Source organism: Chironomus tepperi, unplaced genomic scaffold (assembly GCF_022539635.2).
Source record: "Chironomus tepperi strain 1889 unplaced genomic scaffold, CSIRO-AGI_Ctep_v1 contig_309, whole genome shotgun sequence".
Classification (NCBI taxonomy): Eukaryota; Metazoa; Arthropoda; class Insecta; order Diptera; family Chironomidae; genus Chironomus; species Chironomus tepperi.
The window spans coordinates 2,594,439-2,698,442 of record NW_027226431.1 but is presented as its reverse complement, the minus strand read 5'-3'; the positions used below and the strand labels follow the sequence as shown (position 1 = coordinate 2,698,442).

The 104,004-nt window shown below is 31.3% G+C and overlaps 9 protein-coding genes and 1 long non-coding RNA gene across 15 annotated transcripts; 5 read left to right on the top strand and 5 right to left on the bottom strand.

Annotated features, from left to right (window-relative positions):
- Positions 1-480: 480 nt before the first annotated feature.
- Positions 481-18,081, top strand: LOC139092869 (band 3 anion transport protein-like). 2 transcript variants are annotated; one of them, XM_070643422.1, is made up of 17 exons: positions 481-838; positions 6,788-6,959; positions 7,022-7,293; positions 7,363-7,451; positions 7,753-8,168; positions 8,228-8,358; positions 8,557-8,703; positions 8,934-8,996; positions 11,763-11,975; positions 12,032-12,366; positions 12,428-12,576; positions 13,745-13,876; positions 13,943-14,748; positions 14,804-15,120; positions 15,183-15,377; positions 15,438-15,666; positions 16,351-18,081. In XM_070643422.1, exons 1-17 carry the CDS (start codon positions 776-778, stop codon positions 16,423-16,425), a joined length of 3,804 nt encoding a protein of 1,267 aa, XP_070499523.1. In that variant the 5' UTR covers positions 481-775; the 3' UTR covers positions 16,426-18,081. The 2 variants fall into 2 exon arrangements, with proteins under 2 accessions (XP_070499523.1, XP_070499524.1); XM_070643423.1 differs by lacking the exon at positions 8,934-8,996 and having other exon boundaries at positions 486-838.
- A 262-nt stretch (positions 18,082-18,343) lies between these two features.
- hlk (hulk) lies at positions 18,344-46,396 on the top strand. 5 transcript variants are annotated; one of them, XM_070643121.1, is made up of 27 exons: positions 18,344-18,473; positions 18,787-18,996; positions 27,247-27,403; positions 28,422-28,588; positions 30,130-30,165; positions 31,751-31,933; positions 32,020-32,163; positions 32,235-32,368; positions 32,529-32,709; positions 33,059-33,373; positions 33,576-34,541; positions 34,613-34,933; positions 35,125-35,307; positions 35,958-36,008; positions 36,776-37,252; positions 40,591-40,722; positions 40,786-40,950; positions 41,016-41,057; positions 41,118-41,237; positions 41,643-41,761; positions 41,823-42,030; positions 42,619-42,939; positions 44,048-44,371; positions 44,428-44,584; positions 44,822-44,988; positions 45,080-45,262; positions 45,591-46,396. In XM_070643121.1, the coding sequence occupies exons 2-27, from the start codon at positions 18,792-18,794 to the stop codon at positions 45,779-45,781; spliced, it is 5,649 nt and encodes a 1,882-aa protein (XP_070499222.1). In that variant the 5' UTR covers positions 18,344-18,473; positions 18,787-18,791; the 3' UTR covers positions 45,782-46,396. The 5 variants fall into 5 exon arrangements, with proteins under 5 accessions (XP_070499222.1, XP_070499224.1, XP_070499226.1 ...); XM_070643123.1 differs by lacking the exon at positions 30,130-30,165; XM_070643122.1 differs by lacking the exon at positions 18,344-18,473 and having other exon boundaries at positions 18,769-18,996.
- Positions 19,133-19,639, bottom strand: LOC139092640 (uncharacterized). The gene is made up of 3 exons (XR_011544609.1): positions 19,609-19,639; positions 19,456-19,531; positions 19,133-19,202 (listed from the first exon to the last, which is right to left on the bottom strand). It is a non-coding gene; the product is annotated as an uncharacterized lncRNA (long non-coding RNA).
- On the bottom strand, positions 22,708-23,748 carry LOC139092753 (actin-binding protein IPP-like). Its single transcript, XM_070643287.1, has one exon. The coding sequence runs from the start codon at positions 23,746-23,748 to the stop codon at positions 22,708-22,710; it is 1,041 nt and encodes a 346-aa protein (XP_070499388.1).
- Positions 46,358-51,326, bottom strand: Cdk4 (Cyclin-dependent kinase 4). The gene is made up of 9 exons (XM_070643127.1): positions 51,183-51,326; positions 50,727-50,892; positions 50,518-50,659; positions 50,309-50,419; positions 50,235-50,241; positions 50,026-50,151; positions 49,879-49,963; positions 47,089-47,221; positions 46,358-47,023 (listed from the first exon to the last, which is right to left on the bottom strand). Exons 1-9 carry the CDS (start codon positions 51,226-51,228, stop codon positions 46,940-46,942), a joined length of 900 nt encoding a protein of 299 aa, XP_070499228.1. The 5' UTR covers positions 51,229-51,326; the 3' UTR covers positions 46,358-46,939.
- A 5,251-nt stretch (positions 51,327-56,577) lies between these two features.
- On the top strand, positions 56,578-70,509 carry qsm (Zona pelucida superfamily protein qsm). The gene is made up of 5 exons (XM_070643062.1): positions 56,578-57,088; positions 68,513-68,721; positions 68,845-69,008; positions 69,274-69,504; positions 69,565-70,509. Exons 1-5 carry the CDS (start codon positions 57,016-57,018, stop codon positions 70,109-70,111), a joined length of 1,224 nt encoding a protein of 407 aa, XP_070499163.1. The 5' UTR covers positions 56,578-57,015; the 3' UTR covers positions 70,112-70,509.
- A 502-nt stretch (positions 70,510-71,011) lies between these two features.
- Mgat1 (alpha-1,3-mannosyl-glycoprotein 2-beta-N-acetylglucosaminyltransferase) lies at positions 71,012-74,734 on the top strand. Its single transcript, XM_070643061.1, has 6 exons — positions 71,012-71,565; positions 71,715-71,916; positions 71,999-72,208; positions 72,305-72,428; positions 72,489-72,750; positions 72,810-74,734. The coding sequence occupies exons 1-6, from the start codon at positions 71,110-71,112 to the stop codon at positions 72,921-72,923; spliced, it is 1,368 nt and encodes a 455-aa protein (XP_070499162.1). The 5' UTR covers positions 71,012-71,109; the 3' UTR covers positions 72,924-74,734.
- Positions 73,647-77,517, bottom strand: lms (lateral muscles scarcer). Its single transcript, XM_070643063.1, has 3 exons — positions 77,122-77,517; positions 75,440-75,582; positions 73,647-75,369 (listed from the first exon to the last, which is right to left on the bottom strand). Exons 1-3 carry the CDS (start codon positions 77,456-77,458, stop codon positions 74,749-74,751), a joined length of 1,101 nt encoding a protein of 366 aa, XP_070499164.1. The 5' UTR covers positions 77,459-77,517; the 3' UTR covers positions 73,647-74,748.
- Positions 77,518-84,456: 6,939 nt separating this feature from the next.
- On the top strand, positions 84,457-86,716 carry LOC139092828 (major facilitator superfamily domain-containing protein 12-like). Its single transcript, XM_070643362.1, has 4 exons — positions 84,457-85,120; positions 85,618-86,007; positions 86,092-86,348; positions 86,422-86,716. Exons 1-4 carry the CDS (start codon positions 84,515-84,517, stop codon positions 86,513-86,515), a joined length of 1,347 nt encoding a protein of 448 aa, XP_070499463.1. The 5' UTR covers positions 84,457-84,514; the 3' UTR covers positions 86,516-86,716.
- A 2,853-nt stretch (positions 86,717-89,569) lies between these two features.
- Positions 89,570-98,529, bottom strand: Achl (La ribonucleoprotein translational regulator Achilles). The gene is made up of 2 exons (XM_070643428.1): positions 98,451-98,529; positions 89,570-95,260 (listed from the first exon to the last, which is right to left on the bottom strand). The coding sequence occupies exon 2, from the start codon at positions 94,526-94,528 to the stop codon at positions 92,057-92,059; it is 2,472 nt and encodes an 823-aa protein (XP_070499529.1). The 5' UTR covers positions 94,529-95,260; positions 98,451-98,529; the 3' UTR covers positions 89,570-92,056.
- Between the last annotated feature and the right edge of the window lie 5,475 nt (positions 98,530-104,004).

Sequence of the window (104,004 nt, the reverse complement as noted above, 5' to 3'; positions counted from 1 at the left end):
ATAAACCCCTATAATTCAATGGTAAGATCATGTGACCAGAAATTGTTGAACCACAGAATTATGATACGGACCAGAATTATGATTTTTCTGTTGGATCAACAGGAGATGTGCCACGCCTAATTAAAGGTTGTTCACCACTGAGTCTAAAAGATTACTCCGGTCCGTATATATATGTATTAAATTTTATCATCATCGGTGTTTCTTTTTTTTTGTACATATACTATGCGTACTTGTTAGAGCTGATAAAAATATTAAAAACTAATTTGATATCAAAGAAGGCACAGCAGTAAATGAAAATTTTGCTTTTGTAATTAATAGCACATATTTTTTTGCACGACACACATACAAAGTGCTGTCCGATACAGCACTAATAATTTATCAGTTAACTTGTATTTCTTTTCAATTTTTTTTTTATCAATATTTGAACTTAATTTTTTACTGACTTCTGTATTTGCAGCACCTGAAATTCTTCTTTGATTTTAATTTCGATAAACAATTGCTCGTGGACTTATTAAATAACATGAGTTAATTAATTTTTGACTTCATTTCGCTTCTAACTGTGCATCAGTTCGGATGGTTGTCTTGTGAATAACAAGAAAGGAAGGAAGATTAAGTAATCAATTTGTTGTGAATGTGACTAAAGAATTTTTTAAGTGAAAAAAATGCTTTTTGTGAAATAAAAAAAGCTGAAAAATTTGGAAAATTGAAAATAAAGGAAATTGAAGAAAAATAAGAAAAAAATTCAAGAAAGTGAAAAAAAATTAATTAGTGCACAATGAGCCAGCCACCAAGGAAGGACTCTCAAGTCCGAAAATTGTCGTTCTTAGGATTTACACGGGTAAGTTGAATTAATAATTTAGTTTGGGAAATTATTGAATTTTTTGTTATCGAATGCCGAAGTGGACACTCTAAAAATATATTTTTCAATGAAAATTTTAAAAGTTGTTAATAAGCGATTTAAGAGAGGCACTTAAAAAAGTTATTTTGGAATTAATAATAGAGTTGATAATGAAAAAGTTTGTAGCTATAAATAAAACTGTTCTAGAATTTTACAATAGTTTGACTTTAAATTGAGTTTTTCGAATTTAAAATTTGAACTTGATTCTTGTGAATTTAAATATGATAACTATTGTAGTTAATAATATTGAAATCAAAGACATGAATTTTAACTAAATATTTTCAAGTGATTTCGATATTGCGAGAGTTCGTTAACTTGTTAAAGAAATTTTAGTTTTTTGTGAAAATTTCTCATTTGTTTTGCACTTGAAAAATTCTTTCATTTAATAATTTTGCCAAGATTTTCTGATTTTTTGTTAAAAAAATTTAACTTTTTTAAATACCTAAAGTTTAAGTTTAAATTTTAATTTTTAGTTTTTTTAAATTTTTTTTAATTTTTTTAAAAACTTTTAAAAATTCTTTTTATTTAAAATTTTTTAAAAAACTTTTTTGAATTTTTTAAGAAACACCAAATTTTTTAAGTTTTTAAAAAAACAATTTTTGATTTTATTTTGAAATTCCACTTTAACTTTTTTCTGATTCTTGAAAGTTTTTTAAAAATTTAATTGCTCTTAAAAACATTTTGCTTTTAAATTTGCCAATTTTAAACTTTAATTCGAATTTTTATTTTGACCAAAAGTAAGAAAACTGAGTGCTTGGTTTAACTTAAAATAATTTGATGAAATTGTGTTCAATTTGAATTTTCAATTTTGTTCGATTTTTTTAAAAGTATGTTCAATTAAATAATTTAGTATAGCGAGGAAAATTTTAATTAAAAGTGTAGCACCAGATTTGTAGTTGGAAAAATTCAGAGAAATTTATAATTTTTAATTTAAATTTTTTTACCCTTTAAAAATTTTTAAAATTTTACAAACCTAACTTGTTCAAACTTGTTTTAAACAATGACTCTGCAATTTATTTCTGGGTCATCAAAAGTTATTAATCCTTTATTTAAAAATTCCAGCTAAATTGTCAATAAAATTTTGAAACTTAATTTTCCCATCATTCGTTTTCAAAATTTTAATTAAAATTATTTCCAAAATAATCAAATTATCTTGATTGATTTAATTCCATTACAATTTAGTTCCTCAAGTCATGTCTCGACTTGTAAACTGTGAATGACTAATTAAAATTCGCAGATATACACACAAATTACGATCACGAACAAATTAAGTGAGTGAGAAAAATGCACAAGAATTTCCGTCATATGATTCTTTATCGCGTTATGAATTAACGTAATTTTTTTTTTGTGAAGGAATTATGTAGATAAAAATATAAATGAGACATCATCTTGATTTAAGATAGTACGATATTTTTAGTCGGGAATATTGTGATATTTATTATTATCTCACATTTATCTAGCATGGGTGCTGATGACCTAAATAGCACGCAGCGTTTAGATTTTCGATAACGAGGTCAAGACTTTCCGGTCATGACCTTGAGATTTGTAGGGAATAAAAATTCGGGAAATTCCTATTTAGTGTCGGTTCTGGTCGTGGTTTTGGTTCTGGTCTGGTCTTGGTTCTGGTATGGTCTTGGTTCTGGAATAGTCTTGATTCTCGTATTGTCTTAGTTCTGGTCCTGGTCTCGGTGTCCAATTGAAGTGTACAATAGTGGACAATAGAAGCAATTATCGATGCTTATTTAGACTCGTACAAGTCCTAGATCCAATTTAAATACCTGAACCACCTATATTTTTGATGAGAAAATTGGATGGGTTTTGAACCCCTTCCTTAGGCTTAATTCATCATCATTATTTCTCCCAAATATTTTTCTCAGTAAACATCTCAAAGCTCAATAATTTTGCACGGTATTTCCTATGACAGATAAACATATTTGCTTATAACACTAAACAACTACTTGAATGGTCAATTGAACTGTACTTTGAAATGCTTACAATAAATCAATCTTCTATCCATAGAGCGCCATAAAAAATCATTGCAAATTAATGATTGATTCAGCACTTGACGTACATTACTCGATAAAACAGTGTGTGCTAAAATGTGTGACGCGGTACCTTGAATGTTTTAATGTAGTTTGGTCAGTCTGAACCTTGACAACATTAAAGTCCCTAACCTCAAAAATGTCCCTATGTCCAAAAATGTTCGACAGTCACTGCGCTAAAAAGTTGCCATAAATCAAATTTATTTTTTCACATCCAACAAAATTTTTCACTATCACTCAGTACGAGTAATCTGGATAAGCTCAATCAGATAAGAAGGAATTGAAAAGCCATTATGAAAATATCTGATTTCACTTTTAGGAAAGTGCAGTTGAGTGGTTTTATTTTTAGCAACTTGTTAATCGGGAGGAACTGAATTTATTTTCAGAGTACTCAATTGACAATGATTGATTGGTTTTTTGGGCGACAGTGGCTATAAATAGAACCTGTGTAAAAAAATCATAAATTGATTTAAGATCACTGACCTTAGATAAAGCAACACGAATGGATTATGTTGCGAAGGTCAGGTACACAAAACAATTTATTGCTTTCATACGAGATTATGCAGGCACGACATAAAATGTTTCATTAGAAAAAGTCTCCTGTTGTCAACGAAATCGATATTCATTCAACAGCATGTGCATTAATATATTCCCTTGGAAATATGATAAGGAATCATCCGTAAAGGACCTTGAAATGAAAATTTCTGTAGTTATTTACGATAAAATATTAATTATTTTTACATGCACGGGGCTTTATGGACTTGAATTTCCAATTTGGGTATAAGTTCCAATATTCATTTATTTATGCATTATTTTCATGCGAAAAAGCTCAAAATCTGCAATAAAACATTGAATTTTTCTATAATCCATGCAACTCAATGTTTTAATGCGAACAAAACATTAAAACATTCGGAAAAATCATACATAACATTGTGTTAAAGAAATCAGAAGTGAATTTGTTGTCGGTTGATGTGAAAGTATTTTATTGTAGCTATTTTAATATTTTAGTTCTGTTATCAAAAGGAAAGTTCTTTTCTATGAAAAGTGCCAGGATAGTCAGAGGATTAATTGTTGTACATAAATTGAAGTCAAATTAAAAATTTTTTTGATTTTCCGAACGTGTTCCTTAAAATTAGTAAAAATAGGTAAATTAATGACTTTTGTGTTCCTTAAAAAATGTCAATTTTTCGGTGATGAACTTAGTAAGCATCAAGCAAGCACAGAAACTAAAATCAAAGATGACATTGAAAAATTCAAGTGCATTTTCACTGGCACAGAAAGAGAGGGAAGTGTACCTTTAAAATAAATGGGTTTTTGCATTTTCATGCAGTGCGAGAGTAGGATAGAGAAGATAGGAAAGAGAAACATGTGATGTCAAGGACGATTTGAAATAGTGAATTGTCTGGGTGCCAAAAATATTCAGCAAAAATAATTATTGTGTGCATGCTGCCTGCCTTAAAAATCGATTTCCTTTTTTTGAATATTTTATGCTTACGGGAAGTACTTTAATTTGAATTTTAAGTTTGATTATTGAGTATGTCAACAGCTAAATTGAAAAATTCGAGGAATCGATGAACATGACGCGATGGGAATGAAAATATAAGTTTTGGAACTCGCATGTTACATAAATTAAATATTGAATTTGTAAAAAGCATTTTAATCCTCGTGTACTGTTTTCAATTTCAAGTTCTATTAAATTGACTCGAGGCACATAAAGCACCAAAAAGGAAATTGATTGATCAGTATTGAAACAAATATGAAGAATGATTTAGAAATAATTTATTAAGTATACATTAAAGAGACTGATGAGCATTGGAAAATAGTAATGTGATAGTTTTTCGTTAATGAAATTAGTTCTAGGGATAGAAAATGTGGTGTAATCATCTGGAAAAGTGGAATTGAGTTAATGCTTGAAGCTTTTAATTTAACAGTGGAAGTTTTGGGTAAAAATTGAGAATTTAAAGCTCAGTAAGATTCGATTCCAAAAGCATCTGTTGTATCTGAGAAGAATGGAAACTAAGAATTGAGCCATAAACAGGAAATTTTACCATTGCAAGAATAAGGCCTCTGTGGCCGAAAGTTTATCCATCAGACTGGATATCTGTTTTATACTTTGGGAATTTGTGAGTTCGATTCCCACCAGACATCGATCATTTTATAGAGTATAGTTAATATTGGTCTGAAACAATGCTCATTCTGCTCTGGCTACACTAAATTCTGATAGAATTACCGCCAGTAATCCTTAAAAATGGTGGATTACTACAAAATATTATTCCAGTTAAAAGGATCATTAAAAAGCTAGTCATAAATTATCCCGAACAGTACAAGTCGGTCAGTCGATCCAAAATCCGACCGTCAGCCCAACGTGACTCTTACTTTGTCAATTTTAGATCTATTAATTCTCGTGTGCTGGTCGGGTTTATTATAGAAATGGTGAGATATTAAAGATATCTACGAGCCATCTTTAAAACTCACTTATTAACAGTTTACCTAATGGTCTGGTTGCTTGTGTGTAATACATACGTCACTTATCACAATCATTTAATGTCTACCAAAACAATAACCCCAACTCTGCCACAAAATAATAAAAATTCTCATGTACATATTTATAGGCGTAATTTTTTTTGGATATCGAGTTAATAATGTTTCATAATAAAGCTAACAAAGTTATCAGTTTGATAAATGAATTATAAATATTCTATCTAATTTGCTATACAAATCCATAAATGTGATTGATATCTCGCCACTCGATTTGTGATGATGTACTCTTTTTTTTTGGGAAGGGGGAATGTAAATAAATAAAAAGTAGTAATTCGCAAGGTTGAAGAATTTCGTGAGTTTTATTTAGAATATGGTATTGAGTGGAATTAAGACATTTCTTGTGAAGATTTTGAGTAGAGTAAGAATGATTCAAAACAAGCTAAAGCCAGAAGAATTGATTGGCTATTCCTGGTTTCTGGTCAATTTTTGTCTATAGCAGTAATAGGCAACCTGTGTGCTGCGGCATTTTTGTTTGGCGCCAGTAATTTTCGGAAATGCCATGAACCAAATGATTTGTGTGGTTTCAGTCGTGGTTTACTATCAAAGTGTGCCGCGAAAAATTAATGGTACCCCAAAACTGGTCTATAGTATCACAAGTTTATTCTAACAAAACAGACCCTGTGTATTTAAGTATATCCTGGCTTGGTCAAACACTTAAGGTTGAACCAGAATCTGAAAATGTACTTCCCTTAACAACTGAGCAGAAATTTAAATTTTAATTACATAACTATGGACTATAACTTCTGATATTTCCAACACGCCAACATTGGCACGTACATTTATGTCCCATGACTATATGCTATAAATTCTAAAATGCTTGATTAAAATCTTTAAAAAAATCAGAAAAAAACTCTGTTGAAATTGACATAACAATTATGCAGTTATTGCGTACCAATTGTCAAAATATCAATCATTCACCAATCATAACAAACAGGCTTTCAGTTATGGGTCAAAATTGACATTCCTCAATATTATTGTTAAGATAACTGCCATTGTTTTTATTGAAAAAAGCAAAAGTCACCCCAGACGTACATAGACATTGACGTTATCATGATTTTATACAATACTTATTACTTAATTTTCCACGCGCAACATTAAGTCTCAATTCCTTTAGTTTTAAAAGCGAAAAACCGAAAAAATTGCACAGATAAGGTTTGGCGTACATGCTTAAGGTTGTAAATCATACCAACTGATAAGATTTTCCATCCTGAAGTATATTTTTTGAGTTGATTTTCTTCGGCATTCTTAATTATATTTTAATGCTGTACATTGAATGAGATAACATTCTTTGATGTCATTTTTACAGGGCGAAAATGCAGACGAAAATGAAGCACAACTCGATGAAGAGATGGAAAAAGTCTTCTCCGAACCTGGTTTATCAAAATTTGATGTCCGTAAATTATCAGATATAAATAAGCCAGCAAGTAGCACAAAACTCGATGAAGCTACACCGCCTGCAAATGTAAAAGATTACGATAGTAAGTATAGCTGTACAAATTGTGTATCTTCAAAGGATTCTTATAAATTTACTTCATTGCAGCACATCGAAAATATCCACCACCATATCCAAAAAATCCAAAAAGTATGAGTAAACCAAGCTCAAAAGAATTGCCGAAAAAGGTATCAACTGATCCCACCAGCAGTCCAATATCCGATTCCGATGGCGGTGGCTATGGAAATGATACTTTATCGCGTCAATCAAACTTTTCATCTTATGCTGACTACACATCCCGTGATGTAAGTGAAGACATTGATGATGACGAGCCACCATTATCTGAACGTGTTACTACTTATCGTGGTGGTGATGATGATGTAAGATGAGTTATAAGGATTAAATTACTTGACTGTAATTAAGGAAAAATATCTTTTAATTTAATGTAGGAAAATGCGAAGAAAGTGCAATTTAACAAGGGCGGAAGGAAGCCAGAAGCTCAAGAAGAAACTGAGGAGGATAGACAACGAAGGAGAGAGTAGGATTGATTATTTATAGATATTTGTAGCTTTATAGGATGTGCCAATTAGGGATCAGTACTCGAGTAGACATTTTTGGAACTTGCCTTGATATGTCTAGTTGATGACTAGACATACGGTTGACTATTAGCAGCATTTTCCACTCTGGACTGTGCCTGGTTTTTCTAACATACCTAAAGTCCTCCTATTCTGTAGTTTTTACAGATTAGTTACACATGCTTTACTTATTGGCACATGCATAAACAACCCAAGCTTCCTATGACATAAATCAATTAAAATTTAATTCCTTTTACCCAACAGACGTCAGTATCACTACAAAAGTCGAAAGTATTCCCTTCAAGAATATAATCCAGATAATCGTGGCAAGCAAGCAGGCTCCGAAAGTGGACAAAGTGGTGGACGACGAGTTTCAGTGCAGCCAGAAGATGCATCCTTACAAGAAGCTGATTTGGATACATTAACATCACATCGTTCGGAAGATCCACGCGGTATGCGTCGCTTTAAGGTCCAACAGTCAACAGTTCCAAAAAGAGAAGGAGATCAATACATACAGAACATAATTGGTGCTAATAAAAAATCAAACATTGATCGTAGTCCACATGAAGTATTCGTACAGCTCGATGAGTTGTCTGGTTTGGGTGAGGATCGTGAATGGAAGGAAACAGCACGTTGGATTAAGTATGAGGAGGATGTGATGGAAGGCTCGGATAGATGGGGTAATTGATGAATTAGGAATGAGAAGCTGGATTATTTCATTTATTAATTTTTAATGCAGGCAAACCACACGTTGCATCACTTTCCTTCCACTCGCTGTTAAATTTAAGAAGATGTCTCGAGACTGGTGTCGTTTTGATGGATTTAGAGGAGAAGGATTTGCCAGGTGTTGCTTATCGTGTTGTTGAACAGGTATGGACACTTACTCGGTCGGGACAAAATGTTCATGGTACCTAAGTAGCTGCCGTATGGCGTCCAAGTGATAAATTTCATGTTGTCTGCTATAAAAATGCAACTTTGATGCTACGTGACTTGCCATGGACATTTTGTGCTGATCGGGAAATTACAATTACTGGAATTGATCATTAACACTTTGCTATTTATAATCAGATGGTTATTGAGGACTTAATTCATCCTGATGATAAAGCGTCAATCATGCGAGCACTTTTACTCCGTCATAGACATGTGAATGACCACACACATGGTAGCTTCCATTTTGGTCCGAAACGAAAATACAGTAGCTATAGTAGTCTACAGGTGAGTCTAATTTTATCTGATTTATAAATTATTTAATAGGATCGATATCGATTTCCAATAATTTTTCTACTATTCCATAATAATGATGGAATTGTCAATACGACTTGCTGACTAAGATGGTATATGAACTGCATTTAATGACAATATATATATAATCTAATAACCTCGCAGAAAAATCAATTAAAATGGCAATGTTAATGAACACTAATCAATTAATTAATCAATTTTAGAATTTACATTTTCGACTTCGTAATGAAGACGAGGAACATTTTATTTTTATTGATGAAGCAACGGTAAAAGACTTTTTAAAAAAATTTCTGTTTAATAGTAGATTAAAGTATATCCTTGCATAAAAAATTGTTTAAAAGAACAATTGCTTTGCCTTATAGAGCTTAAACATGCATCACATGATGTATTCGTATGCTTAATGCAGTGGTGGGTAATTTTTGTGCCGTGGCACACTAGTGGTCGACAACATGTGTGTTGCGGCATACTAGTGGTAAACAACTTGTGTGTCACTGCACACTAGTTGTTGACAACATGTGTGTTGCGGCACACTAGTGGTTGACAACATGTGTGTTGCGACACAATAGCAATCGACATCATGTGTGTTGCGACACACTAGTGATCGACATCATGTGTGTTGCGACACATTAGTGATCGACATCATGTGTGTTGCGACACACTAGTGGTCGACAACCTATGTACTGTGATACATTATTGGTCAACAACATGTGTGTTGTCTGTGTGTTGCCTGTCAACAACATTTCGGCAGCTTGTGTGCACAACAGTGTGCCCCAAATTCAAATGTTCACCACCACTGTCTCAACGCTTCTTCAGAGACTGCAATAAATCATGACGTTGAAGTAATTTCAGATGGAAATTGCATTTTATAAGCAACATGGTGTATAATGCCATGAGATTATATGAAATTATAAATTGTGACCGTGAATATAGAAGTATATGGCATTGCATCACAGAGTCATTTATCGATTTTTTGGACTTTTAATTCTAAGTTCATGTTTACTTTTACTTCCGTAAATTGTAAACAAAAAATCAATAGTAAAGAACATGAACATGAATAATTAGTTTCTTTTATCATACAATATTTCATGATTTATATTCATTATCATGTGCATACATATAGCCATGACATTAGTAACAATGGTAAAAAATTTGTTTATCTTTATTGTGCTTACAACATAAAATTGGATATAAATTAAGTCATATTTTGGTGACGATTCGGAATGTAAAAATGCACATCATCAGCATCATGGACCATCCAAACGAGCAAGCTTTACAATATCAAATATAATGAGTAATCCACGTAGTTTAAATGCAAGTCGTAATAATTCATTCTGTACACGTAGTACAATTAATCATGGTGCTCACGCGAGAAAAATTGCTCAAATTCTATTGAGTCCAACTGGAAGTTCGTATCCAACAAATGAGTGCTCTACATATATGCATGATGCATCTTATGACATGGTTTGTGTTGTGTAATACACTCGATTCTTATCAAATTTTTGCTATGTCATCAGCTAAAGTTCTGTTCCTTTATCTTTTTGGATTATTTTTATATAATTTCTATTTTTGGTCGTGATTTCTGTTCGTAGCTAGTCAAAAATATTTTCATTCCTTTTTTAAAGAAATCACAATCTCTTGAAGATGTTGCAATGGTTAAATTTCAACAAGTTAGTCGAGTACAACGTTATTCCATTTCGACTTTACATATATTAAAAGTGAATAAGTATAAAATTCATGGGTTGTGTTATATTGGTGACTAACTATCCGAATTTCATATCCATATTTGATTTTTTGTACGAATTTTGACCATTTCCTTGATTCCCTTTTATCCCTAGTTCAATATGTTATTTACATATCTCAACAGACAAGGAGCATGCTTACAAAATTGAGGATGCTCAATTAAATTGACTGATCTAACTCATGAGTATGCTCATTGTCTGTTAGGGATGTTGGCCTAAATGTAGAATCGGGATACTATTGCATATTGAGTATCCCATCTATCCTTGATTTTAGATATCATATTTAAGCTTTATCACCCTATCAAAAATGAAGATTCTTCAATAATCCCGTGCGGCATGATGATTCAATTTTCATTTGTCGCAGTATGGTTCCGCCAAATTTCCTTCATGTCTTGCCGTTAATGTAGTGATGAAGCGGTGGCCTTACGACTATGTTTTACTATTCAGGGATCATTGTAGTCAATACGAAAATCCGTTTAATCCCTCCTTTAAGTCTAAGTAACAATAAGATCCTGACGATGCACGATGAACTCATCAGGGCTGACCGGATGGCAATGCGGTTCCGATCGACGATAAAATCGATTATGCCAATAGATTTTGAAGTTTAACTTTCCGTCTGGGCAATCACACGTGCTTATGACATTAGCTCATCAACATTCGAATATAATGTCAACGTTTTGTCGCTCGGGTGTGTTTTTCATGCAACAAATTCAATCAATTAATAATCTTAGAATTGCTTTCAAAAATCTCATACTTATCTAATCAAATCACAAATTCGTTTATGACGCTGATAGAAGCTTTTGACCGTCGCTAGACATTTTTGTAGTTTTTAAATAAATAATCGATGTGTACCTTTTATACCTGTATAATCCAAATTGGGGTGAAGTCAGAGGGTAATTTTTCTGGTACAGACTGATGTGGTACAGTTGGGCATACAGGTCTAGATAACCATTGGGTGATGTGACTATACCGTAATGTACCTTATCAGCAGCAAAGAAATAAGCTCCAGATATTTTCGATAATTCTGTCCAAATTCTTCTTTTCTTCAAAAATTTCAATGTGTACCACATCTGACTCCTCCTTGACTTCACCCCTTGCTCGTAGATATATCGACATCATCGATATTTTTTAAGCTTTTTATTTGAATCTTTGTTGTTTTTTGTTATCGACTAATGCTGATTTTATGAGCTTTTTTTTAATCTACATGTGTTGATTTTATCAATTAGTAATCAGCTTATAAACATTAAGAACTGTCAATAGTCATAAATTAATATTAATTTCATGTCTACACAGAATGTCAGCGAAGAGCGCAAGAGAAGTTTCTTTGGTGCAAGTGAGGCAACAAACAACGGATCTCATCTCTTCCGTAATGGTAGCACTGCTGACACAAAAATTGATATGAGTCAAGAAACTACTTATACAGCATCACAAGAGGATTTAAAGAAGCTTGCTAAGGAAACAATTTTAAAGAGAATTCCAGATAATGCAGAAGCAACGACTGTTTTGGTATGTAAAGCTCATCCTTAACATTGAAAGGATTTACATCATTGTCTCTTAAACAGGTTGGCTCCGTAGAGTTCTTGGAACAGCCCACAATAGCCTTTGTTCGTCTTTCTGAAGGAATCATGATGCCATCCATCACAGAAGTTCCAATTCCAGTGCGTTTCTTATTCATCCTTTTAGGACCAAAGACAGCCGACTTAGATTATCATGAAGTTGGTCGTTCCATTGCTACATTAATGTCAAATCGTCACTTCCATAACATTGCATATAAAGCTGATGACAGACGAGAACTTTTATCAGCTATTAATGAGTTCCTTGATGACTCAATCGTTTTACCTCCAGGAAAATGGGACAAGGAACATTTATTGCCATTCGAAGAGCTCAAGGCTAAAAAGTAAGTGATTTCAATTTGCAATTGACATTCATTTTATTGATCTTTATAAATAAATTTACAGCGAAATGATTCGTACGAGAAAGAAGAAAGCAATTGAAGAGAAATTAAAGACGAAACCGCTTACAAGTGAGGAGGAGAAGAAATTATTGGCAGCAGCTGATGAAGATGACAAGGATAAGAAGCAGCCGGATGATCCATTACGAAAGACAGGTAAATATTTAATTAAAATCTAATCATTTTTACATTTTTATCAGCATTAAGGATGTTTGAGGTAGAATGTTCCTTAATTTATGCAAAATGACTAAAGTTTGGTCTGCTAATGAACATCCTAGCTCAATTAGTGGAAGTAGACAAATGTATTCATTCATGTTTCTAGCAAAATCACTCAACCATAATGCGCTTTATGCATTTTTGACTGGCTGGGTAGCTGGTTTGTTTGGAGAATCTCAAAAACCTTAGAAATGATGTGCTTTTGTTTGATGTTTATTCAATTTATGTTCAATTAGTTGAGTTAAGAGCTTGAAGTCAAATCGGATTGTGTATTGATTGTGGTCCAGGAGACTCTTCCTTACTGAACCGACTTTGAGCTTTGACTTATTTTATTAGTTTAGATTCATATTAGCTTATGCATATTCAGATCTTGTTACATTTCCGAGTGACATAAACGAGGAGGCCAACACAGAGCTTTTAGAGCTTCAAATGGCATCCACATGGAGGAGGCTTCGATTTGGTGTTGATAACCCTAACAGGCAAAGAACTGCTTTTAAGTATCTTAGTGGTTTTTCTGAACTCTCTTTGCCTGTTAGGATAAAATGGACTTAGCTGAGCCTTAAAAGCTCCGTGGTTAAGCCTTCCTAATTTGTGTCGCTCGTGATATTCATATTCAATCATAATTAGCTAGTAAGGACAGTATATTCTTGAATACACAATAAATATTCCATTTTACTAAATAAAATTGGAATTTTATATTATTTGCTCCTCATTTCTTCCATGAATATTTCTTCCGTGGCTAGTCAGTTCATTATCCATACTAGTCGAAGGTCTTGTTTCGCCGGTTGTTGTATCATCCCCCTAACATACAAGCATAAGCTCAGTGAGCATCATTCTGTACTAGTGATCATATTCGTTGGTACCTAATGAGTATGCTTCTTGGTTCCGTAAGATGCTTATTGAGCATTTGCTTGTATGTTTGGATCTGCTGCAGATGAGTTGACGATTTCAGTATCAAAATGTACATCTGCAGTATATTTGTACTTTTCCTATTGCATCTGCCTATTATTAGACTCATTTCTGATCTTTCCTTTTGCCTCAATATCATCGAATCATTCCATGTCCATTTCACATATCTTACCAATTTTATATTTTCATCCCACAAAAGGTAGACTATTTGGCGGTATGATAAACGACATCAAGCGTCGCATGCCAATGTACAAAAGTGACATTAAGGATGGTTTAAATAGTGAAACACTTGCTGCAACGTTATTCTTATACTTTGCTGGTTTAGCTACAGGTAAGACTACTTACATGATAATCTTACATCAATCCTTACTAATCTCTAATTTCCTTCCATAAACAGCCATCACATTTGGTGCTTTAGTTGGAAGTAAGACAAATAATCTTGTGGGTATTTCTGAGACGCTGATATCAGCATGCTTCGTCGGAATGATATTCCATGCGTTCTCATCGCAGCCTTTAGTATTCGTTGGTACAACTGGTCCCTTAATTTTATTCGATGACGCTTTGATGCAGTTCTGTACCCAAATGGGTTATAACTTCTTAATGATTCGTGTATATATTGGATTTTGGCTATCAGTGATTGCGCTGACAATGGCGGCCTTTGAGGGTAGTGCCTACGTACGTCTCTTTACACGATTTACACAAGAAATCTTCTCGGCACTTATTACGTTAATTTATCTCGTTGAAACTGCACTTAAGTTAGTTAGCACATACAAGCGTCATCCATTATTTGCTGAATATGTTTACGAGAATATAACCAGAGTTGTGTCTACAACTCAAATGATACCATTGCTCAATGATGCATTGAATGAGATTGATGCAAATGCTACGGAAGCACCATCAACACTTGGACAGACAATGTCATTAGTGGCATCAAATGAAACTGAATTGGCATCATCTGGTCCAAATCTTTTGCTTCCATGGGATGATGCAGGACCTTTAAATCAACCAAATACAGCACTTTTCTGTACATTATTAACATTAGGAACATTCACACTTGCTTATAGTTTAAAAATATTCCGTAATTCTAAATTTTTGGGACGTAATGCAAGACGTGCTTTGGGTGACTTTGGTGTACCAATATCAATTGCTATTTTCTTGGCTATTGACTTGACTGTTCCACAAGTTTTTACGGATAAATTGGCTGTAAGTACAATAAGTCATCTAATTGACCATAAATTCATGAGCTATTTCCATTTAGGTACCTGATGGAATATCTCCAAGTGAACCTGAACAAAGAGGCTGGTTGATTCCGTTCGGACCAGTTGAACCATGGCTTCCATTTGTATGCTTAGTTCCAGCATTGCTAGTCTACATTTTGATATTTATGGAAACTCAAATTTCCGAGTTGATTGTTGGAAAACCTGAACGAGGCTTAAAGAAGGGCAACGGATTACATTGGGATATTGTTCTTTTATGCTTCTGTAATTCAGTCTGTGGTATGTTTGGATTACCATGGCATTGTGCAGCTACTGTACGATCAGTTACTCATGTATCTGCTGTAACAATTATGTCAACGTAAGTTTAAGTTGTTGGAACTTCCTGAGCATATTTAATGACATTCTTGATTTTTTTCATAGGAACCACGCACCTGGTGACTCACCGAAAATAGCTGATATTAAGGAACAAAGACTTTCAGGCTTTTTCGTGTCTTTATTGATTGGATTGTCACTTTTTGCATCACCATTACTTAAGCAGATTCCAATGGCTGTGTTATTCGGTGTTTTCTTGTATATGGGTATCTGCTCAATGATTGGCGTCCAATTCTTTGAAAGGTATGGTTTAATGAGTTGCTATTGATGTCACTTTACTGAAAAACTATTCATTTCATTTAGATTGCGACTAATCTTCATGCCTGTGAAACATCATCCACAAGTTCCTTATGTTCGTCGACTTCCAACATGGAAAATGCATGTTTTCACCATTGTTCAAGTTTTAGCTTTGGCATTGCTGTGGGGCGTTAAATCATCCAAATTTTCACTCGCTTTTCCATTCATCTTGATGATGATGGTTCCAATTAGACAGCAGCTTGAGAGAATTTTCACTCCATTGGAATTGAGAGCTGTAAGTATTGAATTAGATAGTTCCTAAAAAGCAGAGTGTGCTCTGAAGTACAGAGTAACTAGAGAGCAACGCTCATGAACGTGCTCATCTTGTATATGTTAGATGAGCAAGCTCTCGAATGCATGGTTTGTGTCTTTTGGGTTCATTCAATTATTGATGGTATTTAAGGTGAATGTTAAGGTCTTTTACATGCTAATTAAGTGAGTACTGCCAGAGTACCTAGATACCCTAACAGACAATTTGAATATTGACTAAGATGAGCGTGTTCATGAGTATAATTACTTACTTCCCTGGCTGGACAGATCAAGTTTAATGCAATGCTGATTCCATCGCTGGCTACCGCTTCATGAGTATACTCATTCCGTACAATTGAACATATCCAATTTTGTGGATATACTCATGAGCATGCTCCTTGTCTGTTCGGGATTACTTCACCTTACACTTTACCTTCCTTACTTGCTGTAACTATCCAAAACAGACAAAGAAACCGCTTTAAGGTACCGAAGTAGTAGTCCTTCTGTACCATGAAACCGTGTTCATTGTCTGTTGGGATATGTTCCTATGTGGAGCTTAGGTTATAACAAAATGCGTTCCATCTGACACTGTTGCTGGATCTATAGCCTTATATTATATACAATTTACAATATTATAACTCTAAATTTCTTTAATTTTCTTTTAATTTAGGTTGACGGAAATCAACCAAACGATGGTGCTGAAGATGAACCGGATTTCTATGAGCAAGCGCCACTTGCGGCCTAAAAAGAATCAAATTTCATCTCGAAAAATAATCCAAGTATTAAGATACTTATTGTAAATGAAGAAAAAGATATACTAGATTTTTGAGACTTAAAGTTCTTTTGGACATTTGTGTCTTTCAAATATCCTTAAAGTTAATACATACTCTGTAAATAAGAGTTTAAAAAGAATTTTGAATATCCAAGCCTAGATAACTATTAATAATAATAATAATTTAGTAAATGAAATTCCTTAAAATTACATAAATTTAAAGTTTAACTATGTAAGTTCAAATTGATCAAAAAAAGAAAGCAATTTAGTAATGGAAGTAAATACTAGAACAATTCATGCCTAAAAATCAAATTCATTCAATTAATAGTAACAATAATAACTCAAGTGACATGTAGGTACACATTGAAGATTATTAAACATTAAAAGTTATAATTGACAATCTTTGTAGGAAAAATTTTCGAAGATTTTAGGTAAATTTTAGGTAAACTAGGAACAAAATTAATAAAAATGAGCAAATACTTAGTAAAGAAGTCAATGAAAATAAAAAATGAAACCTTTTCCTCGGCATTAAACTTAACATAAATTTTAACGAATGAAAATGAAAACAGAATTTTTAGATATTCAAGATGTAGATGAGATGCATATCTAAAATTTTAAAATTTAAGAACTTCATCAAATTCCTGATTAGGGGCTGGTTACAAATGAAGATTATCGATTATCGAAATTTTGAGGTTATGGACATTCTTTCTTCATTTTTGCATGCTGGATGTTGAATAAAGAGATTTATTTAGAGACAGGAGTTGGATATCCACTATGGTTTGACACTTGTCAGACTTTAATCCTTCCGAGCAGTACAATGTTGTCGATAATACACAGCTACGTCACCGTGCTGATGAGAATACGTTAAGTTGTCTTGACGGTTGCGTGATGATTGCTTTTGTGCCAATTTTTTGACACGAACATTAAATATGACGCATCGTGCTGTTCGGATTTATTATTGTCAATCTCAGTTCTCTCCGAAAAGCACATGACTAGGGATTGGGACAAAATTGACTCCGGCTTATGGTCAGATATCATCGAATCTGGCCTGAACTCAGAGTCACGATCCCGAGTGGACGTTATAACTAGCCATCACCTGGCTAGTTAATGTTCAGTTGTTCTAAAGTATTTTTGTCCACTCGAGGATGGCTTGGTACCAGATTTTTTTGGCTATTTATATGGCATATGCATTTCGGATTGAGTTTTATTCCCGAGCAGCACAATGTGGCGAACTGTTTTTTTCATGGTAAATATTGGTCGAAAACAGCCGACGGGCAACTTCACATCTTCTCTTTAATATGGCAACGTATTGGTTCATACATATTGTGCTGTTCGGGGCAGCGCTCTAAGCCAACTCGGATTCTGTTTTGAAAAGTCAACATGAGTCGCTTTAGATCTCTGGTTCAGGATTGATATGGAAAATTATGACAAGAAATAGAATTCAAATTTCCCTACAACCATCATTTGTGACCAGTCCCTAAAATTACTTTTAAAGTTGCTGCTTTTTAACACAAATCAGTGAAAAAGAAATTGCAAAAAAAGAAGATATTTTTCGAACAAAAAAATTGTTTTTATTGTTATTAATTTTCAAACTGTTTTATGAATAAAAGATTATTTACATTAAAACGAGTGATGTCTTCCTCTCACTTTCGACATAAATGATGATGATTCATTACAGATTTGTGGTTGTTTTAAAAAAAAGCAAAAAGCATGTGGAAAATGTGCTCAACAAAAAAGTTGTTCTCTTCGGTGATCCTCTCGACATACGTCAGCGTCTACACATCCAAATGCGATCATTTCGGGTCCAGAATTATTCAAATGTGTGCGGATATAATTGAGAGATTCTCACCAAAATTCTCTCATCGTACGCGATCATGCTGTGATAATGAAACCCGGCATTGTGATAAAAGACATTCGTGCATCGGATCGATAAAATTCGTGAAAATTCAGTTCGTTTGTCGTGAAAAATTTTTCGAGTAAAAATTTTCACTCGGATGTAGTTTTGAGCGGACCTTTGAGAAGTGCGAAACTAAAAGAAAAGAATTATATTTTTTTTTTATAAATTTTTAAGTTCGATTGAGAAGAAGAAAAATTTTTTTTTCTATTTTTATCTTTTTTTCCCCATTGAAAAATCCTTTTCGGGCTGCCTTCATACAAAAAAATTTCTTTTTTCATATCTTAAAATTTTTTTAAAAATTTATTAATGCTGTCCATAATTTCATTAGTTTAATTTCCTTTAAATCAATTCTTCTCAATTGAAAAGTGAAAAAAAAAGTTGAAAAAAATTTCAAAAAAAAGTTGAAATTAAATTTAAAAAAATTTCTATAATTAAAGATACGATGATAAGCTCGCGCTTAAAATATATAACGACACCCATTTTCATCTTATTGATATTTCTCGCGATTCCAACATGGGTGGAATGTGGTAGTAATAAAAAAAGTTCACCAGCACCACCAGCTGAACCAGAACCAACGATCGAAGAAGTTTCGGCCAAACAGTTAGAAAAGATTCTAGCTGACAAGGATTATGTTGCTGTTTATTGGTGTAAGTTGTTCGTCTACACCTTCCATCATCAAGTGACATGTGGGAACATTAAAGTGAATTTTTTTTTTTTTGAAAATTTTAAATTAAAGGAAAATGAAAAAAATTTTTACTTACGTAATGAAAAGAAAAAACCTCAAAAAGTGTGATTCTGTGTGTATATGTGATGAAAAATGAGAAAATAAAATTACAAAAAAGAAATTCGAAAGCTGAAAAAAAAAGATGAGAAAAATGTGAAAAAATAAAAAAAAAATTTGTGCCTAGTTACACTCAATATGATCAATATGATTATGAAAAAAATAATAAGGATAAAGTGGATATAAAGAGAACATCAAGTGACATTGAAGCTTGCTTTCTGTGAATGTATATGCACAGCAATAACCACAGACAATAAATTCGATCAAAAGAAGTCAATTCCCATTATTTCATCTTTTGTTATTTTCAATCTACTCTCCGACTCACTTCCTTGCATCTTAATATAGCTCAGCTAATTCTCTTGTATTTATTTACTGAAAATTTTTCACATTTCTGCTTTATTCTGTGAAATAAAATAAAAAAAAAAAAACAAGATAAAAATTTCTCTACCTTTATACAATTTTTTTTTGTGCTGCTTACTGCTGTTTGTGTCTAGAGACTTCTTTCTTCATCATCATCACTCGATAGAAGAAATTTCATGTGTGAAACAATTTGTTATATTCGTTTTCATAAAAAAAAGTGTGCGTATATATATGTTTGTTTTAAACAGAGTTCAAGTCCGTTGATGATTATTTTTAGAAATTCTGTGAAATTGTCTCTTGCAATTGTAGACCTCGTATACGACGCTTGTGACTTCTTTTTAAAAGATAATTAGAATGAAAATAAATTATCTTTTGAGTATCATGGTTTTAAATTGATTTTTAAGTGGATTTCTCTAAATTAGAGTGTCTTTCTTGAGATTTGGCTGGAAATTGTTGAAATTTTAAAAATAACGGTTGAAAATTATTCAAAAAATATTCAAAAATTCAAAAAATATTCAAAACTTTCACTGAACGTACTCAGAATTTGTTGGAAATTTAAAAATAATGGCTGAAAATTTTTTCAAAAAATATTCAAAATTATTCAAAAAATCTTCAAAAAATTTTCACTGAACGCACTCAGAAGCTTCGTTGAACTCTTGAAAAATCTTATAACTTGAATCTTAAAAATTCTTCTTATTTTAGTAATTAAAGACAATTTTGTTACTTTCTTCGCATAGATGATGAGATCTCCTGCACGTATTTCAACTTCTATCACTAATCTCAGAAGAAAATGTGATGATTTTATGCAAAATTTGAATTTATTTACAAATTTAATTTCAAAAATTTGTTTGAAAATTCAATTTAAAGTAAAAAAACAAATGTTTTCCAAAATTCCTTACTTTTTCGCTGGTGCCTCATGTCCTGGACACTAATCTAAAGAGAAAATACGATGATTTTATGCAAAATTTCAATTTGTTTATCAATTTAATTTTATAAATTTTTCTAATTCAAAAATCAAATTTTCATTGGAAATCCAAATTTTCTTTGCAAGTGCCTCATGACTTGTCACTAATCTCATGAGAAAAATATGATGATTTTATCCAATACTTCAAATTGTTTACAAAAAATTTCAAAAATTGTTGATAATTTCAATTCAAATTTGAAATTTCCGTTAAAAAACATATTTATAAAATTCCTAACTTACTGCGGTAAAACATCATTTCATCCAGATCTCTTTACACTTCTCCAAATTCTTCTTTATAATTAGAAAGAACTGACTTGATGTCAGTTGACTAGTTGATGATGATTAATTTATGAAGCACTTGTAGTATGTTATTTGATGAAAAAAACCTGATTCATACATTATATTTCAGTCCTAAACTCATCAGCACATCTTTCTCATCATCATCTCAGATATTAAGAGAGAGAGATTCTTCTTTTCTTATTTCATAATGAAACTCATGAAGCGTTGATTATACTTTAAAATTACTTTACAAAGAGGATTCTTATTAATTAAGAAATAATGCAATTTCATTGCCAAAAAGCTACTTCAAGTGTGAATTTAAGTGAAACCAACAAACTAAGAAAGTATGAAACAGGTTGCTTTTTGCCGCCATTCACAATAATTTTTTTGTTTTTTTATTCATTTTTTTAATCTTCTTGAAATTTGAATGGCGAGGGTGTTCAGGGATTTAGGAACAATTTTTATTTCAAGCAATTTTAAATTTTTCTCAAATTTCTATTTTTTGATCACTAAAAGATGTCGAGATGTGTGTAGAAACATTCGCCATGATGAGATACTGCCGGAAATACCTTGTATCCTGGGCATAATTCTACTTTCATTGATTTTGATTTAGAAAATTTAAATTGCTGTAAATTTAAAGGTTAATGACATGACAGTATGTTGGTCTTCTTCTTGATCAGATTCGTATCCGGAATATTAACTTCCTATGCTTATTTGCCTCTCGACCAAATTAGTTACGAATTGTAGTTTTCTCTGAGAGTTTGATCACTGGCCGTATGATTTTATTACTTTTGGCTCTGTACTTTCCTCTTATAACTTATGGATGATCTTCAGAGATCCTCTACATTCTATAACCAAGAGAACAACATGGCATAATGCCTAGTATAATAAAATGCCATAATAACTAGACCTACGATCGATTAATTACATGTTTTATGGTACATTTCATTATTCGACCTTAGGTGTAGTTACTAACTAGATATTGTGTCAAGATGTCCACTCGAGATATGTTAGAAGTTCATTTTCCAAAAGTCCACAAAAAAAGTCCCCTTAGTGAACAAACTTGAAAATCACAAATCAGTTAATCAATCACAAACTTAACCGATCTAAAACGAATCAGTCCGAAAGTCAGCGTCATGTTGGCTTAAGATCAAATTTGGATCAAATACCCGATTTCTGCTATTCATGAAATAAACGTTATAGCTAGTTAATGACATGTCAGTACCGATGTCGATGGCTTGACTTCATTTGTCCTTATGATAATATCTCCAGTGGCACAATGCGGTGAACTGTATTTTTCGCCTTTAAAACTGGTCGAAATCAGCCGTCAAGGCGTCGATATAACAACTTTACACCTTACCGTTAATACGATGTCTTAGCGGCACTCTAGCTAACACGTTGTCCGGAATAAGTTTGTGCAGCCTGAGTGAACGACCCATTTGTAATCCATATGGAAGCCACATTGAGCTCAGTGTCTATATGCTCCTTGTGGATTCCATTTGCCTTCTTTTGCCTACCTCACTCGGGAAAGATTCCAAAAAATCCACAAAATTTCTAAAATAGCAGTAAATTGAGGTTTATGGATGTTATTTATGGATGTAAATTGAGGTTTATAGTTTATAGACGCAAATTGTCAAAAAATTATTATCACACCCAATAAATCCTTCACAAAAAATACATTTTTTCTTAAATATCCAACACCTGCCAAAAAGGTATTACAATCTTAAACATAACAAAGAAGCAATAAACAATTGCAGACCTTGAGCAAGCAAATATTGTAGTGAATTCATGGCTTAAAAATATCAAGAGCAGTCAAACTCATGAATTAGAAACGAAAAAATTGTGAAAAAAAGAGAAAATTTTGCTGCAACTTTTTAAGTGCTGAAAAATGATTAAAATGTCATTCCCGAGGATATACAGTGCCTACATACAAATGACTTTCAACGGTCTTAATTAAGTTATTTTGGCTAATGACTAAGAATTCAAAATTTTATTATTGTCTCTACATTCGATTCGAGTCCAGTGAAAAGCATTGAGTTTCTTCAGGTACTGTCTAAAATTGTTATATCCAATATGTACATTTGAATTCCTATCAAAATCAAATTCCTTCCAAATTGGATCGTCGATAATTTTACGTGACACAATCAGTCGTTCACTCGTATGCTCCTCAAATGTCTGAATATGTCGCGTTGATTGATACGATAAAGCTTCATCTATTGCAGTCTGTATCTCAATTGGATGAAAAATATGTCCCAGTTGTTGTGGATATTTCTTAAATTCAATCAGCTGCCACGGAACAATCAACTCAAATTTTATTTGCTTAAGTATCTGCTTAATATTATTTTTACGTCTCGGCCATTTATAAAGTAGCCATCGTATTGCTGTGAATATCATGTCAACTTCTGAATTTATAGCTATACGATTTGATTTGAAAAATTCTAATGCCTCGTCCAGTGTACATTCGAGAAATTCCTTTGATGCTACAAATGTCAAAAAGATTTTTGAGACTTTACCGATCATGAATGATTGAAGGCATTTTGCATTGACTTGCTTAGCTTCTAGAAATATGGAAATAGCTTCACGTTCGCTTATGATGTGCTGATCGTCGACAATCATCATTAAATGCTGTAATAATTTATCAATTTGTAGAAATCTGACTGCTTTGAAGACTTCCGCAAAACTTTCCCTTTTTATGTGATTTTCAGTCGCTAACATCCACTCGTAAATCTCGCAAAATGCCTTTGGTGTAACTTGATCTGTTGGAAGTTCTATTAAGGTCGTGTTCTTTCCGAACTTTTCAAAATATTTTGAATAACATTTGATGACTATAAAATGGCAATTAAATCTCTCCTTCCCGATGGCAATGACTGTATCACAAAATTTAAATTTCTGTATGAATTTCTCGATGCAAAGTATAAATGTTGGATAATTAACGCATGCAAAATTCTTTGGATAGCTTTTCACTTCAAATCCCAATGACTCAAAGGACCTCTCCTTGGCAAACTCATCTTCCATTTCCGACTCATCGCAGTAATTTTCACGAAAATTTTTATTTTTTGCAAGCATTTGAAAAAAAAAATCTATTTTTTAGTAAAAATAATAATTAAAATTTTATGGTTGCTGTGATTACTTATTGTAAATAAATATGGTGTGAAAAATGTACAGATTTAGTGTCTAAACATGACGTTTTGGGTTTAGTACAGTTGTGGGCAACCTGTGTGCTGTCGAAATATTTGGAAAAATTATGAACCGTATGCCGTGTGCGGTTTCAATTCGAGGCTAACCCGACAACACAAATGATTCTTTTTTGCTGTCTTTTTTGGCAGCCATGGACTTCAAACTGACTTCATTTTCGTGGCTCGGGTAGCCATCAAGGTGTGCCTCGAAAATCAAAAGGTTGCCCACCACTGCCATAATATTTAAGTATAATTAAGATTGAGGATAAAGTTATAAACAGAAGTGAAATTACTTATTGTAAGGAAAATCTGGATGAAATATTGGACTTGATTTAAATATATTTTCATGTGCTCAAAATAATAAACTAAGATAATGATTAAACCTCGTGTATATTATAATATCTTGTGAATATTAAGTTAAATGTGTTTAAAATATTCTTTTGGATATTTTGGCACCTAATTTGCAATATTCCATATTTCTTGAAGACTTTAAATAGCATTGCATCTTATTTTTTAATGCATTCGTCTTGTTTCTTTAACAAGTTGTTTGGTTTTAAAATATTGAAAATTTTGCAGATCATCCCAATGAGTGATTATGGAAAGATTTAATGTCTGTGAAAATTTATGAAGGAATTCTTTAAAAATCAGTTTAAAACTTGAGCATTTTGTATTGGGTGAATTTTCTTGAAGTTGACTTAGTTGAACTTGAAGTTTACTCAGATTTCATATTAAAATTCGATCCAAGTCGACTCGAATTCATACAAAATTTGAGTCGATTTTAAGCTTTCTTTTTAATTCTCAAATTTTCAGTTAAGATATAAATCTCAATAGAAGTCCAAATCTCAATAGAACCTTTAAATTCATATTTTCTCACAATGCATACTTGGATTTCATACCAGTTAAATTAATTATCCATTTATTTTGGTCAAATTTGATGCAACTAAACTAAAATTCAAAACCAATTTTAATGCACTTTTAATGATCTATTTGCTTCCTATTTATGCAAATTGGCCGAGCGGAAAAACATAGTCGTTTCTAAACATCCGGTCTTTAAGCGTTATGAACGACTTTTCGGATCAATTTTCCAATTTGTGAGTCATTCTTAGATCAATAAATTGACAATATTACATTTACAACTTCAAAATTGCTGACATTTTAAAAGCAAACAATTAGATTTACTGTAGCGTGCTGCACAGGAATTTTTTCTGTTTTGCTGACTGTTCGTATTAAGTTTTACGATCCTTAATTGTCGCCGTTAGCAGGTCTTCTTGTTTTCTTTTCTTACTGATTGAGCTTCTGTATTGAATGAAATTTTGATATTATCAGATGTCAAAAGTGTATAATTAATTATTCCTATATTGTCTTCATAGCCATTTCATGCTATAGAGCTTAAACGTTCCGCTTAACCTCACAAACGTCAATTTCCCCAAAAAATATGTATGCTCATTAAATTTTCAAATAAATATATTTTTTATATTTTAAAACAAAGTAGGCGATTTTTTTTGTTGTTTTGACTAATTTTCTCGGTACTCGGAATTAAATTTTTCCTTCGCCAATCTTTTGTGAGTTATCGGCAGTTTAGTGTATGTAAAATTCACATAACGAAATACTTTCGCCCTATTGCCTGTGGTGGAAAGTGGCGCTTGCAAGAGTTTGTTTATTCCTCTAATTAAATATTTAGACAGTGGAAAATCAAGTCTAAGGCGTCAATTAGAAGGTCGGAAGAATTCTTTGATTAGTGTTTACTGTTTGAGATTGTAAAGGAATTGATCAGAATTTTGAATTTGATGAGATTTTGAATATAAAAGCAGAAAAATTGATAATTTTGTGAAATTTTCATAGTTTTTGAGGTTATGACATTAATTTTTAACATTTTGTAATAGAGAAAGAGAATTCCTTCATCGCAGAAAGCACATGGCGTGGAAAATGTCGAAAATCCGGCCAGTAGGTGATGAAACTCTGGCTTGAGGCCAGAATTGATCAAATCTAGTTTCGTATCAGAATCACGCTGGTCAAAAATCGGATTTTCATCATTTTATACGCTGTTGGTTTCCCTGGCATGTTACTATGATGGCATTGAGGAACCAAGAACAGAGCAATGTCGACTTGGACTTTGTAAAGAAAAGTCGATTAAAATTCATACAAAATTCGACTCAACTTCTCCTTCTGATCACAAAAGCATACCTCATTGTCTGTTAGGATCATCGACCAGTAAGTATAACGCAATGAGCTAGTCCATCGACCTTCACTCCTGGATATCGATTTTGAATGATTTAAAATGAAATCTTTTAAAGAATTTCCTACTGATTTACTGTTTGAATGCATCTTATTGCCTCATTACTTGCGCCTACATAGTTTAAATTTTTTCCTCGAGAGATGAGAATGATGAGTTTCAAGGTTGACGTAAGAAGAGGGAGGCTATTTTCAGGCGTGAAATGTTTATGTTGATTTGGGTGGAAGCAAACTGCAATTAAGAAGATGATTTTAAGTCAAGTCATTTGAATTCCATTGATATTATTACCGACAATGAGGATATCCAGCTAAATGAGCGTATTCATGAGTATACTCAATTAAGTATACTTAATTTCGTAAGCATATTCATTGTCTGTTTGGGGCAATTGATTTCTGCGACTCAAAATTCACATCCGCTTCCATAAACTTCCCATGGGAATCAACTCATTCATAAAAAATTGTTCACTGTCTCTGTATTTTATTGCTTAATAGGATAATCTAAAATAAGACCAGAAAAATATCAAGAATAAGAAAACTCACAACGACAACGTCGTGCATGTGTTCTCAAATACACCTGTTGCCTTACACTTGATTTAATTCTCAGACATAAGCCGAGAGAAACAACAACAACAACACAAAATATTCAACCTGAAATCGCAATTCGAGGCAATCGAGCTCGGAAATTTTTTTTTTGAGAAAAGAAAATTCATTGTATTCGTGTGACTTAAGACTGTGTGTAAGGCTGTCTATTTTTAAACGAAGCCATGTGAAAGAATGAAGATGTCTGTATGTGCATTGCGTTACATTCACAAAAGCAAAGCTGAAAAAAGTTTTTTTTTTTCATTCAAATTTTTCTACAAAAGAAAATGATGAAAAATTTTGTACATGAATAATTAAGAGAATAAGAAGATCTAAAATTATCTGAGTGATTTATTGAGGAAAATGTGAAAAAATTGTCTATTCCTCAAAGGCCCTTTCTGTTCACACATTGAAATGACTTTCAATTTACAAACATGTCATTGAGTAATCAATTGCAAATAGCTGAAAACTTGAGATTTATGCAATATTATGACACATGTATTTCATATCCATTTTCTTATTTTAGATGCTAGAAGTTGCGTGACATGTGATACAGTTTTAGCTGAACTCGAAAAAATAGATGACGATACTGACTCATTCGGTGTAGATTTTGTTAAAATTAATGATAAACGATTAGCTAAGCAATATGGAATCAAAAATTTTCCAGCACTTACGTACTTTAGGTATGATTACTTGATGATTTTTACAACTTGATGACCCGAACAACAAGAGAGTGAATGTTGAGGATCATGTGACATGTTTGACAAAAATTAATGTTTGTCATGATCTTGACTTTTGCTGTCATAATAAGTTGTTCGGGTGTTTTATTACTTTTGAGTAGATAGAAAGGTGTGGTTTGGGGTTCAAATGATTAGTTTTAATGGTTAATTCCTGGAATATTTGTATTTTATTGGTTGATAAAACATGACAAGCAATTAGTTCCTGCAGAGTTCGATGATCAGTCAACATCGTTTGGCATGGAAAAGTCGATTAAACTCGATAAAACTTCATGTGAAATTCGAGCATTGATAAGTAGTGTATTTGAATCAAGAGTATCTAGCTATATGTAGGAGAATCTGCTAATGAGACAAATAAGCCTCGTAGATTAAATTAACAAATACTGAGACTATTAATTATCTCTACGATTAAGTCAAAGGTTTGATTCCCATTAGAGATCGAGTTACAAATACAGTTGAACTTAATAAGATTCACTCGCATAGTACCTGGAAGACACATGATGGATTTAGAACACACTCTTACTAGCCTTTTCTTCATCATGTGCCTTCTGGTAAATTAGTAGCAAGACTAAATCGTTCCAAAAATTCTAGAATCCTTGACATTTTAAAGAAAATCTCATTCAATTTCTCTTCAAGAATTTCTATGGTTTTTTGAAAATTTGTGGAACCTTGATCATTCCACATGGACATAAATACGTTATAACTAGTTAAATGCAAGTCAATATCTAGCTGATGACTTGTTCTAAAGGTTTTTTGTCCACTCAGACATGATATGAACCACGATATATCAAGTATAACTAGACATTTGGGCAACTAATCCACAGTCTATTCTACATTGATTTCCCGCATCTATACCACTTGAACTAATCATTTAAACCTCAACATCTACTTTTCTATCTGCTACAATTCTACACAAAATATCTCACAATATCACTCTTAATAAAATAAATCAACAAAAAAATAGAGAAAAAGAACCAATCATATATGATGGAGATCTCATGGATGAAGAAGGTGTTTTGGATTTCTTAACATCACTTGAAGCTATGGATTTACCTGACAGAATTGAAGAAGTTAACTCAAAAATCTTATCAAAAATTATCGAGGAGACGCCATACGTAGCCGTTCTGTTTTGTAAGTATACTTTTAATTATTTTGAATAATATGATACCAAGTGGATAGAACGTTATAACTAGGTAATGGCAAGTCAATGTCTAGTAAATAACCAGTTCTAACAGTTTTTGTTCACTCGGGTATGCAAGTAATGAGAGAAAGTTACAGCTGTTTAGCAGAAATTTAAGGATTTTAAAATATTGTTGAAGTTTTTGTTAGATTCGAACTTAGTTGTAGTTTTCTTAGATTTACTTGGCTTCTAAAGATTGTCAGTAGATAAAATGTAGAATAAATTGATTTAAGAACATCAAGTTTATGTATAATTAGAATAGATGATTGGAGTTGTTCAAGAATAAAACGCGTGTACTGAGGGAATCTACGGCTATTTTTTGATAAACATGAAAGTCGCCCATATAATCGAATGGTTCCCAGGAAGACATGTGGCGTTAAAATGGTCGAAAATCTGGCTCCTGGCCAGAGTCTGGATATTGTTGACTGTGGACTAGAGCCAATATCATGCTGACGGATTTTCGGTCATTTTTACACCATATGGTTTTAGGGTTTCTTATGTATTAAATTAGCGTTTCTAAGGAATATCAATTCAATACACATGGAACATTTTGGTTATTTGGGTGACTTCTAAATAATTTCATCATGTAGGACTCGACTCCTCATACACTGCGAGTCGACTTCGAGTTTTTCCTAAGAGTTCTCGATACCGATTTCAAGATTTCCCGATGTTGGTCTCGAGATTTCGAAGAAATCCTTTGTAGGCTCGATTTCTACCAAGTCTCTGCCCAGTTTTGACTAAATCAAAGCCAGCGGTGCATTTTGTAGTAACTGAGGATACTAAGAGAATTTGAGCATTTGACATTTGGTCAGCTTCAAAGTCAGACTGGACATTATTTTTGAACAATCCTTTACAAAAAACAATCTTAAATCAGAATATTTTGCACTTTATGCTACTGAACGATGAAGATCATTTAATGGTATCAGATAATACACCATTTGTGTGATTTGGGTTATATCACGGATATTTTAAAATCATTTGAATTCGATACAAATATGAACTAAGTATTCTGAATTCGAAATTAACATCAGATTTAACAAAATATGACCCAACTGACACTCTTGGTTCCATGACTATAGTTGCTGATATTTTAAGCCAGTGATGGTCAACGTTTTGTGTTTTGCGATGCATCTTGATACTAAGCTTTGACCGAACCCACATATGGCATACGGTTCATGGCGATATAGCACAGCGTCACAGAATACAGGATGTCCACCACTGTTCCATCCCTAACAAGCCAAGAGCATGGTTTCATTGTACAGAAATATCATTGCGGTACCTAAAAGTGATCACTTTGCCTGTTAGGGTATATACAGTTAATGAACAATACTACAGCTTAAAACACCAGTCATGTATCAAGTTACCATTGAAAAGCTCTTTGAACAATTTAAAACAAATTTAAAACTTATATACAAAATATATTAAAATATTCATGAGGAATGTTAAGAGTAGAAAATTAAAATTCAGACGTATAATTTACCAAAACTATTAGGTCCAGATCATAGTAATTGCGACCATGGATCAATGAGTAAGTTTTGATTCTCGTTATTCTCTTTATTGATGTGGATCAAATTAAACCAAGTGTCTTGAAACAAACTGAATGCCTTATCAAATTAAGGAATGTAATGTGCTAATTTCAATTAATTACAATAATTACTTTTTGGTTGATTTCCTAAAACAAATTTATAACAATTGAGGATGAATATTATAAAAAAAAACTGTCAAATTTGTCTGGATGAATCTAAACGGCAAGCTTTTTTCCCAAATTCTTCCTATCTATTTCTAACTGCTACAGTTTTATTACAAAAATGATATGAAAATGTGAAGACATTGAATTGAGGGATTGTGTATACTTACAGCAAGGAAATTGGAGATTATTATTAAATTGACTGTTCCAGCTCGATATTTTTGTGATAATTTGAATGTATCAGAATTATTGTGTACTATTCTGATGTCCTTGAAAATATTTGCCAAATTTTTATGATTCATCTACAAGTTGAGTGACGAATTACAAAGTAAGTTACTATAGACGGCGATAGACTTTTTAAAATTAAGCATGAGGTAAAGGTTCCAGCCAAAGAAGCTAAGCACACTCTTCTCGAGTGCTTCGTGTGATGACACTCCAAATTTACAAAAAATATTGTGTAAGTTTACTGTCCGGAGTGGATAAAAGTACGTTATATCAAGTTGAAGTCAGGTTAACGTCCAATTAATGAACAGTTCAAAAGAATTTTTGTATTCATGTGTGACAGGCACTACCACAATAAATTTGATTGAGATTCTATTTCAATTTTGATCAGGATCAGAATACCTCTAGACAGGGTCGTTATCGGAAGCAAACCACCAGTAGTAAAGTAAATTACTCAAAAAGTGTCCAGCGTGGAGATGGTGAAAGAGGTGGATTAGTAGAACCAATATTCAGATGAGCCTTACACAAAATTAGTGTGGAGACCGGAATTTGCCGTTATGGTTCAGATTTCAATTCTAGTCCATCTTTCAGACTTGGTTCTGCGGTCTAATACTAGCCTGGAACTGATATTTTGTGCTTTTCTGGAAGATCAGCTCGCGGTAATTAATATCGAATTAAGTCACTTAATTATTTATAACTAATGGGTACACAAATGTCACTCAACTGTATAAGTCAACCATAAAAATCTGGCAGATTATTTTTCGCAATGAAAATAAATAAAAAATGTGAATAAATTTTTGTTATATCCAGTGATGCTCATTTTCCATTTTTTTCTAAATCCTTTTCAAAATCTATTAAACATGAATGTTATGCCCTTAAAAACTTCCTTCCTATCGTACTAAAAAACTGAAATAATGTTTATTCCTATTCTAAGCTCGCTTCAAGGAACGCAATAAGCATGAATATTTTGTTAATTCTAAATGTCGCTCTTTATTTTATTCCTGACAGCATAAGGATATGTGTAGGAAGTAGCAGTCACAGATATGCTTAGAACTATGGCACGGCATTCATGTGACTGCTATCAAGTTCTTATGCTGATCAGAAACTAAAATTTATCCTATCTGTGAATTATCAAATGTGCTGCAAAGTCTCAAATTCCATCAAAATTTTAATGCCTTTTCTTGATCCCCTTCCAATATTTTAGACAAGCCCGAATGTCGCAAATGCGCAAAGGCTCTCCAAGAACTTGAAAACATTGATGATGAGGCTGATCAACTTGGAATTGGATTTGTCAAAATTCATGACGAAACCTTGGCCGATGAATATAATTTGGGAGATTTACCAAGATTGGTTTATTATCGCCACAAGACACCAATTATTTATGAAAGTAAGTTCCCGTGCCAAAAAATCACAAACTGCATCTCGTTAAAATGTAAATTCTTAATTCATTTTAATTGTTTGTCTCCTTCACAGATGAGTTGTCACGAGAAGAAGATGTCCTTGAGTGGCTCATTGAAAACAAATCTACTGGCGATGATGAAGATGTAATCGAGGAAGTGACTGCAAAGACTTTGGGTACACTCATTCAAAATATCGACAATTTAGTTGTTGTGTTCTGTAAGATTTCATTTTTAATTGGCTATGATTAATCGATGCTTATTAATTATTATGGTATAACATTGATCTAGATGACAAGGATGATGAGGATTCATTGCAAGTTATTGAAGAATTGGAGAAGATTGATGATGATTGTGATAAACATGGAATTCAATTTGTTAAGATTGATGACTCAGGAGCTGCTAAAGAACATGGAGTTAAGGATGTAAGTGGATACTTCTTTGAAAACTCTTCAGCAGAGCTCGAAGTCGACTTGAATATTACATGGAGTCAATTGTACTTTTCCATCCAAAGTCTGAGTCTACTTCCAGCTCTTCTCTACAGTAGCCCTTAATTTTGATCAATTTCTATTCATTCCCTATTAGTTCCCAACAATCATCTACTTCGAAAAGAAGGAACCAAACAAATACTCAGGAGATTTAATGGACGAAGATGAGATCTTACACTGGTTGTTGAGTCACTTGGAAAATGATGAAATTGAAGATGTTGATGAAGAAACACTCGAGAGAATGGTTAAGGAAGGACGTACAATGGCTGTTTTGTTCTGTAAGTTTGAATTTACAATTTCTATTGAATTGGACTCTTGTGGACAACTTGGCATCTAGACATAATGTCTAGTTGATAACTAGATCTACATATGATAGATTTATGCCATATTTTATGGAACCTGCCAGAGAAAATGTCATTTGTTGCCTGTAGGTCTAGTTATTAACTGGAAATTATGTCAAGTAGTCATTATGTTAAGTATTCTCGTGATTTTTGGTTTCAAATCCAATTCCCAAGATTCTAGACCAAGTTGTGACAATTGTTGCCATAATCCCTAAATGTTCAGATCTATCGCCAATGGATAATAGTGCAATTTCTCATAAACTCCTCTCATTATTTCTCCCCACAGACGACAACAACGACAAGAAGTCAGCAAAAGCCTTAGCCGAATTAGAAAACATTGATGATGAGTGCGATCAATTGGGAATTGCTTTCGTTAAGATTGACAATGCCGATGAGGCAAAGGAATACGGTATCGATAAATTGCCAAAACTTTTATACTTCGAGAAGGGAATTCCAACAGTCTACGAAGGAAACTTAGAGAAGGAAGAAGAAGTCTTAAGATGGATGGAATTGCAAACAAGTTCAGATGAAATTGAAGATGTTACAGATGAAATGTTGGACTTGATCATTTCAAAAATGCATCATGTTGCTGTGTTGTTCTGTAAGTTATTTTATTTGCTTGTTGTTTAGAGTTAGTTCTGGTTAGAAGTTGAATAAGCTTCACTACTTTGAGTTCTGATTCCAGCTAGTATTAGTAGACTTCCAGATTCTTAGTAAGGTTTATATCCCGCGAATATCTAAGTCCAAACCATGTTTTTATAATAATTGCATTCAATTCTTTCCATTAATTCCTCCCTAAACAGATGACAAAGAATCGAAAAAATCACAAAAGGTTCTCGCCGAACTCGAAAATATTGACGATGAATGCGACCAAAACGATATTGCTTTTGTAAAAATTGATGATGATAATGAGGCACGCGAATGGGGTATTGAAGAATTACCAACAATGGTCTTATTTGAACGCGGTATTCCACACATTTATGAAGGTGATTTAATGCAAGAAGAGGAATTACTCGGATGGTTAATACATCAAAAGAAACATACAGAAATACCCGAAGTGACAGATGAGATGAAAGATAAGCTTATTGAGACTTTCCCACATGTTGCTGTTATTTTCTACGACAAGGATGATAAACAAGATATTCGTGTATTGAACGAAATGGAAAATATTGATGATGACTTAGAACGTGAAGGAATCATTATTGTACGTTTGGATAATTCTGATGAAGCTAAGGAATATGGATTGGATCACTTGCCAGCTATGGTTTACTTTGAAAACAAGATTCCAGCAATTTATGAAGGAGATTTAATGAATGAAGATGAAGTTTTGGAATGGTTGGTCTTACAAAAGAATTCAGCAACAATCGAAGAAGTTACAGACGAAATTTTAAGCGAATTGATTGAAACACATGAATACGTTGTTGTATACTTTACTGGTGACTGCGAGGAAGGAGATAAATGCGATAGAATTTTAGAAGATTTGGAGAACATTGATGATGAGCTTGATGAAGCTGGTATCATCTTTGTTACAACAGAAGAATTTGATATTGCTAAGAAATACGGATTGTCACCAAAGGCACTTCCAAAACTTGTATTCTTCAGAAATAAAGATCCATTGATTTATGAAGGTGACTTGGATGATGAGGATGAGGTTCTTGCATGGTTGACTGATGAAAATACTTTGGAAATTCCCGGAAAGATTGAGGAAGTCAACATGAAGATGTTGGAGAAGATTTTGTCTGAAAATGATCATATCGTTGTCTTTTTCTGTAAGTATTAAGCTATTGCTATGAAGTTTGTCCTTTTTCTAACCTTAAATTCCTTTTGACCATCAATTTAGACCCAGAAGGAGACAAGAAGTCACACAAGATTCTCAATGAATTAGAAAACATTGATGATGAATGCGAAGAAAAGGACATTGACTTTGTTAAGACAAGTGATGAAGGCATCGAAAAGGAATATGACTTACCAACACTGCCAGCTCTAGCTTTCTACCGCCACAAATTCCGTACTATTTACACTGGAGATTTGATGAATGAAGATCAAATCTTGAAGTGGGTCTTGGATCTCATTGAAGCCACACCTGATGTTATTGAATTAGTTGATCGTCGTACATTGCAAGTTTTGATTAATGACATTGATCATTTGGCTGTTTTGTTCTGTAAGTTGGAATTTTTTAATAATTTGGCTAGTAATGTAGATGCCTCAATAATTTTTGACATACCAACCCTCATCCTAGTGACAGTTTCTCGGAGTAAGGCTAGGGTTAATCTTACGGATTATCCGAGAAACTGATCATTCCAAATGAACTTTATTTTAATATTTTTTTTTACAAAATTTCCAACAATTTAGATAGCGAAAGATGCGAGACATGTCCAGCAGTTTTGGAGAGATTAGAAACCATCGATGATGATACTGACAAGCAAAATATTCAATTTGTTAAGACAAATGATATTAAGCTTGCTCATGAAATTGGAGTCTTCTCGTTCCCAGCTTTAATCTACTACGAAACTGGTGTACCAATTATGTTTGACGGTAAGAAATAATTGAATTTTTATTTTTGATAAGCTGAAGTCGATTAAAAATTTGTATGGAAAAGTTGACTGAAGTTGATTTGACTTTAAAATTTGAATCGACTTCTAGCATCTATTTGGATTTAGGGTTATTGTCAAAGTATTGGTTAAAGAAGTTGGTTATCCCTAGAACTTTTGATTTGAATATGTTTGATTAGTTTTAAATGCTCGGTAAATGCTATCCGATTGGAATATGTAATTTAAACGAAGCGTCTACCAAATGTGACAGGGTAGCTTAAAAAGTAGTTACAAACGGGGAGTTTCCTACAAGTGGGCTAGTCGTGATAGTTGCTGTGTACTCGCGACCAAGCGAATGTTAATTAATTCTAAATGCTTCTTATTATATTATTTTCTTGATCTAGTTATGGAAGCCACTTTAAAATCCCGATCACTTACTATTTCGAGAATAAAAAGTGGTATTATTCCTTAAAAGCGTGACTGTGAGGGTATGGTTTGATGGGTCTCAATTTTCACAGATTCTAGCTTGTAAACGAACTCCCGTTCAATTAATATTCAAGACCTGACAATTTTCAGTTTGCAAACGAACTAAAATAATTTAAATTCTATTTAAATATTCATGTCTCATAAAACTTTTTTTCTTTCCATTTCCAGGTAATTTGAAAAATGAGAAAAAAGTCCTTCAGTGGCTTGTTGATCAAAAGAGTAAGTATTGATGCGAACAAAAAACTCCATTACGAAATTCTTTCGCCTATCTCGATTCCATTTAACCTCTCATACTCCTAATAGTAATAACTTATAGTCACACAAAACATGGCCTTTAACCAGACACATCATAGCTTTTTTACTTTTTTATGTAATAAAATATTTACGAAAAAGCTTTCTGATGGAGCTTTTGAGTATATACCAAAAAAGAATACAAAAGGGATCACAAAGTATTGTTGTTGTTGTTATTTGACTGTGTCGATTTCTTTAGAAAAAAAATGAAATAATTTTGTATATTCGAGAATCATAGCTGACACAATGTTTTTAAAAAAAAAATTATGAAAAAAGTCGCCAAAAACCATCAGAAAATTTTGCATTATTTTTTCCTTGTTTCGATGCATTTCTATCTAAAAAAAAAAAAACAAAAAAAAATTTATGTTATACAGCTAAATTAAAACAATTTAAAAAACATTTTGTCAGTTAATTAAAAATTATTAATTAGCTGTTCTTCTCTAATGCATATCACAAAAAAAAAAGATCTAGATTTGTTTACTCTTCATGTCTATTGAGGATATATAATCTTTTTTTAAAAAATTTGGATATGTTTTTTTTTGACAAGAAAAATTTTTACTAACCAAAAATGATGAAAATTGAAATTTTTTTTTTTTTGAAAATTAATTTAAAAAAAAAAGTCGGTTGAAAAAATTTTATTTTAAAAAAGTTTTTCATATCAAAAATAACTGACAAAATGTTTTTTATATAAACAGATGATGAATGTCTCTACTTTGGAATCGAAAAGGGAAATAGTAATGCAAAGAAATCTCAGAAGTCTTATGTTGAACCATATCGCTGTTGTCCAACAAAATCTGATAAGTCATCGAGCAAACTTGCTGTATTAACCGAAACAGATCTTGGTTATTCAAAAGCAGTTCAAAATGAAATAACATTTGTATTTAAAAATGATGATGATGATGATAAGGCAGTAGCAAAGCCAAAAAAGGATAAGAAAGGTGGTGCCACAAAGAAAGCTCCATCAAGTCCACAAAAGTCATCACAAGAGTCACAAGGAAAGTCATCAAAAAAGGCTGATAAGGATGTAGATAACAAGAAGGATAAGGATGACATAAAGGAGAAGGAGAAGGAACGACGAAAGAAGGAACGTGAACCAAGAGAAAAAGATTCAAAAGACATGAAAGAGAAAGATGATAAGAAAGAAAAGAAGGCAAAGGATAAGAAGGATAAAGGTAAAAATGCACAAGATGGTGATGATGGCTTCTTTCAATTAGGCAATTGGTGGTAAATTTTTAAATCAGTTCTTTTTTTATTATTTTGCAAACTTTTTTGCTGAAAACTTTTTTTTGATTTTTTTTTTCAACTTTCGGAATTTTTTTATTTCGAAAGTCCAAAATTCTAAATTCCATCCAAAAAATTCAATTTTTCTCATCTCTCTGGAATGACAATCTCTCATCTATAATTCTTATTTTTTTTTATTACCTTTTTTTTAATGTCCATAAATCAAACATTCAATAGAGACAAAAGGTGTTGCGAAAAATGCTTTGAGTTTATTGAATAAACCCCCCGGCGCGATAATGAGTAAAAAGCAAAAGAAAGCACTGATGCGAATGCAACTTTATTCGCATTAATACACACATATATAAACTATTTTTATGTCTGTCAAATTCTGATGTTTAAAAAGACCAAAATAATTAAAAAAAATTGTCATAAAAATCTTTTCGATTCGTTCAACGTGTTTTTCTCGTATTTTATGTGTTCCTTAGTTATCAAATTTTGGTTTTTTCTTTCTTTTGATTTTACATTTTTCTATAATAAGCTCACACCGTAGATAAAACAATTTTTCATATATTTTTAACCTCACTTTTTTATTTATTTGTCTCATACGAAGTAGACTAAAAAAAATTGTTAATTTTCGCCACATCAACCTTTCAAAACTTGTGTGTTTTGCAATTATTACAAAATATCCTTCTTTATCATCATCGTCATTAACCTTTAATTTTTAATTAATATCTTTTCTTTCTCACTTTGTAGTTAGTTTTTTTATATGAAACAAAAAAAAATTTAATTAAATTGATGCTGTGCAATTTAATTGGTCCAATCGATTGGTCAATATACATAAAAATTCAAAAAAAAAAACATATAAATATCGTTTAAATGATTGTAGAAGTCGTTGTCACGAAGTTAATGTGTAGTAGAAATTTAATTTGGGAATATGTAAAAGTAAAGCTTTAAAAATAAATTGGTGAACTGAAATAATTTCGATCATTGGGTGTGGTAACATATCTTATTGCTGATCTTTGATCTATTTTCCTGCCTTATCCCTAAACAATCAAAGAGCTAGATCCAAAGGTTGAAGTCAATTCTGATTTTGGATTGAAATTTTGATTTCAAACTAAATTCAACCAAATTTTGAGCCATGACTTGATCGGTACTTGATCTTTGAACTATTTTTATTCTGAAATCTAAATCTTAATGATTTACTTAAGAATTAGAATGCGGAACTGATAATTCATGTTTGAATCAATTCTAATAATTTTGATCAGTTAATTTGATCTTGATTAAGATTGAATTCTAATGACTAATTTCATGATTTTTCGAAGATACAGTAAGGTTCAAAGATGTAGTAATTAGAGTAATTTAGAATAGCAAGACTCTAATGATTTAAAAATGCGATCGCTTTGATCAGCGATAAAGTATCCGTGCGGTAATATATTTATCCGTAGTTAACTACTCATTACTATATAACTTCTCAAAAAAACAGAACTAGAAATCGATTCGGGTTTTGTATGAAAAAGTCACAAGTTGACTTCATATGAAATTCGAGTAGACCTCGTGCTCTGCTATAAAAGTCAAAGATTACCTAGTTTTTGATCTATTTTTTTGGTTTTTTAGTTTATTCTTTTTTCAAAAGTTTTTGGCGAATAAGAAAATTTGCTTCTTATTTTTTCTTAAAAATTTACTGCCATATTTAAGCTCTTTTTCTGTAATTTTCAATGACTTTGATTCATTAATTTAGCCGAGTTTTTCGGAGTAGACTCTAAGTTATAATCCTGTTTTTATGAGCTTACTCCAAGAAACTCACCCTTATTGTGCTTACAAGTTTTATTCTAATTTTCGCAATAAATTTTCTAGCTAACTTCATCACAATCTCATGTAAAATCAATCTCAATGATATACAAGACATAATCAGTTGCCACACTTCGATCGAATAATTTTATTATTTGTTGTTGAGCTTTCGCTATGAAGCCTCTAAAATCAGAGCTTGAAGTTGAGTTTCTGAGTGATAGAAATGAAGGAGTGTCTGTCAAGGAGCTTTTAAGGCTCTGCTTAATCTCTTTTATTAGCCGTCTATTTTTGGCAGCCATATGGATGCCAAATCTATTTTTGGCAACCATGAAGACGTCAAACCTAATTTTGATAGTCATATGGACGTCAAACTTAGTTTTGGCAGCCATTTGGACGTCAATCTTATTTTTAACAGCCACATGGACGCCAAACGGAGGCAATTTCCTTATGGTGTTAATAAATGAGGTTTAGCAGAGTCTTAAAATCTCCTTGACGGAGCCTTCTCCATTTTTGTTGTTCGGTACTCCATTTTTATATGAAGTCGAGTCGATTCGAATCAACTAGAGCTTGAGTCGACTCAATTCCATCCAAAATCCGATCCAACTCCTCGCTCTGACTCAAAATTTTTATATTTTTACATTTCCCAATAAAGTAGTTTATTTGTCTAACACACAAAAAATCCATTTTGTAAAAGAAACCACCAGAAAATTATTTTTTAAAAAAAATGAAAAAAATTATAGTGCACAATGTAATATTCTGTAGAGTTGTTTATACACACACATACACACATGCAAACACAGAGTCTGTTATGATTAATCAAAAAAATAAATTTTGAAAGTCTTTTAGTTTTTAAGCAGCTCAAAACAAAACTCGCACATGGTAAATTTTAAAATTCTGTGATGGTTTTTATTGAAAATAATTTGAGAGAATTTCTCGCACATAGAATCGTGCCTGCCAAGAAAAAAAATAAAGAAAAAAGAAACGTAATGAAATGTATACAACAATACACTTTATTTAAAATGTAGTAAATTGTTGAATTATTGCTATTTTTTTTTGTTATTAAGATATATTATTTATTTAATTGTTATTTAATTTTGAAGCCTCTAAGAAGTGTCTGAGATTTTTTTGCACTATTAATTTTATTACGTAAAAAATCACTTTGTTTCGTTGACTATTAGACTTTAACACAATAACCTTAAAAATTCAAGATGTGTAATTTCTTATGATTTACCTTAAAAAAATCTGTAATTTGACTTTGTTTCCTTATTTTAAATTAATTAATTTTCTTAAATTAAATTCAAAATTTTTTTCAATAAATTTTTAAAATCTTAAAAAAAAATTCATGAATTTTGTTCGCATCAAAAAAAAAAAACTTTATATCTCTTTCAACAAGCTTTCTGTAGGATGTAAGGTATGGATATAATATTCACACAAATTTTTTGTTTTTCATAACCTAACACAATAAACATAACCTAACTTTTGATTTAATTCTTTTATTTAGGTGATTTATCAAATGAGAAGGAAGTTCTCGATTGGATAATTTTACAGAAAAATGACGAAAGTATAGAGGATGTAGATCGTGAGACTTTCCTTGAATATATTGATGCGAAAGATTTTTTAGCTGTGATCTTTTGTGAGTAACATAAATTTCACGATTCACGGACATTACATGACATAAAGTATAAATATCTTACAGATGATGAAGAAGATGAGAAAACAACCACAAAAGTTTTAAGACACATTGAATTAATTGATGACGAGGCTGCTGAGTACGGAATTAAAATAGTAAAAGCAAACGACGACTTAATGGCTAAAAAATTCGGCTACAGAAACAGACCAGGTCTTACGTATTTCAGAAAAGGTAATAAAATAACAAGAGTTATGGCTGTTTTGCTTAATTACTATCATTTTAATGTCTATTTTTAGGAAAACCAATTAACTACGATGGCGATATCGATGATGAAGAAGGTAATGTGTATGTGCTCTTGCTGTTATAGCTAATAATTCTAAATATTTCTCAATTTACAGAAGTTTTAGATTGGCTCACGAATCCAGACAATATGGAAATGACAGACAGCATCGAGAGAGCGAACCGTAAAATGTTTGAGAAAATGAGAAAGGCATCCGACTATCTTGCTGTTTTCTTTTGTGAGTAAATTTATGATATAAACAATTTTTGAATTCATGATCAATATAAATTTCACATTAAACTTGTGTACATGATTCTCGATCGAAATCTACTAAAAAAGCTACAAAAAAATTTGATATTAAAATTGCCAAATTAAAGATTTTTATTGGAATCTGTAAAGTAATATGAACTCACGTGCCTATTTCCTTTGATTTTATTGATTTTCAATTCTATTGATGTCTTCCTTCGTTGTAAAAATATTAATTACACAATTTATGATTCTTTTGTTGTCTGATTTTATTGTTTTCTTGTAAAAATACACATTTCAACACCCTTTTGCTAAAATTATTCAAAATTTTTGTATCCGTTAAAAATTCAAATATTCAAAATCCGTTATAAACTCATCAAATTTTTCAATCCAACAGATAGCGATGATTGTAAGCAATGTCCAAGAGTATTGGCTGAAATAGAGCACATTGACGACGAAGCTGATGGTGCTGGCATAAATTTCGTTAAAATCGATGACAAGCAAATGGCAAAAGAGGTAAATCTAGCAGTAACACGTAATTAACTTCTTAATAATTCACTCAAATGCTTTTCAACAGGTCGGCGTATTCGCATTACCAGCTATTGTATTTTACAAACAACATTCAAAAGAGCCAGTAATCTATGCTGGTGATTTATATGATGAAGAAGCAATTCTCAATTGGTTGTTGACACAAAAGAATCCAGGTGGAGATATTATTGAAGATTTGGAAGGTGCGAAACTTAAGAAACTTATAGAGGAATCGCCATCCATTGCTGTATACTTTTGTAAGTATTTTGAAAAATATTTAACTGAAATTTATAGTAAAATAGTAGAAACAGATGAAAAAATTTTTAGTTAGACTGAATTTATATCACTTAAAGTATATATTATGTAGAAGTAACAATTAATTTAGTTAAATTTGTTAAATGCTTGATCGACACACTTTATATATAGGGAACAAGACACTTTGCGATTATTGTAATTCAAAATCAGTAAAAAAACGCCATAAAAAAGAACACGCAGCCGCTGCTACACCTACACCAATTGATCAAAATGCTCATGTTGAAAGTGGAAGTGGGAGTGGAGATAGTGTTCCTCATGTTGAGGAGCACATTGCTGTTGATTCACGCGAGGGTGATTTAAAAAGATTTAAAAACCTCCCCAGTTCTTCAATAACCTGAATGTTGACACTTCCACATTTTGTAGAATAGCATATGTTTTTGAATATTATTGATTCCTATTTTTTTTCTGTGAGACTGTAGACTAGATTCTTTTGTCACAAACACTGATCATACACTTTATTATGTCGCATGTTAGTTAAGATATCTCCTAGTTCCGATAATAATGCATTTTTAACTTCCAATAATATCTAGATAAGTCAAATGGAGATTGTGAACAGTGTGGAGGAATTCTGGATGAATTGGAGAATATTGACGATGATTGTGATCGACATGGCATCATATTTGTAAAAACTCAGGATTATACAATTGCTGAGATGTATGGAATAAGTGAATATCCAGTTCTTGTCTATTTTGAGGCAAATATTCCAAATGTCTATGAAGGATCATTGAAGGAAGAAGAGGAAGTATTGCAATGGTTGATTCAACAAAAAACTGAAGATAGAATCGAGTTGATTACTCGAGTGATGCTTGAGACTATGGTCGAAGAGACACAATATTTAGCTGTATACTTTTGTAAGTTCTTGATTTTTGTATTATTTATAGTTATATATTTTAGGTTAGTTTAGATAGTTCTGCTTTTACTAAAGTTTCAGGTGGGTTGATTAATGCTTTTATTATTTATCCTGTTACATCCTGTTTGAATCTTATCTATTCCAAGGTTAGGATTGATTCGAGGATAATTAATAAGGGCATTTAGTAACATAACCCTCAAATCATGCTTATATTGTACTAGGAATTGTGGGAAAGCTACAACTAGTATGAATTTAGTTAGAACTAGCTGATCCATTACTCTAATTAACCCAAATAGCGCAAATCGGTTAGTCAATCAGGAATCCGACTCCTGGCCAAGATTCGAATCCAGCATCATGCCAGAGCCACCCTGGCTTGATCTTGAAGTTTGCCTTCAGATCAATATGACGCTGATATGGCGTCGAATTCAGTTTGAATCTGATATCATGCCAGATTCACCCCAGCTTGGCATTTTGGCTTCAGGCAGGTGTGACTCTGACTTAATGTCAAACTTAGTTTGAATACGGCACCATGCCGGTGTTAACGTCGGTCTGATTATCTGGACTTTAGCTCCAGGTCAGTGTGACTTAGACTTAATGTCGAATTTGATTTAAATCCACCACCATGTCAGAGTCACACCGGTCTGATCCTGGATTCTGGATTAATTAACCGACTTGTACTGCTCGGCTAAGTACAGTTGGCTTTCCCCTAATTCCTGTGAACATAACTCAATGCTTACTATTTCTAAATCTTTAATTTAATATCTAATAAAATCTTTTATTTTTACCTATAATTTTCATAATCTTTTAAATTAACATCCATAATCGTCGTGTCCTGCTGTCACATGAATTTATGACAGCGACCTATTTTGCAATGTCTGATCTAACAATTTTCAGATGATAAATCTATTTAAAAATAGACTTAAATCTTTCTAAAATCTCTGCTTCTTTAATTTTTGTCAGCGGTTTAAGAGATGACACCGCAGGTATCATAAAATTGCTTTCATCCTCTGCTTTTCTTCCGCATTTATTTTTCTCCAAAAGATATATTATTATTTTTAATATTTATGTGCTGAAGGATTTACATTTACTTTTTAAAATATATCTTTTAGATAAAGTACATTGCAACATTTGCGATCAGATTTTAGAAGGCTTGGAGCAAGTTGATGATGAATGTGATGTGTTTGGTATTCACATGGTCAAAATTCAAGATCCACAGTTGGCAAAACGTTATTCAATCAAGACTTTCCCAGCATTAGTATACTTTAGAAATGGAAATCCATTGATTTTTGAAGGTGATCTTCAAAATGAGCAAAGTGTACTTGAATGGCTCATAGACGACGACAATCGTGAGCTGGCTGATGAGATTGAGGAAGTCAATGACAGAATGTTGGAAAGATTGATGGAGGAATCGCCACTTTTGTGTGTCTTCTTTTGTAAGATTTATTGGAATCGGAACTTGATGTTGTAATGTCTATATGATATATTTTAGATGATGAGGACTGTGCTGAATGCGAAGAAATTTTAGAAGAGCTTGAGAACATTGACGGTGAAGCTGACATGTTTGGAATTGATTTTGTCAAAATTGCAAGTCTTGAGGCAGCACACAAGTATGAAGTCACAAATATACCATCATTAGTTTACTTCCGGTGAGTAATGACTTAATGACATACCCGAGAGGCACAACATAGTAACAAGGACAAAACATGACCTTTACATACAAGCTTATGTTCATTGAGCATCTTACGGTACCGATGAGCATGCTCACTAGGTACCGTAAGGTCCTCATGGGGCTCGTATGTTCGGGTGACATTTGCCACAATTTTCCACTCGGATTTGTTCCATTTTCACACTAAATTAATCAAAAATGTTCAATTGTTTTACAGCAAACAAGTTCCAATGTTGTATGACGGCGATTTGCATCAATACGATAAAGTATTAGCTTGGTTAACATCCCAAGATGTTTTTGAGATTAAAAACGAAATCGAAGAAGTAAATCGTAAGATGCTTGATAAGCTCTTAGACGAGAATGAATTTTTAACAGTGTACTTCTGTAAGTCTAGCCAAGACACATCTCAACATTTATACACTAGCGACATCTAGCAGTGAAAATTTTCATTTTTTGTCTTCTTCTTCTTTTACAGTCGAACACGATCATGATGAGAGTGCAGCTGCTCTTGAAAAACTAGAAACTATAGATAGTGAAACTGATAATTTAGACATAACATTCGTAAAAATGGCAGATTCACGATATGCAAGAAAATGGGGTGTAACGAAACTGCCAGCATTGGTATACTTCCGTAAGAGATTCCCTTCAATTTATCGAGGTAAGGAACTTTTGGATTGTTATAATATTTAGGAATTTGTGAATAATCTTGAATGCCGTTAGGGTATACACTTGATTGTATTTTAGTTCATGAACTAGGCCAGTGGTGCTCAACCTTTTTTTGCGACACAACTTGGTTGTTGACCAAAATCACCCACGATATTCGGTTCATGGCATTAAAAAATTATTGGCGGTCCATAGTGTGCCGCGGCACATAGGTTGCCCACCACTGGCCTAGAATCTAGAGTAGAACATAACCATGGCTCACAGACTCTGATAATATCCTAACAAACCCAAAATTAAAATTCCATTCCTTTTTTCATCCACAGGTGACATAATGTCAGAAGACGAAGTCCTCGATTGGCTGAGAAAGAATCGATTCCGACAGCCCGAACTTAATTTGTTCATGTATGCATTAATAGCAATTGCAGTTGGTTTTGTATTATACACAGCCTTTCTCCTTCAATGCTTCAAGCCACCAGCGCCACCAAAAGTTCAGCCAGATAAAAAAGATAAATAATACATGTCACAATACTTAATTTTCTGTATTTTTTAAATTGCTTCCATGTGTTAGATAAATTATTAAGAGTTAATAACTGAAAATTCAAGCTAAAGAAAAAATTGTGCAATGAGAAATGTGAAGGATAAAGCTTCCAAAAGTTTAATTTTTCCTCTATACATTTAAGTGTGAATTTAAGTTTCTGCCTTTTTTTCTTGTCTAAGAATGCATTTTTTGGTTGAGCCTTGAGAACGAAGTAACTTATTTTATTTTTTTCGGAACTAAACTGCAGCTTTATATGTATAAAAAAGGTTTTTTTCATTATGGAAAATGATCTCGATAAATTAAACTATTGTATCGATGACAAACACAAATTTGTAAAGCCATAAAGCAATAACGAATAGAATTTATGTAGGAAAAGTCGAGGAACCTAAGTGAAATTTTCGATTTATTTCTATTGTCAAAAAAAATAATAATTTTTGTTGTTCATGTATAAAAAAAAGGAAGAATTTTTAGCTCTTTTTGAAATTTTAAGTGAGAAGCGCAACTGAAGACAAATATAATAATTTATAATTAAGGTATAACAATTGTATAATATTTAAAAAGGTAATAAAAACTGTTTTTATTAAAAATGAATCAATCATAAGTGATACAATAAAAATAGAATTTTTTCGAAGAACACTTAACAGGTAAAGATTTGTTGTATTTTGGGGACTGTTCACTTGTTACGTAACGTTAGGAGAAGAATCGACTTTTTCACCTAACCCTTCAACCCCCTTTTTCCGTAGCTCATCCCATTTAACTCCCCTCCCCTTCCGTTCTAAAACATAACGTGAGGAATCTCCTTTTGGACCTAACCCTCCCACCCCTTCACTTCAGTTATTGTCCCCATCTACCTTCCCTCTCCCTACGTTCTAGAACGCAACGAGAAAATCGATTTTTGACCTACCCGACCCAACCCCACTTCAGATAAAGATACCTCATTTAGGTTACTCTTTGCCTGTTACTGAGTAGTTCTCCCCATCTACCCCCTATCCCCTTCCATTCTAAACATTCCAAACGTCTTAAAATCTCAATATCCCCAACCCCCCTTTACCACGTCCCGTAATAAATGAACAAACCCCCTTTTGATTATTTACAGTTTTTTATCAGTCATCCTTGGTATACACATCACAGGTATCATAGTGGTTCTTGATGAAAATATGGATGCTGAAGGCACGTACTTGCTGATAAACGATTTTGAGGTAGAAGAGCTAACATTTTCTGTCATTCACAAAATTAGTTCCATTAATAAAATTTGAGAATTAAATAAATTGAGAAAATCTTACTTTCAACAGATCATTTGCGTAGTCATCCAGTCTTGGTATAAGTTGCCTTGGTTCACATGGTATGGTCATCAAAAATTGATCTAAATCCACTGAACAATTTGGCCAGTCCTCAATATTTGGTTTCCCAGTTAATCTGTTGGTTAAAATTGAATGTTATGACTATAGTTGTTCAAACCGTGTGTATCGGCACACGAATGTACTGCCGACATTGTAAGGAAATGGTATGAACTGCATGACGTATGTTTTTTTGGTTTGTGCTTGCCTTCAAGGTCTACCGTACCACAAAAAAGATTGAATAGCACTGATTCATATTAAAGTACTCCTATTTCATTACAGTTCTAGCTGAGTCAATCAAAATATTAATGCAATTATGAATTTCTCAGTAAAATTCAATATTTTGCTGTTCTAATCCAATTTCTCTAAATGATCTACTTGATATAGCTTTACCGAACAGCACATCGTTTTCGCTACGTAAACGGTAGGTCACCGTACTAACGGTAAAATGCCAAATTGACCTGGCAGGACTGAGACGGCTGATTTCGAAAAAATACGGTCTGTCGCATTGTGTTGCTCGGGCTTTGGAATCTTAATTCTTTTAAATATTACATTTCAATTAAAATTATCATCAAAAAGTAAATCATGTCAATTTCAATTATATTTGATGACATTAAAAAATGTAATCCTAAACTAGACCATCACAGACCTCAATATAAAAATCTTAACATGTTCCAAAAAATTCAAGAGGGCGTAATAATTTATTTAATTTAAATTGAGTTCTACAACATTGAAATGCTAGAGAAAAATAGCACAGAGCAACACAGAGCGTAGCGTGGTCGTAGATTCAAAAATTTCTAAAAGAACAAACGTTGATCATGCTTTCAAAAATCTTCGTTTCTGCTCAAAGAGTTTTTGAAATAAAAATATGTAAAAAAAAGTTTTTTAAAGATACGCTTTTATTTAAGTGCAATGAAAAGTAGAAAATAATATTTAGATTCCAGTCTCAAATTTAAAAGAGACAAATTTTTAAAATTCGACAAAGAAAATTATAATAAAAGCGTGGGCTTTGATAATGGCTTCTGTAGATTCGCCCACGCTTTTATTATAATTTTCTTTGTCGAATTTTAAAAATTTGTCTCTTTTAAATTTGAGACTGGAATCTAAATATTATTTTCTACTTTTCATTGCACTTAAATAAAAGCGTATCTTTAAAAAACTTTTTTTTACATATTTTTATTTTTTACTTTTTAGTTTTCTCAATCAAAAATTGTTAGTATCCAAATAATTAATACTGAAGACTAAAAATCGCTTTTAAATGTCAATTTAAATTTTAATTAAATTATAATTTAAAACAGACCAAAAACCAGGGTTTGTTATTATAAAATCGTCAACTTTCTTTTTTTTCCCAAATTTCTTTTTGATTTTTATAAAGAATGGTTAATGAAAGATTTAGTTGAAATTTCAGATCAATCGGATAATAAATGTGGTCAATATGTCGAAAATTCCTTTAATTTTGAGTAAAAAAACTAGTTTTTTGGCTCTAACTACTACGAAATTTTAAAATTTTGCAAAGTTCTTTTCACTATAATACAGAGTAATCTTAGATATACTTTCATGCCAAATTTCAGCTCTCCAGCTTCCATGAAAGTAGAAATATATCAAGAAATCGTAGATTTTGGCTTTAAAAAACTAGTTTTTTGGCCCTAACTTTAGCAAAATTTAATTTTTTTCAAAAATATTATTAATGTGTTCTATATTAGCCTATAATACACCACTATGCCAAATTTCAGCCTTTGAAGTTAAGTAGAAGTGGTCGAAGTAGGTACTTGAAAATTTGAAAGTCTTAAACAGAGCAACCTAAATAAAAGCGTATAAAAATTATAGCGAAAAACATTCAAAATTTTGAATGAATCCAGGCTGCTTCTTGATTTAAGAATGCACTAGAATATGAATTTTGGATAAAATGTTTACTGAAATGATTCTAGGACCAATTTCTCAGAATGTGGTACGATACGCTACAGTTCGGTCTAGACATACTATTGGTACGGTACAATGGTAAACCTGAGATGGCTATGTGGTACACCTGGTATGGAAATGTGGTACAGATGCACCTATCCCGTACTATTTTTCCTTTCCGTACTATTTCACCGGAGCAAATTTACCGAACCAGTGGTTCACTAATACAATACAATACCATTACTGTACTGTACCATCGGTGCAACATTGGTACACCACTTGCATGCCATTAGTATGGGACAGCTATACAACTTTCCCACACCTTGGTGATGGCGACACGTCCCCGACATGACATAAGGTTCATGGCATTTCTAAAAATTAAGGTGCCTCGTCACACAGGTTGCCCACAACTGCTCTGTAGCATTCAAACAATCTTGAAATTTCTAAGAAAATCGACCTACTGATCATGGAAGTGAATATTTTTGATTGTTGGAAAACATGCACGAAACATGAAAATTGTTGAAAAGAAAATTGAATTCCGCAAAATTTCCTATTTAATTTTCCTTCCAATAGTAAGCAGAGTAGCAAAATCTTATAATTTCCTTGTTGCTATGTTGAATAATTGAGCTGTTTTTATTGAAAACATTTGAAATTCCCTCAATCTACTTAGCAACCTCAAACAATGATCAAATGCCAAAAATCATAAAAATTCAATGCAGCATTTAATTACAGACATTGGATATTGTCTGTGCAAACAATATATACTTGATATTCTCATAGCAGCATATCCCATATATAGCAAAACATAAAAAAAGTAAACAAAAAAAAAATTCTTACTCGAATATTTTTCCCAATTGGTTTCCTTCACTGCTTCCTGGGAATAAAGCCCTTTTTGCGTACATTTCCGCTATGATGCAGCCCGCTGTGAATTTAACATTTTAATTAACAAATTCTAATTAGAATATAGACATGTAAACAACACACCTGACCATATATCTACACCACTATTATATGATTGACAGAGTAAAATTTCAGGACTTCTGTACCACAATGTTACAACAACAGATGTAAGTCTCATTTCAAAGTCATATGATTTTGCGAGTCCAAAGTCTAATTAATGTTAATTTATGGATTTAAAATTTAAATAATTTAATGCAATTGAATGTTTAAACCAACTTTAAAGTTTAATTTACCTGCAATCTGTAGGAATAAGAAGCAAAAAGTTAATTTTAGTAAGTAGACCCAAAGGAATTGCATATGAAATTACCTTAAGAGTTCCATCACTTGATATCAATAAATTTGATGGTTTCAGATCTCTATGAATAATACGATGTGAATGAAGGAAGTCAATTCCATTTAAAAGTTCTCTAGATAATCGCTACGTGGAAATAAAAAGAGACAAAAACATTACGAAACATCCAGAAAAAATTGAAAAAAATTTCAAATTTAGTGGATTTAAAGGATATGAGGACATACCTGAATTTGATGTGTTGGTATAATTGTTGAGGTTGGTAAATGAGATATGTAATCGGCTAAATCACGTTCTAAGTATTCAAATACAAGATATAATTCCAACATATTATCTCTTTCCGCTCTTCGATGAATTACGTCTAAAAGTCTTTAAAGGATTTTTATAAAATTGTATTGCAGGACATGACAAAAACATAATTGACCTTTCAACTTACTTGACAATATGTGGATGATTATAGGAATCGAGATTTTTTAATAATGAAATTTCTCTTAATGTTGTCATTGGAATTCCGTCCGATGTAATGGAAATTCTAATTTTTTTGAGTGCCACATAAGTTCCATTTGTCTGATCTCTTGCTCTATATACAATACCATATGCTCCTAAAGGACGAAGGATATAAAATTTAAATATTTTGCATAAAATGTCAACAAAGGATGATTATAAAAGGTCACGAGGTAATGTGCATGTCAATTGTTGCTTTATTATTTCCCATTACAGACATGATCACTAAATTTGATGACATTTGCATCGAAATTTTCATAAATATTTATGCTTGTTACATGAAGCATAGAAAACTTTTGTAAACACTGTATGTTTAATTTCATTTTTTTCTAAAACAACCTAACAAAACATTCATCAGAATATTTTTCTTATTTCACTGCCTACTCACCATTTCCAATGACATCTAAATCTCTAAAATCACCAAAATCTTCCATTTATCAATAGAAATTGAATATTATGATAATTTAATTGCGTAAATGCACTTAATAGCCGGAAAATAATATTTAATTTTTCTTAAACAAAGATCTTGAATAGCTCGCGGTGAGTAGAATATCAGGAGTTCTACACATTTCCACATGTGGAGCTTGTTGTGGACACGTTTGAATTTTATAACGGTTAAGCATGATCGGTGATTTTTGGAAATGTCAAAAATAACCTCAAAATTTGATGTAGGGTGGGTACTTGATAAGGTTCAATGAGGATCTACTTAAATTCATCATAAAAATCAATAAAAATGATGATTTTAAAGTTTCCAACATCAGCCATGCTGCTTTCACCGAAACATGCTGAATATGAAACATGAAACTGAAACACATTAGTAAATGACGTTCCTGACTAAGAATCATGAGAAAAATATAAAATTTCAGGCAATTACTAGTTCAGTGAGAGTTTAAGCCTATTTATGTGTCATTATATTCTCGTGTTCTTGCGGCACTCAACTTCTAATGATTGAAACAAAGAGATAAACAATTTTTGATGCCCAAAAGCTATTTTTGTGGATAGAAAATGAAACTCGCACGATCTTTACTTTAAATTGTGCCAAAAATAATTTGTATCATAATAAGACAATGAAAAACCATTAGACTGGTGGAAAAAGAAATTTTTTATGGATTTATTTTTAATGATTGTTCTTGAAAACAAGCAAGTATATACATAGTTTTATCATTATTTCCCCAAAAAATATAATAATTGTTTTACATATTTTTGAGAGAAAACGAAGAATTTCTATGCTGTACCTACTTTTTGAAGATGATTTTTATTGTTTTGGAATTGATTTTGGAGCATAATTGAATGTAATGGTAAACAATATTTGGATGGGGCACTAAGTAAGACTTCTCATTTCTGTAACGAGATTTGTCGGAACAGAGTCTTGCGAATTTTTTACAATAATTAGTGATAAGAAGGAAGTCCCTAAGACTCCTACATAGGAACTAGGAATTCGGAGCTCGAGTGTAACTCGAGATCGCCATCGATTGCCGATCCAGCAATAGATCTCTCTTAGGCACCGATATATTACCGTATTGATGATAAGATGAAAAGTTGCCATGATTCCTTCACCATATCGGCTGATTTCGACTCATTTTTACGACGAAAAGTGTGATTTGCATTGTGTCGCTCGAGATATCGACATGCATCACAATGTTGCATGAATGCGACTAGTGTTTTCACATCTGAAATCAAATTGAAACTTTGGATCTCATCAATCTCATGACATACTGATGATGAATTTTAAGTCACTAAAACAATGAAATTATCAAAGTAAGTTGCCATCAAGATGGTCCCTCATATGGTCAAAATGTTCCTTATAGTAATACATTACCGTTCTTAAGGAATATGAGTACTATTCATACGGAACATTTTGGGTGCATGTGATCAAACAACTGGAACTCTAAATGTCTCTTATCAATTTTGATATTTTGTTCTAACTTTGACTAATCTGAGCCAGACAAATAAAGTAATTAAGTAACAGCTATATAATCTTGCAGATGCAAAACAACAATAGATGTGACACTGAATTAACTTCTTTTTCTTGACAGAAAAGTCAAACGTTTCGCGACTTGCCTAAGATCAAACCAATATTGCATGACAGACTGCTTTATGGCCACAAAATAACTAAATCATGAACTTGGAATTGGGAAGCGATAGCCAGCTAAAGAGTTAATTTTATGCGAGGTCATAGATCACAATTGATCTGTACGACCAGCGATACAAGTAAATATTTTAGTAACTAAGCAGAAACGTGTCATCAGCTAATTTATATAGACACCAACATATAAAATATTTCTCGAGAATTTAGCACAGCTTTTTGTTATTTATTTGCACGTGTGCATGCCCATAGAAATGGAAATTCCCTTCTTAGCCTTTCGAATAAGCACTTTCAAGATGGATAATGAGATTGTAAGGTTTCATGCTATAAAAAAATTACCTCAATGTAGAAATATATTTTTTTATACTTTTCCTTTCTCAATCGATGCATTAGATCATCAACAATCAGGTTTTGAACAATAAACTATAAAAATATCTTTTATTTGATATTAAGCACTAAGAATTATTGAGTTTCTTACTTTAAGAGGATTGAGTACTTGAGTCTAAATAGCAAAGTGATGATGCAAAACAGCAACCTCATTCGAACTTATGGCCTACTAAGCTGCTTCTTGAAAATCATGTAGAGTATAAATCGGTTGTTCTTTCAAAAAAATGTCGATGCTGTGTGCATCATTATCAATGGGATTAAGATGGATAATTATAAATCATGTTTCCATGCGTGACATTTTTCTGTTTATCGATGTTTAACCTGTTTATGGCATGAAATATTTTTCAATATTATGGGTTTTCAGGGCTTTAGGCAGACGTATTACATTTTATGTTGGATATGATTCATTCAGCATCAATTTTAAATTGCTCAAATTATGTCTTTAATTAAACTTTAATGAGAGTTTTTATGCCGGTTGCGAAAAATAACAGGCAACTAATATTAAGAGTCTTTATGTCTAGTGGTACAATGATTGTCAGAAGCATGAAAATAGCCAAAGGCTGTCAATTATCAATTTTGATGTTGAATTGTGTCATTTTTATGGTTGGAATTAGAGATTGGCATTAGAGCGATGTGTTAGTCAGGTAAAGTCCCTAAACGAAAAAATGCGGTGAAATACGCTGTCATGGTGTCGTCAAGACAGTCATCACAGTGCAGTCAAGACAGTCATCACGGTGCAGTCAAGACAGTCATCATGGTGCAGTCAAGACAGTCATCACGGTGCAGTCCAGACAGTCATCACGGTGCGGTGAAATACGCTGTCATGGTGTCGTCAAGACAGTCATCACAGTGCAGTCAAGACAGTCATCACGGTGCAGTCAAGACAATTATCACGGTGCAGTCAAGACAGTCATCACAGTGCAGTCAAGACAGTCATCACGGTGCAGTCAAGACAGTCATCACGGTGCAGTCAAGACAATCATCACAGTGCAGTCAAGACAGTCTTCATGGTGTCTTCAAGACAGTCGTCAGGGCAACCGTCGTTTATACGACGATGCAACAATCCACTAGCGAACACAATGCCCTGTTCAAGCTCATGATCTCTTGCACTACAGATACATCCCAACTCTGACTGACATGATCTCATACCTCAAAAACCTACTAAACTCATGACTCTCAATTAGCAACAAAATGTGCTTCTATTTCCAAAATCAATAACTTTTATTGGCTCAATTCGATAGAAATTTAAACAGTTTAAAGTCAATTTTCGAAAATGACTCTCATCGAGCTACATATTTACCGTGTAATTTTGGTCAAGTTTTCTCCTCTCAATGTTATTAGACCTGAGGAAATAAGCATGACTTTTTTGTGGCATTTTCCATGCACGATTCTCCCATGTCTATTAAATATCTTCACACATTTAAAAACATTTTTGCAGTTAGGATAAGAGCCATGACGAATCATAAAATTCTGTGATATTTTTCCCAAACTAGAACTAAACGCAACAATGTATTGTCTTACTTACTGCTTCTAATTTTGTTCTTAAAAACAATTTAAAATGGTCTAAGACAAATGGGTTATTGTTCCAAATTTATTAGAGACTGCGTGGGTCACGATTTAATCAGAAAAAATGTAGAATGAAAGAATAGAAACAAGCAAAACCTATAAAAGGATTTCCATTGTAAATAAAAACAAGAATTATTTTATTTATGCCAAATCTCAAAGACAGTTAAAACTGATATTTTGCTGTATATTAGCTTCTTCAAAAAATAGTTTTTAATAAGCATGACTAGTCATTTGTGCTAAAAAGAGTACATTTTAGGTCAAATCTGCCATATTATTCTGTCTTTGCTTAAAAGTTTATCTACACATCATTAAATATAAATCATATGTGATATGTCATTTCTGCTAAATAAATAATAAGCAAAGAGAAAAGGTGAAAACGAAAATTTGTAAGTACTATACACAAAAGCTATTGAGGTTTCCTTCATACACAAGCATTGCAGTTTCCTTTACCATGACTTATTATTAGATCTCATTCATTTGATTATATTCATTTATTTGCTTTGATTTGCGATACAAAACAATATATAAAAGAAGCATTTTATAGAAATTTTTTTCATGAAGGAACACAAAATAAAATTTGCAATAAAGAAACAGACTGAAAGTACGAAAGTAGTTTGGCGGGTATTTGAATTTTTGGAGGTTCTTAATGCGCATTTTGTGTTGGAATTGACAAATTTTATTGATAATAAAATTTTTACAAGGATTTACGACTTTTTCTTTCTCTAGAATTCGCATGGTATTCAAGTGATTGCCACATGTTATCTAAGTGGCTATAACATGGCATCTGAGTCGCTATCGTGGCATCCAAGTGATTTTTACATGACTTCCAAGTACCGGTAAAAGGCATCCAAGTGACCGTCACATGGCATTTAAATTAATTTCACATGTCATCTAAGTCACTGTCACATGGCATCCTAATGACTGTTACATGGCATTCTAGTGACTGTTACATGACATACATGTTACTTTTACATGACATTCAAGTGACTAACACATATCATCCAAGTGGCTGTCACATGTCACTCTAGTCGATGTTACATGGTATTCAAGTTGCTGTGACATAGCATCCATAGGCTTTTACGTGGTTAGCAAGTGGTTTTACGTGGTTAGCAAGTGGTTTTACGTGACATTCAGAAGGCAGTAACATCCAAGTGGTTGTCACATGGCATCCAAGTGGCTGTTTCATGCTATTTATGTGATTGTTACATGCCATTCAAGTGGCTATCACATGTCATCGAAGTGACTGTTACATCGCATTCAAGTGGCTGTAACATCGTATCCAAATGGCTGTTACATCGTATCCAAATGAATGTTACATGCCATCATTTTTTGAAAAAGACCGTTATTGTGTTACGTAGTGTGTAAACGCCCCCATAGCTCTATAAAAGTCAATTAATCGAATAATCTACCGCATAAACCAATTAATCTATTGTAGCATAAAACAATCCGACCTTAAAAGTCACATTGCTCTTATTTTAAAAGTGCTAACAAGAAAAGAGGTAAATTGACGTTTCGAAAGTGCCCATAAAGAATAAAAAAAAAACTGCCGAAAAATTGCAGCAATTCACAGACACTCTCATGGTGGCTCGAATTAAACAACAAAAAAAAGAGAGAAAATCGACTGTAGTTGCTATTTTTTTCGTTTATTTCATACACACATGCTTATTTTAGCAACTTTTCGTTTCAACGTTTTTTTTTTCATGTCTTTCTTACCTTTACGCTCACGATCTCGCGCAACTTATTTTAGTTATTTTCGAGACGTTGTGTTAGCAAGACGTGCCTTACATCACATGCTAACAAATTTTTTTTTATATTTTTTCTTAAATATATTTATTTAGAAAGTTAATACCTCACAGTGTGCTCGCTATTAATCAAATGGTGTGTTTTAACATACAGGCATAAGTCGATCATGATTGCACAGTTCTAAGGCAATAAAGTTTAAAAAAGATAATAAAAAGAATATAAAAAAAAATAAGAAGAAATATAAATTGCTTTTAAAGGAAATAAATATTTAAAAAAGAAAAAAAAAAGAAGTAAATAAATCATGTGATTAGTGCTATAACAAATAAGCAAGAGAAATTACTTAATTTGAGAGAAAAAATAATCAATAAATTTAATCGCACATAAAAATTAAATTTAGTTAGATATTAAGTTCAGCAACTCTCCCTATACGCACACAATTATGTATAAAAAATTGAATTTGCTATCAATTCTACTTTGTGGATTCTTACTCATTGGATCCTGCCATGCAAAAGGTAAGCAGCTTTATAGCGATCATATAATTAAGTGTTTAATATTATTATGGACTGGAGTGAAGAACATGGTGTCGTTTCAAGGTGTGAAAACTTTAAATTCTTTGACAGTATGGTTAACCTTGATTGCTGTTAGAATTGGAAGCTTTCATATTATTGGAATTAGTTCTCTTATTATTGAGTTTGATTTTAAAATTGCAAAATTAATTAACACATCTAAAGAATATGATGCAATAATTGTTCAAGCTTGTTCTTGGGGGCGATATACAGATCAATTGTGATACATGGCTTACCTCAGATGCCATCTGAATTTTGTCCAATTTCTGGCTTCCGCTTGCTAATCGCCAATATTGTCTAATTTGCTAATATGCCAAATGCAATTCTGTCTCTGTTTTAACAGCTTCCTTCCATGAATTCTTAGGACGTCCTCATGCTAGGGGCACCATAACTCTTTAAAAGACACAACACTTTAAGTCAAGAAATATCCAAGCAGTAACTTCGTGATGCACAACTCAATCCTCCCACTTTTAAATTCAAATCTCAAGATTGCTCCATTAAAATCATCCATCAGACATTTTCAAGGTTGACATGCCTTGAGTTGATCGAAAAATTGAAGGAAAGAAAAAAAAAGTATCTTGTCTTCACCATCATAATGCTGTTGCATTTGCCATTTAAGGCTTCTTTGCAATGATTACAAAAAAAAATCTGCACAAAATAAACTGTGCAATAATACAAGTTGAGTTCTTTGGTATTCTTGTGCTTCACATGAAAAATTTTTGTTGATGCAAACACACATGCGAATCATATAAAGTATATATATATATATTTTTTACGGACATCGTCGTCGCCAATATTCTTCGTATATATTACGTACGTCTACTTATTAAGAATGCCTTGTGTAAAATACAGAAAAAAGAATGATACTTGAATGTTTGCACAAATTATTAGTTAAGTTGCTGTTAGTTTTAATGACCTTAAGTTTATTTTATATTCTTTCAATCTGTTCTGTGTCTCTGATATATTCTCTTTCTCCCTCTCTTTTGTGTCTATTATTAAATCACGAATGCGAATGACTTTGCTATAGGATTGCAAATGAAGTTTACACCTACACATATTCACACACCAGCGAGAGACTCAATGCCCAAAAAGAAACAAGATTTTTTTTTTTCGATATTTTAATATTCATTCGTTACTACAAATATGGCAAAAAGGTATATTCAAGTTATATTCATGAAGAATATTTTAAAAAGTTGAATGTTACTCAATGCGAGGCAAAACTTAACAATGTGTTGACGATGAAAGAGTCATGCAGAAAAATTAATAAATAAATAATAAGTATGACTAAGACACTTAACTTTCCGTTCCATCAATTCATTTGAAATCGAGATTCAAAAGAGAAATGGCAGAATTAATTTAAATAGTGCTTGTTCTCATTGCTACTAATGCGGCGCACAATTGTCTCATGACTTGTAATGTTTGGAAAACAATTGAGGGAAAATTCCCATGCAAGAAACAGAATAATGAAAATGAATCTTATAAGTTATGTAGTCAAGTACATAAATAAAATTTTCTATATCATCATTTCCTTTTACATCAATCTTCAACGTTTTCACAATCGTCTTCATTTTGCCACTATATATTTTTTGTCAAATCACTTTTCGGTTGTTTCAGTGTTGTTTTTAAGGCTTCATTTGTAGATTAATTACAGTATAATTATTTGCGTGCAAACATTTCAATTAAAAAACTCCTTTTTAATCTTAATTAGTTTTCTAAGCAAGTCAACAGCTAATTAGTTGTCAGGAATTTCCTTTAGTAGGCTTATTTCATAAGCTTAAGGAGAACAGTTACGATACTTTTTATGATAATTAAAATAATGTATATTTTATTGATGTTTACTGTTGGAATTTAGAATCGAGACTAAATTTTGCATCAAAACAAATAGGGGTTTGCAACTAAATGCAACTCTTGAAATTCAAAACTGAAATTGACAGTTAAAATTCAAAATTAAAATTTACGGTTAAAAGCAAGGCTCCCGCAGATTATAATCTTCAATAATCTTTCTATGAAGATTATAATCTTAAATAATCTTTGTATGAAGATTATTAAAGATTATAATCTTTGTATGGAAGATTATAATCTTTGAAAATTTTGTATGAAGATTATAATCTTTAATAATCTTTGTATGGAGATTATAATCTTTTCCATACAAATCCTTTTAAAGATTATAATCTTCAACTTTAATGTCATATTAAGTTTTTAACTATTACGAAAGTGTAATTTACATTAAACTATCGAAAAAAGCAGAATTTTGCCTTAGTATTCTTATCTAGGATGAAAACCTATTCGGAAAAGTCGAATTTTACTTCAGTATTCTTATTTGGGATGGAAAACCTTAGAAAAACCCATCAAAAATGCCAAACTTTGTCTTGATTTCCTTATTTAGGGTGAAAAACTCCTCAATAAAATTGAATTTGGCCTCAGTTTTCTAATTTAGAATGGAAAACTCCTCAGTAAAGCCGAATTAGGCCTCAGTTTTCTTATTTGAGCTTAAAAACTCATCAGTAGAGCCGAATTTGGCCTCTGTTTTCTCATTTAGGATGAAAAACTCCGAATTTAGCCTCGGTTTTCTAATTTGAGGTGAAAAACTCGACGAATTTTGGGTTGGTTTCCTTATTTAGAGTGGAAAACTCCTCAGTAAAGCCAAATTGGAGTGTAAAACCACACAGAAAAGCCAGATTTCTCTTAAGTTTGCTTAAACAAGGCAGAAAACCCCACGAAAATATCAATTTTGGCTTGAATTTTCTTTAACCTAGGGTGAAATATTCCTAAAAATAAAATTATTCACATCAATTTTCATTGCAATTGAGTGAAAACCTAGTTTGAAACTTGATGCACAGTGCACAGTTAACGAAAAGCGCAGAAAATAATTAATTTCTCATTAAATGTTAATTTTCCTTATAGTTACAACTAAATTCATTGTATTAGAAGATTATAATTTTCTATATGAAGATTATTTTCAAGATTATAATCTTTCTATGAAGATTATTTAAAGATTATAATCTTTGTATGAAGATTATTTGAGATTATAATATTTGTATGAAGATTATTTGGGATTATAATCTTTGTATGGAAGATTATAATCTTGAAAATCATTTTGTATGAAGATTATAATCTGCGGGAGCCTTGGTTAAAAGTTTTAAAACCCACAATTCTAAAAGAAATTCTAAAACAATACCGTGAGAAGTTTAGACAACAGTAACACCTGCTAGACAACTCTGGTCATTTTAAATTCATTTGATATTTTTTCGGTAGAATTTAATTAACTTAAGAATATGAATAAAAAATAAGAAAAATATTATCTAATTATACTTTTTATCTTAAAAAAATGACAATCATTACTTTAACTGAAGACATGCACGTTATAATGTTATTAATAGCAGATAGGTAGGTAGAAAAGAATTTCAAATAATAAAAACAGGCAGGCAATCAAGTTGGCAAGCAAGTTTCTAAATGTGCCGAAAGCGGTTCTTATAAATCTAAAGGTATAAATAGCAAAATTTTTTTTATAGCAATAAGAACTACGAATAACAATCTTTATAAGCGAATCTTTAAATTGGCTAGCGATATATCATAAATTATACAATATTTTTGTATACATATAAGCGTTTGATTCTTTATTGAAACTTGTACAATAGAAAATTCCCAGAATATTCTTCAAATAATCAACCAGCTGTGTAAGTTTTAAACACTTAATCAAATAGAATATTCAATATCATTCAGCTACCACAGAAATAAAATTATTATTTTGTTTTAATGTCAATTTCCATTTACATTATCATCATCATGATTATTGCGAAAAAGTTTCTGCTTTGTTTCGATTTGAATTTGAAGAATAATGTAGCATTTAAAACTAAAAAGACTGAATTTTAAAGGTCAACATTTGATTCAAATGTTATGATTTGAAATCCTAATTTTGCAACGTAATGATTTCTATTTTTGTGAGAGTATCGAATTGAGTACAAACCATTCCGGGGTCTTGAATAAGAATTAGAGATATTAATCTAAGATTTGACAATGGATTTATCTTGTCTGTATTCTTTTTTTGAATAATTGAGCATGCCAATTGAGAAAATGGATGGTTCATGGTTTATTTATGTACTTTTCGAGTCGAAAATTGACTGTTCATGTACAATTTTGAAGTAACTTTGAATATAAAAGATGTAAATCTTCAAAAAATTATGAATTATGAGAAAAGATGCAAAATAATGATAAAACGAAGCGAAAAGTAGTTTAATGATGCAAAATCTAGACAAAAGATGCAAAATGTAATAAAATTTGCAATAAATGATGCAGAAAATGATATAAAAATTATGCAAATTCGATACAAAATTAATAAAAAGATGCAAAAAATACTCGAACACTTCGCCTCATAATTGATTTTATACACAAATTGAATTTCAAATAACGGTTAATTTTCTAAAGGACACACCTCAATAATCTTCAAAATGTTACTTGAACTGTTGACACTCCTTGAGTTAAGTGCTTCAAAAGATACTCAAAATGCGGCTCCTTTGATACATTTCAAGCCTGACCTACTAAAGTCGCCCTTTACATTACCTGCTTCCGACATCACCTGTTATCTTATTTTCACCTTACTTTCTTCTATCCCAACACAAGATTGACAGCTTCAATTTACCTAAAATAAAAGAAACTCCGCCTAAAAGACGCATGTTTGGTCTATTGTAAAACAATTTGTTTAACAAAATTCTACGAATATTCACACATATAATAACAAATTGAATGAATAATAATGCAATAAAATAAATGTTGTTGAGATAATTTAGGGCTATACATGAGATATAATTTCTCAAACGTCTTAAATAACCATTTACATAATTTATTGCCGAGATATTACATTGTGATTTGCAACTGTAAATTATATAGACGAATAGAATTCAATAAAATTGAATTAGAACTGTTAGAATGCTAGATATATGTGCAAGTGTTTTTAAACCTTAAGTTATTAACCATTTAGAATGCATTGAGAATCATGCGGAAATGGCTAATTTATCCTATAGGATTTATATCTTTAAGGAAATCCAATAAAGGAAATTCATTGTCTTTGTTCATTAATGAATCATCCATGAGATCCGCATTTGATGACTTAATGACAATATTTGCATCCTACATTTAAGTCCACACACAAAGTCAAAAAGAGCAAAATTTTGTGAAGGTTAATAGCACTCTGATATTTAATTCACAGTTATATACCAGATGAGCTTAATAAGTGTCCTCCCACTTTATATTTATCTCCAAACAAGACTCTCTTTTATTGCTAATATTTTTTTTTAAAAAAAGTAATAAGAATCTTTCAAGTATTAACGCAGGTATTAACAGTTATTTATTTTAGTAGGAAGTGATTGATTCGTGTTAAGCATGCTTGATTATGATGTCGTCTTTTGCAGATAAAGTCTCAAATATTTTGTGTCATGAACAATTGTTTGTCGTTTGAAATTATTCACGTAATTGAGCATGTAAATATCTTGTTTATCCGCATCAGTCGCAGTAAGCAGAGAAAACAAACTTTAAAAATCTAGTTTTTCAAAGCTGCTTACTGCTTACAAAACGCATTGAAATGGTAAAGAAATGATTTTACGCTAGTCAACAATGCAGGTTAAATTACCAAAAGATCGCTGTGTGAAACAGCAATTACGACAGATATTTTTTTATTAACTTCGGTGACTACCTTACAGTTCATTATCACTAGCGTAATTATCAACTTTCTGTGGTTGAACACTTAAATGAGTTACTTTATTGTGTTAAGATATGTGTTTTTTTCTGCCATTGCCAGTAATGAGCTTCGAGTTGTCAAATTTTTTGCTTATGTTTTTAGATAAAATAATTGAAGATATCTCATTAACGATCAGGCTAGTGTTGTAAATTACTTTTGAAATTTTGCCGACATTTGATGATATTTTAAAGATGTATTGTTTAAATTTTCGTACTTATTTGGCACTTAAATTAAATGGGTGTGAATTTTGTTGAAGATCTTGTTACTTGGACAAGTGAGATTGATTCTTTATACTTCCTGGACAGCACAGTGTGTTCACTAGGGCACTGATACGTCGCTGTATAAACTGTAAGAAGCGAAGTTGCTCTGAAGGAACCATAGCTAATTTTTGACTCATTTTTACTGCAAGAAATGTTGTTTGTCGCTCGGTTTTATGTCTAAATGAACTGCTCTGCAAAGCATATAGTCGCAATATGTGGCACTTAGTCATACAGATGCTTGAGATCATATCAAAAGTGACTCATCAGTTACAAATGTTATTTACCATCAGAGAAAACTGTCATCATTAATGAGTCTTTTACAAATGACGTCAACCATGCATAGTGGACATCATTTCGAAATGGCTCCTTAATAATCCCTAACAGTCAATGAAAATGTCTGAGTAAACAGCTTACTTTAGCTAAATATACTAGTTGAGCATGTTAGTGACCGTGCTCTCAGCTTACTCAGCTCTTAAGATCACGCTCTATGTCTGCAACTCTCTTGCCATATCTAGAGCTAAACACAATAACATTTAAGTCCACTTCACACTATTTAAACCTATCCATATTGATCAATCCAATATTAAACCTCTAACTAAAGGATTTAAAATGTCAAAACTCCATTGATTTCTCACATTACCGACTTTTGTGGGCAAGTCAATCAATTTTAGATTGAAATTGTAGACAGAATTGCAAAAGCCACTGACTCTTGAGTCATTGATGCCATTTCAATGATCTAGCCTTATTGTTTTGCTTTTTTTTTCTTTTTCAACTGCAAACCAGATTGGATGTTCTCGACCTTTTCATCGTTCGCCTTGAGCAATCCAAAATTGTAGTTGATATGGTAAATCTGGTGGACTTCTTTTTACTAAGCAATCAATGAAATTGCAATTCTACAAGCTACCTATGATGCCATATGTGTAATACCGAAATCTCCAGTGTCCAATTAGTCATAATCACTGCGAAACCTTCAATATAATGAAATCTTCTGACTTTGCTCAGTAAACATCATTAGAAATAACATACAGTAATAAGTCATAATTGCATATAAATGAAGAGTAAAAACAGAAAATGTTGCAAATTATAGCAAATTACATAATTCTAATGAGAAGTTCTCCTTTTGAACTCGTCGACGTCTAACATTACTGATTTAGAGGGCATAAGCATGCAGAAACAGCAAGAAAACGGAGCATTACAATTTATCTCCAACACACAACATTTTCATTATAATCCGTTCATAACATTACCAACAATCTCCGTTCTTACATATATCAACATATTCGTGTCACATTATGATATATTATGAAATTGATGATGATTTGCATATGAAATTATAGAGAAAAAAAAGTACGACAAAACAAGCTAGTGAGAGTGACTTTCATCATCGATATGAATGAATAAGCGTGCATGAGCAGTGAAAACATCTAGACAGTGGAAGTCATTAGTCTGCTCAAGAGAAAAATGACTAACGATAGATGAAATGAGTTCAGTTCTGCGAAAAGAGCGGCAATCAATTTTGTAGATAAATTTCTAAGAAAAATCGGGACGGATGTTCTATGATGTTTCAATAGATTATGTTCAGGAAATGTTGTTGAATTGAAAATTTTGCATTGTGTAATAAAGCTATCGTTTATTGAATTATAGGTAATGAATTTAATTGGGGTGTGTTGCTATGTAGTTAAGTAATGATTAATTTGAATAGTTGTAGCAAATTTTGGACATACTTTTTTGCATTCAGATGCGGAAATGTTAGTTTTCAACTTTAAGATGCAGAATCATTTTCACATTACTCATTGTTTGTACAATTTCAGAAGCAAAATTCATTAGAAGTTTCAAAGAACAGAGTAACTAATGAGAGAACAGAGTGAATTCAGAAGTTAATGATGCAGAAAATGTTTGCTTCAAAAGTGTATTCAGTAACTAAAGATGCAGAAGATTTTGCATCAAAAGTGCATTCAGTAACTAGAGATGCAGAACTTTTTGCTTCAAAAGTGCATTCAGTAACAAAATATACTATAGTTTTAGCATTCACATTGCCTGATTAAAGCTCCCACTACTTACCATATTTTACTTTATACCTTCCCAAAAACAACCTCTCATTCCTGCCCAAAAAACACAACCAAACAATAATACTTAAATTTCCATTTATTGATAACCTAAATTATCCATACAGAATTTTTTTTTATTGTGGTTTACCATTGAACAGCAACACGTAATGCATTTAAACACGCAAACAGTCTTGACAGCTGTCTCTCTGTATTGGAAATCTATCAATAGATATTCCACACAATATATTTTTTTAATAAATAGAAAAACTACATCTCGATGACATATTTTATACCGTTTAGAAAAGCCTCAGTCAGTATTTCATTCTTTTATTGAGCAAATGATATATGCGGCTTACCACAAAAATTCATTTTTTTTCATCTCTTTTTTCACATCGACGTCAGAAGAGAGAAGAAAAGCAAAGATTCTGTTGGGGAATTCTGCTTTCAAAACAAAACGAATTGTTGCGGTGAATTCATGAAACCTTGAAATTTTTTAATAATGGAAGTATAAGTAACCTCTATACCTACGAACCGTTACACCTTTAATACAATTAGAGTTATATAATAATAATAATTTCAATGTACTGTAGGGTCCTACCTAGTATGGTAGAACCGCAAAATAGTAAGTAATGTTATGCTTCAATCTACTTTCCTTGATATATTGCTTACAGTCCATATAGATCAGTGGTGGACAACCATTTTTGCAGCACAAAAGTGTATTCAGTAACTAAAGATGCAGACATTTTTCGCTTCAAAAGTGTATTTAGTATCTAAAGATGCAGAAATTTTTGCATCACAAGTGTATTCAGTAACTAGAGATGCAGAAAATTTTGCCTCAAAAATATATTTATTAACACAAGATGCAGAGCTTTCTGTTTAACAATAATGTGTGTCACGGTGCACAGGTTGCCCACCACTGACTTGCATGAAATAACTTATTGGTTATAATGAGTTGCGTAATTGCAAAGTCTAATTGAATTGAAATGTAGAAGGTGCGGACAATAATGAATAAATATTTTTTTATCAAATTATAATTCAATGCATAAAAAATTGAAGTGTGCCTAATTATAAATTCGAGAGGAAATGAATATTTTTCCATCCCCTCTTCGTACACGTCTAGACATTACAAAATTATATGCTTCATTTTCGAAGAATTTTCTTCAATTTACTTTTTGTAATAAAAAATTTTTTAAGACTCATCCACGATTTGTGTTGGGTCAGCGCACGTAATCAATACGAAGAGATTGAATTTTTCTGTATGCATCTTGATGATGATCTCATTTTAATTTATTTATTCACACCAAAAACAATTTTATGGTCACTTAAACGTAATGGCTGGCTGACTGGATATGGATTTATTGCTATCATAATCCAAAAAGCTAAAGTGCTTGAAATGGCTTTCTATCCATAAACTATGTTTTTACTGCACATTCTCAAAGTAACATGGAAATTTCATTAGTCTACTTTAAGCATTAGAATCTAAACTGTAAATCCTATAAATATTGTATTATTGATTTGAAATTAAAAGCCCTAAAATCCGACACATTCATCATAATCTCATAATATTCAATAATTTCACAATTAGGCAATAAAGATCAACATCAATAGCTTCTGATTAGTACTTGAATGAAAGTAACATGTAATTTATGTATGTACAGACTTAAATCTATGATTGATTTTTTGTTATACCATCAATTACACCCTTTAAATTTATTTATTATGCTTGGTAAATCTTGGTAAAGGCAAAAAAATTATATACAGAATAATGTGTTAGGTTAACGGTTAATTACCGATAAAAAAAAAGATGAAATGAATGGATGGTTCTTTCCTACTGAATGAATTAACAACATACAATCGTATGTGCAATAAAAAAAAAAGTTAGCTACTTCCATCCATGAAATTTATTCTGTATTTCTGTTCTTTGTACTAAGGCATGCGTTGAATAACTGACCACAAGTCATTACTAATAGGTTAGAAAGTTCTTTCATTCATAACGTATTTACTGAGTTACTTGCTATTTCGGACTGACTACAGCCATTTCAATGGAAATGAAATTAAATTTTTATTTTATGGTTCGTGGATCTTTTGTCAAGTGAAGGAAAAACTTGAGTATTGTACTATGAAGCACGCGATTTTTTTGCTTTCTTCTTAATTCCTTCATTTCCCCATTTTACTTCTTACAATGCCGAATTCTAAAAATTCATTCATGAATGAAATAATGATCTTTCATTTCCATCTTAATTAATTAGTTAAAAATGTTTGCATTCAATCTCGTACGTTTGGCGTAAAATAGAAGTAAGGCACAAACATGCCATTCATTAATTGAGCTTAATTTCTATCTCCTTTCTGCTTTCATCATGCATCTAGTTAAACTATCTACTCTGAATGAAACATTTTTTTTTGACTGCTGTTTCATTCTTTCACTTGCCACGAGAGAAAAATCTATTTAATAACATTTAATTAACACTTATTTGATGCTTCTTTACTGCTTTTTACATTGCCGTGCTTTCTATTACAACATTGTTAAGAAGAAGCGCTATTGTTTGTGGTTTGTCCATCCATTTAGTTATGATTCATAGTTGTCTTAAATAATTTTGAAAGTATAAAGAATATACAATTTGCGTGGTTATTAAACTCCTGTGGATTCTCAATCAATTGCTAAAATAGCGAAAAAGAATTTGTATAATAAAAGTTCTAGAACTAATGAGAGCAATAAAAGCTTAACAATTAGATTAATTCTGAGAAAATTGTTAGACTTACCGTAAAAGTTTAACTAAAACTGTGAATTTATGTAAAAAGAAGTATTTCTTGACGTTGATTCTTTAAACTTTCAAGAAATTCTAAAATTTATTTACAATTTATGACTGAAAGGGGTGTGCAACTATTAAACTTAAATTTTATTTGAAATAATTTAAACCGTTATAAATTCTTTTGACAGAATTAAAATTGAATTTTATCAAAATGACTTGGATCTAATCCGATATAATTAGTAGCGTGAAACAAAAGCTTTAAATACTTCCCAAAAAGTTAGAAATCTCAAAGTCTTTATTGTCTACTAACATACATTTTTGTCAATGGAATATTATCACATGGAACACTGATTGCCTTCAACATTTCATGTACAAGAGCATTACAGAAGATTATGATTTTTACTTTTTTTTTGTGTTGTCTACTTCTCTCTTTTCCACTCAATAGCGTCAACATCATTTATCGCGTACATTTGTCTAAATTTCATTTTCATTGTACTCATCATTTCGTTCTTGATGATGCTATTACCTTCATTCATAAGCCAATAAAATGTTTTATTGTATTGTTTTCTTCTTTATAGGGCAACAGCATAAAGTACAATGCACGGAAGATGTAATGAAGGTACTCGTAGCCCTGCCAGACAATAATACTCGAGTTTATTTGGAGGGTCTTAACGGTTATAAGATTGAGAAATGTGAGCCGAAATACAGCGAGAATCTTGCTGTTTTCGAGTTGAGTCTGATCAACTTTTATGATTGTGGATTGATTAGAGTCGTCAATAAGTTAACAGTAAGTAGGAATATCGAATTGATTTCACACAACTTTTAATACTCATTAACAACTACATGAAATTAATTGATTCACGTCGCATTTTCTCATCATGTTTAATTTCTTCTTTATCTTCTTTATTAGGACATAAAAACGTTCTATCATAAAATTGTTATAGAAAGCGGAAAACTGAAGCAACTTGTTAGCGTAAAATGCATAACACAGCATAGAAATTTAAATTCAACGGTCTATGAAACACATTCTATTGTCAGACGAGATGTTCTACCAGCTGGATTTGAAGAACCCACGTAAGTAAATTTCATCATTAATTGATTTTATAGTTTTTTGTGGTTTGTTGGTTCTTAAAACTCAAATTCTTTCTTATTTTGCTTAATTAGTGAAAATTCAACTTTGATTCTGTTACGTAACGTTTATCTACATTGAATTAAAGTCTGTCTGTTCTTGATGTGCTTACTTTAATAGTCAAATACATTATATAATAATTTCTTGTAAAGCACTTTACTGGATCTTGTATTAATTTGATTTTAAATGCTCATTTTTATCTCATCACAGTAATCTAGATATTACGACCGTTTATACTGAGAAAGCACCGGAACCAGTTCTCGGAGTTGGCGTTAGACAGAATGGAAATCTTATATCAGATAATTTGAATGTATCTCCAGGAACACCATTACAAATGGAAATCTTTTTGGATAGAAACTCATCTTCAGTTTACGGCTTGGGAGTTAACTATATGCAAGTTTCGGACACACGCAGTCAAGAAGAAACAATTATTTTCAACGGGTGAGAAATTAGTTGAACTAAATTGAAATAAAGCTTTATTGTTTAATTACATCATTGCAGGTGCTCTGTTGATCCGTTCTTATTTGATAACTTTGCAACAGAAGATGGAGATTTTTTGACTGCCAAATTTAGAGCTTTTAAATTTCCAGATTCAAACTATGTACAATTTCGTGGAACTGTAAATGTCTGTTTAGACAAATGTAAAGGCGTTGAATGTGCTGATGGAAAAATTGGATATGGAAAGAGACGAAAACGTGAAGTGTCAAATTCCGATTCAAATAAACTCTATGAGATTAATCTCTCAACATTCATTAAAGTTGATTATGAGGGAAATCCAGACACAAATGTGTTAACAGAGACTGAAGAAAATTTGAAGAATCTTAAACTAGCAAATCAAAAATTGAACCGAAATAGTCGAGAAAATGTCTTTGAAAGTATCCATGACACAAGACCTGAGAACTTAAACAGTGATACAGCTAAAGTCGAAGAGACGAGTGTCTTCACGAGAGTAATTGAGAATTTTGAAACATCTGGTGCGCCACTTTTTATCGGAAATACTGCATTAATTACATTAGTCGCTGTAATACTCAATCAATTAATTTTTTAAGAATCTGGGTTACATTCTTCATCATGATTAAAAAAAATAAACCATCTCATCGGCCAACAATGTATTATGTAGAGAAAAAAAGAACTAATGCATCATATGAGTGTATTAAAAACTAATTAATTAATTTTTTTTTGCGATATGAAATCTAACAAATTTCTGTAAAATAAAAAATCAGTTCATCTTTAAAAGCATGAAAATGTGAACGAAGCAACTTGAGAGAATCAAAAAAATCTCACTAACAATTCAACATTCCTAAAAAAAAAGTAAAATTTTTATGTACTAGTCTAAAATGATTAATAATAATTAATGATGATCAAATAATCTTAAGGAATTACAAAAACGAAATGAACTTAATTTTAATGTTAAGTAAAAATAAAAATAAAATTAACATAATCTTAGTTGGCATTTATTTGATTTTAATTATTTTCAGTTTTAAAAATTAACGGTCTTTTCAAGTTTAAATTTTCTGCATCATTTGAATTCGCCTTTGCATCATGTTGGAGTCAAAGAAGTTTTATTAGATTAAATTCATTAAAAACAAATTTTCAACTTGACTGTATCAAAAAACACTTGCAAGCTCTCAAAACATCCCACATTTCATTATATTTGCAATACAGAAACAAGAATGAATATGAAACATGCTATAACGGCTGTGATAAATTCAAATTGGGAATATCGCAGGTTAGATTTCTTTGAAATTATTTTGATCGTTTATGATTGATAAATAGTAAAACTAAATTATTGAGTGACAGCCGGTAACAATATGAAATCTAATGAAGTTTAGAATGTACAAATATCATATAAAAATATTAAGAAGTGGTCGAGAAAATAGCAATTTTGTTTGGTTTCTAGTCATAACGGTCATTAAAAATTCAAACTTTTTTAAAAGCGGTGCGACTATGATTTTTTGGGTGAATACATTCATTATCTTGTGAGAAAAAGTAACATAAAACAATTAAAATGTAGGAGAAATTGTAGTTTAATTAAATAAGTGTGACATGAGAGCAAATAAACGTCTTATTTTTGCATTGGGTATCGTGGGTTTCTGGACATTATTAACATATTTCATAGTGATAAAGAATTATGATTATAATCAAGTTGACAAAAGTAAATTTCATGAAAAAGTTGTGTATTTGGAAAATGAGATTAAAAAGGAAACGGAAAACCGCAAGGAAATTATATCACGATATCAAAATCTTATAAGAATATTGAATTCAAAGAGCATAACGACCACGTCAGTGAATAGTGAAAATGCCTTGTTGGAACTAGAATCAAATCAAAACAAACTAAACAGTAAAATTGTATTCAATGGACTGTATCTTGATAATGATTTATATAAGCCAGTAATTCCAGTACTGGTCATTGCGTGCAATCGTGTTTCAATCTCTAGATCATTAGATTTATTAATAAAATATCGACCAAATCGTGAACAATTCCCTATAGTAATATCACAGGTACGGCACATAATACAATTGCATACTGTTTCTAATTATCATATTTTCTAAAACACTTGTCTATATTTATACACGTCAAGTGTGTGGAATGATCGGAATATCATCATTTTTTATTAACACATTTCTATTTGCTCAAATGTATTTTTTAGGATTGTGGAGATGAAGCGACAAAGGAGGTCATTCTATCTTATAAGGATGAAGTGCAATTAATTCAACAGCCTGATCTCTCAGACATAGAGGTGATGCCAAAAGATAAGAAATTCAAGGGTTATTACAAAATTTCTAGGCATTATGGATGGGCTTTAAATACTGTATTTTCAAACGGGTTTGAGTTTGTTATTATCGTTGAAGGTGAGTAATGAGCTCTAATTATGTCATGGAACTGATAAGTTTTTCGATGAATCATTATGTACTCAATTTGTTCTATTTATAGATGATCTCGACGTCGCGCCCGATTTTTATGAATATTTTCTGGGAACATTCCCGTTATTGCGTTCTGATGACTCTTTATGGTGTGTTTCGGCATGGAATGACAATGGAAAGTCTGGACTAATTGATGAAAATGCACCCGAGCTACTGTATCGTTCTGACTTCTTCCCTGGTCTTGGATGGATGTTGAGTAAAAAGCTTTGGGATGAAATTGGTAAGCATAAATTCATGATTTGCAGTCACTGATTGCAATAAGCTATTCCACGTATTCAAGTTATTAATTTGCATAACTAAATATTATATTTTGCAGGTCCAAAATGGCCAAGAGCTTTTTGGGATGATTGGATTCGAAAGCCAGAGATTAGAAAAGACAGAGTCTGCATACGTCCTGAACTTCCGCGATCTCGTACATTCGGGAAAATCGGTGTTTCAAAGTAAATAATTTAATTACTATTTATAAGCTTAAATAATAACATTATGCTGTCTATTTTCAGTGGACTATTCTTTGAGAAGCATTTGAAGTACATAAAACTTAGTGAAACATTTGTTCCATTTTCGAAAAAAGACTTAAGTTATTTATTAAAGGATAACTATGATAAAAAATACATAAGTGAAGTTTATCAAACACCTGTGGTGACATTTGAAGAACTTCGATCTGGACTTGTGAAAGCTGACGGTCCAGTGAGGATACAATACAATAATAGAAATCAATATAAAGCCACATGTAGGAATTTAGGAATAATGGATGATTTTAAGGTAATTTTAATTTAATTTTCAATTTAATCTCGGATTATTAATCCTCAATAATTATACAGAGTGGTGTGCCGCGTACTGCATATGCAGGAATAGTCTCATCATTCTTCAACAATCGTCGTGTATATTTAGCTCCAAGTACAAACTGGAAGGGATACGATCCGTCGTGGGAATAACATAAATTAAACTAACTCACTAATTGAGTTTTATCAATTTCGTAAGTTAAAGCCAAAAACCAGCATAAAAAAATTGATGTGTTTAAAAAATTTGACTAAAATGCAAGCTTGAAAAAATTTCAAAATTTAAAACATCATAGCATATAATCATACCTATTCTTATACTGTATATAAGCGATAAACAAAAAAGTCATTAAGAAGAACTTTACATAAAGTTTTATGTAAAAAGCTGAAAGTTATCTGATTTGTAGCATTTCAAAATTGAACGGTTAAATGAGATTTAAATTTTTAACGGTCAAATTAAATTTGAATTTTTAATCGGTTAAGTTCAGTTTAAATTTATTTTTAACGGCTAAAATTAATTTTTAATTTTTCAAACGTTGAAATAAATTTAACCGCTAAAAATGAATTTAAAATTTGACAGTCAAAGATGAAATACTGCAAGTCTGGATACATAATATAATTAATCAGGTTGAAAATGTTTGTAAATAAGACGATAATCAAAGGTGTAATTAAGTAAAATAACAGCAAGTAAGACAAGATCTTACTAATATTTTTTTTTGTAATTTTTTACATAAACACCTTGTAGCTGAGTTCTATTGTGGAATTATAATGTTCTAGCCAATACAAACAATAATTGTAATAGTATCAAACTAATGACGATTTTATTTTTAACTTTTTTTTTGTACAAAATATTTAACAAATTTTCCATAAAAATGATGACTTTTTTTTACAACGTAAATGACAATTTCAACAGTAGCTACATATGATTAAATCAAAAGAAAATGATAAATTTTTTATATGAATTATACCTACCTATGTATAAATTTAAATATACAATTATTTATGTTCAAAATATATTTTTTTGTCAATGAAACATAATCATCTTTTCCATCCCCTACTTCCAACAAAATGCTTTATGCTGCTTTTATGCTTTTTTTGTTTTTGATATACCAAAGGATTTACACCGTGTCTGAATTAAAATTTTAATTAAATATTCTAGTTTATTTGATTATGTTGAGAATAATATTTGTCTTCTAATAGCACTTTTTCGATGTTTTTTATACCTTTAAATCATTTATCGATGTTCGTGATACAAAAAAAAATTAATTAAATTATGTTCTCATCAAAGTGCAAAGACCTGAATTGTATATAGAATGATTCTAGGGAATATTGGATGTTTCTTGAATGGAAAAGTAGATTAGAAACAATTAATGTTAGTAAGGTGCTTATAGGAGGTACCCAAAAATCTATGCTGCCAAAAAAATCTTGGATTCGTTTGAGTCAAAATTGACATTTTAAGCTTAAGAAATATTTAAACCAGATTATTAAATCCTAGGATTAATTTTTAATCCTGAGATTTATTTTAAATCAATTTAATTCATTAATTCAGGAATGTCATTTAACAAAAGGGCAAATGGCATGCTTTCAAGAACATAGTAAGATGAGAGCATTCCTCACAAGCATGCTCTAGATGAGCTTAAGCTGATGAGCTTAAGCTGAGCTAGCTCTCAAGAGCATGCTCTTTGTCTGTAAGGGATAAAGACCAGATCATAGACAAAATAATTGTCAAAAATTTATTTACATCACATTAGTCCATCAGAAATTGTAATTTGCATTTATAGCTTTTCCTTATAAAAACCGTCCATCGATCCCACATAAGTTCATTGCACTTTGGATATTTACCAGTGATTTTTCTTTAAACTTACACATGAAAATCATTATGAGAAACTGTTTAAGCCTATAAATTATGTTCTTTTATATTATAGGCTGTGATATAAAGTGTTAACAATAAAGTAATTTTCGAAAAAAAAAAAATCCGCTGTCAATTATCATTAATTTCTATCTCTTCACAGTCAATATCGTCGCTACTGGTACTTTTGTTGTCACTTATCAAAGTATCATTCAATTTCCGGTTACTTTCACTGAATATTGCTGAATTGTTACCAAATCGACTTTCAAGATCTGCAAGACCATTGGACTTCAGGTGAGATGCTTCTTCTGATTTTAATAGTCGATAATCAGCTGATGTTGATGGGCCAACTGTTGGATATTTAGCATAAAAGTCATGTCTGTAGTTTTTATTCATAAATTGAGGATGTGGTGGATTTGAGTAGTCACTGCTGGGTCTAGGTTGTGGTGAAATTATTGTCGATCGTATATCACTGTATCCTCTTGATGGCATTGCAGACGAATGCGGAACAATCGATGAATAAGGTTGTGGATGTTGAGCAGACGGTGGCATGTTGCTGAGTAGTAATGATTGAATTGGTGTTGGCATACCATTGACAGGTTGACTAAATAACCATAATCTATCGCCCACAACCATTGGCCTTGCAATGCCGCCAATTCCTAGTGATGAATAGTAATGAGATGCTAATTGCTCAACATCTGATGTGTACTTTCGTTTAAATTTTGTACGGCGATTTTGAAACCAGATTTTTACCTTTTATATTGGACAAAATTAGGATATTTAGTCATGAATAAGGAACAATTTATTTATAGTCAATGCCTACTTGCGTCTCTGTAAGATTAAGTGATTTTGCAAGACTCGTTCTTTTTGCTACCGACAAGTATTTTCCTTTCTCAAATTCACATTCAAGTGATTTAATTTGTGATGCTGAAAATGCAGTCCGTGGCCTCTTCTTCCTATCATCGGCTGTGAAATAATTAATTAGTAATTAGTTGTGTACACATTGTTCTAAATACTCTATTGATGATAGATATTTTAAGATAGTTAAAGGGTAATTAGCGGTTTTTCACACAATTTTCTCGACGTCGACATTTCAAGATGAAAATTTTTTTCCTGCCTTTACTCGTTAAGAGTCATTATGTCGTTTACTTTATTATTTAAATGTAATTAGTAAATTATCACTGACATTTATTTACTTAAAATTACTTTAAATCCTCTTCTTTGAAAATTTTTAATGCATTTATTTGTAATTTTTGTGTGAAAATTTGTTCTGGGAAATTCAGAGGTATTTAGTTCTTGAAGATTAAGTGAGAAGCTAATAGGGAATAATTAGTTTGATAATATTCTTCATTATCGATATTTAGTGTGTGATAGGTGTGAGAAAAATAATACCAAAAGTGTGCCGCGGTGCGAAAAAATTATTCCTAAATGTTTCTTTAAATTCCTTAATTTTCAATACATTCTCATTCTTAAAACAACTTAAAAGTTCTTAAGCAAATTCGTTCATTTTTAATTTCAAATTTTGTCTGTATACTAGGTTAAAAAGGAATTAGATGGTTAAGATTTGTCCAATCAACTCGAAACTTGAATTAAATTAAAAAGAGAATTTCCTCAGAAAGGATTTAATATAAAATGGATATTAAGTTTAACACTTCAGATTAAACTTCAGTAATTTGATAAAATCTATTGTTTACTGAGGTTCAGATTTAGAATTAGATAAAACTAACTCAGTAATTGAATTTTGATTGATTTTTAATCTCATGATTAGAATTTTAATGATTAGAATCTAAAAATTAGTGGAATCAAAAGCAACACTTTGATATTTTAGATAAAACACACAATTTCGATTAAAATTTAACATTTTCAATAATTTGTGCACCAGTTATGTTAAATTGACTATAATCTGTTGATCTGTTTATCATTTTTCACTACGAATTTGAACTAAACTTATCAATTTGTTTTCTATTAGGAATTAAAGATTATCTTTAACTCTTTTGTTACTTTCTTAAAAGTTTCATGAAATGGTATATCCTTACAACTGTTGAATTTTGCTTTTAGAGGAAATTAAAATTGAATTTAGTTAAATTTAAATTTTCAAAATTTCGTTTATTCAAATTTCGAATTGACTAGCAAATTCTTCAATCTTGAGTTATATCATCATTTCATTCCATATTATTTAAAATATCCTTAAAAATATCAAAAAGCTCAAAGTTTTCGTTCTATTGAAATGGTTTAAATCATTCATTTGATATGGGTTAAAGACTCGAGTATATTTCATAATATTTGCACATATTTAAACTCTAAACATCTTGTTAAACATTTATCGCTTGAAGTGATAATGAAAAAGATACACAACTTTATATTTGAATATCACAGAATGATACGTAATATCACTTGATATCTTTAGATTGATTCTAATGCAACTCTTTACCCACAACCTTCAAATATCCATATGACTCTAAAACTTGTGACCATAACAATATAAAAATCATATCCTTAGCTTACTTTGACTACTTCCATCATCCGACGTTTCATCCATTTCATGAGTCTCACTATCAGCATTACAACTTTCTGTATTTTCACTATGACAAGAACTTGTTTCACTTTCAATTTTTATTTCACTGTCCATATCCTTTTCATATTTTTTATATGGCACATTAAGATTCTTATTCTGATCAAACAGCACATGATTATTTTGAAAAGGATTTTGTCTCACTAATCTCTGTTTATTGTCGCGTGCCTGATAAGTGTCAGGACTTTTTGCAAGAATATTTTCAATAGAAAAGTTACTTTTTCGTTTCTGTTGCTGATTTGCCGACGATAAATTTTTAGAGTTTTCCATTTTTCTTTTTCAAGTCACAGCAAAAAAGAAAAAAAAGATCCCGAATAGAAAAGAACTGATCGCGTGAAAGTCCGATAAGCTAATGAGTATCATGAAAGTGAAACCAAATATACAAATTACAGAAATCATCTGAAATCCAAAAATAACAACATATGAGTAGAACAACGATATTTAACAATATTTTTTTTTTTTACGATGATCATTAACGAATGTCGCGATGTTTAAGGAAAAATTGTCTCTAATTGAGTACACATGTGGATCTTTTGGCTTTCTTCTTCTTTTTTCCACATACTCGTTCATGATGTTTGTTTGTTTTTTGTGTGATTTGAGAGAAAATCGAGTAATTAAATGTGAAGAAAATGGGCGGATCCAATGGGAATATGAGAAAGATTTTTCAATTTACGTAGGACTTGTTTTTAATGAAGTTTTTAACCTAATTGATTACCTTTTAATTTTGAAATAATTGGTGAAGGAAAAAGAAAATTAGTGGATATATTTCAAAAATTTATATTTCACTCATATTTCTTTCCTTTTTGCTTATTTATTTTGTGTTCACATTCAGGATTGATTTAAATATTATGAATGCACATCAATTTTCTTTGTGAATCATTCTTTGAATGCTAATGATTTGTGGATATTTTAATTGAAATTTGTTGCTATTGGTTTGCAAATGTTGAAATTTTGAAATTATTTGAATTTTAAGATTTTTTTAAATTTGCCGAATTTGCTTTAAAATTTCAATTCAATTTACTATTTCTTTTGAATTTTTTGAAAAACTGAATTTTCATTAAATGTCTAAAATAACAATTTTGAATTTGATAATTGTAAAATCTAATCAAAATTGGCAGGATTCCATTGTTAAGAAGCTCCAATAGGACTCCAAAGTCCTTTCAAGTCAAAATTTATCCTAAAATTAGAGTCCAAATAGAATTCCCGTAAAATTTTAATATTGTTGAATTTTTGAAATTGGAAATTCAAATTATGTTTATTTCATTTTTTCGTTAAATTTTCAATAATTCAAATCTTTAATCCAGAGGTCAAAGCCAACTAGGCTTCCCTCAAAACTGATTGAAATTTGTATGAAATGTTATATTTCACAGGTCTTAGCAGAAACATTTTTAGCAAATTTTAATCGGTTTTTACCGAGTTGGAGCGAATTCATGTCGAATTCGACTTAATTCTTCATCAAATGTTTTTTGAATTTCATAAATTTTAAAACTTTTTGAAATCTTTTCAGGCAAATTAAATTAATGATTTTTAAAAAAAAAATCGAAAATTCAAAATTTAAAAAACTGAAATTTGAAAAAATTAAAATTTACAAAATTCAAAATTTTTAAAAAATTATAAATCTCATAATCATTCATCTGTCAATTTTCAAATATAAACCCCGTTCTCAAATGACACCAAAGTCACTCAAACTCTATGACGTAACACGACCATACTAAATGAGGTACATAAGTTATAATCTGCCTTTAAAAATTGTCTCAATTACTGATTCAACTGATTTAATTTGAAAGACATTCAAAAAATTACAAAAGATATTTAAATAATTTTCTCACCACATGTATGTTGAACATAAAAAATAAGAAAAGAAAAGAGTAAAATAATAAATCAATTAGCTCCTCTTACATCTCCTTCTTTCTTTTGTCATTTGACTCTTTAAGCAATAATTTTTCATGTTTGTTTAAATATTGTGACATCAAGAGACGTCAACATAGAAAATAAGAATTAACTTCCAGCATTTCCTTAACTCTTTAATGAGTAATTGGTGATTTATGGCTTTAAATTTTTATTTGTCACAAAGCATTTGTTGATGTGCTAATTAGTGTGCTTTAATGACGACTTAATTAGCAAATATTTTCATTATTCCCATACTGTCTACTGACATAAATTTACATTTTCTAAACTATCTCATTTTTGATTCATTTTTCACTTCTTCTTTTTGATTTTTTCGTCGCTTTCCGCTCAATTAACATTTTAGCACTTGCAGGTTTTTGTGAGAGATGACGTTAAATGTACCAAAACATTACCAAAACTAACAAGTTCCAAATAAAATCTGAAATATGATCCGGTATGTTACTCTTTCTCCTTTAATAAGCATCATTTGAGTAATTTATTGGTAACATAATTTATACAATAATTGGAATCAGTTTTGAGCATGTTTTTTGGATGAAAAGAGATAGACATGAATTTGTATTTTGTCTGCATATTTGCTTTGAGATAGGGAATCTGAAGAATTTGCATGACATGATTGCTGTATTTTTAGAACATTTCTTGTGAATAATTAAAAAGTCAAGAATTTGGATAATCATTTCCGTATTTTAATAAGCAAATTTTAGATAAGAATTAAACTGCGCACAGATGACATTTAGTTCCTGGAATTTAAGAATTCGATACTAAAAACTCATTAACAGAGATGGTCTTACAATAACAGATCTCTCGTACTTCTTCTAAGAATCAGAGACAATTGTGTATTGAAGACATTCTTTTTATTTGTCGTCAATTCTCTGCTCTGACGCAGTTTTGGTTAAGTGCGATGGAATCCGCGAAATGTGATCATTGTATTGACTTTATATTAATATGCTAATGAGTTAATTACATTGAATTATTTTAATTAATGCTACATTTCGGAAGAAGTGAAATAGTAGCAGTTGAGTAGGAGTTCGAAGGTTGACCTATTGACCGAACTATCCGAGCTGGATCCTATGATAGTCTGGTGAGGATTGGGTTGCATTTTTATACACTAAGTCATGTTATTGTCCATATTTGGGAATCTATCGTCTTCGGAAGACACCAAAGAGTTTTTGTAATGGTGTAAGCTCGAAGTTCGAGCATGACTCAAAAAAGTAAGTGGATCTCATATACACTCTATACTTCTCATATACTTCTCTACGGATGATGTTTGAGCAGAGTGGAATCTAAGGTATTAAGTCATATATAGGCGAATCTGCCGATGCGAGAGTAAGGTCATCGTGGCCGAGTTGTATGGCAACAGACCGAAAATCTGAATCACTCTTTTGTGAGATTGGGGGTTCTATTCCCATCAGAGATCAATTTCTCAATCATTACATAGCAGGTTCTGTTGATATGACAAGGATTCGCACAACGGTTACGGAATTATCATTTGCATAATAACTGAATTGGATTCTTTTGACCCAAAACAGCTCAAAAATCAACTCCAAAATGCAATAAGAATTCCAAATTTATGTCATATTAAATGAGTTTTCTGTATTATGCAACAGGAACATCATCAAAAGAATCCAGTAAAACAGCTCGTCGTTAATTACCCCAAACTAGTAAATTCCAGTTCCTTTCACTCTAATTATGAAATTTTTAAGAAAATGTTTATATTTTTTTAAGAATCACAGAAATCGTGTATTGTATTAATTAATTGCGTGCACAATAAATCTGTTAATTTTCCAAAAAGTTTTCATCACAAAATTATCACATGTTTGTGGCTGATGATATTAGAGTGCTTAATTAAGGAAAAAAAAAATGTAAATTTATGGTATATAAATGTTTATAACAATTAGCTTTAGACTAATAAAATGACATTTTTAAAATTAAAACACAGAAAATATGCTCGCCAATTAAGCGATAAATTTCGCGGGCGTTATTTTTAGCTCATTTTTGAAAAAAGGGCGCCTAATTATACACTTTGTCCGGCTGGCTGGGTGAGGGATGAGATCTCGTCAACCAGACATCGTTGAAAGCTCTAATTTGAACCATTAGCTCCGTGCCATCTAGTTATTCCGTTATCAATTGGTTTGGAAGCCCAAATCTATCTATATGTACGTTAATTAATGATTTTTTCATCTAATAAGCAGAAAATAAAACTTTTTAAAGCGTTGCTTTCAAAAAATTTGAATTTTTAGCAACCGTTAGAAACTTTAAATTCTAAAAATCCGTTAAATGATAAAATTATTTATTACTATTTACTAACCAATTACTGATCTAAGACAAAAATGCGCTGAAATTACTCGATAACGTTGAGTACTTCTATTTTTTATTCATAATTTCTGTAAAATTATTTTAATTAGTAGAAAATATTTCAAATGACACAGAAAAGTGTTAAATGTAGAGAAAATTATTACTTTGAAGATTCTTTATGTGTCTCAGTCAGTTATGTATCACTAGCTAGTCATAAAAGAAATTATTATAAGCTATATCACATTTTAATGACATCATTTTTAAAGCTATTCCTCTCATTTTCATAATATGATATATTTTCATGAGTATTTGAGAAGCATCTTAATTAAATTTTAAATTGATGAAAAATTAAGGTTGAAATAGTGCCAGAGAAGAAAAAATTCCGCTTGCCGCCTAATAGTCATTTATGTGGAATCATATTTTATGTCGACATCAGACTCCTCCTTTTTTTCTCTGTTTGCTGTTGCTGCTTTTTTTGAGAAATTTCCTCTTACAAAATCATTTACGCATGTGTAGCGAGGCTATTTATAACGAGGACTTATTAAAATTGGAGGAAAATTGATATGGATCTATAAAAATTTTCAAAATGAAGCAACAAGTTGATCGACGGAAGTCATTTTTTATTCTGAGTCATGTGGATTGTATCAATTGAAGTAGCTTTAAATAGGATTTCTGTTTTAGGAACAATTTGTCAATTTAATACAATGTTTTGTAGAGAAATTTTATATTGAAACGATTTAGTACGTTTGAAGCTAGTATTTCGAATTTTTAAAGCTTTGTTCTTGAAACCTATGAACAGACTAATAGGGTCCAGTCTTTCTTAGTAACTCAAACAAGGGTTCAGTCTTCCGATAATTTAGTCGCCAGGACACTGCTTAATTGCTTAGTTAATGATAAGTTGAAGGACAAAGTATAAAATCGCATGAAAGTGTCTTAACAGTGCCTTCGAGATCAATCATTTCGGCGAAAAATGTTATTTGACGCATTGTACCGCTGGGGATATCGGCAATTGATAAGGATGCCAGAGATAGAACCAGCTTCAGACAAAAACTAAGGGAGACCATGGATCAAAATTAATCTGTATGCCAAGTAAAGTAAGTAAGTGCTGCATTTTAATATCCAAATCTAGGAAGAAACATTTCATATTTCTTTCTAATTTCGCCAGGGAATCGCAGTATTTAATTATCAATTATTTAAAAGCAGTTAAAAAATCAATTAAAAATTTTACAATACTTATTCTGATTTAATATCTATTGTGAAATGAATGGCCGATTTAATATTCAAAATGTAATCAGCAAGTCAATTCAAAAGCAGAACTTAAAATCGATTTGGTTGGATAAGTCAAGTCGAGTCGATTCAACTTCATATATATGGGATTTCCCGAAAGCTTAATAATATATTCCAAACTTACTTTTTTAAAAAGATATTCGTGCTTAATTTTTATTTAGAATAAATCACGTGATACCAATTACCCAGCCACAAGCTTTTTAAAATTTTAATTAGAATTGTGGTTCACCATAAATTAATTAATTTAATGCGGTTTTGAGACAGAAAGTTGAACTTTAAGTATTTAATTATTTTTAAATTAAGGGTCGTTCACATATTACGTCACAGGGGACTAAAAGATCAATACCCGAACAACTCAAATTGGTTATTTGATCAAAAATTTGACTCTGGGACGGTGTAACTCTGACTTGGTATAGAATTTAGTTTAAATCCGGTATCATGCAAGAGTCACGTCTGCCCAGTGTTGAGTTTTGGATAGATTAACTGACCTGTTCTATTCTTTATAGTTCAATTACTCAAAAAATTTAATTGATTGCAAAAATTTGAATATTTTCTGAATACTAACATGAATATTAATAGAGATCACTGTCAAGTGCGTGTGCCTTGTAATTTACACAATTACTTTTGTTTTAATAGTCAATAAAAACACTACGGTAATGCACATTTCAATGTCATTTATGACTCATTTACTTAACAGCATTATAATAAATCCTGCGTCTGACCTGTGCAATAACTTTTTAAGTTGATCAATAAATAATTTCATAATTTATTATGATCAAAATCCTATAAATTATATAATATAGTATGTTAATGATAAGAACACCTGTTTTAAAATGTTAAATCAAAATGTTAATTTATTTACAATAGAATAAAATAGCGGAAATTTCCGGTATTAATATGCAAAAAAGAATTATTAAACAACTTGAAACTCATGAATCTTGCATCTGTATGAAGTAAAGTCGACAAACTCGTTGACGATCATACAGTCAAATTGCACAAAGTCTCGCAATTCTACAAAATGAATATTTATGACTCAATATCGATCAATGTTCATTTAATCGTCGCATTTTCTAACATGAATTATTGACAAATCACATAAAATTTTGAGAGTCAAGCTGACTATTTTACGACTGCAATAATCCAGTCTAATGTAAAAGTTTAGCGACTTGAGATATTCATAAATGTCAGCTGAGAAATTATTGCCGAAAAAGAAAAAAAAAAATGTTCTGATTTCAATAAAAATTTAACATTTCTCACTCACACGTGCTTCTCATCCTCTCTCTATGTCGTCTTTAAACCGCAATTGATAGACGTTGTAAAATATTATAATTATGACTCATGTAAATTTCTTTCAAGTGAATTAAGTTGTTTTGTGATAAAAGCCCTGATATCGTGACTGGCAAATTAACCGGGTAGGAAAGTTTCTTCTGTCAGTGTCTTTGTACAGCTTAAAGTGCTCGGAAGCAAATATTTAAAAGTTCTGAACTTAAAAAAATTAGGGAAATTCCAATAAATAAATAAATGATTTTTCCAACAAAAAGATTGTCTTGAAAAGTTTGCAGCAACAAAAAGTTCTAAAAAGTGCTAATTTGAGCACTTATTGGCTGATAAGCTATAACTACAAGAGATTAATACCCAATGTGTTAATCAATTTAGTATTGAATTTATCAGGAAGAAGAAATTCGTTTTTTTTTTGGCAATCTTCTCCATTCATAAAATAAGAATATTTAAAATTCTCATTCAGTTATCATCGATACTCTCGCGTGATCGTTTCAGTAGGAACAAAAAAAATAAAAAAATATTAAATAGAAGTAATATAATAAATTAAAAAAAAAAAGAATGTCGAAAGAAAATAAACAAAAGCTTAAAAGTGACGAAAGCAATAATATTGATGAGTCGAATTTAAGTATAATAACTAAAATCGGGTATGGTTGTGGACACGTGCTTAATGATTTATTTGCAACAGTGTGGTTCTCTTATACATTATTATTCCTTAAATATGTCTTGCTAATGCCAATCGAGGCTGGCTCATTTATGATGTTGGGTCAATTAACCGACGCTTTTTTCTCCGCTATAGTTGGCTTCTTGACAGATCTGTACGGTACGAAAAGAAACTGGCATTTTATCGGTTCCATAATTGTTTGTCTATCATTTCCAATGATATTCGTAATGCAACGGGATGTGCTACCATATTGGGCAAAAATATTCTATTTTTCTGCTGTGATTGCATTATTTCAATGTGGATGGGCGACAGTGCAAATTTCACATCTTGCTATTATACCAGAATATTCAAACAGTGAGAAAGAGCGATCAGAATTAAATGCTGTACGATTCAGCATGTCAATTCTATCGAATATAACCGTTTTTGTCATTGCATTTGTGTTTTTGCATATTCGAGATAAACATGCTGATGAGATTGGTCCTGCAGACTTTGAGAAGTTTCGTGTAAGTTTTTAATTGCTTTACTATAAAACAGGATGTGCCAGTTGGATTGCATTAAGTGTTGAGATGAAGTTGGATTGTGAAAATGATTAATTTTGCTATTAAGAATTGGATTTAATTTGATTTTAAATGAAAAGTTGTGATTAAATGATTAATTGATGCAGAGAATTAAAGCAAAAATGTTTGCATCTTAAAATTTGATTCAAAACATAGAGTTTTAAATTTCTGCTTCAAAAATTAGATGCAAAATGTTGAAGTTCAATTTTCTGCCTCAAAAATTTGATGCAAAAATGTCGAAATTCAATTTTCTGCCTCAAAAATTTGATAAAAAAAATTGATGCGACTGTTTCTGCCTCAAAAAATTAAAAATCAAACATTCTGCCTTAAAAGAAGCGAAAAATGTATTCCAAAAATTGATTAGTTCAAAAAAGTCCTTATTTGGCACATCTTGTATTGATTAATGATTGATTAATTAATTAAACTGTATTTATTATGATTAGAATATAACATTACTTCTTACGCTGATTGGAATTGTCACAACAATATTATTCTACATTTCATTATCATACGGCAAGTACAGTGATCGTATAAAAGAGAAAAATGCATTAGCATTGAATAGTGTTGAAGATCCATCGGGTAAAAAGACATCAATGCGAATAATGAATGTGCTAACGAATATAGAATTATATAAAGTAGCATTTGTGTACACATTCTCACGTTTATTTCTACTGATTTGTATAATTTATATACCGATTTGGTTAAACGAGTTGATGAAATTGAAAACTGGTCAAACGATAGAGAACATTGCCATCATACCTCTAACATTTTTTGCATCATCATTTGTTGTTGCTGTTCTACTTAAATTTATTAATCAAAACATATCACAAAATGTATGTACATGCATAATCAAACAACAAAACCGTTATCAATCGATTCCATTATATTAATAAATATTATTATTAACTTCTTGCCAGATCATTTATTCAATTGGATCACTTATATCCATATTTGGATGTATCATAATTGCAGTTCCTATCAACATAAAAGTCATTGAACTTGTTGGGATTGCAATATTGCTTGGAGCAGGAAGTTCGATAACACAAATTAGCAGCATGTGTATCGCATCTAATTTTATTGGCAGTAAATGTGAGAATGGGGGACTTGTCTATTCTATTGTGACTGTTTGTGATAAGATATTCTCGGGAATTATTATCTTCATTATAGAAATTATGTAAGTCATTTTAATGTTTTAACCTGTTTTACAAGCTTGTCATTTGCCTTGTTCCTCTTCTTCTTATTTTTAGTGGAAAGAAGTCAGATTATTACACGGGAGTTTTGGCAATAAATGGAATTATGCCCGTTCTAGGCATATTGGTGCTATTTAGTATTAAGAAATGAAAGAACTGATTTTTAACTTTTAAATCATGACAATAAATTATTTTTACAATCATTCCTAAAAATGTATTGAAAATGAAATATAGGTTTAAGAATTTAAGTTTTTAAACAGATATTGACTTAGACGCTTGAATTGTGTACGAAGTGTTAAGCATACATGCAACTATTAAGAAGATTTAAGATTTCTTCCGGATTTAGGGTTGTCAATTGTAATTACTATTATTAGGTGAAATAATAAATTTTAAGCAGAACTCGAAGTCGACTTGAACTTTATATGGAAGAGTTGACTCAATGTAAAATTAAAGTCGACTTTGAGTTCTGTTTTATCTTTTTAAGCAATAAAAAATTATTTGTATTTAAGAAGAATTAAAGGATGAGTTAATCTAGGTGTTTTCAGTATTTACTTTAATACGATCATATTTAGGGCAGTGCAGTATAAAAGCGAAGAAAAATCTGAGAAATATGTTGGTGAATCATTTAATGTGAGTTGGTCGAGTGGTCGGTTGAGTGGATAAGTCGAATGGTCGGGTAGCTAGAAAATAGTCCGAAAATATCCAACAATCACTTTCGTAATGCCGTAAGTTCGATTCCTATTGGAAGCCATTCTCTTATTGTGTAACGAAAAAAACATGGTTTTCAGACCTCGCTCCTCATCTACATGCAATCAAATTTTTATCGTTTAACCCGTCAAAAAATTGTAGAACATAACGTAAGAAGTGAATGACCGCTGACCAATTACCGAAAATATTCATTGAAAACATTTTAAAAGTACCTGTTATGGGGCCGTTCACTTATTACGTTACGCTAAAAGACGAATTTCTTAACCCACTCCCCCTAAAAAGTGAACAACAATTGAACGGCCTTTATGTAGTTCCTTGCTTCTCTTGTTCCAAAACATTAGACGTCATAAGTGAAAAAGCCCTCAGCCGCAAATCCGGCTTTAGAATCTGAATGCAAACATATAAATCTAAAATAAAAGATATTGTCCTTCAAGCCTATCCATTTACATATGATCGATCACAACGTAAATTTTCTTCTCAAGCCTCTCCAACTTCAATTGTGCTGTATTTAAATATTTTTTTTTTTTTCATTTCACATGCGACAGCTTTTCAGCTCTCACCGAGAAAGCTTTTTACTCTCTTACTTAAATTTTACGAAACCGTTACTCTTCAAAACCAAATAAGTCGCATTTAATGCCTACATGCATGTACATTTTTTATTTAATGCATGTATAACGGTTAAAGTAAGGGCAAGTAAAAACTGGAAAAGAAAATTCAATCGATGACATAAAAATACTTGACAAGCTACGACGAAACCCATAAATGGAAATGAAAGCACCACATCGGACGATGTGTACAATAGAGGATTAAACCAAAGAATGAATAGGAAAAATATTGCGTCAGAAATAAATAAAAATCCTATTAAGACCTGTGAGAAGAAAGAAATGAAAAATCAATTCTTGTCATTTCTGGAAAATTCATTCTCCTACTTTATATTCATGTTATGCCATCGACCGAAAATAGAAATTTAATTGAATTAAATAAAAAAAATTCGCGCATGCAACAAAAAACCGGAAAAAAACATTCCAAGGTGATGCCCATAAATGGAATATGTAAGGACAAAGTTATTTTGAATATGTTGTGATAATTTCAATGTTGAAAGTCAGGGACTTAGAATTGGGTGGATATACAGTTTGTTTTGATTCAAGACATTAAAATTTTATCGAATTACAATTCACTATTAAAGATCTTAACTGATGTCCCTGAGACGAGTCAATACCAAGGCGTGCCGGTTTTATGAATTTAATTGTGCCTTTTATTTTTTTATTTTGGGGAATCCATTTATGAATGTGCAATTTTTTTTGCGTAGTCAAAGCGTAACATTGAGGCATTTCTTTGTGACAGTGATTGTTGACCACTTCCTTTATAGACATTTTTTCATTGCTGCTCAGCTATAAAACTATAAATTGTTGATATTTTAAATTCTAGACATTTAGTTCTCATCTAAGGACGAAATTTCCATATCATTTAAAGATATCAGGAACTAAAAGGAAAGATTGACATTGATTCTGATTGTTCTAGAAATTTTATTTGTCATTGACCGAAACAACCTTCATATGTTTAAACAGAATTTACTTTTATTCACATCTGAGATTACATAGCATGCTCAATATGAGTATTTGTGTATATGACGGTGCGTACTTACCCGTCATTTAATTTATTTCAGGAGAAAAATTCTCGAGAAACTTGATTTTAGCTTTTTTATATGTTCAAAAGTTGAATTGGTCTTAAAAAGTCAATTGAAATTAAATGACAAACTGTCAGTATTGGGAACATTATGTGTTAATGATAGAAACATTATAGATTTGTGAATCTATGTAGCAAAACAGCGTTGGGAAACTTATGTGCCGAGACACAGTAGTGTGCTGATTCGTATGCCGTATGCAGTTTCAATCGAGGCTTCCCAACAAGCTGTGTCGCGAAAAATAAAAGGTTGCCCACCACTACACTTTACTGACTCAAATGGCCTTCAATCTGACCTAATGTTTCACGGTCATTAGCTATTAAGTCCTGTTTACATTTACTCTCATGATGATCGAGATTGCAGTTCCTCTAGATCGTTTCTAATATTGTCGAGTAACACACATGATTCCTTCCTCAAATGCCTACCATTAAGTGTCAATAAAGGTATCCATTAAGGAACCTTGATGAAATCGTGACGAAGCCCTTTTTATCAAGGTATTTTGATGAAGATGATTGTCTAAATTCCAGTAATCATCTGTAAAATCTAAGTAAGCTAAACCTTGAGTATCAAAAAAAAAGTTTCCTGAATTTAATTAAATTCACTAGCTTCCAGTCAACTTCCGCATTCATTAATCAATTTCAATGCAACGTCACCTCTGAAAGTCTAAATTAAATACACAACAACTTTATGTTTTTTTTTTCTTCTTCAAAAATACATTTTTTTTTATTATTTAAATTGTTAATGCATGTCACAAAAAGTGTTAAAGCTAAATTTTGAAAATAATAAAAATAATTAAACAATATAATTCAGCACTAGGATGGATTTGATAATATAAATATGTAATGTTTCCGATTCATATACTTCCATTACTGTAAACTAACTTCTATTGTTTTCAAGTTTTTTTTTTTTTTTTTTGAAAGTAAAGCTGTCGAAAAGCACAATGATAATAATAATAATAATAATGAAAAAAAAGTGAAGGAAACGACAAATAAAAAAATGGTTTAATTAAACATGGCAAAATTGAGAGGAAAGTAAAAACTACTAAAATTCCAAATCTAGTGCATGTGATTGCACTTGTATTTATAATATCGAAAGTTGAATTTTGTAAGGCACGACTTGATCTAGTAATCAAATGATCTATTGTACCAACACCTATCAAAAATTTTTCTTATTATGTCTACCTACTTAATGCACTTGAAATATATTTTATATTTTTTTTTTTATTGTTTGTAAGAATTTGAATTAGATAATTTTAAAAAAGAAATATTTGCCATTTTATGATGAAATTTCCACGCAACACGTCTCGTTTGTAAAATTAATCGATTCGATTTAAATTATTCTGAGGTGATTGATGCAAGTAAGGGGATTGTTTGATCATGTTTTAACACCTCCCGAGTGGCACACTAAGGTTAAGTCGACAGCTAGATGATTGATTCAGGTATAAGGAGGGCTAATAGCATTAGGATGCGATTTGTCCTTGTAACTGAATCTTAACTAGACTGATCATCTAGCTGCCTATGAAATATCCTTTATTGGCACCTTTACGTCCACGTCTATAAGTCATAGAGACGTAAATGTGCCCTCATTCCTTAATGACGTCAAAGAAATGTCATTAGCTTAGTGTGCCACTCGGGCGATTTGATGCTAAACTATTTTTTTCGTCACCCTTGAGACAATCATGGTCATTTAAGCCTTTAAATGTGAGTCTATCATCGTGAGAAAATCGTATGACAATTTCCCAGAAAACTTTTCATAAATTTGTCACGTTGATGTGAATTTTTTAAGTGCTTTAATGACACCCATAACTCGTCCGATATTACAATCGATACAGCTTTGGATTATAAAGTGCTCGTGCAGCTACTTAATTGCCAAGTTATAACGCTGTTGCATGGAAACTATATCTTGTCAATATGATTATAAATATTATATTAATGAATACATAAAATCTAGACTAAGATACTTCTGAGCATTAAGGGATATTTTTTTTTTTTTCAATTATATTCTCAAGGCATGCCGAGAAGTTTCAAAGTCTAGCATAAAAATAAATAAATAAATTACTTATAAATTCATAAGTTATTAAATTTAACAATCTCATTAAGCTCCTGATAAACTTACAATTAGCCTCCACTGAGCAAAATTTCTATTGCATTCGTTACTGCAATTTTCTACGGTTCAACAATTTCTTTGTCTTCATATATGTATGTATTTTTAAAACGTGTTTACACTTATTTACTTCACTTACTGACTAACTTAATAAATTTCGTTTTTTTTTTTTATTTATTTTTTTGATCCATATATGTATGTAAAAAAAATATTTGTGATTGAATGAACTGCATGCAATTGCATTTTCATTGCGTATATAATGAATGCATCAATAAGAGAAATAAAAATTGGATTAAATATAATTATGTATTGTATTATGAATGTATGTATCTTATAGTCATACAAAAAATATATATGATATAAATTAAATTATTTAAAGATGCCTGTATTGCAGTTGTAGTATCTACTAAATATCGTTTTCATATCTGGGCTCTTTCACTGGATGGATAATAAATAGATAGATAAATTGGTAGGCGCGTTAAAAGTAAAACTACCGTAAATAATTTTTCTTACTTTTCAAAAAAATTATTTCATGCCAATAAGCTTTCTTCAATATTTCTACTTCTGCTCGCTTTTACTAAAATACTTTTTTTTTTCATACCTAATTAAATATTTTCATATAAAATTTCATAATGGCTCTCAAAAAATATGAGAAAAAGTTATTTTTTTCTACTAAATTAATAATCGATGGATATAAAATTGCATCCCAAAACTGAAAAATATATTCATCACATTTTTGCTTTTTTTTTTCTTTTAATTCTCCATGAAAATCATTTCTTCTATCACTTAAAATATTTAACAATAATTTAACTTACGTAGACATAGTCCAATACATTTGTGTGGATTTCATACAAAAGTAACAGTTAATATAAAAGAAGTAATAATAGAAAGTTTGAAATTTTCTCCGCAATTCTGGAAATTTTTTTTTTTTTATTTCCAAATAAAAATGTTATTCGTTAATTTGAAGATTTCAATGAATTGATTATTAAAGGTAATGATTTATAAATCTAGTGGACTGAATCAGTATAAAGCGTGCTGATCCAAACTTATGCATACACCAAACCTTTGGTTTGAAAATCAATTTTTTTGTATGAAGAACACAAATATATTGACATAATCTAGTCAGACAGTAAGTGCCTGCCTAGATATTATTCATTAAAAAATTTAAATATTAAATTCGAAAAATAATGTCTAAAATTAATTAGCAATAACTACGCTGTTGTCTTGAATAAGACCAATTTTTCTAGTTCTAGATGCAAAGCCTTTGGATCCCTCTGGATCTGGTCCAAGTGGCTTACGAATTAATGGCTCATTTGAAATTTGATTTTGACACATAATTAAGCTATTATTTCTTGATCGAGTTATTGGATTTTCATTGTCATAAGTTATGGAATTAATAGATAATCGGCGATCATAACCGGAATCAGTTGAGATTTTTCTTCCGTTTATATAATAATCACTGGTTTGTGATAGTTTTCTTAATGGATCAAAGCCATTTGAATACTTCCTTTCGAGATTGATTGAAGCAGCTGAATTTCTACGATCAAATGAAATGCGTCGACTATCTGTCTGTGCGATGGAAGAACCAGTGGAATATTTACGAGAACCAGTTGAACTGGTTGAGAATTTACGTGGGAAGTCGGTAATGGAGCCATTTGAGACTCTTCTGTATGTGTCTGATACATTTGAATATTGTGACATTCGTCTTGATCCGCATGAGCAATAATCAACGCATCCCAATGATGATCGTCTTGATGATGATTGAGAATTTGCAGCATGAATGTCTGAGAAGTTAGAAAGACGTCTTTGGACATCAGAACACATGGATGGTCTGCGTGACAATGCATCAGAGCAGCTTGAATATCCATCAGAACAATTTGAATATTTTCTATCAGACTGAATTTGTATGCATCCATTGCTCAGACGCCTTGCAGGAATTTCATATATCTGCTGTGTTGGTATATGTTGTTGCTGTTCATAATTATTAAACATTGGTGGAACATATACGTTACTTTCATTGCCAAGTGACATTTTACGTGGCGACGGTGAGCACTGATAAATTTCCGAACGTTGTTGGAATTGTGAACCCGAATTATTACGTTTAAGATAAAAGCGATTATTAAAGTTATTGCTATTGACAATATTTTCTCCACCACGAGTTCGCTCATTTTCACTCTCTGAATTATATTTGAAATTTTCAATCATTTTTGTCATATTAGCGGCCTTCTTACCAGTCTTTTTCTTTGGCAAAACCAGTTCAAATACAATTATTCCATTCATATTTTGTGCCTTTCTAGCTGATGATGATTCATTAAATTCGATTAAGGCACAATCATTTTGCTGTAACTCTGGATGTTTATTAACAAATTGACGTATATCAGCAGGAATTGAACAATTTGGACGTAAAATTCTTACTAAAGCAATCTCACCACATTTTGCGAAAATTTCATAAACTTTCTCAACTGTTAATTTCTCACATGGCAAATTTGTTGCGACTACTGTTCGAGATGGCATCGTTTCATCGTGCATTGGCAATGGATCAACACGTCTAATTTTCGTTTCAATGTCATTTAATTCGATTTGCTTACTCTTTCGCTTAATCGCAATTCCAACGACTCTCCAATCTTTTGTTAATGCCCGAACTCTCTTAAAACTTGAGACTAATTTTAAACTTACAAAGCCTTCCTTGTTACGACGAACGTGTTTTAAGAGAAATGCATCTTTCAATAAGCTCTCATCTGAGAAATAAAATTCAACTTGTTCGACAATCTTCTCACAAAAGTCATCGTCAGGAATTTCGATTGGTTGATCATCATCGCTATTATTCTTATTTTTAAGATCACATCCTGAATCTTTATTATCATCTGACATTGAATTAGGATCAAGTTGATGATTTTGTTCATGGAGATTGTCATTAGTAGATTTCTTACTCTCATATGAATATGATACATCACTGTCCGTTGAGCTGTATGAGTCTTTTGTTGTTGGACATTTCATGAACACAGGGGGAGTAGCTGTCGAGGACGTTTTCTTTGCCATTATTTCATTTGCTTCTTCTTCATCATCCTCATCTTCTTCAGCATAATCTTCATCAAAATTAACATACATGCCGGGAATCTCGTGATTACCATGTTTCATCATTTCACAGTGTTCGATACAAACATGATTGTCAATGACTAATGGTGACAACGTGTCTGCATCATTTTCTTCCTCAATATTATCTGATTCTAAATCAATCAAATCACTTGGAATTGGAATTTCATCTGCAACAGCAACTTTAATACGTGGCTGTAATTCAATCATCTTAAAACCATCTTCAATGGATGTATCTTCAGTATTAATTGAATGATTTGGTGAAAAGTCTACATCATCCATCAAATCACCAATACCCTCATCACCAGAATTATCGATTGAGTCCATCGATGTTGATTCACTTGATACAGCCGTTGCTGTTGAGCATGAAGTTGAAGGTCTCAAATTTTGAATTGAATCACATTCATTAAGCACATTTGTTGTTGACGGTTTTGTGCTTTCACTTTCGTTCACTTCTAAAGTGCTTTGCATTTCAATGCCAACTACAGTCATCGACTCATTCAAATTATTATTGCTCATTGAATCGTCTAGCGCTTTTGTAGTATTCATTTCTTCATTTGTATTCTGTGCAGACATATTTTTTTTTTTTTATTTCTTTTTTACTTGATTACTTTTTATTATTTATTTACTACTTCTTGAAATGCAAAAAATTTTTTCTTGTTATGTGTGTTGCCAATTTTTTTTTTCTCCACTTATTGTATCTGCTTCTTTCGCTCAAATACTTAATAATGAAACGTAAAAAATTTTATGCTTCGTTTCTCTAATTTTCTTCTTTCACTTTTCACTTCGAAATTCGAGTAATTATTTTTATGGAATTTATAATACTCCAAATACTCTGTCCTTTCCGCTTTTGGTTGCTAAGGCAAGCAAAATTTAGATTTAATTTAATTTAACACATTATTTTTTTATACAGATTATATTGCAAATGTCCTCTAGTATGGATATACTTCTTAAATTTATTACACAGCCAATTATCACTAGATTTTTCCTTCACAAAAGTTCAGTTTCTTTTACTTTGCTTTATTCGTTTCAGTCTTAATTTCTTCTCTCGTTATTATTTCCTTCTTCTTATAGCATTCGCTCGACATAAAATGCTTTTTTTTTTTAATTTTGAAAGATAGAAATTTTTTTTCACTTTAATGTGCTTTTCTCAACTGCTTGCAGTAATTTCTATTGCAAATTTTTTTTATAACGTGGGTCGTTGAACGATGTTGTGTATTAATACATATCTAACATGATTATTCAGTTTCAGGTTTTTTTCTTTTCTTTTCTATTTTTTTCTTCTTTGATATAAAGTTCGTATATGCACTAGAAAAATTTATATATTTTAACTTCTTTTAATTTTTGTTCGAGATTCACATGAAATTTAGTTTTTTTTTCTTTTTATTGTCCTTTTTTCATTTCTAAATCAACACAAAATTTTCTTTTAGTTCATAAAAGTTATTTTTTTTTAATTTTCTATTTCTCTAAAAAAATCAAGTATCATGTGAGAAAGAAATAAGTACACCAAAAGTTGTTGATAGACTGAAATTTTATTTAATTTACACGCCGGTTTTATACTTCATGCTCCCACTACCCTAAAGCTCTTTGATTGTATGTTGTTGTACGACTAGAAAATACACATATTAATACAATTTTTTGCGATCGCATTTGACTATGTATTGCACTTTTTTTTCTTCTTTTCATCGTCAATAACAAAAGCGTAAGTACAATCTAAGTTTCATTGCCTTTTCCTATGCACTTACACATGTTTATGTGCGGCTTATATGTGATATAATGTAAACTTACGAGTTCGTACGATATTCTTTATGCTACATATTTTTGTATGATTTCATATTGCTTTGTGTTATCTAAACAAAAATAATTCATTAAGCTTTGCAAATTAAGTTCTGTTGTATAAAATTGATGACATAAAAGTATAAGGATGAGGCATATTTTCGTAATCATATGAGGTCATCATGTTCATAATTAACTGCAACATAAGAATCAATATTATAAAATAATCCATCTTATGTCAGCTACTTGTAGTTATTTCTTAAACTACCTTATTTAATGTTGAGGGATTCACTGTGATCTAAACTAAGAAAATTTTGTGTTCAGATTGAATTTCTTAATTTTAATCATACCGTCAAATGACCAGTCACTAATGTTATATGATATTATAAAGTAAGACGCATTCTTAAGATTTATGCAATTCTTAAAATCAAACTTTAAGATTAATTACTTTTTCTTACAAATTTTTCAATTGAACTGAAACAATATTTGTTAATACAACTTAATTACCTACAGATTAATGATTAATCGATAATATTTTATGTTTGGTGTACTTCCTTCAATCAAAACTTTTAAATTTAATATTTTACAATTTCAATCTGCTTAAATCTTCACAACAATGATTCCAAAGGGTTAGAAACTACAAACTTTCTCTGGATCTTTTGAAGCAAAGATTAAGCAAGTTTAAAATTGAATTATTCGTTACAAATCTCTTTCATATAGACATTTTAATGTAGAAATTTGGTAGAAATACAGTAATAAGCTTTCTAAAACTACACATGATCTTATGAAAAGTTTTCTCAATTCTAGACCACGATTTCATCATCTATAATGTGAAATGTACAAGGAAAAAAATCATATTATTCAACAACATCGTCCGATGTTTAAATATATAAGTTCTAAGTATTTCTTATTAAGAAGCCTATTCATTTAGAAATAGAAGCGAAAACAGAGATTACATAAGGCTTCATAATGCTTTAATTTTATTTCAATGCTTTTCATTTTTATTATTCTTTCTCTCTTTTGACTCTTCTTATGCCATTTTCCAGTTTGATGAAGTTTGTGCTGATCATACCGATGAAAATTATCATAATTTTAATGAAATTATGTTATTTATGTATACAGAAGCCAAACATGCTTCAATTTTCTAGAAAGAATCTTATTTCATATCTTTATATCTTGTTGGAATCGATAAGAATAAGAAGAAATTCAATCTTATAATATTATACCGATTTGGTAGCTTGTTTCTATTCTATGTTACAGCATAAAATAAAGTCAATCAAATCAATACTTATTCTAACGAAAAGAACATGTTTAGAGTGAGATGGAGATGTTATAAAGAGAAAGGTCCGTTCATACTCTATAGAGCAATTTCAAGTTCACGTTCATAAAAACAAACACAATAATAGTATCTTTCATGTGATGCAATGTTATACCTGTATATATCGTGTTATGACTGAAGCTTCTAACTGTAATTCTGTTCAAATAGCGAAATGCACTTTATTAAGCATTTGCAATATTTTTTTTCTTCCCTTAACTCAATGATCTTCCGGAAAAATTAAATGTCTGAAAATAGAAAATAGGCGGAAGTTTGTGTATACTAATCGAGTGATAGTCATTGAGATGCAAAACATTTTCAAGTACACATGGCGCATTTAAAAATACATTATGAGAGAAAAAATAACAAAATTGCAATTAATGTGATTTTATACGAGCTTATTGCTGTGTTTACGCACACTCTAGAGTAAAATGGACTGGACGGGGAAAAGTTGAGGTGTTTGTAATGTAAAGTAAATGTTATAACGGTTGTTTTAAATTTAAAATTTATAAAGTTGAAGGGAAGTTCTACTATAAATAAATTGAAAGTTTAATAAATCATAAGGAAAAAGTTTTTGTAGTTCTATAAATAGAAATAAACAAGTATTTAGTGAATTAATAATGAGATAATAATACTGTCGGCATAATTACCTTTCAATCAACATTTCAAACGTTGTTTGCAATTGTAAAAGCATGATTTTGTTGATTTCCTGAATTCTGGAAATTTATTTAGAATATAAGGGATCGCAACTACTTATATTTATTTTGAAAATTCAAAAGACGTTAAAAATCACATGAGTTTGCAGAAATTTACTCTTAAAAGGCTGATTTAATAAAAAGAAGAATTTCTAAGAATAAACAAATGAACTTAATGATGAGCAAAACTCAATTTGAGAAGGAAAATATGGAAATGTTCGAGAAAATATTCATAGAAAGTGCGAAAATGGCAATGACCAACACTACATATCCAGTTAAATAATTAGATTACCAAGAGTACTAAATTTAGCAAATATTGAAGTAATTCCGAGTTCTTTTTAAAAATCATAAGACGATTTAGCAAACGGAAGGTCATTCCATAGAAAAAACTAGAAGAAAACATAATGTCACAGACGAACACAATCGTTTCGCCGGATCCCATACATATATTGCCTTTATTTTTATTATACAATATTAAAAAAAATGTAGAGTGATGATAAAAGACATGACAAGTATTTCTACAGAAACTTAAATAGATCACCTTGCGTTTTCATGGCAATTATTTTCAGTTATGTAAAAATTCCTTTCTTAACTGTTTTGTTCTACCATCTGTAAGAACAGCAAAAAGACATTCCTACTAGAACTTAATTGATAGAAATGTGGAAGAGAAAAAAGATATTTTAAATTAAACTTAATAACAATAATGACTTACTATCTGCATGTTTCCTTTTGCATTAATTACTTTCTGAAGTAACCTTAGAGCTAGCTGCAAAAAATAACACATCGCCCGCAGCATGCCATTTTTCAAATTTTTTTTAATACATTACAAGAACAAAACAATTATTGTAAGTCTCTATAACATTAAAAGCCTTATAAAGGAATTAGACTGCTCCCCTTGACTTAAACTTGAAATTTTAAATTTACGCGCACAGCTCTTTTTTGCAAACTCTTACCACGCACACAAAGTTACAATAAAAAGGAGTCGACTACCCTAGACATGACAAATTATATGCTTTCTGTAACTTCGTGAGGTCAAGTCGGTGTGTATTAATTTATTTAAAGATTTAAATTAAATTTTTCGCTAATAAATACCGTAAATATACAGCAAATAGAGGCAAAATCTAACTAAATACCTTGCGAGCATATGCAGTGATATAATACGCGTTAATCTATCAATCTATCATGCTGCTTTTGTGCGATTTTTCATACATAAAAAGCTACAAGCTCATTGAAAAGGTAAATTAATTGGCGTAAATTGTTTACGTTCAGGATGAGCTTTTGTGTGTGTATTTGTGTAGCAAAGAAGCTAATAAAATATTGAATTAAATTTTTGAAATATCAACATGCAATTTCTGCATTAAACTCTCACTATTATCTAGGTTGCGAATATTTTTGATTGAAGTTTTAAGAGTGAATATTTAGATGTTTAAGTAGTTGTAAGTTGTATTGGCACAGTTAGTATTTTGATTCGGTAGTGGCCAACATTTTTCAAGCTACTGTACATTTCAGTGTTGGTCAAACGAAAGCTTGAAGTCGACGTGGATTTTTTATGGAGCCAAATCGATTCGAGTATTCTTCGCATGCCAAATCCGAGTTGACATCATCTGATTCAGATTTTGTTACATGAAACACCACTAGGTAGCAACCCAATCTCAACTATATCGAAAAGTTAGTTCAATTTCAACTATATCGACAAAATTATTATTCTAATCTAAAGATCATCATCAGAACTAAGACAATTTTCAAACTTGAGAATCACGAAGCACTACTCTATTCTACACAAGAACGTCGCTGCATACGAGTTGATCACTGCTCTATGTTACACTAGAAAGCTGCATACGGGTTGAGCACCACTGATTTAATGCTTTGGTAGCTGATTACATCGCATCTATACAACGACAATAAATTCAAAACTCAGCAGGATCACAAACTGCTGTTATGAATCATAAATACAAAAATCGCAGTAAGTAGCCTCATTTTGCGGGTTCGAATCCTGCATTCCTAAAGTTTATTGGAATGGTCTGGTAGATCCTTACTCTATAAGGATATAAGTAATACCTTATACACTATAATTAACGTGCCTATTCTCAGTGCAGCTATGCATCTAGAAATCAAATAGATTCTGACATTGTCTAGTGAATTAAAAGCAATTATAAATTCGTGGTGTGTCAGGACGAATGCAAAGCTCAGAATATTTACCTGAATCACAAAACCCATTGACACAGATACTTTACGGATATGTTCACTGACATTTTTATGTTCATTTGAAAAAAGCTATTTAATGTTACCGTATTCTTGGCAATCACATATTTTTTTAATGCTGTCTAATTATCTGTCCCTCAATGCTATTGAAGTCATATCACTTATATCCACCCAGTCAGTAAGTTGTTTCTTAACAGACACATGAAGTTAGTTCCATGTATGTAACGCAAAAATAAGTCACTTAATTTCTTAATTAATTATTCAAATTAAGCCTAATTTTGATTGAAATTAAGGCGGTCATGAAAATTCCTTAATTCCTCTGTCAATTTTCAAGCATATTAATTGACGAAATTATTTTTATTTATTTTCTTAGTAAAAATATCAAAAATGGCATTCATAAAAATGTCAAATTTAATTTGTTCAATTTCTTCATTTCAAAACATACATGTGTAGACTGTAGATGCAAAATAATAAAAAAAAATATAAATTATGTTAATAAGAAGAAGTCATACCTTCAATGAAAGCATTTGACCTTGCTGCGCTTGTTATTAATAATAGATTAATCGATCAACCAAAAGGAAAAAAAAAATGAATAATAACAACTTTGTATGGTGGAGATAAACGTGGAATTAAACAGCATACATAAGGTCTTTCCCTAACAGCGAGAGGAAAAAAACAACAAAAATTATCATTGATTTTTGTGTGACAGTTAGATTATATTATAACAGATTAAAGTCGCTTATACGTTCAAATAAGCCTTTATGACTTCAATTCAACCGGTGACATTTCAATAACTTATCTCGTCATGTGAAAAGGTGAGATAATTAAAAAAATATTAAATTAATTATGAAAATTTTTTGTGTAACATGATGAAAAGAAAAACAAGAAATTTTTTATTGCTGATCTTGAAAATAAACGACAAATTTAAAAACCAGAACATCCTTTAAAATGCCCTTGTTGTTTTTTTTTTTTAAAAAGCTTTGAAAATTTCCTAGATATTTACATTTACGTTTTGAATTTTCCTTTTGTTTTTGTTTTTGTTTCTACTGAGGGGACGTTGACTTGTTGCGTTACGCGAAAATATCAAATTATACTCTTTTTCCATTTCGTTACAAAATTTTCCTGAAAAGCTTTTTTTTTTTGATTTTGTTTAAACTTTCTCAAAATCGCAGATCTCCCACCCCTATAAAAAATGAACGTAATAAATGAACAACCCCTAGTTGAAATTAGAAAGATAGATTAATTTGTTAAACGCTCAGCTTATTACATCGTGAATTTTATAAATCTTGCCGTTATGGTGAGTTTATGATTCTGTTTGGCATGGTAAATTTTATGAAACTAAACGTAATTGTGAATCTTAAGAAGTTGAACATTATGATGAATGATATGAAGCTGAGCGTCGTGGTGAAATTTAAAAAGACTAGTTTTGTGGTTAATTTTATGAAGCTGAACGTTATGGTGAATTGCATTTCGGCAAATTTTTGAAATTCAAAATATGACAGGTTTTCAAAGCTGTACGTTTCGTTAAAATTTTAAAGCTGAGCGCTGTGGTAAAACAGAATTTAGTCTTTTCATGCTGAGTGTTAAAGCTGAGCGTTATAGAAAGTTTTAACAAATTTGCGTTAAGATGAATTTTAGAATTTTTTTAAAAATGAATAAATAAGAAATTTTTAGATAATGTGTCTTGTGGTGAATATTGAAACCGGTATGTTTAATTTTTAAGCTGAGGGTTGTGATAGGATTTAAGGAAATCGATGTTTTGTTTACTTTAAAAAGCTAAGCGTTTTGGCGGATACAAAAATCTGAGTTTTATATTGAATTTTCTTAATATAATTTTTTTGGTGAGTTTTGAGAAGCTTTGCGTAACTGAACGTTGATGATTATTTTATAAAGCTGAGCATAATTTTGAATTTTAGAATGCTGAGTGTTTTGGTGAATTTTTGGACTTCAAAATTTTGTTGACTTTTTCATGTTGAGCATTGTGATGCATAGGGAACATTGCTATAATTTTTGAAGCTGAGCGTTGTGTTGAGTTCATAGAAACATCGCTTTGTGGTGAGTTTTTCAAATCTGAGCGTTTAAATTCGCTCTAAATTTGTTTTAATTTAAATATCATTAAGACTGAACATTAAATGCTATTAACTAATAGAAAATTTCCTTCTACTCGAGCGCTTAAAAAGAAAAGCCGTAAATTCTCAGCTAACAATGTGATGAAACGTATATGATGAAAATAAATAGGCAAGATTGCTCATTTGAACTTCAAAAAAATGTGAAAATTACAGAAGAAAATCTTTATGAACGTTTTAATATAATTTACATCTCTAGCAGCAAAAATTTTTTGTAATTATGTCAATGACATTTTATTTTCACTCATTTGAGTCATATGTAAGTATTTATATTAATAAATGAAATAAAAAAAGAATAGTAAAAAGAATAATTGCAATGATTTTTTGCACGCAGTCTATATGCTCGACTCGATGGATGACGTAGGCAAAATATTAAACTCACTTGGTAAGTATGAAATGTGTATGTTATTTTTTCCAAGACCTCGAGAATAATGATCGTGTATCCGTCACTTTTACGCTCCTTTAAGGTTTTTGAGTTTTGTATTTTTTTTATTCAGCATTATTTTATACTGTGCTATTTAGACTGTAACTTTTAATGCTTACGACGAATTCTAATGTGGCTTTACGCAGACTCTCACAGCGTATGCATCATTGAAATGATCAAATAACTCAATTTGATTTTTTTAACTGATTTAGTTGACTTTCAAGAACAACATTATTATTATTATTATTGTTTTGTTTACATTAGTCATGTAAAAATACTCAAAGGAATATACAATGTTATCAGGCACGAATACGGAATGATAACTAAATTGTGTCATGGACTTCAATTGTTTATACTTTAGAATTTTATAGTAAACATTTCTTTTTTTCAAGATTTCCAGGCATAAGCAACTATTTATCACAGCTTGTATAAATAAAGTATGAAATATATCTCATGTAATTACATCTGTATTCCGATGTCTTTTGCCGTACTCAACTACTTGTTTTAACTTAATTTGTTTTCGTATATGTACAAAGCTCTTCGTTGTCTTTTTTTGTTTTTGCGTGCGGAAGAAAATCCGAACCTATCCCAAGGCATGAAGATGATGATGAAAAAAATATCACGAGAGAATATTTTTCAGCTTGATCTTGTGTTTGTGCATTGCAATGTCAATGAATTTCTTTCTATTTCATCTCTTCTTATTCATCTTTTATGAAGCATGCTTTAAGTATTCTTTTTTTATTCCTGCCTGTCTCAACGTGGACATGCTGACATGAAATTTATTTAGATGACTTCTTTTCCTGACGTATTTGAAGGTTATTCTACACTTTAGTGTTGTTTACATGCATGCAAAAAATGTGAATTTTTTTCTAATAACTTAAGTACATTGTGATGTGATAGCATTCTTGGTATGGTTTCAGAACGTCATGTTCTTATGATGCTTTAGCTTTACAAAATGCAAATTATTATGAAGTAATGGAAATTTTCTGGGTATTTCCATCAAATAATTAATTCCAAGAAAGGTAATAAAACTATCAACAACATTAAAAAACAATTTCAAATACAAAGCTCGTATATCTAGCTGAGCTTCATGGTTTAAGGTCAATATGCTTGTTTTGTTGAGTAGTTCAAAATAATAAATTTTGCACTAATAATTATTTACTAATTTTTGAAGTCTGTAATATGAAAGAACTTGAATTTGACTGGTCCTTTGGTCAAGGTTAGGGAGTAGAGGCTTGTTGTTCAGCTTGCTATAGAAGCGTGGCTAGAAATTTGATTTTTGTGTCGGAAACCCTAGCAATTCTCAGAATTTTGTCGAAATTGTGAAAGTTGACTCCTAAATTCTCCTGGATATGCTCATCCCTAGGATATAGATTATCTATTGTCTCCAATATGTCAAGCACATATCCTAGCTGACGCCAGGATCTTGTTAGAACAGTTAAAACAAACTATCCAATCCAACACCATTTCTAGATAAAGTGATAAATTCCGCCTGCATCCCCGTTTCTTTTTCA

What these genes read in the sequence shown, in the direction of transcription:
- LOC139092753 (XM_070643287.1), bottom strand. Translation starts at nt 23,748, where the DNA reads ATGGAAGATGAGTTTGCCAAGGAGAGGTCCTTTGAGTCATTGGGATTT.
- LOC139092828 (XM_070643362.1), top strand. Translation starts at nt 84,515, where the DNA reads ATGTCGAAAGAAAATAAACAAAAGCTTAAAAGTGACGAAAGCAATAAT. An exon ending in ATCAAAACATATCACAAAAT is followed by an intron (nt 86,008 to 86,091) that starts GTATGTACATGC and finishes ACTTCTTGCCAG; the next exon opens with ATCATTTATTCAATTGGATC. An exon ending in ATCTTCATTATAGAAATTAT is followed by an intron (nt 86,349 to 86,421) that starts GTAAGTCATTTT and finishes TCTTATTTTTAG; the next exon opens with TGGAAAGAAGTCAGATTATT.
- lms (XM_070643063.1), bottom strand. Translation starts at nt 77,458, where the DNA reads ATGGAAAACTCTAAAAATTTATCGTCGGCAAATCAGCAACAGAAACGA. An exon ending in GGATGATGGAAGTAGTCAAA is followed by an intron (nt 75,583 to 77,121) that starts GTAAGCTAAGGA and finishes ATTATTTCACAG; the next exon opens with CCGATGATAGGAAGAAGAGG. An exon ending in TTAATCTTACAGAGACGCAA is followed by an intron (nt 75,370 to 75,439) that starts GTAGGCATTGAC and finishes CCAATATAAAAG; the next exon opens with GTAAAAATCTGGTTTCAAAA.
- qsm (XM_070643062.1), top strand. Translation starts at nt 57,016, where the DNA reads ATGTATAAAAAATTGAATTTGCTATCAATTCTACTTTGTGGATTCTTA. An exon ending in TGGATCCTGCCATGCAAAAG is followed by an intron (nt 57,089 to 68,512) that starts GTAAGCAGCTTT and finishes TCTTCTTTATAG; the next exon opens with GGCAACAGCATAAAGTACAA. An exon ending in GAAACAATTATTTTCAACGG is followed by an intron (nt 69,505 to 69,564) that starts GTGAGAAATTAG and finishes ACATCATTGCAG; the next exon opens with GTGCTCTGTTGATCCGTTCT.
- Mgat1 (XM_070643061.1), top strand. Translation starts at nt 71,110, where the DNA reads ATGAGAGCAAATAAACGTCTTATTTTTGCATTGGGTATCGTGGGTTTC. An exon ending in TCCCTATAGTAATATCACAG is followed by an intron (nt 71,566 to 71,714) that starts GTACGGCACATA and finishes TGTATTTTTTAG; the next exon opens with GATTGTGGAGATGAAGCGAC. An exon ending in AAAGCTTTGGGATGAAATTG is followed by an intron (nt 72,209 to 72,304) that starts GTAAGCATAAAT and finishes TATATTTTGCAG; the next exon opens with GTCCAAAATGGCCAAGAGCT.
- LOC139092869 (XM_070643422.1), top strand. Translation starts at nt 776, where the DNA reads ATGAGCCAGCCACCAAGGAAGGACTCTCAAGTCCGAAAATTGTCGTTC. An exon ending in GATAGACAACGAAGGAGAGA is followed by an intron (nt 7,452 to 7,752) that starts GTAGGATTGATT and finishes TTTACCCAACAG; the next exon opens with ACGTCAGTATCACTACAAAA. An exon ending in GTAGCTATAGTAGTCTACAG is followed by an intron (nt 8,704 to 8,933) that starts GTGAGTCTAATT and finishes AATCAATTTTAG; the next exon opens with AATTTACATTTTCGACTTCG.
- Achl (XM_070643428.1), bottom strand. Translation starts at nt 94,528, where the DNA reads ATGTCTGCACAGAATACAAATGAAGAAATGAATACTACAAAAGCGCTA.
- hlk (XM_070643121.1), top strand. Translation starts at nt 18,792, where the DNA reads ATGATAAGCTCGCGCTTAAAATATATAACGACACCCATTTTCATCTTA. An exon ending in CAATTTAGTTGTTGTGTTCT is followed by an intron (nt 32,164 to 32,234) that starts GTAAGATTTCAT and finishes ACATTGATCTAG; the next exon opens with ATGACAAGGATGATGAGGAT. An exon ending in ACTTTTGTGTGTCTTCTTTT is followed by an intron (nt 44,372 to 44,427) that starts GTAAGATTTATT and finishes GATATATTTTAG; the next exon opens with ATGATGAGGACTGTGCTGAA.
- Cdk4 (XM_070643127.1), bottom strand. Translation starts at nt 51,228, where the DNA reads ATGGAAGATTTTGGTGATTTTAGAGATTTAGATGTCATTGGAAATG. An exon ending in AATCATCCACATATTGTCAA is followed by an intron (nt 50,660 to 50,726) that starts GTAAGTTGAAAG and finishes AATCCTTTAAAG; the next exon opens with ACTTTTAGACGTAATTCATC. An exon ending in TACCAACACATCAAATTCAG is followed by an intron (nt 50,420 to 50,517) that starts GTATGTCCTCAT and finishes ATTTCCACGTAG; the next exon opens with CGATTATCTAGAGAACTTTT.